Source organism: Phoenix dactylifera, chromosome 17, assembly GCF_009389715.1.
Source record: "Phoenix dactylifera cultivar Barhee BC4 chromosome 17, palm_55x_up_171113_PBpolish2nd_filt_p, whole genome shotgun sequence".
Lineage (NCBI taxonomy): Eukaryota > Viridiplantae > Streptophyta > Magnoliopsida > Arecales > Arecaceae > Phoenix > Phoenix dactylifera.
In genome coordinates, this window is record NC_052408.1 from 4575034 (window position 1) to 4694872 (window position 119839).

Below are 119839 nucleotides of genomic sequence, written 5' to 3' on the forward strand. Positions count from 1 at the left end.
GGGAGTCTGGTTCTCTACGGTCGACCTTCGGGGCATCCCGACCTTAGTCGAGGAGGCGCTACGGGGGGCCGCGAAGGTACTACCCCGTTGTTGGTGATGAGCGCCACGGGGGGCCGCGAAGGTACTTCCCCGTCTTCCCGAAGTGTCGAGGGGTCTGGGTACGCGCTGTCGACACTCGGGGCATCTCGACCTTAGTCGAGGGATCGCTCGCTTCGGGGATCGGGGATCGTCGACCGCTCCTGGGGGTCCACTTCGTGGCGCCCCAGGTGGAGCCACCCTTTCCACCCCTCACGACGCCTTCCCGAGGTCAAGGGAGTCTGGTTCTCTACGGTCGACCCTCGGGGCATCCCGACCTTAGTTGAGGAGGCGCTACGGGGGGCCGCGAAGGTACTACCCCGTTGTTGGTGATGAGCGCCACGGGGGGCCGCGAAGGTACTACCCCGTCTTCCCGAAGTGTCGAGGGGTCTGGGCACGCACTGTCGACACTCGGGGCATCTCGGCCTTAGTCGAGGAATCCTGCTCCATTCCACGTTTCGTCGTCTTGCGATCCTTCCCGAGGTCGAGGGAGTTTGGGACTCTACGGTCGAGCCTCGAGGCATCCCGATTTTGGCCGGGGAATCTGAGGATCACAAACGACCCAATATTAAAAGAGGATTACAGTTATCAAGATGAGAGAAATTTTTGCAGAAAAAGGAGCTGAGTCCATTGTCCTGATTGTTTTGGACCCCTTAGGGTTTCATTGGTAATACATCCGTAGATTCTCGGAGTTCCAGCTTCGTGGGATCAGAGTCCCCTCCAGGGACTTCAATTTGTACGCCCCTGGTCGTTGTACCCGGGCGATTTGATACGGCCCTTCCCAATTTGGGGCGAGCTTTCCTTGCTCGGTCGGTTGAGAAGCCTCGACTCTCCTGAGGACGAGGTCCCCTACTTTGAAGAGCTTGGGCTTGACTCTGGAGTTGTAGTATTGGGCCGTTCGCTGTTGGTATCTCGCCATGCGAACCCGGGCGACCTCTCTCGTTTCTTCGACAAGGTCCAAGTTGCTCCTTAGCTGGGAAGAATTGGTGTCGGGGTCGTAATGCTCCATTCTGGGAGAAGGCAGGCCGATCTCCAGCGGGATGACGGCCTCAGTGCCGTATGCTAGGTTGAAGGGGGTCTCTCCCGTGGGTAGTCGGAACGTGGTCCGGTACGCCCAAAGGACATTGTACAAGTCCTCGACCCACTGTCCTTTGGACCGATCAAGCCTAGCTTTAAGTCCCTGCAAAATAGTTCGGTTAGTTACCTCGGTTTCCCCGTTTGTCTGGGGATGGGCAACCGAGGTGAAGCGATGATCAATGCCGAGTTCAGAGCAAAACTCCCTGAAATGAATATTGTCAAATTGTCGACCATTATCAGATATAAGGATACGGGGTAGTCCGAATCGGCAGATTATAGACTTCCATACGAAATCCCGCATCCTTTGCTCGGTGATCCGGGCGACAGGTTCGGCCTCGACCCATTTGGTGAAATAGTCGATGGAGACGACCAGGAACTTTCTCTGTCCGGTGGCGAGGGGAAAGGGCCCCAGGATGTCGATCCCCCATTGGGCAAACGGCCAGGGGGCGATGATGGAGGTCAGCAGAGCTGAAGGTCGGCGCTGGATATTGGCGTTTCGCTGGCACCGATCGCACTTGCGGACGAAATCTGTTGCGTCTTTTTGGAGTGTGGGCCAGTAATATCCCTGCCGCAGGATCTTATGGGCCAAGGCCCGGCCCCCCAGGTGATTTCCGCAGATCCCTTCATGGACCTCTCGGAGAGCATAGTCCGCCTCGGAGGGGCGGAGGCATCTGAGAAGGGGGGAAGTAAATGATCGTCGATAGAGCCTGTTCTCGTATAGGACATATCGGGGGGCCTGGCGCTTGATTCGGCGAGCCTCCATCTCGTCATGAGGTAGGGTTCCGTCCTGAAGGTAGCAGACGAGCCCGTCGATCCAGCTTGGCTCGGAGCCGATGCACATGGTAGGCTCGGGTTCCTCCGTGCTGGGGGTCTGAAGATACTCGAGCGCGGTTCCCTTAGGAAGCTCGCTCATGCGGGAGCTTGCCAGCTTGGATAGCTGGTCTGCCCTGAGGTTTTCCGTTCTGGGAATGTACTGAATGTTGAAAGAATTCAGGGCAGATATGAGTTCCCGCACCTTTTGGAGATACTTTTGCATGGATGGCTCTTTAGCTTCAAAATCTCCTTGGACCTGGTTCACCACCAGCTGGGAGTCGCTGAATGCCGTCAAGTCTCCCACGTTTAGTTCTTTCGCCAGTTTGAGCCCGGCGATCAGGGCCTCATACTCGGCCTCATTATTCGAGGCCGGGAACTCGAGGCGCAGGGCTTGCTCAGCCACCACTCCGTCTGGACTAGTGAGGATAAGCCCGGCCCCGTTACCCCCCGAGGTCGAAGACCCGTCCGAGTGCAGGACCCATGGCTGCCTCGGGGCCTCCTCCGCGGGTCCAGATGGCAGGTCGGGGTCGTCCGGAAGGGTGCACTCCACGATGAAGTCGGCGAGTATCTGAGCTTTGATAGCCGGCCTGGGCCGATATTCGAGGTCGAATTCCCCGAGCTCGACCGCCCATTTGGCGATCCTCCCCGCACGATCCGACCTCTGCAATATTTGCTTCATGGGCTGGTCAGTCAATATAACTATCGTGTGGGCTTGGAAGTAAGGCCTGAGTCTCCGAGCCGAGATGATGAGAGCGAAGATGGTCTTCTCAAGTTTAGAATATCGGGTCTCGGCATCCCTGAGAACCCGGCTGGTGTAATAGACCGGCTTTTGGAGCTTGTCCTCTTCCCGGACGAGAACTGAGCTCACTGCGGCTGGGGAGACGGCCAGATATAAGTAAAGGACCTCGCCTTTCCGGGGCTTGGTGAGCAGCGGGGGAGAAGCCAGAAGGCTCCGAAGATCTTCAAAGGCCTGCTGGCATTCTTCTGTCCACCGGAAGTCTTTCGGCCGTTTGAGGCTCTTGAAGAAGGGGAGGCAACGCTCGGCTGACCGAGAGACGAACCTTCCCAGGGCGGCTACCCGCCCCGCGAGCCGCTGCACCTCCTTAACTGTCTTTGGAGGCGACATCTCTTGCAGTGCCCGGATTTTCTCCGGGTTGGCCTCAATTCCGCGCTGGGTCACTATGAAACCCAGGAACTTGCCCGAGGTGACCCCGAACGCGCACTTCGCCGGATTGAGTTTCATTTGATATTTTCTGAGCTTGGCGAACGTCTCGTCGAGATCGGCTATGTGGTGTTCCGCCGCTCGGCTCTTCACCAACATGTCGTCCACGTAGATTTCCATGTTCCGGCCGATCTGGTCTTTAAAAATCTGGCTGACCAGCCTCTGATAGGTGGCCCCAGCGTTTTTCAGGCCAAAGGGCATCACCTTATAGCAGTAGGTGCCCTTGTCGGTGATGAAGGCCGTCTTCTCCTCGTCTTCTGGCGCCATTCGGATTTGATTGTATCCTGAAAAGGCGTCCATAAAAGTTAGCAGTTGGTGTCCCGAGGTGGAGTCGACGAGCTGGTCGATGCTCGGGAGGGGGAAACTGTCTTTTGGGCAGGCCTTGTTCAGGTCGGTGTAGTCCACACACATACGCCATTTTCCGTTGGCCTTCTTTACGAGGACTATGTTGGCGAGCCAGTCCGGGTAGGAGACCTCCCGGATGAAGCCGGCTCCGAGGAGTTTGTCCACCTCCTCGGCCGCAGCTCGTTGTCGCTCGGGGGCGGAGCCTCTTTTCTTCTGCTTTATAGGCCTGCTGGTTGGTTTCACCTGAAGTCGGTGGACCATGACCTCAGGGTCAATTCCTGGCACGTCCGCGGGCGACCAGGCGAAGACGTCGGCATTATCCCGCAGGAAGCTGACGAGGCGATCCCTCTCATGGGCGCCGAGGCCGGAGCCGACCTGCACGGTTAGCTTGAGAAAATTTTCTCGTAGTGGGATTTGAATAAGGAGCTCACCGGGCTCTACTTGCTTCTTCCAGGGGGTGTCCCTTGCATCGAGGGTTTCTATGGGGAGTGAGGGGCGCGTCGGGCGGTCTGGCGCCTCAGCTGGTTGTTTCACTGTGTGGGCCGCCATGTAGCATTGCTTGGCGACCAGTTGGTCTCCGCGGACCTCGCCTACTCCTTGGCCGGTGGGGAACCGCATGAGTAAATGGCGGGTTGAAACCACGGCTCGAAGGGTGTTTAACCCTGGGCGCCCAAGGATGGCGTTGTAGACCGAGGGCAGACGGACCACCAAGAAGTCCATCCTCACAGTGCTCTCCCGGGGGGCGAGGCCAACTGTGACAAGGAAGCTAGCCTCACCTTCAACCGAGACCGCATCTCCGGTAAACCCGACTAGCGGGGCATTGATTCTCCGGAGATGTCTTCCTGTCAACCCCATTTTTTGGTAGGCATGGTAGTACAAAATGTTGGCTGAACTTCCATTGTCAACTAGGACACACTTTACATCAAACCTATTTACAATCATAGAGATGACCACAGCGTCATCGTGAGGGGTCTCGACCCCTTCTAAGTCCTCGTCCGAGAACGAGATGACTTCATCAGTACGTGGGCGCTTCGGGGGTGTTCCCTGGGCGGCCGTTCCTGCCGAGGCCCGCCCGATCATGTTGATGGTGCCGGCGATGGGCCTGTTGTCGCCTGGATTTTCGGTTGGTGCGACATTCTCCGCCGGCCTTCTTTCCTCAGGTCGATTCCTCACGAACCGGTTGAGTACTCCCCGTCGGATGAGCGCTTCTATCTCGTCCCGGAGTTGGAAGCAGTCCTCCGTGTCGTGCCCACGGTCTCGGTGGAAGCGGCAATACTTCCTGGTATTTCGGGGAAATCCCGTGTCTCGCATAGGAGGCGGGGGTCGGAAGAAGTCCCGACCCTCAATTTCCATCAGGATCTCGGCCCGGGGAGCATTGACGGGTGTATAGTTCTCGTACCTCGCCTGGTACGTCCGGGGCCGTGGTTGAGACCTCGGACGAGGAGGTGTCCTCTGCTGAGGTCGCCCCTGCTGACGGGGCGGACTCCTCAGTCTGGGGAGATTTTTCTCTCTGCGGGGAGACCGGCTCCTTTGTCGGCCGCGCTCCTCGCGGCGCTTCTTCTGCTTCTTAGAGGCGGGCTCGATTGCTCCCCGCCTGGAGGCGACTGCCTCCTCGGCCTTAGCATACTTCCGGGCTCGGGCCAGCATTTCGGTGAAGTCGGCCGGGAAGCTCTTCTCGATGGAGAAGAGGAATCGGTAGGAGCGAACCCCAGTTTTCAGAGCCGACATGGCTATCGACTGGTCTAGCTCGCGGACCTCCCATGTGGCGGCGGTAAAGCGGTCCAGGTACTCTTTGAGGGACTCCCCCTCCTTCTGCTTGATGTCCAGGAGGGAGTCTGATGTCCGTCGCTGGCGCCGGCTGGCAGCAAAGTTGGTGGCGAACTGCCTGCCGAGCTGCTCAAAGGAGGACACCGTGTTCGGCTTCAGTCCAGAAAACCAAAGCCGAGCGGTCCCTCGGAGGGTCGCTGGAAAGGCTTTGCAGAGTATGGCCTCCGAGGACCCTTGTAGGGCCATGAGGGCCCAATAACTCTCCAAGTGGTCGAGGGGGTCGGTGATTCCGCTGTAGGGCTCCACCTGAGGCATTTTGAATCTCACGGGAACCGGCTCGTCCTCGATCTGGCGGGAGAAGGGGGACTTGGCGGTGAACTCAAAGTCCCCTTCCTGTCTTGCCTTCTTGCCGTGGAGTGCCGCAATCTGGCGCTCCAGATGCTCAACTTTTCGGTTGAGCTCCCCCACCCGTGGGATTGTCGTTGTGGTTTGCGCCGGCCCTTGGCGGTCCGGGGCTGACTCCGCCTCGGAAAGTTGGGGTCTCCGATCGAAACCTTCTCTCGGTAACTCCCTACGGGGAGTAGCCCGTTCTCCGTTGTTGGCTCTGGAGGAGCCATGCAGATTTTGACTGGGGAGAACCGGGCCGTTGGGGAGACACTCCGGCGGGGCCTGGGCCTGCGGGGGAAGCGCCGATGAAGCTTCCACGCGCCGTAGGCCCTGCACGGCGGCGGCCAGGGCCTGGACTTGCTGTACCAGGGCATTGAACTGTTCCAGCTGGACCTGAGGACCTGGGTCAGCTGGAGTTGGGAAATTCTGGACGGAGTGTCCAGGACTTTGCGGGGGACGCCGGGAGACGTTAGAGGCTCCCTTACTTCTCAACTTCATGACTGCTACTCGGGCCCTTCCTCTAGCGCCAACTGTTGCTGGAAATTGGACCCGGGGGCAATCTTCGGTCGAGGAGAGGGAGCGGGAGGTGGTTACTCACGGTGGGGCGGTGGTTCGTCGACGGGCGGCGTCCTCCGTCTGGGGCGATCGGCGAGAAGGAGCGGCTGATTCCCGCGGCTGGGCGACGATCCGACAGTGGGCGGCGTCCTCCGTCTGGGTGCCTGCACACGAGCCGGTGGCCGGGTCTCCCGGCGCCGGCCCTCCGACGCTCAAGTCAGGGAGGGGGCAAATCGTGTAGAGTAGAGGTAAATGGTGCGTGTCCCCAGTATCGATTTTCCAACCCCCTTTTATAGACCGGGGGTCGGTTTACCTGCGATGTAACGGGGCGAAGCCGTAGTACGGCTCGGCATGTCGTTCAGGTCGGCGCTTGGTCAGGCGAATAATTGCACTGATGTCGGCGATGAGGGCGTTGTACAACCCGAACTAGCACGCTACCAGGCGAATTTATTGCATCAGTGTCGGAGGTATGGCCGAGATCAGAGACTTATCACAGTTGACTAGACTCTGCTGGGCTTATTTGCCGTGGAGAGCTGGGAGTCCGTAGATGACAGGAGTCACGTGCATTAATTGTTGAGTGAGCCGGAGATCCACATTTATTGTGGAGTAAGCCGGAGATCCGCATTTATTGTGGAGTAAGCCGGAGATCCGCATTCATTGTGGAGTAAGCCGGAGATCCGCTGTAATAACCCCAAAATTTTTTTTTTTATATAAAAAGGGATAGAATAGTCCTTTAAAATTAATATAAGGGGTAAAATTGGGAGGAATCAAAAGATAATGGCATAGTTGTAGATAAGTTGAAGTGGTAAGGGTAAAATTGGAAAGGAATCAAAAGTTAATGGCATAACAGTAGATATGTTGAAGTGTTAGGGGCAAAATGGGAATTTAATAATATTAAAAAAAGGGTGAATAGTATCTTGATGTGATTTAATTGGAGGGTTTGAGCTGGCTCACGGGAGTGAAACAGAGAGGAGAGGGGGAGGATTCTCAGACGACACAGAGAGAAAGAAAAAGAGAAGAAGAAGAAGAAAAAGAAGAAGGAAGAGGGATTCGAGGTGGAAGGGAGTCCCGGTTGCACTTCCAGCTGAAGGGAAAAACGTAGATCTCCTTCCCCTCTACGCAAGGACCTCGATTTCCAAAAAGAAAAAGGTAAATATCCGTCCCTATCTAGTCTTTTGATGACATTAGGCTATACAAAGGGTGGATATAGTCTAGAGGGGTCGGATAAGGGTTGTAGAGGCGGTTAAAAGAGGAAGAATCAGATTTTGACAAATTTTTCCGATACTACGGAAAAACTGTGTCGAAGTCCCAACTTCGGCGAATTATTTAGGGGGTCAAACGGCCTCCGATGATGATGCATGTTATCTCTTTGGAATCCTCTATGAGTGTAGAATGTTAGGTAAAAATTTCATCAAATTTGGAGTCTGAAAAGTGGATCAAACCCGGGATGAAGTAACCGGCTGTCGGTCCGGGTTACTGTTCATCCGGGTGGAAAATAGGGGATTTCATGCTATAATAGGGTATTAAGCCTAGATCAAGCTAAAAGGGACCTTGTACTCATGCAAGGGAGTCCCTAATACACATAAATGGTGAGTTAATTAATTAAAAAGAAAAAGAAGAAAGAAAAGAAAAGATTTAGGGAACAGGGGAGTTGAATCAATTAAAGTTTCCTATGTTATAATTGGCACGTAGATTATAGCCCTTGATACAAGACTAAATGTATTGTAAATGCATGTCACAGTTGGGCAAGAAGTTAGGGAACAAGAGGAAGAAGTTCCCCACTGCCTGCTGTAGATTTTTGGAGGCGTATCAGGGCTGTGCCGGATTGGCAGGTGAGTGGGAGTCATGTACTTTGCACCATGAGCATCCTTAATTCATTTTCATGAATGTCGCCAAGTGTGAATTGATTCCACTTGAGCATATTGATTGATATTGTAGTAGATTCCTCTATAATTTTGTTTCTCCATACTTGATTATCTTGTGCACGCATTTGAGGGAACATTGAGAGAAATTACGAGGGGTTGATGAGTAATCAAATTGATTCCGAATTGTGAAATGATTTCTTTTGTAAATTGATTTCATTTCCTCTATTTTAAAGACTTGTGAGTCGTAGCTTGATTATACTCCTTTATGAGTAATGAAATTGGATCTGAATTGTGAAATGATTTCTTTTGTAAATTGATTTCATTTCCTCTATTTCAAAGACTTGTACAGCCCTTCTCATGGTATATTGAGTTGCATTGTACTCCCGTGATTCCTCACTCCCAACCCTGATGTTAGTTTATGATTGGGTCATGATCGAGTGAGTGGTAATCTTGATTATACTCCTTTTTAGTAGAGTATTGGGAGGGTGCATTATGGCATTTATGCATGGCTTGGCAGTATCTGCAGGACACCTATAGTCGATGGGGGTTGAACATCGGCCTTTGTGCACATAGTAGCCTTCTGGGTGGGCGGAGCCCAGTCCCTTCCTAGGGGGGGACACGGCCCTAGGCGTAGGATCGGCCGGTCCTACGACTTATATTCTGCTTGCCGCCGGGCATAGTAAGACCCCGCGAGGTGCAGTATGGCTTTCCGCGGATGTAGAATTCCCGCGAGGTGCCGTTTAGTATGTAGATGTGAGATGGATTTCTGTTCTGGATACTGGCCAGCATTTATATGATCAGTGTGGTATCTTATCCTGCATATGCATGTGACAGTAGGGAGTTGTTGCTGGTTCGCCTGGGGCGTAAAACCCACCTCCCGATAGCTGTCTAGCATTTACATTATCGATATGGTGTCTTATCCTGCATATGCATGTGACAGTGGGGAGTTGTTGCTGGTTCGCCTGGGGCGTAAAACCCACCTCCCGACAGCTGTCTAGTGATGATTTACATATTGGTGTGGTGTCATATTCGATATATGCATATGGCAGTAGGGAGTTGTTGCTGGTTCGCCTGGGGCGTAAAACCCACCTCCCGATAGCTGTCTAGTGATGATTTCAGCATATTGACACCTGATTTGTATGTTCCAGCATTATGATCTGTTGAGCATATTCATGAGTAGCATATATGTTGACTTGATTATTCCATATATGCTTCAGATGAGTTGATATTGATTGTGGTGATATTGATGATTTACTCCATATTCTTTATGTTGAGTTCATGTTCATCTTGTTATTGATCTTGAGATTTTACCTCGAGCCGTGATTATATCTTGTCTCATGTGCATAGTACTCTCTACTCCACTCACTGAGTATTTATATACTCACTCCCCAGTTTTGTGTTTTTGATTGCAGGGCAGGTATTGTATAGAGAAGAGCAGGGTTAGAGATTGCCTGCTAGCTGTGCCGCTCCATAGTGTAGCATAGTATAATGTAGATAGAGGTTTATCCCCTTTTGGTGTATTATAAACCTTCTGTTGTATTTAGTGTATAGTTACAGTCATAGATCCTGTTGTGGATATGGGTTTGACCATGGATGAAATGGGAACCAGATTTTTATATAGATGAGTTATATGCCTGAGATGATGTATTGATATATATTGTCCAGGTTCATTATGTGACAGATTATGTGATTGCTGCTCTGACAGGTAGCATTGTTGTATGTAATGAGATAATCCTGACAGGTCACCATAGGAAAGGTGATCATTTTGTGCATGTATCATGCCAAAATTTTTCAGAATTTATGGATGATTGATAGGTAGTAGGGTTCTACGTGGTGGCTGGTGGCCTTATGCCTACCCGCACCCTAGGACCGTCGCGGCGGCCCGCCGGGAACGGGGCGGGGGTCGTGACAAAGCTTGGTATCAGAGCAAAGGTTAAGAAGAGTCCTGTCAGAGCAATAGGATGAGTCAGGATTAAGTATAGGATTATACTATGGAGCATAGGATTTTTCTGTATGTTATTTTATGAGTCATTTACAACTCAGTAAAATATATCATGACTCAGTGTGTAACGACCATCCTCTCTTTTTGACTTTTTTAGAAAGATATAAAGAATACCTCCAAGGAGAGGATCTGCTCGTCCTGGAAGGAGGATGAGCCAGATATAGCATTGGATGCGGGTTCCACACATATCGAGCCCCAAAGAGAAAAATCTCCTCCTGCAGACAGGCGGAGAGTTGATGATCAAGGGGAGGTAGGAAGTAGAGATGCATTGATGGAACAGTTACTGGCGGAGAATCAGGCTCTGAGGGAGCAGATTGCTCGGAGGAAATCTCCTGCCCCGTCAGTAGTATCCATCCCACCTCCTGTAGTTGTGCCAAGAAGTTTGGCCAGGCGGGCTCTAGATGATGAGGGGATTACTGTACAGGAATTTCTTAGGCTCAGAACCCCGGAGTTTAAGGGGAAAGAAGGTGAAGATCCCCAGAGATTCTTGGAGGAGACTTAAAAGATGATACGGAGACTGCCCTGTTCTGATGCAAGAGCTATAGAACTTGTAGGGCTTACAATGAAGGAAGATGCCTGGGACTGGTACCAGAGGCATATGGAGGACAGATTGTACAGTAGGAATCCTCCAACCTGGGAAGAGTTCAGGCAAGCAGTGATGGATGAGTTTTTGTCTCCGGCTGAGAGGCAAAATCGGGCTCTTCAGTTTGAGAGGCTGAAGCAGATGCCCGGAATGAGCGTATCTGAGTACGCTCGTGAGTTCACTAGATTTGGGGAAGTATGCTCCTTACATCATCCCCATTGAAGCTGCCAGGATAGAAAGATTCAGGCGGGGCTTGATTTTTCCGCTTTATAATGCAGTACTGGCAGTAGAGGTCCCCACCTTGTCTAGGCTGATTGATAAAGCAAAACAGTGGGAGACCAGAAACAAAGAGGAAAGAGCTGAAAGAGAACAGAAGAAAATGAGTATGGAAAAAGGGCAAAGCAGTAGAAATAGATCTGAGGAAGTAGATCTCTCGGAGGGCCCGACGGAGCAGTCTGTACGCTCAGCTCCACCTGCCCCACGTAAGAGGAAATGGAGGGAAAGAGGTCAATCACAAGATACTTTTCTACCATCAGTACCTCGTCCTCCAGTCACTATGGCCAGAACTGAATCTAGGTTCCAATCATGGCCAGTATGTGGCATATGTGGGAAGCAGCACCCTGGTAGATGCAGAATGGGTCAGGGAGTGTGCTACAGATGTGGACAGCCGGGTCATTTTGCCAGAGAATGCCTGCAGGGTGCCACCCAGCAGTTTGTGCCTTTGGCATCCTACCCTTCTATGCAGATGGACAGGCCTAGTAGTAGGGAGCCTGTAGGCAGAGGCAGAGGTCAAGCACAAACATCACAGCAGAGTGCTGGACCATCTCAGTCATCAGCTCCAGTAGGCAGAGGGCAAGGAAGGGTGTTCACGGTAAATCCACAAGAGGCACAGGCATTAAATGTAGCTGTGACAGGTATGCTCCTTATTGATAAGATTAAAACTAGAGTGTTGTTTGATTGTGGAGCTACCCATTCATTTGTGTTCCCTTATTTTGCTAAAAAGTTAGCTAAGGATAAGATATTAATGTATATCCCCTTAGCTATTAGTACACCTGTAGGGGATAGTATAGAAGCGAAGTATGTATATCCTACCTATGTGGTAGAGATAGAAGGTAAAACACTCCTAATTTATTTGATTCCCAATACCACACTGAGCAGAATATGAAGAGCAGATACACTCACCCCTTTGAGTAATCAGGTAATTTACTCTTTTAAATTCGAGGACGAATTTTATATAAGGGGGGGAGGATGTAATAACCCCAAAAATTTTTTTTTTATATAAAAAGGGATAGAATAGTCCTTTAAAATTAATATAAGGGGTAAAATTGGGATGAATCAAAAGATAATGGCATAGTTGTAGATAAGTTGAAGTGGTAAGGGTAAAATTGGAAAGGAATCAAAAGTTAATGGCATAACAGTAGATATGTTGAAGTGTTAGGGGCAAAATGAAAATTTAATAATATTAAAAAAAGGGTGAATAGTATCTTGATGTGATTTAATTGGAGGGTTTGAGCTGGCTCACGGGAGTGAAACAGAGAGGAGAGGGGGAGGATTCTCAGACGACACAGAGAGAAAGAAAAAGAGAAGAAGAAGAAGAAAAAGAAGAAGGAAGAGGGATTCGAGGTGGAAGGGAGTCCCGGTTGCACTTCCAGCTGAAGGGAAAAACGTAGATCTCCTTCCCCTCTACGCAAGGACCTCGATTTCCAAAAAGAAAAAGGTAAATATCCGTCCCTATCTAGTCTTTTGATGACATTAGGCTATACAAAGGGTGGATATAGTCTAGAGGGGTCGGATAAGGGTTGTAGAGGCGGTTAAAAGAGGAAGAATCAGATTTTGACAAATTTTTCCGATACTACGGAAAAACTGTGTCGAAGTCCCAACTTCGGCGAATTATTTAGGGGGTCAAACGGCCTCCGATGATGATGCATGTTATCTCTTTGGAATCCTCTATGAGTGTAGAATGTTAGGTAAAAATTTCATCAAATTTGGAGTCTGAAAAGTGGATCAAACCCGGGATGAAGTAACCGGCTGTCGGTCCGGGTTACTGTTCATCCGGGTGGAAAATAGGGGATTTCATGCTATAATAGGGTATTAAGCCTAGATCAAGCTAAAAGGGACCTTGTACTCATGCAAGGGAGTCCCTAATACACATAAATGGTGAGTTAATTAATTAAAAAGAAAAAGAAGAAAGAAAAGAAAAGATTTAGGGAACAGGGGAGTTGAATCAATTAAAGTTTCCTATGTTATAATTGGCACGTAGATTATAGCCCTTGATACAAGACTAAATGTATTGTAAATGCATGTCACAGTTGGGCAAGAAGTTAGGGAACAAGAGGAAGAAGTTCCCCACTGCCTGCTGTAGATTTTTGGAGGCGTATCAGGGCTGTGCCGGATTGGCAGGTGAGTGGGAGTCATGTACTTTGCACCATGAGCATCCTTAATTCATTTTCATGAATGTCGCCAAGTGTGAATTGATTCCACTTGAGCATATTGATTGATATTGTAGTAGATTCCTCTATAATTTTGTTTCTCCATACTTGATTATCTTGTGCACGCATTTGAGGGAACATTGAGAGAAATTACGAGGGGTTGATGAGTAATCAAATTGATTCCGAATTGTGAAATGATTTCTTTTGTAAATTGATTTCATTTCCTCTATTTTAAAGACTTGTGAGTCGTAGCTTGATTATACTCCTTTATGAGTAATGAAATTGGATCTGAATTGTGAAATGATTTCTTTTGTAAATTGATTTCATTTCCTCTATTTCAAAGACTTGTACAGCCCTTCTCATGGTATATTGAGTTGCATTGTACTCCCGTGATTCCTCACTCCCAACCCTGATGTTAGTTTATGATTGGGTCATGATCGAGTGAGTGGTAATCTTGATTATACTCCTTTTTAGTAGAGTATTGGGAGGGTGCATTATGGCATTTATGCATGGCTTGGCAGTATCTGCAGGACACCTATAGTCGATGGGGGTTGAACATCGGCCTTTGTGCACATAGTAGCCTTCTGGGTGGGCGGAGCCCAGTCCCTTCCTAGGGGGGGACACGGCCCTAGGCGTAGGATCGGCCGGTCCTACGACTTATATTCTGCTTGCCGCCGGGCATAGTAAGACCCCGCGAGGTGCAGTATGGCTTTCCGCGGATGTAGAATTCCCGCGAGGTGCCGTTTAGTATGTAGATGTGAGATGGATTTCTGTTCTGGATACTGGCCAGCATTTATATGATCAGTGTGGTATCTTATCCTGCATATGCATGTGACAGTAGGGAGTTGTTGCTGGTTCGCCTGGGGCGTAAAACCCACCTCCCGATAGCTGTCTAGCATTTACATTATCGATATGGTGTCTTATCCTGCATATGCATGTGACAGTGGGGAGTTGTTGCTGGTTCGCCTGGGGCGTAAAACCCACCTCCCGACAGCTGTCTAGTGATGATTTACATATTGGTGTGGTGTCATATTCGATATATGCATATGGCAGTAGGGAGTTGTTGCTGGTTCGCCTGGGGCGTAAAACCCACCTCCCGATAGCTGTCTAGTGATGATTTCAGCATATTGACACCTGATTTGTATGTTCCAGCATTATGATCTGTTGAGCATATTCATGAGTAGCATATATGTTGACTTGATTATTCCATATATGCTTCAGATGAGTTGATATTGATTGTGGTGATATTGATGATTTACTCCATATTCTTTATGTTGAGTTCATGTTCATCTTGTTATTGATCTTGAGATTTTACCTCGAGCCGTGATTATATCTTGTCTCATGTGCATAGTACTCTCTACTCCACTCACTGAGTATTTATATACTCACTCCCCAGTTTTGTGTTTTTGATTGCAGGGCAGGTATTGTATAGAGAAGAGCAGGGTTAGAGATTGCCTGCTAGCTGTGCCGCTCCATAGTGTAGCATAGTATAATGTAGATAGAGGTTTATCCCCTTTTGGTGTATTATAAACCTTCTGTTGTATTTAGTGTATAGTTACAGTCATAGATCCTGTTGTGGATATGGGTTTGACCATGGATGAAATGGGAACCAGATTTTTATATAGATGAGTTATATGCCTGAGATGATGTATTGATATATATTGTCCAGGTTCATTATGTGACAGATTATGTGATTGCTGCTCTGACAGGTAGCATTGTTGTATGTAATGAGATAATCCTGACAGGTCACCATAGGAAAGGTGATCATTTTGTGCATGTATCATGCCAAAATTTTTCAGAATTTATGGATGATTGATAGGTAGTAGGGTTCTACGTGGTGGCTGGTGGCCTTATGCCTACCCGCACCCTAGGACCGTCGCGGCGGCCCGCCGGGAACGGGGCGGGGGTCGTGACATCCGCATTCATTGTGGAGTAAGCCGGAGATCCATATTTATTGTGGAGTAAGCTGGAGATCCATATTTATTGTGGAGTGTGCCGGAGGATCACAGCGGTCATGCGCAATAAATGCCGGAGGGGCGTCATAGTACGGTCTCTGGCCGGACCTCGGAGACGTATAGCCGTAGTAGGTGGCTGACAAAAGTAGGCCTCGGGCATTGGGGTTTCTCTTAGGTCGGAGGTTCCGAGTTCGGGTGCCGACTTCGGCCTTCCAGGGTCGACGATTGTGCGGCTTCTTTGGGGCATTCGTGTCATTTGGGGGAAAAACCTTATTCCCCCAACACTTCCCTAAAACTATAGGGAACAATTTGATGTTGAGATTTGGACAAGTGGTAGGAAGCAAACAGCAACCTTGGGAGTTTAGAGGCGACTATCCTGCTTAATTTTTTCACCTTGGAATGGTTTTGTCTTCTCACTTGGGATAAGAAGTTCATAGTGGTGAGATGATGTTCTTCACCATGGCAAGTGAAATGTTGGTGGTGAGAGTTGGATGAATACCAACTCTTCTTGACTAAACTCACAATTTGTTGGTGACCATTAAGCAAAACAAATTAATGCCTCTTATGGAACACCGGCGTGTATCTTTTCAGCTTTTTATTAATGGTCACTCGTATTGAATGTGTTAAGTAAATAAGTAGATTTTTGTGGTTATTTCAAGATTTGGAGATCATATGAACTCTTAATATATAGTGTTTTTGTGCTGGCTCTAGCTAATTAATGGCCATGATGAGGGCTAGGAAGAAACATTATCAGCCATCGACCATGGCTTAGCCAGTTATGCTCAATAATTAGCAGGCAGACCTCATGAATGATGCCGATAACGACGAAAAAAATGGTGATGCTTTGGTAGGAGGCGAGAAAAATGGGAGCAAAGTAGAGCAGCAAAGTTCCACATTAAACTTAGGGGTGCTTAAGTTTGTGAGGCATTGTGCGCTAGCTGCAATGGTGGCAATGAGGAATGCCATAGGGTAGATGAGCAACCATTTCACTAAAACAAAGGTTTATAGAAATTTTAAAGAGAAGGAAAAGAAAATACTGAGGGTTCTATATATTGTTCAAAGTTCGAGATAATGGACAATGTTGGAGCAGAAATACTGATGGTAGAGAATAATGAAAGGGAAGTAATTATATTTTGTTTTTGAGAAAAGAAGAAAATCTTGATGAAGCTCAACAAAAAGAAATAGCCCCACCTCAACCAGCCCCATATATCAATCACTAAGGCTCCGTTTGGGAGAGTTGTTGGAAGTAGAGCTTTCTGAAGTAGAGTTTTTATAAAAAGTTGTTTGTTCTTTGGTATCTACACTTCTAAAGTGTTGTGACACTTTAATATGTATTTGGTAAACAAATTAAGACAGTACTTTTGGTATGACAAAATGACCATAAAGGATATTGCATAGTATTATACAGCAGAGCATAATAAAATATAATATATATTAATCCATAAATATATGATATAGTATAATATTACTGTGATGTAATATAATATATTATAATATAGTAATATAATATTGTATACTATAGCATAATAATTTAATATAATATTATTTTATTTAATATAACATGTCAATGTATTATGATATAATGTAATATAATATTATATTTATAGTATAATACAATAAGAAAGATATAAAATATTATGATTATTAACATAAATTAATTTTTCATAATATAACAAATTTTCTAGCTAGGTGATAAAATCGGTAAAATAATTATTAAAGGAATATTTTGTGTAATTGTTATATTTTATAATGAGTATTTTGGTTAAAAATAGCTTTTCGACCGAGTCTAAAAGTACTTTTTTGGAAAGCTCCAAAATTGAGCTTATTCCAAAAAATTGTTTCTAGCTTTTTTAAAAACTAAAACAGCTTTTCAAAATTTTTACCAAACATCTTTATTTTATTAAAAGTGATTTTGGAAGATCAGAAAATTTTTTTTAGCTCTTCAAAAGCACTTCCAAATAAGCCTTGCAAGGTTTGGTGTTGCTAAAGTTGGACATGTGGGTGCGGTATAGTAGTTTTTTTCAATAGAAACTATTCAAATGAAAATGCTTTAAATCTCTATTAAAAAAAAAAGTTGGCATGCTAGATAATTTAGATCAATTATCTCATAATACTAATTTATTCCATTAGCTCTCTGATTTCTTGACTTGAATTTATGATCACCATTCAATGTGGTCAGAGCTTCAGCTTTGAATTCTTTGACAGGTATGGGACCCACTTTAGATCTTGCTGACAGAAAAGATAATGCCACATAAGCAATCTTATATTCCTGTCCCATGATTGGGTCCACTCCCATTTATATATGCTGATGCTGATACACCAAAAGCTTTACTCCATCACTATCTTTTGCACCACCTAACTTGACAGCTGCGTTCTGCCAAACCCCTCCCCTCTGCTTTTCTCCTCCACAAGGACTGGTTATGACTCCAGCATCATGTCCTCAGGCTGCCTCTGCCTCTGCCTCTGCCTCTGCCCCTGGTCCAAGTCTTCCCCTTGCCCTTGCTGCAGCACCACTGTGGACTCCCCTCTCTCCAAGGAGTTGACCTCCACCTCCCCTTCATCCAAAGTACCACCTCCAAACATTATCTAATCATCACTTGCTTTGCCTTTTGACCACCGACCACCAGATCAAAGACCCTTAGGAGTTGGGACCACCCCATACTGGGTCCCACAATAGATCCAGTCACCCAAAATGCGAACCTGGCTCCAACTTTGTTTAGCTTTGCCCCCAAATTGAATCAGTTTTCTTGAGCACCAGGTCTCGATAATTTAGGTCGACTTACGCCAATCCGATATTGTAAATAAAGCTGCAAATAAAGCGAGCTGCTCATTGGTAGATTATATAGTTTCATCATTGTAACAATGCCACTTGAGCTCATTTTACTTGCTGGGCCATAAAAGCTCATTAGGCGAGCGAGCAAGCTAAAAAGTTTACGATAACTTGATTCATATATAAGTTAGGTCATAGATTTGACTTAGTACTATGTTACTCTATAGTTAGGTCAATAGATTAAGGAGTTGATTATGTGCTTTTAGGCTCTGCTTAAACTTACCTCAAGATTCACAACTTCATTTATGGAATGACACGAGTCTAAGCAACTTATACTTGGAAAGATTTAATTCGGCCCTTTTTTAGTTTAGTATTGGATCAGAAAAGTCTAGCCTTCTAATTTTGGCTGTTTGTTGCAATTGAATGGACCTTATACAAGACCGCACAACTCATGTTGCTCTATAGAATTCGCAGTCATAGTTGCACAACACATTGAGGGTTCCGATTGAGAGATTGGACTTCTTTAGATTGATCCAAACTCTTGGCTCACTAGTCACCCCTAAATTGATCCACCTTAGGTTTGGGTTGGATTTGACTCGGGAACTTGACCGATTCCCCCAATCAACCATCAACCAACGTAGCTCACCGGAGGTGACCAGAACTGGGGACGGTTGAGATATGCCAGAAGCCAAAAAGGAGTAGCACGTGTACGTGATGACGTTTAGAGTGGCATTATAGTAATTCACTAAAATGACGAGGGCACTTTCATGGTATCACCTTTTAAGAAAAGGACAAAGAGCTGGACGGTGGTAGGAAAAGGCGGCTCACCAGTTCGTCCCTCCCCAGCTTTAAATCCCCTAAAAATTTAAATATAAAAACTTAAAAATAATAAAAAAAGAAAAGTCTTATTCATGTTTCCAATTTTACCCATTTCTTTATTTATTATCTCCTTCTTAATTGGCGGAAGAAAAAAAAAATATTTCTCATCTGAAAGGCATATTTCGATTTTTGTAGCCCCTCAGATTATAATATTATAATAATATATTTATTTATTTCTTCCATTTTTAACTTTTTCTATTAATCTTTTGCGTTCTTTTTTTTTTTCCTCCCGTTTCTCTCGCTTTCGCCTCTCCCATTTTCCGCTTGGAGTCTGTTCCTTGGGTTCCCAAGACCGCCGGCGACTCGGCGGCGGTTTCCTGACACTGCCGTCGAAAAAAGAGGTTTTCCGACCGGTCGAGTGGAAACAGGAACCCGGTCCGGGAAATTTCCGAGGGAATTAATTTAATTAAAAACTTTTAATTTTTTGGGTGCGAGGTGGTTCTCTTGTTCTCGAGCTCTCCTCTACTCTCCAATGGCGAGAGCTCGAGGAAACCCTAGGTCCTAGAATCGGACGGCCGAGAGCTCTGCATCCAGGCGCTGAGCCCCCGATCCAGCATCCGAGATATTTCTAGGGTTTCGTGGGGTTTATTTATGCATGGAGGTGAGGGAAGAAGGGGCTCCTCCGGGGGTGGCGGTCCCGGCGGCGGAGGCCGCTGGGAGCTGCCCTCCGCCACCGCTTCCGCCGGAGGTGACGGCCAAGGCGGAGTCGTCTAGCCAGGGCGGGGGGGCGGCGGCCACGACGGCGCTGCCGGCAGAGACAGCAACGTCAGCCCCGCCGCCGCCGGTGGCGGCGGGGCCGGTGGGGCCGGCGTCCGTGAGCGTGGCGATGCCGGTGTTGAAGAAGAAGCGGGGGAGGCCGAGGAAGTACGGGCCGGACGGAAGCTTGGTGATGCCGTTGAACCCGATGCCAATATCGGCCTCGGTGCCGGCAGGGGAGTACCCCACCGTGGCGGCAGTGGGGACGGCGATGAAGCGGGGTAGAGGGCGGCCAGGAGGTTTTGTGAGCAAGCAACAGTATGGATTCGAGTTGGAGTCTTTAGGTATGAAACTCTTTCTTTCTTTTTCTTTCACTGTGTTTTAGGTTATCTTGGTGCTGTGGTTGGGAAGATGATCTGATGCTAAGATAGTTCTTCTAGAATTGTTTCAGCTTGTGTCTGATTTGTGAATTTTATTAGAAAAATTATGGGGTTCTGTTTGAGATTCTTGTTTAAATTTGGTAAAAGATTTGATTTTGTTGTCAAGTTGGTCCCTTTCTGCTGCAATTGATGTTGGTTTTGATTTTCTTGGAACTTTGTTAGCTGATATGACAATCTGTGGTCCGCATATGGTCTTATGTGGTGTGTGTCTGTCTGCTGTCCCTGTCTCCCTTGGAGCTCGCAGTCGAATTTGTTCGGAACCTCTCGACCAGGGAGTTCGGAGGTACGTTGCTGGAATTAGTGTGTGGGACCACTGGATAAGATCTCTTGTATTAGATCTTGTAAGAAATGGGTCTCCTTTCTTCTGGGGAAAGACAAGTTTTGTGGGGTGGGCTTGGGGTACTGGGAATCTGATTCTTGTTGACTCTGCTTCTAGGTGAAATTTGTGAGTTTCCTGACACTGATGTGGGTTGGATTGTTCTCAAAATAATGAAAGGTGGGGTTGAAATTTTAGTTTCCTTCATTGATAGGCTGTTGAAACCTGATTCAGATTAAGCAAGTGCTTGTGCTGACCATATAAGGTTTTATTGGAGGGCAGTGGACAAGTGCTTACTGCTGCTCTGTGAATGATGGGACCCTCATATCAGATGAAGAAATTGTCTCAGGCAGTATTCTCTCCCCTTTTGAAAGTCCAAAAATCTGATGACCGTAAGAAATCAATTTTTGAATACTGCTTTAGCTGCATAGTCATTCCTTTCCTCTTCAGTATTCAATCAGTAAAATATGAGTGATTAGTTCATCTTAAGCTAATAAGGGAGTGCGATTTTTACATGATGTATGTTGTTGCACTTTGTTTCCCCTCAAGTAAGCATAGGTTGGGATGTGGTGGTTCACTCACTATTTGTAATTCCTTTGAGCAGGCGAAATAGTTGCATGTTCTGCTGGTGCAAATTTCACGCCTCATGTCATCACAGTTGCAGCTGGCGAGGTATTGTTGGCAAAAAGTGACTAATTTTTCGTGAGCATATACCACTTATTATTAAAAATCAGTAAAATACAAGTGTTGTCTTCGAGATCACCTGGCATGCTCATCTTTGCACTATCTACCGTGCATATTTTCTCCATCTCATATGAACTTTAAATTCTAAAATAGCCGACTTTTTTTCTTAATTCACTGTACTTAAATCAAATATTCGCCATAAAGGTGTATAACTGTGTCGTAAAGTAGTTAATATTGTTTTGCATTGTATTGTTGAAGATTATGCCACACTATAGTGTTTTCATCTAGTTATTTACAAGCTTTTTTTCTTTATAATTTGACATTTTTATTTTTAAAAGTCTTTTATAGGACTTTTCTATGAGCTGAATTTTTTTTTATTCTGCTATTTGTTATTTGTTTAAATATAAAATTTAACCCCACTTTACAATTTTGTAAATTTAAAGGAGTAAACTACTTTGTCATCAGCAGTAACCTTTTTACTTATGTGTGACTTCGATGGAGCTTCCTATATACATGGTACAAGCATGTTAGCTGATTTATGTAATATATTAAAAGTTTAGGGCCAATTTGGCATCACATTTATTTCTTATTTTATATGTTTAATATAAAAATATAAAAAATTGAGGCATAAAACATGTTTTGTGCTATCTTTTTATTTTCTATTTTTAAAAATCACATCCATTATTTCTAAAAAAAATGAAAGTAAGAAATTTTTGCTTTCAATATTTTAAGAAACAAGAAATTTATGTTTTTACCACCACCATTAACACTACTATTTTCACCTCCACCGCTAATGCCATCACCGCCACAACCATCAAACTCACCGCCTTCACCACTGTTACTACCTTCATCACACTACTACCGCCATCATCACCGCCCCTGCCACATAGCTATCACTTCTGCTATCATCACATAGCCTCCAACCCTGCCACTACTATTGCTGCCTCCACCACGTAACCAATATCCCCGCTACCATTCTCTCCACTATACTGTTGTCACCATCCTTGTTGCCTTCGCATGGTTGGTGCCCTTGCCACTACCATTACTGTCACAACCTCTACCATACAGCCATCACCCTGCCTTCAATGTCACTGGTACCTCCATTGCCTCTGTTGTTATTACCATGACCTCCGCCACCATTACCATATTTGTATTTTTAAAATAATTGACTATGCGAAACCTTGCCAATATCATCACATAGCCTCCAACCCTGCCACTACTATTGCTGCCTCCACCACGTAGCCAATATCCCTGCTACCATTCTCTCCACTATATTGTTGTCACCATCCTTGTTGCTTTTGCATGGTTGGTGCCCTCGCCACTACCATTACCGTCACAACCTCCGCCATACAGCCATCACCTTGCCTCTAGTGTCACCGGTACCTCCACTGCCTCTGTTGTTATTACCATCACCTTCGCCACCATTACCATATTTGTATTTTTAAAATAATTGACTATGCAAAATATTTTTATATTTTTAAAAATTTAGAAACAAGAAAAATAGAATTTTTATTTTTCTATATCTTTGAGAATAGAAAAATGAAAGTGATGCCAAATGACATCTTAGGTTCTACAATATACTTAAGTACATTGGAACTCTTCAATGCTAATTAAAAAATGGAGAAAACCTTGCTGATATATACTTGGAGGTTCCTCTTTTCAACATTAAGCCAAGCCTAAACTTCCTCATCCAACCTTCACATGTATTATCAATACATTTGGTGAAATTATTTCCAACTCTTGCAATGTAATAAGCTTTAATTATTCTTTCATATGTTCATTTTCTTTTCAATTTTCTTAATATTCTACAATTCCCTCAATATTCTAAAAAAAAAGTTAATAATGGAATCATTTGATTTACTTATTTAGTTGGTTGATTAAGCCGGTTTGGGACAAAACATAAAAATTCTATTTTGGCTTGCTCTCACAATTAGTGTTATCTTAATTTGGTGCGACTATGAATTTCAGCAAGAAATTTTTAACTCACCCAGTACCTTTGATGATTTTTAGATGGTCTGGATCCTAATTCCTCATGGTTAACATGGATTTTTTTTTTCAAAAGTAATTTCCCTGCCACTACTATTGGTGCCTCCACCACGTAGCCAATATCCTTGCTACCATTCTCTCCACTATACTGTTGTCAACATCCTTGTTGCTTTTGCATGGTTGGTGCTCTCGCCACTACCATTACCGTCACAACCTCCGCCATACAGCCATCACCCTGCCTCCAGTGTCACCGGTACCTCCACTGCCTCTGTTGTTATTACCATCACCTCTGCCACCATTACCATATTTGTATTTTTAAAATAATTGACAATGCAAAACATTTTTATATTTTTAAAAATTTAGAAACAAGAAAAATAAAATTTTTATTTTTCTATATCTTTGAGAATAAAAAAATGAAAGTGATGCCAAATGACATCTTAGGTTCTATGATATACTTAAGTACATTGAAACTCTTCAATGCTGATTAAAAAATGGAGAAAACCTTGCTGATATATACTTGGAGGTTCCTCTTTTCAACATTAATCCAAGCCTAAACTTCCTCATCCAACTTTCACATGTATTATCAATACATTTGGTGAAATTATTTTCAGCTCTTGCAATGTAATAAGCTTTAATTATTCTTTCATATGTTCATTTTCTTTTCAATTTTCTTAATATTCTACAATTCCCCCATTATTCTAAAAAGTATGTTAATAATGGAATCATTTGATTTACTTATTTAGTTGGTTGGTTAAGCCGATTTAGAAAAAAACATAAAAATTCTATTTTGGCTTGCTCTCACAATTGGTGTTATCTTAATTTGGTGCGACTATGAATTTCAGCAAAAAATTTTTAACTCACCCAGTACCTTTGATGATTTTTAGATGGTGTGGATCCTAATTCCTCATGGTTAACATGGAAATTTTTTTCCAAAAGTAATTTTGCTGCCACTACTATTGTTGCCTCCACCACTTAGCCAATATTCCCGCTACCATTCTCTCCACTATACTATTGTCACCATCCTTGTTGCTTTCGCATGGTTGGTGCCCTCGCCACTACCATTACCCTCACAACCTCCGCCATACAGCCATCACCCTGCCTCCAGTGTCACCGGTACCTCCACTGCCTCTGTTGTTATTACCATCACCTCCGCCACCATTACTATATTTGTATTTTTAAAATAATTGACTATGCAAAACATTTTTATATTTTCAAAAATTAAGAAACAAGAAAAATAGAATTTTTATTTTTCTATATCTTTGAGAATAGAAAAATGAAAGTGATGCCAAATGACATCTTAGGTTCTACGATATACTTAAGTACATTGGAACTCTTCAATGCTAATTAAAAAATGGAGAAAACCTTGCTGATATATACTTGGAGGTTCGTCTTTTCAACATTAAGCCAAGCCTAAACTTCCTCATCCAACCTTCACATGTATTATCAATACATTTGGTGAAATTATTTCCAACTTTTGCAATGTAATAAGCTTTAATTATTCTTTCATATGTTCATTTTATTTTCAATTTTCTTAATATTCTACAATTCCCCCAATATTCTAAAAAATATGTTAATAATGAAATCATTTGATTTACTTATTTAGTTGGTTGGTTAAGCTGGTTTGGGCAAAAACATAAAAAATCTATTTTGGCTTGCTCTCACAATTGGTGTTATCTTAATTTGGTGCGACTATGAATTTCAGCAAGAAATTTTTAACTCACCCAGTACCTTTGATGATTTTTAGATGGTGTGGATCCTAATTCCTCATGGTTAACATGGAAATTTTTTTCCAAAAGTAATTTTCTTTATTCCTCAGCACTGCAATCTAAGTTGGCCCCTTTATCTCTCTCCTTTTCAACCGAAACTCATGTTTTTTAGCTTTCTACATTAGTCTGCATTAGTCTATCAAAGAAAACTAAACAAAGTATTGGCGATCCTGATATTTATAACAGCAATTAAGCACCAAGAAATGAACTTTGTTTTTATTCTTTCCTCTTAGTAATTTCATTACTGACAATTTTAATTAGTCACTGGTATTTAAATACTTTGATGCTCATCTTTGACAGATTGTACATTTCAACTCCATGCAATTTGAATTCAATGGGGTGGTTCGGAGAATATCATTAGCAAGTTTTGTCATACCGGTCGGTATCGTACCATATCGGACGTACCGTACCAATATCGAACTGGTATGCAGTCTTGTACTGTATCGATACCGAACCGGTACGTAGTCTCATACTGTATCGACACTCGGTACGCCTCGCCATCTCGTACCGTACCATACACCGACACTATAATAGGATGATACCAATATGGGGTCTAGTACCAAGGTGGCGAACTTCGCTAGCAAAACTATATACATTAGTGTTATCACTATGTTGCCACCTTGCAACCTACTGAAGATCAAGGTTTCCTTAGTTTTGAATTACAATACTTACAATTTGGCAAGATTACAACCGGCAATTGTCTCATGCCAAGTTATCGAGAGTCATATGTTATGGAGACCATGATCGCCATAAATGTATTCACCAGTGCCTTCTGATGATGATTATTTCCCTTTTTTCTTGCACTTCTTTGTTTTTTTGAAAATGATGCTTCAATTACATCTGCTTATTGCTTGGAGGGAACATGGTAGACAGAATGTTGTGTAAATGAATATGGTCACAGAAAAATCTTTAGAGGTTTTACAAACTTTTGAGTTTTTTTAATGGCAGATAGATTTTTTGTGCAAAAAATAATGCTTTCTGAGGTAATTTTTATGACATTGATCTTTTGGTTAATAAAAGTATGACTTCTCATAAAATAAGAAATAAGAAAGTCCTTTTTAGAAGTGATGTTCTCTTTCACAAATTGCAGTAGAAGAAGTGGTTGCAAATCTTATTATGTAATAGTATCTATCAATCTTCACTATATGCCAAAACTCTTTGTTGTTGTGAATTGTTTAATTTACCTTTGTAATTTTTTTCTAGGATGTTACTATGAAGATCATATCCTTTTCTCAACAAGGTCCTCGAGCTATTTGTATTCTATCTGCTAATGGTGTCATATCAAATGTTACACTTCGTCAACCTGATTCCTCTGGTGGTACATTGACATACGAGGTTTGAAAGCTGATCCTTCATCCATGAAATTTATGGTGATGTTTTGAATTCTTTGCACTAGTTGAAGAAACTGTCTAAACTTATCATTCATCAACTCATTCTCACTTTCTACCTAAACCAACATTGTTTTCTTTATGTAAAACAGATTAGGCTTGCTGACTATTTTTTAGAGCTTCTTGGAAAATAATTGATCTTTGAAGAACAAATGTTGGAGATACAAATAAGTTCTACATTAGGACATGAAACTAAAATATAAAAGGATTAGATTCAGAAAGCAAACAAATGGCCATATTAGGGCTTTATTCATGGAGACTCTGTATAATAACTAACTCAACAGTAGAAATTGGTAGCACAACTCCATAATGGAGAGTCGAAGCAAACTCAAGTGACATGGAAAATATGGGCCTGAAAGTCACATTAGACTGTATGACAAACACCAAGCTGATTTTATTAATTGATAAGGAAGACTAGATTGAAGCAAAGATGAGATCAACAGTACAGGAGAAACTAGATGGTGATACCCCCACATAAGAAAATCTGATATCTGACTGGTGTGGTTTTAGTGAATAGATGATCAATGGAACTAAAAACATGATATTAGTAGCTGAATTAAGTTAGGACAAACAAGACATTTGTTGGTGCCAGGTAGACCTGTGAAAGCCTTTTTGAAAGAAATATTAACTCCAAATTTAAAGATTTATAAGTTGCAGGATAGAGGGACCATAGTAGGTGGACCGTATATATATTAATGAATAAATGAATGTGGTGTTCATTGGACTCGTGCAATAGTCAAAGTAGAGTTTGACAAATTGGAGGCACTATGTGCTAGTAATGGGCTACCAAGCGGTAAGGAGCTAATATGGGGCTCCATGGGGCAATACAGTCAATTTAGATATTGGGCCTCTTCCAAATCATAGGGCTTGTTCCATTCTTGACCTCGCTTATATTTGTTGATGCACCAATACTTTGAGTACCGTGTGTTGAGTTCTACCTTACCTCCTTTGTCTTTTTGACCTCTTCTTAGTTTTCCCCCATTCTTTGGATCTACCTTTGGGTATAAGGCATCTTTTCACCTCCTTAAGTCCGGTAACCTTGTATTTTTTCTTTCCAAATACATATTGACCCATGTTGACACACTTTAATATCTAAATCTCCAATGGAAGCAATTTCTCCATATATGTAAATATTGTTATGCTCCCAACAAATATCCTACTTCTGTGGTGACATTGGTGAACCTGCATTTGTTGACAACAGCAAGCACATTATTATAACGGTCTAAACAAATTGTGATCTCAGTGACTTGAGGTGACTCAATGTATTATACAACTAAACCGGAAAGTTTGGTATGAAAATATAGGGAATGACTTATGCTTGCATCTTCGTAACCAAGTTCATGTTATGATCATCAACATTTAGTAACATAATTATGTAATACATGATTTAATTTAGGGATTATTTATTTGTTTTTAGTATTTGGTAATCCAATTTTCATTATTAAGTGAAAAATGTGTTACGTGCTTATTGTGTTATACATATTACATTGTTAAAAAAAATTATGATATTAGTAGAAATTCAAGAAACCACGGAACACTCATGCTGTCAAGCCTATCCTTCACATTGTCGAGCAGCCGATCACCTTCAAAGGATGGATAGAAGGGATCAAGGGGAGATAATTGGGTTATCTAAGTAAAACACTTGTCTAGTCACTATACATCAAAACACACCATAATGCAGCTCCATTGGACGCTACCATGTAGGTCAATACTTGTAAGTACAAGTTGATAACATTTTGAGCATGACATAGCTCTCTATATTGTGTTAAATAGTCACGAATATGGAACATATATGTTTTTATGTATAATACGCAAACAAACACATGCACTTTTTTCACTATTAAATTCTACCAAACATGGAGATCTTGGTCTACCTAATCCTATCATTCACTAATCAACAACTTAGCAGTATTTCTTCATAGCTTTCCATGATCGAACATGGCTCCCTATTTGATCAAGAGCTCACTTTTGCCTAAGGTGTTAAGCTTGCTAAAGGCTAGTAGAGATTTTCAGTTAGATGGTAACCCTCCTTCAATCAAGTTACTCTCTTAAAGGAGGATCGTCTCATAGTAACATATATCCTCCATTGGTTGTGTCTAGATGCCATTTCTAGTATTATGATAATAAAAACTCTTGAGACTTGAGAGGGGTCTCTGAATGTCCAACTTTTGCTCATTAATTTGTATTCAAAGAATTATAGTTCAACTAAATATTGTCATAGTTGCATTTCTTATTAGTCTAATCAATTATAAAGAAATACGAGAGGCTTCCAACAACATAGAGTAGGAGCACATATATCCATTAATGTGACATAAATAACTAATTATTTCACCTACGGTTTGCCAAACCATGCCGAAACGATTGGTTTGGGGCATATAGAACCAGACTAGTCGATTATCGGCACAGTTTGTCATATTTATGTGAGACAAGGCTTACCGGCTTAAGATTCATTCGATTCAAGGGCTTCTCGGTCTCTCCCATCTGCTTGCGCTCATCTCACCCTTGCCGACCAACAATACTCCCTCTCTCCCTGCCCTCTCCATCGAGATCCCGATTTCCTTGTCGGACCTGCCGCTTAGTCGGCAACCAAGCCAAGCCTCCCCATCTCTTGGATCCCTTGTTTGACCTCTCTTACTCCCCTTTTTCCTCTTCCTCTCTTTCTTCCTTCCCATCTCTCACCGATCTCCCTTCACCTCCGCCGGCGACAGTTGTGCTGTGGCGGCTCCGCCTCCCTCCCTCCCTCTCTTTCTCCCGTCTCTCTCTGTTTCAACACATTTTGGGATGGCATGGTACGGATCCATACCGTACTGTATCGTACTGGTAGCTGACCGGTATGGATCATAACACCAGTTTGGTAAACCTTGGACTTTCACCATTTGCTTGGATCAAAACAATCCATCAATTTGGCTACAATGTAGGAAATTTCTCCCCATCTAACCTAAGTTATGCATTACTATTAAGAACTTGCTTTGCACATGCGACTTAGTAACACAACTTCAACGTTAGATGCAATGTATCTTCACTGCGTATATGAATTTACTATTACAATTTCAATGTTATATAACCCTTGTATCACTACCTGGAAATGTTTTTCATTCCTTTTTCTTTCCTTAATTTTGAATTGCATTATTGCGTTCTCTTTTTTCATGACTCAAGGTTCTGTATAGCAAATATTGTCCGCTATTAGTTATGCATATGTTGGATCATATGTTACTTAGAATGGCATTTAATGAGCATTAAAATAGGAATGATTATTTTTTTTCCGCCCCACATGAATTTTAGATGCTAGTGGTTTTGTTTGTGTCCTGGTTCAGTAGACCTAGGTTTGAGCCAAATTGGATTTGGTTGCATTGTTTGAACATTGATCTGATATGTCCGCCGAACAAGTTTAGTTAAAATGGAAATTTAATGTTAGGTTTAAGTCAGCAGTGAGTTCCACCACTATGCTATTTTGCTGGGTCAAATTGGATGGATTTAATTTTGATAGATTAATCGCTGACCTAGTTGGAATCCACAGTTTGGAGTTTAGGTACAGTGGTGGCTGAGGTTAGGTCTGAGTCTTCTTGACCCACTTGCACCTTTAAATATTAGAGGATGCATTTCCTCCATATGGTCAAGTGGTTAAACTGGAAACTTAATCTCACGTAAATCGGATTATTTTGCTACTAGCATTACAATACAGTTACAATGTTGTCAGGATTCAGTAAATACTGTTAGTCACATATAGGTTCACTTCTTATCTTTATCTATTCTACTATCATTTCATTATTATGTATATTCTCAAGTTGGATGGCCCACCATGTATTTTGCAATTGTAATATTTGGGCTCAAATCCAACTCTCTCTCTCTCTCTCTCACACACACACATACATACACAAACTGACAATTCTATTCGTTCTCTACTATATTGAAGCTCTTATAAATGCAAGCACTGTTGTTTATGACTTCATGAATTACATATTTTTTTTTGCTTTTTACATTTCTTCTAGAATTTCTGTTATCTGTGTTTTGTTTTTTCTTTATAAAAAATGGATATGTATTATTAGGCTTGTAATTTATACCTCAAGGATGATTATAGTTTATCATGTCAGACCTTTTAATCTTCCTTCTTCTTCTGGACTATCAACTCTCGAAAACCTTGGTGCATCTGTTCTGGGTTAAAACAATTTAAATTGTGGAATGAGATAGGTATCCTTTACTGCTGGTTGGTCTTTCGGGAATGATAATAAGCATATCTTGCCTGCTGTTGCCTTGATTGGGAAGTTGACAACAATTCATTGGGGGTTAATGTTAGGTTTTCTGCTGATCGTAGGTTTTCTTTTTTTTTTAACTTTGATTGGCCATACTTTAATGGTCCAGAAAGCTGACCCTATGAAAAATAGGCTTGCATCTCAGAACTAAGGTGAACTGTTTGGATTTCAATGGTGAATGGGATCTTAGAAGTTAGAACACAATCTTGATTCTCTGGTCAATCTGCTTTCAGCAAATGCAATGGGTCTAGTTTACTTGGTAAATAACACTTGTAGATGTATCTTTTGATATCCCAAATTGGACTTAAGTGCCTACTGCCTACTATATAGATCTCAACATTCTCTATCCCTCCCTTCCCCCCTTGTGCATTCATGTGTTTGCCTGTGCATGCTGCTGCTGCCAATGCTGCTTAATGATGCACCTTATTCCACTTGCTGTTTCTGTAGGGCCGCTTTGAGCTGCTATCCTTATCTGGATCATTCATGCCAACCGAAAATGGGGGAACAAGGAGTCGATCTGGTGGAATGAGTGTTTCTCTTGCAAGCCCTGATGGTCGTGTTGTTGGTGGTGGAGTTGCTGGTCTACTCGTGGCTGCTAGTCCTGTGCAGGTAACACTGTTCAACACAAGGTGCAAAATTTGATTCTTTAAATACTTGTTTTTGTTGAAGTCTTCACATATCCCTCTTGTTTAAAAAGGTTTTCATCGTTTGATTGTCCATCAATATCTAGATGGTTATTTTTCCTATTATAAATTATCGGTCAAAGACAGCTATAGAAATGAAAGTTATATGAAGTAATATGTACACTCATAAGAACAAAGGTACAGTTTTTACTTTAACAATATAACATCAGGGATGATGATGGGGATTCAACAGAACCAATGGGGCTGGGAGCTCTTCTGGAGAAGATAGGATGTTGGACATTTCTTCCTCCTAGTCCTATCCTTATGGAGAGAGAACATCAGCATAGCAGCTAGTTCCCTCTGTTTTTGTATCACTACTATCTATTCTGTTTTCTATTCTTATGTTCTGTACCAATGCTGGAATAATTACAGAAGAAAAGGGGAAGGGAAGAACGGCTTGTTAGAGCTTTATATAAGGGAAGAGTAGAAGTGTTAAAAGGGAGAGAAAAACTAGGGAGGTGGTGGAAATTGACATGCAATTTTGTCTCAGCATGTGGAGATGGAATAAGTGTAGGCAAGATAAACAGAGTCGCATGGGAGGGAGGAAGTTTTTAGGAGAAAGAAGAGGTGAAGGGTCAACAATTGTGGTTTCCTGGCTTGGCTTTGGTAGCCATAGTATGGTAGATTCCTTTAGGTCCCTATTGGTTGGGCTTATATTTTTGTCTATTTTGGAGTTTTGATGCTCTTTTCCCACTGTGGAAATTGTACAGAACAGGAAGTCTTATTCTATGCTAGCCATGCGAGCGTGATAATTTGATTTTGAGAGATCTCCACTTAGTATCTTGGGAGATTGCCTTTTTTGAGCAAAGTGTCTTGGGAGATTGCAATGCAAGTTATGGATCTGATCAAGGCTTTTAAACTTGGTTTTGGTTTTGTCCCCTATACAGAGTTTGTTTTCGGCAATTTCAACAATCTCAGTGATTTTGCTCAGTCTCGTCATTTCAACCAATTAAGGCAAGTTATTTTACATCATTTTATTATGTTTTAAGTTATTTATAATAAGAAAAAAACTAAAACCAATTAAGGCAAGTTATTTTACATCATTTTATTATGTTTTAAGTTATTTATAATCATAATTTATGTAGTTTGAATAGTTGTAGACTGAAATTAAATTGTATTGAAGTGTAATTTATTCAATAAATCACATGAATGCACTAAATATATTGAGTAAAATACTATGCATGTACATGCATTTTGAGTTTCACAAATTGCGATATTTTTTTTATAACTTAACAGCATATCAACATTGCATCTTGCTCACCCATAACAACAAAACTTTGACAAAAATAATACTAATTAGATTATAAGAGCCTAAGATGAATGTGTAGTTAAAACAATGAGTCTCAACTGAAATTGATCTGTTTTGGCCAAAACTGAAATATTTTGACTAATGGATCAGTTTGGGCCAAAACTTTAATTCTTGGATCTGATGGCTACTAAAATAATAGAGTTCAGTTTCTGTTAATAGTTTAAAAAACTAAAAGGAGAAAGTAGGTTACGAAGGAAAAACATAAATGGGAATATTGCATGTGATAGTTTTGAAAAGGATTAGATGTGATAAACTAATTTGTTTTTGGAAATAAGAAGTTAGGATACGCTAAAGAGCCACATATTGGGTTCTATTTATGTGGTTAGATCTCATCCATAGATAATGGGCAAATAGGATCATAATCATCAATTAACAAGTAATGGAAAGAACCTCACAATATCGAATTCGAGTGGAACAAATTGAGGGGATGAGGAAGGAAACAGAGTTATTGCTTTCCCCGCTAAAAACAAAGAAAAGTTTCGACTAGTCCTGTATTATGTGGCGCTTTTCTACAAAGATGGAGTTTCCAACTACCCCACTGAAAAGTGGGCTTTTGTGACAAATAAGAGGAATGCTAGGGGCACACTTTTCATGCACAGGACAAGTTCCCTCTGCCACAAAGCACAAGGGGTTTGGTGTGAATCATGGAAATTGGTGCAATACACCAGGTGTGGTTGAATATGTTGGTTTGGGGACCTTTCATGTGCACTAGCTAGCACCGCAAAGCATTTTCTGATGAATAATGTACACATGGCCAGTTCTCTCAATAAAACGTAAACACAAACATGAGATGGTTATGATTGTGGCGAAAATTATTTTGCTATATAGAACATCATTGCAAGTAATTGGCTAAAAATACATGGACTTCAAAATAGTAACTTGTAAAAGATCCCGCCCCTCCAACCATGCAAGGGAAAGAAAAATATAAAGATAATAATAATGAAAATTAGATAAAATAATATATGATTGGAATTACCATTAGAAGTACATAAAAATATGTTGCTTCACAATGTGCATGCAATATCGTTCATGCATCATGACTAGAGGAAGAGAGCCTCACGTCATGATTATACTAGATAAGCCTTATACATTCAGTGTGCTACAAAATAGAGACAAAATTGTTAAATTTACACTGAACCATGTGTTTGATCTGCTATTGAGAGTGTGATGATACATAAGTTTGCGTATAAACTTGGGTGGATAACTATAGTGGATTCTCCCTTTAGTGTAGATGAAGAGGGCGGTACTGGACTGCAGCTTCATATTGTTTTGGCAATTTGCCAATGCGCCATGCCTGTGGCTTTAATTCATTTATTGTGAGGATAATACGGACTGATGCTGTTTCCACTTGAGTTGTTTAACATACAGAGAGTGTGAAAAAAAGAGAGACAAAGATCTGATGCAAAAGAGAGGACGGAGGAGAGTAGTTGAGACAGGATTGATAGAAATATAGAGTGAGGGAGAGGGTCAGTTCAATTGGAGTCTTTCCTCTCTCATAGAGGCCACCTTGGTTGAAACTTGACACATGAAACAGAGAACTACCCAACCCACTTCCATTAGAGAAATGAGCTAATGGGAAGAGATTCCCATCAGTGATCAGAGAGAGTGCCTTATTAGAAGAAAAAACATCCTAGCTAGAAGTTGAGAGAATTTGATGCTTTTGTACTAACAGATAAATCTCATAATTGCAATAATTAAGGGAAAGATAAAAAAAAAATTCTGTAATATAACCAATAATGAAGAGAAATAGACATGAAATCCTAGCTTTCCTTTTATTTCTCTGAATTTAATAGCGCACTAGGAAAGGATGATGGGGTCACTGAATAGTCTATGCTCTCTCTGTTCCTCTGATTTCTCTTGGAGTTTTGGCGAATCTTGGAGAGGTGATGGCTTTCTCTCTTTCTTGAATTTTTGATTTTTGATTGTTGGAGAGGTGAACCAAAAGCATCCCAGCGCCTTTTTCTTTTTTTGCTGCGTGCGGTAGTATATGTATGTGTTTGTGTGTATTACTTTTCCATATTCCAATAGTGGAGAATATCTTTTAGAGCCTTTATGAAATCTTCTATTTGCTCCCCCTTTGCTCCAAAGCCATTAGAGCCTCTTAGCAACCAAAAGAATGCTCCTGTTTTTGTTCCAGATGAGTCATCTAGTTTTATTTACTACATGCCCATTTACACTTCAGTCGCATATGATCTCAGTGTGACTTCAAGTTAGACTTCATATACCTTAATAATTTTGATTAGCTTGAATGTATTTTAGGAAATCTACTTAATCAACTGGACGCTCTTTCTTCCGCTGTTCTATATCAGGTTGTGGTGGGAAGCTTTTTACCAAGCTACAAGCTGGAGCAGAAAACCAAGAAACCAAAATTAGAGACTTCATCTCTGTCAATGCCCGCAGCTGCAGTGCCAATTTCCAGCATGGAGATGGAGGAGGCTTATGGTAGCATGCAAGGGCTGCGGAGCTCAGCAGCCCCAAAAACAAACCTCGCAACTTCCTCCACATTTAGGGCAGAAAACTGGGCTGCTCCTCTACAGTCAGCACCTGACACAAGGAACTCCACAACAGATATTAACGTTTCTTTGCCTGGAGGGTGAAGTTATTCAGAAAGTCGTCTGTTGCACACCTCTGAGGCATCATACTGACCAGAAGTTGACAACCTTTTGTAACAGCTGCCTCTGCATGTGTTGCAAATGAATGATTGGAACTCACCTTCTCTAACTTGTCTGGTAAGCTTGTTTGCATGCTTTAGCTTTTCTCCAGTAGATGAACTTTAGTGTCTGGTTTCCCTAGGTTTCTCTGGAACAGAATGATGACTGTGCTCCTTCTTGTTGTCTAGCTTGGTTGATATTTATACTTGTAACACCTGGTTTTCATTCAGTGGTGTTTAAATTCAATCATTTGTAGTTTCAGCAAATTTCATGTTGATGGATACTTGATTTTGCAAGTGTGATGAAATCATGATGCTCTCTTTTTGTTCCTTCTGAGGTGGCCAAGAAATCTTGCCGTCTCTTCAATTGATCTTGGGGCATATGATGGACAATTTTTTTTTAGCTTTTTGAACTGATCACCGATAAATAGAAGCCTCATATAAATTGGGGTACTTTTTGGGTGTGTCTGTGTGAATCAGTGGGTGCTTGTGTGTGAGATTTCTTCTTCCCCTCGGATTGTATTTATTTCCCGATGCATTAAAGGAATTGAAAGCTGTTAATAGAAGTTGTCTCAAAATAAAGGAAAAACCAAGCGTTAGTAAAAGTTGTCTCAAAATAAAGGAAAACTAGGTACCAGACAGTGGGCACTGTAAGTTAATAATTTAGGATTCAATCCAAAAAAAGATAGTTTAAAAGTGTTATGTAGGTTTTTTGGCCTTGAATCATTATTTAAGATCTATCTAATATATAGTCATTGTGGGATTGAGGATATAATTTCATTCGAATTCAATAACAAGTACTACAAAATTCAATTGTAAATTATTAATATTGTTTTGGCAGGCCGAATTTACTTTAATACTATTTATTGTAATTAATTCAATAATATTTTGGTCTTTTGGCATCGTATAAGTATTTAAGGTATATCTAATATATAGCCGATGTGGAATTAAACACATTGCAGCATGAATTTTTATATTAAAATATTAAAAAAAGTAAAAATTCTATGAGCGCAAAGACGTATTTATGAAGAATATTGTTTTGGTAGAATAATTTGAGAAAGCTAATTCAGTATTAATTGTCTCCCCCTATTAGCTCGCTACTTTTGGCGAGCACTATGCGTCCGTGGATGGTGATACCTGGCCCTGCATGCATGATGTGCACAAGCTCGCATATGGCAATGCTCGGAACTGTAGTAGGCTTAAATTCATTCCATATTGGCCTCATGTCGATGTACATAAAAGAGAGTTCAGTGTCTTAAGAAATTTTGATCTTTCATCATCTCATCCTTCCAACTGCAGTATCTCATGCATGCATGCATGTATGCATGCATACATACAAACATACATACATGGTTGAATTATACACTTTAACTCCTTAAAAATGAGTTAAGGAATAAAAGTAAATAACAAAGTGTCTAAATTCAAGAACCTAATCAGTGAACATCATCTACATTGTAAAAAATACTTAGAAACTAAATTCATGTATTTTGAAGGTTGCAATCTAATTATTAAGTAGATATCAAAATGGTTGATCTTAATAGCATGACACTATATTTTACTATGATATAATAATCAGAATATTTTGAATTTAGATGTACCCATCTTTCAAATGTGTAGATCATGTTTCATACTATATGTTCAATTTACATGCTCTTTCCTGCATTTTACGATACCAATGCAAATAATACAGTTCATTTTTTAGCAAGTTGATGCATATGTTAAGGTACCACCAAAATATATGAATTTTAGTTTTGAGGCATCTTTATAGTGTAGGTTTTTAATGGTTTGGATCTTTAGTTGAATAGCTTATTATTAATTCTGAAATCATTAATTCCTCTTTTAAGAGGGTGATATAAAGTGTGTAGGGGGATTAATTTCAAAAATGAGCTTTTCATATGTAGAGAGGGATGCCAACAAGCTGAGCTAAAATTGGTCGACAAGTGAAACATGTAGGTTAGAAGATATTGGAAAGCCATGTGTTTGCAAGTTGAGGATGGATATGGGTTCTTTGTGGGCATGTGATTGCAGGTGTTTTTGGATTTGCTTCCTCACTGAGGACTGATCATTTGTCATATGTTCGGCAAGGCATCGATTGACTACTCGATGACCTATAATGGTGGATCGACATGAAATGCATAGAGAGCACGTATTCATCAAAATCATTGAATGTCCAATTGAAGATTGCTCTCCAATTGTCCCAGTTTAGCGATCAATCCGTCTATACTAGCCTGCAATCTTGGATAGACTCCTGAACAACGATAGTGATCGAGGACTTATTATTTGCCATGCTATCACCATGGTGTAAGTCGATCACTTTGAGGACTAGTAGCATGTGGATGACGAATGCCTAGATGGATAAATGGCAATGTTTTTTGTAGTTATAATCAATATTTGTTGTGCTGATCAATATCATACCGTACCTCATATCAACACTGTAACAGAATGGTATCGGTATGGTATCTGGTACCGAGACAATGACTTGTTATTCTAATAGTTAAACAAATAAGCGGTCAGTCGATCTATGCTAGCCTATCAGGCTTTCTATTTTTTATTAGTTTTCCAATTTCCTTCTCCATGAGTCCAAGTTGGATTCTTATGCCCAATTCAAAATCACAAATAAATAAATTAATTAAAGAAAACACCCTCAACTACTCCAGGGCCAGACTCCTGACTTTTCCTCTTGTTTTCACTCACTCCTCACTCCATATGCTGAGATGCAAGTATATACCTCTTGCTACACAATAGTATATTATAAGCACAAACATTATATTGACCTCCACCTTAAAATAGAAAAAAAAAAAAAAAGGTTATTTCCTTGCTAGATCCTTTTTTGGTTTGACCCTAGTTGGATGGGGAGCTTCATACATAGAGAAGACAAGAACTAGGTGCTCAAATAGGTTATTGCCAGCAACCGCGTTGGAACATGCGTTAGCGAAGGCTGCGTTAGCCTGCGGGGAGGCTGAAGCGTTCTATGCTTACCGGACTGAGATGGAAGTTGAAAGGGTAGACAGAGGCCAATAAAGACAAAGGAGTTTAGGACGAAAACAAATGATTGCGATCCTGATCGGCCAATTTGATCATCCAATAAGGGATGAGAACACACCATCCATTGCACTGCACAACCAAAATCTCACCCCTTCTGTCATGGGAGGATGGCTTGGTTCAAGGCAGACGAACATCAGAAATGCTCCCATTGATATAGGTTTGACGCGAGGGTATAGCTCATGCTGGTTATTATACTCATGGGTGGTGTTTATTTGTGGTGTCTGTAGGATAATTGAGGAGCCTTAGAACTTCCATCTTCTTCCTCCTTAATCTCCTTTCTTTCTAACTTCCATTTCGCAGAGGATATCAACAATTCGATGCCTCCTGCAGGGAATTTTTGGTTTCTCTAACCATTCTAAGATAAAACTCAAATCCAACCTAATCTAGCAGTCTTATCCCTTCCACTTCAACCAAATCTGACTAAATCGCTTGAGCCCGATCGCAACGTATCATGCCTAATTATATTCGATCGTTCTTGGTCATGCCCGATCTCCATCTTAGCCACCGAATTTGACATAATGCTACCTAAACCGGCCTAAACACAACCTTATGTCCAGTTGCATTTGAATGCGTCCGATCAAACTCGGTCGCACTTAGTCATGTCCAGTCTTCCTTGATCGCGAGCGATCAAACCCACTTTGACCCAATCAGAGACCATTCTACTTACCCCAACCTAATCTTATTCACCCTTACCTCAACGTAACCCAGTTAATTAGCTCCAAAATCGTCTCCTAGCATCCTAAATTAAGCCCATCTTGGACCCAATTAGAATTGTGCCAAGCCAAAATGTTGCGAATAAACTTTTCAATCCCTTGATACTCTGATCTCATTGCTTACTCTCCTTATTCTAAGTGCACTCCTAGAGGAATCTGTGCACACTCATGGGAATGCACTTTGACAAAACCACCTTATCATATATTAACCTCTACCACTCTCTCTCCCTACAGGACTATTCTCCATTTCGGAGAAGCCATGATAGGACTGTCATCTTCTCCAACAAAGCTCCTCGATGGTCATTGGAAAAGGAGAACATATCTCCTTTTGGCAAGCCACTCATCCTTTCCTCCCACAACTCAACTACTATGGCTGCAACATTTTTGGAAGGAAAAATTCTGGGCTGAGAACTTGAGGCACCCCCTTAAACTCCACAACATCCTTTTAACTCCTAGTCTTGACCAATCGCGTCCAGAGTTTCATGCAAAGGCCAGATAGTATCACAAGGAAATGGAGTTCATGTCAAAAATTTTCTGTTAAGAAATGCTGTTTCTTCCTTGTGCATGGGGTTAGAATTTCTGTGCTGCATATATATCTTCCTTTAATGAAGGCTAATTGGGGGTGAACAATGGGGGGAGCAATGTTGTCATCTACCACTTAGTAGCCCAAACGATGTGGGATAAGGAACCCCACTTGGGTTACATAAATTTCACTCTCATGCATCTGATCATAAAAAATATTAAACTTTTTCAAGAGGTTAATCGATCTCCTTTAAAAGATTTTAAAAAAATAATAATAGGACCTTGTTTGTTCTAATATCATCTTGGATGCAACATCTAAAATCATTTTATAAGCTGCCCAAAAGGTCAGAGCAAAGTGAAAAATTAACTTTGTGGACATTCTTTTCAGAATTTTTTTTCCATATAACACCTTGTCTTGTCACATGCTCATGAACATCTTCTTAATTTATTTAAATCCACAAATTGATATAGGAAAACTCCTGATAATTCAAATGAAGTCCCTTTTCCATTAATCTTGATTCTAAATTACTCAGGATTATATTTATTATGGGCGCAAAAGATAATTTTCCTCATTGTCCTCAAATGCAAATCAACATATTTTCCTTTTATTTGTCTAACCTCGATCCCTATAAACAATTATACAAAAAAAATAAAAAATTTTATGCAGATTTTAAATATTATGTTACATAATTTGGGACAAAGGTAATATTATGTTTTTACATCTACAATAAATCAGGTGATGTCAAGGGATGAGAAAGGATTTATTCTGAATTGTCAAGGACTTCCCAGTATCATTTTGTAAACATGAACGAAGGAAGGTATATATCTCCTGCAAATATGTGATGATACATGATGTTACATGCAAAAGACTGCCTTTTTAATAAATTAGACACTGAAGTTTCCCTGCAACTTCTTAAGCAACAAACATACTTATTTGGTCTTGTCTACAATGTCAATTCGATGATTATATTAATGAAGCTTCTAAGAAGTGTCTTGTTACTTGTGAAATCAGAAATTAATTAGCAAGCATCCCAAGCATACATAGAATATTCATGCAGCGAAGTAATGTGCTGCCAAGCTTTTCAGCTTGGTTTTTCCTGGCGACCACTCTAATACTTCGTTGGAACTCTGCTCTCTGCTTGAACGCCTACCTCAATATGAGTAGTTTCCTGATAAATAAGGTGGCCTGAAATTTCAATAATACACACTCGATCACACTCTCTCTTACACGCAAACACAGAGAGCGAGTGTGTGTGAGAGAGAGTGAGAGAGTCTTGAACGGACCTTGCTATGCGAACAGCCGGCCAAACCGCATTGTTTGACCCTACAAGGTGCCTGGAAACTCCCAGAGGAGAGGACCTGGAGAAGTCCACGTCCCACTAGGCATAAGCGTCTTCAACACAACTACTGCATGCAGTACTTGCTAAGAAACCTTCACGCCTCCTGAGATATAAATAGAGACCCAAAGGAACGATCAAACCATCAACTCAAGGCCATTATTATTTGCTGCCACAGCAAACGGCATGCATTCAACTCTAGGATTCAAGCCTTCCTACCTACTGACAATCCTCACGGCAGCTGCTCTCTGGCCGGGGCCTACGCGTTGTTCCAATTATTTCTTTACTGCAATATTAAAGACGTCTAGCTCTCCTTGTTTGGCATTTATAATGCTGAACTTGGTAGCTGCCGCCATCTTCCTCAGCAACTCAAGGTCGTCGTATATTGGCAAACCGCTCCCGTTTGCCGAACAGTTTCTCCCTCCATTGATAAGATGTCAAGTAGTAGTAGAAGGTGCAAGTGAAGGAGCTGCTGCTATTGATGATGGTCATCAAGATAAGGTAGACCTCGATGCATGCACTCCTTCGGCGTTACTGGAAGGACATAAGCAAGTCGATCTAATGATGCATAAAGATTCAGATGGTGACAGTGTTTGTAATGATGAAAATGGCGATTGTGATGGTAATGACGATGATGATGATGAGATCGATGCTATTGATCTACAAAAGAGATCGCAAGAGTTTATTGACAAGATCATTCAGGGATGGATGATAGAAAAGCGGAGAGACGGGCTGATGCATCCACCATGATCATCAGCTGGCAGCCAGTATGATCATTTTTTTTTCAAGGAATCAAGGATTACCTATTTTAATGTATTCCCTTGTTCTTCGATTGTAAATTGTATTTGGAAACGTGAGGTTATCTTGCCACTTGTAACATTGTGACTGCAGTTCTTGAGTTTTTTTCAGCAACAAAAGTTTCTAGAGAATTCAAAATCTGTTATTGTGGGTTAGATTACATATTTTTAGATCTTCAATAGTTGCGCAAACAATTCACTGGTCACAGGTTGCAGCAAGTAAGGCTCATACTTTAGCTAATAGATTTATGCCAACTATTTACTAATTTGTATTACATTCCTTTCACGAGGACACTATCTTGAATACATCCCTTGATGCATATTTTTGGCTGCTATCGAAGTTGTTACCCTTGTAGTTGTGTATTCCATTCTCTAAATTTTTCTTGCTTCTTTGTCAAATATATATATAAAATATCTTGAATACATCCCTTGATGCATATCTTTGGCTATTATCGAAGTTACCCTTGTAGTTGTGTATTCCATCCTCTAAATTTTTCTTGATCCTTATTTTCCTTGACTTTGCTGGTGGTACTCATGTTAAATTGACGTGAGCTTACGTTGTACCAAAAAAAAAAAAGAAATCATGTCTCACGCCACCCCATATCTACCTCTACAATTTCATTTCCGTCTCCCCAGTTTAGTTGGTTTGGAAAACTGGTGTTCCGTCTAAGAGATTCATACACTCTGCTCCGGTCCACCACCGGGGGGTTCTTAGGGGGACAGAAGAGAACCCAATCAACCCCTTTCCCATCTAGAGCGGAGATTGCCCGAAGGTACGATTCCGATCCTCGATTCCGCAATACAACACTACTTGCATCAATTTCTCTGCCGCCTTCCCTAGGAATGAATCTTGTAGCCTTCACTCGACCTACCCCCTCACCCTCCTATACCTCTACTCCATCTCCTTCGCTGGTGTCACTGTCGCTCTCCCTCCCCACCCTGATTTCCCTCATTGCCATCTCCCTAATCGAAGTTCTCTCCAACCCCTTGCTCTCTTGGTTATACCAGTACTGAAGCGGCTCCTCCCTAGACAACAGCTTTACGAGCACCACATTGAAGAAGAACACATCGAACCTTTGTGAGATATACTCATCGGCGACCACCTCCTACACGATGTGCCCCCTCATCCCTATGATCCTTGTGTGCACGTCTCTCTCCTATGTCCTCCAAGGAGAGAGCAGGAGAGAGGAAACTCTTGGTGGCAGCAAGGATCTCGGCAAAGGAGTAAACGGTCGAGCTCGTCACAAAGGGAGAGATGGAACTCGGTGAGGCAGGCGGAGGAGGAAATGTAACAACTCACGACCTCACCCAAAATGGCTAGCCGAAAAGTATTATTTGGGTTCCTAGATTCTGTATATATACTCAAGATTTATCCAGCGAATAACTAATGTGAGACTAAACACAAGCTCGCAGGGTCCTCACAGGAAAAGCCAGTTATAATAAGGGCAGATTTTGGAAGCAGCATGATTGATGCCAAAAGGCATTCACATAGTAAAATACAAGGGATTAATCAAAAAATTTTAAGGTACAGTGCTTCTGGAAGAAAGCTGAAACTCAAGTTGTACAGCAATCAGTCCAGGGAAAAAAAATTACAGAGGAAGAAAAACTGCAGTACAATAATGAACTCCAAAAAGCTGAAGCCAGTCAATGACTGTTGGAATCTCCTTCCACTGGGAGAGCAGCGGCATGGAGTTTGGGTTGGAAGGAGTACTGGAATTTGATGAGCAGCCTTCAGTCTCCATATTTTTTCGCCCAACCATTCCAGCAGCAAGGAACAAGATTTTTTTTGAATTTTCCTTGGACGTAATGAACATCCTTGGCACTGCATATGGCATTAATTTCCCCGTTCTAAGCCGCAGCACCACTTAAATTTCTGATAGGGTTTGCTTCCATCACATCACGAAGCTGTTCAGGGAGGGAATGCCAATTGCACCCTGCCTGATTCAAAGCACCAATTGAAACAAGAGCATACTCATGTTTGGTGTTAGCAATTAAAGTAGTTTTTCCATCAATGATACTCAGGCTAATTGTTTTGCTTAACACAGCTTTTTGGACTACTCTATCGTCTCAAATACCCCATACACATCCTTGGATCCAACCACTAAATCTCAGTTCACAAACTAGAACTTAGCTTCGGTTTTCACCATTTCCGCAAGAATCTCATGGGCATATAGATCTCAATACCTACAAATTAGAAGAAATAAATTAGGCTAGCATTAGTGGCAAAACTAATAAGACTGATCATACTAGCATCCAATAGATCCTTCAACATATAAGACTACCAGCAGCAAGGATACAGAGAAGAAAGCCCCATCCCAAGTAAGGGAACATAGCATCCGGAATGAAGTTTGGCCATCGATTGGCTAAAAGGAAGGTCTAGCTTTCAAAAATAGGTGAGAAATCTGTAAGAGGGAAGAGGGCCTGCTTCTTAGGTCTTAGCTTGGTTGGGGCTTCGTCAATTTGTACTCGAGACAGAATGTCAGTAAAGCAAGGAAAGTTATGCAAGCTCCTCTAGACGATGAACTCTATAGAACAATTCATTTTGGTTCTTTTACCATGCTATGCTAGTATTGAATAATACTATTACAAACCTCTAAAACAATGAGCTTCACAAAAGAACATCTTTTCCAGCATTAAGTCCTGAAGAAGTTTAGAGCCAATAGCTTGCACTGATGTCCAGTGTTAAGGACAAATATATATAAATTGAACAGAACTGCCCTTTGTAATTTTCATGTGACAAAAGCAACTACTTTCAGTCCATGTCTAAAATCAATTGAACTAGTAGATTTTTAAATCTTCTAAGATCCTTGAACGCATCGGCCGCAGGGCGTCAAAAGCAATGGCAAGTAGCAATTGCCAACTGCAAACCAACTATCCAAGGCCTGCCCCTGCCTGTTCTTTACGAGGTGCATCAGCTTTGATCCGAGCAGGTCTGAGAACACGGTCAATAAGTCCATACTCCAGAGCTTCTTGAGAATTAAAGCGCTTCATGCGACTCAGATCCTTGTTAATCTGCACCATCAGCACAAGATTAAAATTCATTGGCACCAAAAAGGAAACTCAATGTTAAGTTTAACAGCTCGCCATGGAGGATTCCCATTGTAATCTGCAAAAAAGGACATCAATCGATCTGAGAACTCGAACTTGACTCAACTTCGAGCTTGGTTCACATGTAGTTGAATCAAGCTTGAACCTGGTTCACAACCTCAAAATAAATTTCCAGTGGAGACACAGATTAACCAATTAAGTTTGAATAGATAAGGCTTTTGATATTATGTTACCGTGCTATGAAAAAACAATTGTTAGATCTAACCCAAGGGTAAACTCTATAATAAGGGGACCCCTACACTACAAGTTTGCTTCACTCTTTTCTTTTTCTTTTTTTTTTTTTTTTTTTTTTTTTTTGCTTAAAAGAAGGGGTAGGGGGGAGGAAGGGACCAGCCCACCCCCACGTAGCAGCTCCCACGCACTGGGCCTCCGCCCCGTCAGGAGAATGTTCGATACGGGTGGACTCCATTTTACTCACACCCTCCCCACCCGAAGATGAGTACGTCACACCTGGCACCACCAAGCTACAGATGGAAGGAAAGCATAACCGCCAACGAGCCAACCGGGCATGGGGTATCCGGTCCCCGAATTTAATCAACGCCCGCGCGTTTCGAACCCGGGCAGCTCGGGCGGAATTATCGCCCCCTTACCATCAGGCTACCACCTTGGTGGCAGTTTGCTTCACTCTTTGATGTTGAGTCTCAACTCTTGCCCCCTCCTTGTCATCCACCAGCCACTGCCCATTAGCCTGCTAGCAAAGCACAATTACCATTATATCCAATCTGGCCCTCTTCTCCACCTCTCACTAGCAACCACCACCACCACCATATTCCACTTCACCTTCCACAAGCCACCACAACCACCTCTGGCTTTCCTTTTCACCCCCCATCGGACATCACCACTGAACAAGGCCTGCTATTGGCGCCACAACCACCATCAATCATCTCTTTACAAGCTGAGCGAATAGCTTTGGTTCCACTCTCTTTGAAATTAAGCTCGAATTAGACTTGATCAAATAATAAATGACTTGAGCTTGATCTCAAACTTCAGGAGCAAAAATAATTTCCAGCCAAGTTTGATCACACCCAGGCTCAATCAAAGCTTTGCTCTGCCTCATTACTATCCGCAAATCTCATTAATTATGTTTTTTATGGGAAAAACAAAGAAACTTTTTCTGTTCCAGAAAAGAAATAATGGATTCTCCAAAAATGTAGACACTTTTCCTATGATTTACCGGTCTCTTATGCTTATAAAACAGTAAGCATTTTTTTCTGAAAAAAGAAAGAAACTTTTCTGTTCCATAAAAGAAATGGATTCTCCAAAAAATGTAGACACTTTCTTATAATTTAGCGCTCTCTGATGGACATAAAACGGTAAGCATGGAAATGCAGACACACAAACTAGATTCTTGGTGATACCTATACAATGAAAACCAAATTGATACATCAGCCAATAACAGACCATTGACCAGAGCATCAAATGACATTGAAGGTGCATCACAGAAACTCAAGTTTTATAATGTTGCCCAAAGTTATGAGAAACAGTGGATACCACAAATTTCAACAAGGAAAATGTACCTTTTCAACAGGTTGACCTGTCTTCTTGGCCAACTCCCCAAACAGGTAGTCTCTGATCCGAAGGAGCTCATTTGCTTCATTGCGAATGTCATCAGCCTGTAAAGAACATTGGCATACCAAAACTCATCTGAGAAACATGGCAATGCATGTTAGCATTCCATCAATAGATGATGATAAGAATCAAAACCTGGCCACGAGCTGCTCCAGCAGGTGACTGAAGTGCTATTCGACAAAGAGGCATAGCGACACGACTACCCTTAAAAAGATATAAACAACACGACAAGCAAAGAAATTAATAAACCAATTTGTAGGTGCAAGTACCAGCTCCTTAATTAGGGCCAGGAACTCCAAATAAAACACAGTTCAAACTGTCAAACCTTCTCTCCAGCTGCAAGAAGAAATCCTGCTAAATTATATGCATAGCCTACACACTGGGTAGCAACTGGACTTTTCAAGCTTTGCATAGTATCATATATAGCCATGCTTGGTGTAAGCTGCAACCATGGGAGTCACTATGTTAGAAAAATGGAAGTGAACGAGGTATAATCACTTCAGCATATCTGCTGGAGGCGGGGCTAAACATGCTCTATATATAATAGTGAATATAATAGTGAATATAATCGAGGCATACGATAAAACTACCGTGCATACATCATTTAGCAAGGCAAATATGATGGAGAAATGGTTTAGCATATTCTTCTTTAGGGTACCAAGTGACACACATGACTCTTTAGTACGATAGACATTAAAATATAATACATTTAAGTTTTCATGGTTGACCATTTTCTTGCAGAAGACACGAGACAAACAGAAACAACAGTATCTAAAACAACAGAGTCCCATTAGATTCTTAAGCGGAAAAAAAAAAAATCATGGATCATTGAGTCCTCGAAGTATTCTCAAGATATGGATTTCCCAAAACATCATGGTCAAGTCAGAAAATATTCGAAGATTTTTTGAGTTGTTAGAGAATAATTATTGCTTACATGTCAAACTGACAAAAAACAATAGAGAAAAACAAAAAAGGGTCAGTGATCTAAATCTGTGCCATGCAGAAATTCTCATTATATTGGTTCCTGATTCTTTCTAGACATTACGAAGACTTCTTACAAGAAAAAAAAGTTCCTTTCATTAAAGCATTACCAAACCACTTCAAAGAAGACAGGAAACTTGTACCCAAAAAGGCAACTGAAGTTTCTCCTCCACTTCATATGCATCTTGGATGAGCTCAATTTCAAGGAAACACACACCCATATGCCCTCATGGTAGTTCATTTTAAAAAAAATAAAAAAGAAAAAGCCTAAACCTGCCCCACAAGAGTAACTGCACTGCTTGCTTCTTCATTATACATGTGGAAGATCTTCATTTAATGCTTGTCAAACCAAAGCAAAAGGAAGAAAATGATACTATTCCCTAAAAGGCATCCCTGCTTTAAGTATGCAAGATTTGCTTCCAAAGAAACCATTCATTAGTAATTTAGAATCTTCCAGCTATTGAGCTACACAAACTTCAAATCATTCAAAGCTCTTGCTCTCGCACATGCTTCTTAAACACTTTCTGACCCCTTTCTTTTTTCTCTTTTCTTTTTTAAAACTTGCTTCATTGCTCTCACATCTATGTTGAAATCAGGTAACGACGGATTATCCTACATTGAACACTGTGATCCAAGAAAAGATATCTCCCTCTGTTTGCTATACTGGAATGCACCATCCTGTACGAGCATAGTACCATATATTAGCAAACCGATACCCAGTGTAGGGGTTATGCCGAGTATCAATACCACGAACTGACCCGCTGTATTTTTGGCACCGGTACAGGTACTGAAACCAATACTGCAAACAATGGTACCTAATGAAGAAGTAAGACCATGATTCTAAGGAGTTATCCCTAACTTTCTTTTTTTCCAGTTATTCAAAAAGCTGTAGGCCCTATCTGAGACTAGGGCTTACTATGCTACTTGGACAACAAGCGGAACTTGAGCATTGGACTACAACTAAAAGTTCTCTCATAATGAAAAAGTTAGGAACCTTACGACTTTGACCCACGTGATACTTTAAATAACATGTTTGTAAGTATGGAACTTTTTAATAGAAGTAGAACCAGAAAATGTGGAGAAATACAGTAAATGGGAGATGTCCTCAACTGTACCATCCTAACTATGGCTGGTGTATCTAGGTTGGTTGACTGCAGAACAGGAAGGATCTAAAATCATTTTCAGGTCTGATTCCTCTAGTAAATTTGACTGAAATTCAGTTTTTTACATAAAAACCTAACAAGGGAATAGATCTGGGAAGTTACAACATCCCAGCCATAATTAAAATAAACATAAAGGAAAAGGAGTATAATGGAAAAGAACTATATTGTTCATCATTTTTTATCAGACTGTTAGACCAATTCTCTCCTATATATAGCTTCAAATTGAGTTCAAAATGAACTCTTTAATAAATTCTACTAACAAAAAGCCACTTCAGCCACATTCCAACGAATATGGCAGACAATAAGTACTATAAGTCTGCCATTTCCTCCATACAGGTTGTCGGTCCTAGTGTAGAATCTGTAAATTCTAGAGGACCAAAGGATATCTATAGTGGCTTCTTGACAATAATAAGGAGCTAGAGAAGTGGACTGCCTCATATAAGAACAATTGGCCCACACGTGGACTGACGATGATGTGTAATGATTGGCACGATCCTACCAAGCGGAGCATTATCAACTTCTTGACATATTGTAATACGAAGAATTTTTTCCATAAGTCGGTTGATGCTTCCGATCAGGTACACGACGTCATGTACATCCTCAAATTGATGGGGGAGATGATTGATCAAGTAGAATAGAAGAATATCGTGCAGGTCATCACTGATAATGGGCCACAACATAAGGACACCGAGGAGATTTTGATGGACCAGCGACCATATATTTTCTGGATCCCACGTGTTGCGCATTGTATCAACCTCATGTTGATGGACATTGCGAAAATTCATAAGATGCAGCAGACAGTAAAGACAGCCCAAACTATCACCAAATATATTTTTAACCATACATGGATCTTATCACTGATGAGAAGATATGCAGGAAGAAAATCTTGAGACTAAGGGTGACATGATTTGCAACCAACTACGTTGCACTTGATAGCCTTCTTGAGAGAAAAACAGCCCTATATCAAATGCGAGGGTCAGCACTAAAGAGAGCACTATCGAAGACTTGGTGACAAGGCAGACATTTTGACAGCAGGCCGAGAAGATAAAGAAGGCTATCAAACCATTGAACGTAATGCTTCGAGTCGTGGATAGTAAGAGCTACCCCCAGATGGGCTTCTTGTATCATATGATGGAGAGGACAAAAATTCAGATCAAGAAGGCAAATCTGACGTATGCCCAAGAGTACATCGGCATCATTGAGCGGCGGTAGGACTACCAGATGGGCAGGAACTTGCATCTAGCAGGCAAGCAAGAACATTGAAAATTATACTGCTTCTGTATTTGTATAATTTTACTAAAATAATTACGAACTTTATCTGCAGCATACTACCTAAACTTGAGGTTTTAGTGCATCGTACCTGAAATCGATATAGATGACGAACTTTTAGTCACTCTACGTAATGTGATTTACAAGATGAAGCCTGATCCAGAAGTCGCAGCTCTATGTCTAGAAGAAATAAGTTAGCTTAAATGATGTGTAAGTTAACCAGCATCTTCAATTATTAACATATTATAATATGGTTCTTTTTCACATACCAAAATATTTTAAGAGGGCACCGACAGCTTTGGAGTCTCGACAGCTATCGTAAGTCAGAAAAGTATAAATCCAAATATATTACACAACAACGATAACTATTACCTAGCATTAGATGGTTACTAATACGATACTATCTTTATATATAATTTTTTTCAATATTTTTGTGGCTGAATGGTGAAGTCATTTTGGTTTGTCCACGAAAAATCTTAAGTGGCTAGCTATCCGGATCCTCTTCCAAATGGTTTTCTCAAATGGTTGTGAGCGTAACTAGTCGACCTTCGCCCTCATCTACATCAAGCAGAGGAACCGTCTGACACAGAAGCGTCTCAATGATCTTGTACATGTTCACTGCAATTTGAGATTAAGACTGAAGTGCATTCAGAAAAAAGTAGAGCTAAAGTACATAGATCCAATCCATAATACTTTTGTTGATGATGAGGATGATCCTATGATCGAATGACTTGTGGACCAATAGCAGGAGCCGGAGCTTGATAAACAAGGATCGGCTCCACGACCGGCCAGTTTCGTAGCCAACAAAGCTAGGATTGATGCGGGACAATGGGCGGATGCAACATTCCACACATCCTTCCAGCTAATCAGCCACAACCACAAGGGTCACTAGGGAGCCGGTCATCACGACTCCTTGTCCGAGACATCCTCTCAAAGATATGATCGAAAGATGCTTAAACAAGGCCACCACGCTATCCAGTCGACTCAGTCCAGAGGACGACATTCATCCTTCCAGCATAGCTAGGCAAAAAGAAGCATGAAGGATAAACAAAAAACTGCTTAGCGCACCAAAAAGAAAAAAAAAGATAGCTGCAGCCCCCATAGAGAGTGTAGAGGAGGAGCCAGTTCATTTATATTCAGAAATCAGGAGTAGCAACGATGACAATTCTGGTGGTCAAGGATCTGCTGGCTAGAAAGAAAGTGAAGGACATGAGACAACCGTTTATAAGACAACCGCATGTGGACTTCGATACACTAGTGAGTTCTAGTTCACGTATCCTCCATAGATTAGAAACTACGGTGCACGATCTAGTAGAGTCCACAATGATGCAATTGCATATAGGAGATGGGCTGCTTGAGGTTATTCAAGAGAACACGATGCAGCTGCAAATGACCTCGCACGTGGAGTAGGATCCATATGTATCAGATTCTAAGTTGTATATTGGATCCTATTATCTGCAGCCACAGGCAACCTATGATCCATGCGAATATAGATATGAATATGGTGTGTCTGAGGCGTATTCTGATGGCTACTATCCTATGCAGTCTGAATCATCTTACGGATCGAATTTTGCTGCTGGCATATTCGGATGGGCTCCTCCACAGTCGTATTATCAGCTAGAAGATATTTCTCAGAACCAGAGCTTCAGCGAGAAATTCAAAAGTGCTTATAACCCAAAGCGTGTTTCTTATGGGATGAACATACAAGATTATGATGCCACTTGATTGGAGGGGTGGGTTGATGTGCCTCCTAATTATGTTAATAATAGGCATCACCACTCGATGAAATTTTAGATATTGGTATGTATGTTGTACGTTAAATATATATAATTGATTGTATTATTTTATATTTTCTACTTCATTAGTTCATTTTAGGATATTTCATGTTGCTTCTCATAGCATGCAATATTTCAATAAATCATTTTATGTTTTATATCACTTTAAAACAACAAAATACATTTTTTAAGTTATATCGGAATCATAGATACATCAAAAAATATCAAAAAAAATCAAATTATACTTAAAATTATTCAAAAAATTGAAAAAAATTGATTACAAATAATCAAACTTGAAAACCTTAAAAAAAAATTGAAAGTATTGGTTCGGAACTGGCACGCCTAAGTGTACTCTGTGTTAGTACAGTACTGAACTAGTACCGTACCAACCTACCCGTCGACCGGTTCGGTAGACCTTGGATTTAAATTTGTTTCACATTAGTTCCTTGCATGACTGCCCTTTCTTTCTTTTTTTTAAAGAACAAGGACATCATTTTTTGTGCATAAGAGAACTGTATTTCTAAAAACACGATGCAGTGATGTAAAATGATCAAGAATAGAGGTATTGATTAAGTACTCACATCTCCACCTGGACCATTTATGTATAGGTATATCTTTTTTGAAGACTCGATACTATCCAGATACAACAGTGTTGCCAATACTTGGTTGCTAAATTCCTCATCTATATGTTGCCCAATAAAGATGACTCGTTCCCGGTACTGCAAAATGCAAAACATTACATAATTCATGATGGATAAATCCTAGTAAGATTCCATCCAAGTAAAGATCATCACATCTTACTAGAGCATTCCATAGGTCTACCCACTGCCAGGTTCCTTCTCCTGGAGTTCTATATGGCACTCTTGGTGTCCCAATGGGCATCATAAAAACACGTGCTCGTGTGGCCCTCTTGTTTCGAAGCCTACAGCATATGAGAAGCATCAGCAAGCAACATGTGCATTGCAACAATCACAGATTTAAGCTGAAACTTTTAGTAAAAGAAAAGAGTTAATCTAATGTTATTATTGCCAGCATTAAATAAATTGGAGTAGGCCAAAACATATATTATTTAACTTTATAGATGAACTTAATATCAGTTCTAACTATTAGGAGGTTTTGATGGTTATAATAATTTATTTCTTCTAAAGTGTCAACCAATGTGTTAATTTTAGAAATTAATCAAAAAAACTCATTTATTGAGTTCTGTATGTTCATAGAACCTAAAAGAAGAAATGTGAACAAATGAGAATGGAAGGGGAGAACAAAATTCTGCCGCTCATATTTCAAAACGTCACAGGAATGAAAGAGAGAGAGGCAGAGAGGCAGAGGGTATACAGTTTGAAATGGATATGACAGCAAAACCTAGTGATTCCTAAACTCGCAAGGTAATTTGTTTTGCTATTTTCATATAAACATGTAACTGTATTACGGCAACAAATATAAACTTGGTAAGAAGCTATAACGCGCAGACAGGAAACTGTAACACAGAGAGGAGGATAATACACGAGCAAAATAATACATATTAGAAAACCAGTAAGGAAAGATGAGAGAGAGAAGGGGCAAAAAAATAAAATAATAGTCTAAAGCAAGCAGAATATGATCATGAAACCATCACATAGATAATAATTGATCAAGCAAATTCTATCGTGTGTAATACAACAAAAAGAAACAAATTTTCAATTCAGTACAATTATTATGCTGGAGCAAATGTAATTCAGGCAACAAGAAGCTGTTTTGTGTTATTTTTCCTACCTCAATGAGAGATTTTGGTGAACCCTACTGTGAAAAGCAGCGCTCACATTCGGTAACCCAGTGCCTAAAGCACCTACTCCATAATTAAGAAAAAAAATCAATACATATAGTATCAAATTGACGATCTCTAATCTCTCTTATTAAAATTTAAAAGAAAAAACAAAAAGGAAGAAATTGGACAACGAAAAAGAACCCTAGGTAGTGTCTAGCAACTGCAAGCATATATACCGGAGTATTGGACCTTCAATCCCACAAAAGCCTTGTTTGCAAAACTGCACAGGATCACAAGAACATAGGGAAGAAGGAAATTAACATCGGAAAAATCGGAACTTTGAGCAAGATTGAGATCAGAAATACCTCGAATGGATCGACGGTGGAAATTTTACCTCAGGGAAGGCTTGGGATCGCTGCTTACAGGGTATATACAGGAGGAACCCATGGATTGGAGAGAGATTGCCATCGTTTCGGAGCGAGGGTTTGAGCCTGGAGGGGTCGGCAGAGACGGAAAACAGAAGAAGAACGGGGGAGGGGATAGAGCGCGCCGACGGACGATGATAACAGCCGCGTAGCAATCTCAAAGCAGGAGTGCGTCTCTCCACGGGGATCCATCAATCTGAACCATTGAGACCCCGGAGCTTCGCATTGATCTGTTTAATATTTAACCACTGATCATCTACGGTGTATCGCACTAATTTATCGCATTAGACCGACCCCGTCATGCGACATGGTAGATAAGTTTAGATTATTCATGTATATGGATAGAAGGCTGTGTCGATGGACACCGTACAACTCAAAATTCACCATGAATTACAAATACGGCCGAAAAGGGAACTTGCATTTCACCAATAAACGGGCTAAATTGTACTCAAGATTTAAGTGTTTTTTACTACAATTGAGAAAATTTTCACCCAGATCTGCAGTAATAATATAGTGATCCTATAATTCAAGCTATTAAATGCGACCTATTATATCTAAATTACTTACATAGAAAAAATTATATAATTTAGTGATATTTAACATATATATAAAGTAGTGAAAGAAAAGAATTGTCTAAATAAAATTGAATTATATATATTTTTGATCATTTGACATATATGTTAGAAGCCTCCAAATCATATAATTTTTGGTAAGTAAATAATCTAGAGTTAGCAGATTATATTCAATAGCTCGGATCATCGAAGTGGAATCTTCATTATCCAATATAGATTTGATCGGATTTAAGTGGAGATCTACTGTAGCTAAGTCTAGCTCTTCTAATTTATATATTGTCGAGAATCCTGTAAACTATTCGTTTGTTTGTTTACATTTTTTTCTCAAAAGAATTAAAGATGCATTTTATTAGTTTTCATTTATTTTAAAAAATATAGAAATTAAAAAAGTTGATAATCTAATTTTTATTTTTAATAGAGATCCCATACCAATGATCCAAGCTATTAGCTATAATCTACTATATCTAAACTACTTACATCGCAAAAGTCGTGTAATTTGGAGACTTCTAATCTATACATCAAGTAGTCAAAAAAAATAGATAGTTTATATAAAGTTAAACTTTATATATATATATATATATATATATATATATATATATCACTTAATGCATAGACTAGGAGTTTCCAAATCATATAAGTTTTTGTGTATAAGTAGTTAAAGGTGTAAATTACATCCAATGGCTCGGATCATTGATGTGGGATCTTCATTATCCAATGTAGACTTGATCGGATTTGAATAGAGATTCACTCAATTGTAGCTAAGTCTATCTCTTCTAACTCATATATGATAGAAGATCCTACAAACAGTTCATTTATTCGTTTAAATTTTTTTTTCTCAGAGAAATTATAAGTACACTTCTATTAGTTTTAGTTTTTTACAAAATATAGAAATCAAAAAAATAGTTGATATGATCCAAGCCATTGGATATGATCTTCTATCTCTAAACTACTTACACAGCAAAAATCACATAATTTGGAAACTTTTCACCTATGCATAATCAACAAAATGGATAGTCTAAATAAAATTAAATTATATATATATATATATTATATTATCACTTAATGCATTGGCTAGGAGCCTAGGAGTCTCTAGAGCATATGATTTTTTGTAAGTAATTAAAGGTAGTAGCTTACATCCAACAGCTTAAATCATTGATGTGGTATTCTCATTATCTAATGTAGTTTGATCGGATCCGAGTAGAGATCCACTCAATTGTAACTAAATTTAGCTCTTCTAATTTACAAAAAAAATTTCTCAATAAAATTACAAGTACACTTCCACTAGTTTTCAATTTTTTAAAAAAATATAGAAATCATAAAAAGTTGATAATCTAATTTTTATTTTTAATAGGGATCCCATACGATGATCTGAGCTATTGAATATGATCTACTATTTTTGAGCTACTTATATAGCAGGAATCATAAAATTTGGAGCGTCTAACCTATATATCAAGTAGTCAAAAAATTGGATAGTCCAAATAAAATTAAATTATAATTATTTTTTATCACTTTATATATAGGTTAGAAGTTTTTAAATTATATGATTTTTTGTGTGTAAGTAGCTTAGAGCTAGTAGATTCCGTCCAACAGCTAACATTGTCGATATGGAATCATCATTGTCCAATGTAGATTTGATCGTATGTAAGTAGAGATCTACTCAATTGCAGTTAAGTCTAGCTCTTCTAACTTATGTATTGTCAAGGATCCCACAAACAGTTCATTTATTTGTTTATAATTTTTTTCTCAAAGATATTATAGGTATTATAGGTACACTTCTATTAATTTTCAATGTTTAGTTTCTACTTAAAAAATAGAAAAAATAAAAAAAAATTTGATAATCTAATTTTTATTTTTAAATTTCTAAAGATTGTTTTCAACTTACAAAAATTGTAAAAAAAAAATTAAAAAAAATCAAAACTTATCATTGCCATAACTCGCTATCTACTCCCACTACTCCGTCATCCATTTGCCACAGCAGCCGCTTGTCACCAGCACCACAGCTATCACCAACACCAAATATAATAGGACTATCAAACAAGTTCTCAAGTTTAATTTTAGAAAAAATAGAAATTGATTCTGATTTTTGTAAAATTAAAAATTGAAAACTAATAATGATATCCAAGGAAGTTTAGTTTTATGATAGCAAAATCGTACTATAATTCCATACTAGATCCATTATACAAAATAAATAAATAAATACATAGAATGTAAACAAAAATGGCTTGAATTTGAATAAATAAAAAAATATGACTGTTTCTACAAATTTCTTTGGAGTGGTTTCACTTTAATTTGAGCGGAAAATGGGCTCGAGCCGGCCCGAAGCCCATCGAGTCGGGCTGACCTCGGACTGGGCTACGAGCTAGGCCCGACCAATTTCAGGTCGGGTTTGGGTTAAAATATAGAACTCGTTTTTCTTTCGAGCCGAGCTTGGGCATATCATTGGCCCAGCTTGAGCTTGGCCCGAATCCGAGCCTAAATGAGGCTCGAACCCTGCCTGGTTTGGACATTTAGCTCATTTCAAAATAGGCTTGATCGAGCGACGGGTGGGTTCGCTACTTCACTAATTATGAGGCTTCCTCTGTCATTCAGTTATTCCCCCGAACTCCCGAATCCAACTTCCCAATCGATCTACGAAATCCAATCTGGAGCCTAGAGTTCTCCTCCGTCACCTTTCTCTACTCCTCGTCCTTGATTCCTCTTCTCTCCACCGCCACCAAAATCCAATCCAGCAGTCCCTCATCGCCATTCGCCTATCGGTCTTCTCTGAAGTTTGTCCATTATTCTATTCGTAGGTCACTAGTGGTAGTCATCGGTCGTCCAAGCAAAGAGAAGTCGCAAAGGGAAGCCGCCGACCCTCCTATCGTCCGCTGACTGTAGTTCCATTTGACCATTGAAAAGGTATGATAATCTCTCTTTCGATCTCCCCACTCTCTTTCAGCTCCATTTGGGATACTGCTGAGTCCCATCAGGTCGGGCCGAGCTGGGCCTGGTTTTTTCTTAAAAAAATTTGGGCCTAAGCCCATAAAAAATTTCAGGCCGGGCTTGGGTAGAGGTTTGGCCCGGCCCGGCCCATTTTCAGCTCATGGATCAGGTGCTTCCTCATCTTGTGACTTCTATCAAAATGATCATGACCCCCCCTTGCTCCATCAGTTAATTCTAGCTGATTGTATTGGTCATAACTTCCTGAGATTGCGGGTTTCTTTTCTTGTGGCTTGCCTCCCTCTTATATGAAAAAAAATCTTACCCTAGCTTTGAGCTTTTCAGGGCACAACAGAGCAGTGGCACCGGCGAACATTCAGTGGATGAAAAAGTTCAGGAATGCCGGCATATGAGCTTGGGTTGAGCAAATAAGCATCTAAAGAGACCTCACTAAAGAAGCCTTCACCATCACATTGGAAAATAATTAACTACTCTAATAATGGAACAGTATCTAAGAACTGATTGGTGCCCAACTTCAATTCCTTTCAGAATAACTGAAGACCTAACAATGATGAATCAGCCACACAACCTGCTCTGGGTGAGCATAACTAGATGAATTTTGAACTTTATCAACTAGAATAGCAGCTGAATAGATCTAGAAGCTGTGTAACTCTATACATAATGTTGAAGATGGGCAAATCTCAATATCTAGAGTGTTATAAGCATGACAGATACATAAAAGTTGCCTTCAATGATCCGCTAACCAAAATCACAACCAGCACAATAATCATCAAGAATAACCTTCCATGTCAGATTTCCAGGAAATAAAAGCTACTTAATGGTAATGTCAAGTGGTAGTCTTCCACGCAACAAATTCAAAAATTAAATCCAACATCTATTATAGAGATTTAAGACATCATTTCAGGTAAATCAAACCAAGAAAATTATGGATGAACATATACAACTCCAAGCTTCTGACAGGAGTTTAGTGATGAATTATGCCGGTTTCTCATAAGTGTTTTGGTCCCGGAACTCCGCAATCTTGCTCCGAATCATCTCCGCCACATGAGGTTGCACAAACATGTGTGTACTGTCAAGCATGTGCACAATGAACCTCTGTGAAGCAGGCAAAGAAGCATTCAAATTGACAATGAACTGCGCCATCGGCACATCACTGGAAAGCACATAGAATCATGAGTATATACAAATGGACAATTAAATTAAAGCACCAATGAAACAGCATAAGAACATGAAGGGGCAACCAACTTCATCAGATTTGGCACTTACCAGGATATTAAAAGACCTTTAATTGCGTTAACCATTGTATCTAACCAGGCAAATGCTGTGGCCTACAGAAGTGAAGGAAACAAATAGCTCATGAGATCACACTTTTACAGACAGGATAATGTTGTCGACATCCAAAGTGCTTACATGTGGAATACCAGATAAGATAGAACAAGATCAGAATTTTTTGTCACAAAAAAAAAAAGAATCCAAGAAAAGCAGCTCAATGCTTCTGTTACAATTACGAAAATCCTATACAACATATGCCAAACATCAATTTACATAATTTCTAAATTTTTTTGTTTAAATATGTATCATATCTTATCTTGGACTGAAAAAGATTTCCTCCAATGAAACAAGGAAGAAATAGAAAAGTACAGTCTGAAAGATTACACACTCTTATTAATGCCGGAGTTCCAACGAAACATGTTGTACAAAGAAATATGATAGGCTCCATTTGAAAACTTGGAATTGAGGAGAAAGAAATGGAATGGAAGAAAAAGTTAAAAATTTTGATGTTTGAGAGTTTTTTAGTGGAGGGAAAGGAAAAGAAAAGAAGGGAATAGGAGGAAAAATTTTGGGCTTCAATTCTCTCCTTTCTTTCCTTCCATAAGTGGAAGGATTTGGAAAGAAAAAAAATTAGAAATTAATAATTTTTTTATAATACCTATTTTACCCTTAAATTAAAGAAGTATCAAATTAAAAGGACAAATATATCCTAAGGCATCTTTTGTTTTAACCTGATTTTCTAGTAGGTTAGATCTGGGTCTAAAATTAGGACCCAAATAAAGATTCAGGTTGGGTCGGGGTCACTCATAACCCGATCCGACCCGATCCATTTGCACCTCTGCTCAAAAGCATACCGGTATTTTAGTAAAAATGTTAAAAATGTATGTTTTCTTTTTTTTCTCGCTAAACTTCTAAAAAGTACTTTCTCTTTCCTCCTAAAACTCCCAAACAAAAGAAGAGGAAAGTCTATTCTATTCCTTTTCTTTTTTTTTTCTTGCCCATTCGCGGGACTTGAGTTCCTCAACAATGAAAGAGGACCAGAAATGGCTACGCATTGTAGCAAACACATAATGGACGAAAGCTAAAGACCAAATATATCGAAGCAACGTAACGATGCTATCTCACAACAAGACATGGGAAATAGACATATTATAGAAGAAAAGGAAAAGGGAAAAAATTTCTCATCGATCTTGCAATCGAACCGAACAAAGATCAATTTTTTTATGGTATGGGCTCGACTCTACGCGAAAATCCAAATCGTATACGATCTCCTCTCAACGAAATCAGGAGAAAAAAAATCGACAAACACTACCCAGAACTGTGAGAGGGGGAGAGATGAGGTGGACGAGGAGCCGGTTGCGGTGGAAGAGGTGGAAGACGGGGACTAAGTGGTGGTGGTCAGACGGCGCCCATGGCACAGAGTGAGAGAGAGACTTACTGCGGCACGCTAGTGGCGGAGAAGGGAGCTGGCGGCGGGAGGAGGGCGGCGGGAGGAGGGCGGCGGGCGGTGGCGAGCTGGGGGTTGTGAGGGATGGAGGAACGAGAAAGCCGAGGGATGAGGGGAAGAAAGAAAAAAAAAAAAAGGCGAGCCTAGAGCCTAGAGGGCCATTTGGTATTTTAGCCCTTTGCACTGTTGATATTTTATATTTAGGTCCTCAACTTCATCAGACACAATGCCGCTCAGCCATCTCTAGCTGTAGAGTTCGGGTTGCGCCCAAGTAGGGTGAAGATGAATTAGATAATATTTATTTGAATCTAATTTTATATTCTAATTTATTCGGATATAGATAAAAATTTGAATATCTCACTAACATCCATATCCGTATCAATATCTGTCAAAAAAAAAAAAATATGAATATGGACAGACAAATATCTAATCCGTATATTTCATTCAATTTATAATTCTATTTAATTTTATATAGCACTCATGAATATTTTTAAAAAATAAATAACTTTATTAATATGCTATTAATTTGATTTATCATCCACTTAGTAACATCTTTGATTATATGGCTATAAAATTTAATTATCCGATTTATATCTGTATTGATATCGATACTTTCAGTATTCGATTTGTACCGGTATCCGTTTAAAACAAATATAGATATAAATTTTTGTATCCGACTAATATTCGTATCTGTATTCGTCAAAAAATATAAATATAGATATGAGTATATTAGTATTTGATCAGTATTTAATCCGAATGCAAAATCTATACAGGTGGATGGAAGGAAGAGTTTGGCAAAATCTGTATGGACGGATGATTCTGAACAAAATTTATCCAAGGAAGACCCTCTGATGCAATACTGCTGGACAAAATTTTGGAACAAAATTAAAAGTATGAACAGTGGAGACACTTTTGCAATAAAAAGACCACGGAGGCAGATAAAGTTAAGCACCCAAACTACAATTAAAAGTTAATTTTGCCAAATACATCGTCAACAGGCTCCAGCCCAACGAGTGTTTGAGGCAATAGAAATTACAAGTTGTTGAGCATTCGACTGTCCGTTCCTTCCACACCACAAGTCCAGAAAGTTGACCAGCAAAAATAACAATACATAAGGCATGCACGTAGTGATTTCTATTGCATCAAGCTGAAGACTGCACAGCAACTGTTAAAGTTTAATATGATGCATCCCTGCAAATATAAAGTGTTTTTAAAACTATCCTAAGTAATCCCACCAGAGATTAGACAAGCCTCATCAATTAAAACACTATCATGCAAAAGGCCACCTGATAAAGCCTTACAAATGGACAATGAGCAGCAAGAACAGAGGAATAGACAAGGTGCACTACAAAGCCTCAAAACTAAGCCAAGCTCTGCTCCACCACTTTGGGAGAGTTTTGAATGTTCTTTGCAGACTCTGGAACATACTTCCATCCGCGCTTGTTTATGCCACTCATTTTCACAGGAGCATCTGCTGCTGGAAAACCTGCAGGATACACTTCTCTGTAAAGATACCTAAACTACATGACTACAAAAATTGAAGTATATGATGACTTACAAAACAGGTGCATAAAAGAATAATCTAGATTCATGAACACATGGCTAGGAACAACAGGAACCGGTGCAGCCAATGGAAAACCAGGCTGAGCACCTGAAAGCCTAAGACTGGTGCTTGAACTTTGCAACTATCTGAAAGAGTTACTTTCAGCACCATGGAACAGTATCAGAAAGCAAGGTTTGTTGTTAGTTGAGTTTTGCATAAAGCTCGTGTGCATATAGACAATAATCTTCATGTGAGCACCCTGAAAAAACAGTCTAGTTCAGTAAAACAATTATGAAGTACACTCGAACTCGATGCTAAAGATTATGCTCATCTCTCATGCATGGAAATGGTTTTAACTGGTCCCGGAAACTTTTGGTTTCTACTATATCTTGTTCTCCTCAATAGAAAGCATAGAAATGGTACTGAACAACATCTTAAATAATGCCTATTCATTAATAAAATTAGCATCATCATCTATGAGCTTACTTTGAATCTTGCACTATTAGAACATTTACTAATCAGGAATCATGAAGAAATATCCAGAAGAAGATCCATGTTATATACACATACACATTCGTATACATATACATATGCATATACATAAGTCAGTTCATGATGGATTGACTTGCTCCATCACAACTGTTTCCGTTGTGACAGGGAGAGCTCCAGTGGGAATTTGCTTTTATCTGTTTCCACAATGAAGGGTTCTAGCATGCTATAATGGGCAGCGGAAGCTAGGAATTTTAAAAATTTCTTGATAAAGTACCTTAACATAAAACCCTTATAAGCCAAGATCACCTTAATGGAAGCAATCAAATAATATAATATAAATGCAGCAATAGAAGAATACCTCTAACGCTAATCCAATATGCAGAATTTCCACTAGGTGCCCAAGTGTTCACCCTCCAACGTTGATCCATACGAAAACTTGATTTAAGTCTTAAGCTCCAAAGACTTTGATCCTTAATGCAGAATTCTTCTAAAGAACTCTAATGGCTTGCTTTCCTTTCTTTCTATTTTTCTTTAACCTTCTAAAATCACTTCTAATCCTTTTGTCCTAAAGAAGACCACCTTGTCTTGGCTTAGGACACACTAGAAGCAATGCTAGAAAGAAAGAAACTAATGTAAGAAAGAAAGAAGAGAGGAGTGGGGTGGAGTTGGAATGATGACCTATGGAGTGCTAGCCTATTTATAATAGGTATAGGGATGCATCTCCAAGGGATGCATCCCATCCACACATCCTCCCATGAAAGGGCATCATCTAAAGGGCCATATCAAATAAGAGGAGGTGCAAATCAAGTGAGGAGGTGTATCAAATGATATGTCCTTTCATGTGGTGCTATATTTTGACCAAGTCAACATCACATGCTAATCACATGTCCATCACGCCTCACCTCTTGATCTTTCATGATGATGATCCAAGGGCTCCAATGCAAGGCGCCATTCACTTGACCCATTATGTCTTCATCCAATGGTGGGATTAAAATCCAATGGTCAATTATGATAGCCATCCTCTAACCCAATCCAATTGAGTTAAACCAACTCTCCATTATGTCTTCATCCAACGGTAGATCAAGATCTAACGGTCTAGATTGAATGATTTATTAAATCTAATCCAATTAGACTCAAACCAAGCCAATTAGGTGCCAACTCTTGGCTAACCCATATTAGAACATGATCTAATCAAATTAGATTAATTAAGAATCGGATTCGAATCCAATTCGAATCAAGAGCTAAGGGTTTGCAACACCTGCTAAGATGTCTATCTTGCAAACATGATCTAATCCAATTAGATCCTTAATAAGTTTTCTTGTGTGTGACCCATTGGGTTCCATACTTAGCCAGCAATAGGTGTGAGTGCGAGTTGACCCAACTTGATTAGAACTCTTCTAATCGATTTAAGTCCAAACTGCGCGAACCCGAACTTAACAATTAGAATCCTTTCTAATTGGTGATCGAATTAAACTCTTTAATTCGATCAAACCTATAAGACAAGATTGACGTCTAGCAACGTGTCATGTCTACCCGGAAAATATGGAATTTGGTGGAAATACCAAAAATACCCTTCAATGGCAAGTTACCGTGCAATTCAATCCTTTAAACAAACTGCATCCCGAATATGTATATGAGTATGAATATATGTTAAACTCAATTTCATATTCATATATTTCTCTATCTTCTAATGATAATTCGAATAATGAAATATTAGAAACTCTTTCTAATTTTCATTGTGCTTTGATCAAAGGCTTCCTGAATTATCATATGATTAGAATAAATAGGATGCGATCTTCTCTTACTAGAAGTGATTAATTCCTTGTTGACCTACTCATAACCTTCGTACACATTCCACCATATCCAGAAGACCTCGTACATAACTTATTGTCATGAATGAGTGGAAACCAAAATATGGATTTATGTGCACAAGATACTATGGTGATCTCAGGTCAAAGGATCAGTTGCACAACTCCCACTAAGAGAATCATCTTTTGACATGTAAGTAAAACTTCATAAGATTTCTCTTTGTAGGTCAATTCAGTGAACTCATTTCTCTAATGAGCACCCACATCTTTGTATTAGTGTCTCCACACAAGTGATTGTGAGATCAATCACCCTCTGCATCGAGCATACATAAGATGTGCCAGTCTTTCCGGTAAACATTAATCCCCGACTCAATGTACCAATGACTGGGAATATTTAAGATTAGGATTTTAGGATTTTAGGTCTCACTAGTATGATCTCATCATAGCCTCAAAATCATTGCCTTAATCTAAGGAGTTCATCACAAATATAATCAACAGCATATGATGAAACACAATGCCTTTATTTATATTGAATGTCATGTACATGATTTGGAAAATCAAAAGAAAATCCTTCACAATACATATTGCGATTGGCTTGTAGGGCATCTACTCTTTCACGCAAGCCATTGGCTGCTTTAAATTGTCACTTTTAAAGGTTTGTATGTCGAGATTCTGAGTTACTATATAATGCTAGATCTAATTTAGTTGTCGCAATACTTGCTTCTACTGTCGATCTCACTTGTGATTTTCTTTATCATTGCTCTGCAAACACCATTCTGCAGCCTCAGAATGGTCTCATCATGTTCTTTTTCTCACAAATTTCCTTTTCCTTACTCATCATAGGTCACTATTTATAGCATGCTTGGTAAAATGAAGTATATTAATTTAGGATGACCAATGACAAAACATAAGTTTTAGACATAAACGAAAAACATTTACATACAACAGTCAAATTACCTGACCATCACAAAACATACCTTTCAAATTGAAAGTGCAACAACTCCAACAAACTTATGAACTTCAGTATTTATCTTGATATATGGGAGCGTATTTGTATTACCCTTTAATTTTTCAGTTATAATGAAATGAACTTTGGGCTTTCCCTCACTTTCTCCTTTTTCTTAAAAAAGTTCTAAGTGATGTATAATAGTCTAACTAAGATATAGATAAGAAGTAAATGATTTATTAAATTTTCCGACTTCCATGGCATACACATAACAAAATAATGTCTGCCCAAGCACTAACAAATCAATAAGCACTGAAATGGCTGACTATTAACCAGCCTTGGCACCCAGGTGGTCTCCCCTGCCCAACAGGAGCCCAAGTCTACAAGTAGTGCAAGTAACAAGGCAGACGGCATCCACCCAAGAAAATCTTTGAAGTCAGGCACAAATTTAAAACAACTGAGACAATAAGTCATTTGCCAACTTCCTTGGTAGATGCCTATACTGAAATGATAGTTCATGGGATAATTTCCTCTAGCATACGAAAGAATGACTCATGGCATTCTATGCCACAAGTAAATTTATAAGCTGGATCAAATGTGCACTCTCTCATTCATGTGATCAAGAAATTCGCAAAACATTAGGCAACGCAATCTTGATATAATTTGGTAGCAACCAAAAATTCCTAACTGCTGGTATGTTGGAAATGTCAAAAAGTCCCAATCTGGGACTTCGATGGGAATCGCTCTTACAAAATTGTTTTTGTTAACATACAGTAAGCAGATCAATTGGTAAGACTTCTTTGCAAAAATTCTCCTTTTGTGTAGCAAAATGGCAAGGACAAGGGGACAAAAAAGATTTTTTTTTGACTCACCAGCCTTGTATCTAATCCCCCACGCCTTGCCGTGTCGCCCATCCTGTTATGTAATAACATCAAACAAGACAAAGACAGTGAGAGATTTTAGAAGAAAATGGTGGTGGAAAGGAAGAAGGAGTTGGGGGGTCTGGAAATGACCTTATAGAGATTGATCTTGGAGAGCTCGTAGGAGACATCTCTCCAATGGGTCTTCGCCACCCTGTAGCCGATCCCCCAGTCGGGGAGGAACTGTATCACGTCGAACAGGTTCTTCTTCTTCCTCCGCTTCGGCTTCGACTCGCTAGCGGCTGAAGAACTCGAAGCCGGAGGAGCGACGGAAGTGCTCAGGCTTCTAAGAAGAGCAAAGGGTGGGCGGAAGAAGGCCGGTATGTCCGCCACCGGCCTTTTCATCACCGCCGCCACCGCCATGGCCGTAGAGAGGGAGCAACAGCTCTGCGTCCGCTCCAAGCGCGCAAAGAGGAGTGTTATTGGGTTTGGATGTGAAATTGAGTAATATGCCTATATTTCAACTGCGGCAATACTAACCCATTTAACTTATTTCAATTTATTATAAATTAAACTAAATTATTAATTTAATAAAATAATTAAAATTAAATTTGAAAATTTAATTTATTTAATAAATAAGTTAAATTCGTATTGATAAATTTTATTAGATTTTATTCTATATCCGGCCCTGCTTCACATATACAACATAGATTCTAGCAATATAATGGAATTGGACCCTCATGCCAATCCGAATAAATTAGTCTTTGAACAGGAACGCAAAGAGGAGTATTATTGGATTTGGATGTGAAATTAAGTAATATGCCTATATTTCAACTTGCGGCAATACTAACCCACTTAACTTATTTCAATTTATTATAAATTAAACTAAATTATTAATTTAACAAAATAATTAAAATTTAATTTAAAATTTTAATTTATTTAATAAATAAGTTAAATTTGCATTGACAAATTTTATTAGATTTGATCCTACATCCGACCCTACCTACATCTTGTCCAAGCAATTACCACCCCTACAAGGATCAGATCAGGTACCCAACATCTTATTGGCCTAGGGTTTGGGTAAAAACTTAATAACACTCAAAATCGGAAATCCAATCCACCGTGCATGCATTATTGAGTTAAACGTTTTAACTTGGGTTTAATCTCCAGAAAATTTCAAAAATACAGAAGGATTTTGCAAGAAAATTTTGTTTTCTCTTTTTGAATCTTGCAAGAATCAAACCCTGCGATAGCCCTTGCTATCTTCCTCCCACCCCCTCTATCAGCGAGATCTGGACAGATTTTCCCAAACGAGCTCTAAAGCCTCTCGAACAATACCAAATAATTAGGGTTATCACCTCAAGAAATTTCTCCATATTGATGAACATAGAGCTTCTTGGAAAGACAATGAATGGTGAAGATAACATAAAAGGGATACTTAAACATGTGGCTCGGTGGCACATCGTCTTGCCCCTAAATCAAGAGGATGGACTTCTTGGGTGATTTCTTGCCCAGTATGGTGGTAGCCTACTTGTTTATTCTTTTCTTCATTGCAAAAAACTGAGTGGGCTTAGGCCGTCAATCCCCTAAAGCAAAATGTTCTTGCAGTATGGAAATCTAAATTAGTTGTCTTGAAGATGGTTGCAATAGCTTGATATTCTAAGGACTGTAGTTGCATAAATCTAAATTATTTGATATCTTCCTCTTTTCTTGGCGGAATATTTGTAGTACAATAGAACAATTTCCATGAAAAGCTTCATCAGCTTCTCTCTCGCTCTCTCTCTCTCTCTCTCTCTCTCTCTCTCTCTCTCCCTCCCTCTCCCTACACTTAAATTACATAATATTGTAGATAAACACCCCTCCCTACCAAAAAAAAAAACAAAAAAGAAGGAAAGAAAGAAAGAAAGCATCATATTATGACATGATAGTTCTGGCAACTTTGAGACCGCATTCTATGAGCTCAACTTCCTTTCTGCATCTCCTACGCTTGTCAACAGCCCGCTACATTGAAGGAATGGATGCCGATTAGAATGAACTAATTATGAGTCTAAAGAAAGAGCAAGGTCATTTTAAAACCTTCTGGACTTCAGTTGAAGCAGATGGAGCCTGGCCCCACAGCATCCATGCAACAAGACTACTCCCCCTCCTTTGTTCCGAACTACTGCTATGGTCTTCTGAAGGTGATACTCCCTCAAGATTCTTCTTTGCAGAAGCAAACCAATTCAATTCATCAAATGACTTCTCCTGCCCCATAACCTGCAAGTAATAATAATATTTAAAAATAACATTACAATCATTATATATGTAAATAATTCAATATTATAAATCCACGCCTTCTTGACCAAAATAAATTCCAATAAACTCGAGGCAATTAAGAAGAGGAGATGCTGACAAATTGATGTCTGCACATGGAATGCTTTCGCATGCTTCATCTCCAAAATAATCTTCATACAATATATGGTTTATTTTGCATTATCCATATTTAAATGAGAAAAGAAAAGTTGCATAATGAGGATCCAACTGACAACCGCAATTTAACACCATACCATCAAAACTCAACATCAACTAAGTCAGCTATTTTCTTCTTGAGTGGCCAAGATCCATCATCAAGCCAACATAGAATTATATTTTCGCATTTACATTTTTGAATAAGTTAGCATGATAGAATTTACAAGCAATGTAAAAGATTGTGCATTAATAAAATGGAATGAATTAGAACGAAAGTTCTAAATAACATATCTTCTAAATTAAAGAGATGGAGGTTCTTGAGGAGAATTAAAGTTATGTCAAGTAATGATTATCCAGGGGAGCGCAAGCCTCCCGACCTCATTTTCCTAACCTAGCATCCTCTACCATGCTATCTCTCTATCCCCCACTACAAATATGTTGTTTTACATGAATGGACCATTGTCGAACGAAAAAGTGAGACACAATGAAGATACAGCACTGGAATCATGAAAGTTCTAGCATTGACACTTTGTCCCACCATGGATATCTCTCTCTCCCCCTCGATGCTGACTGCACCCATCTCTCTTGCTCGCCACCTTCACCCTCCTACCCTCTCCTTAGCCTCTTTCTTCTCTCCCCTTCCTCTCCAACTCTACTCCCTACCATCTAATCCCTCTCCTATTTTGATGCCTAGCCTCTTCCCTCTTCCTCTGACTCCGACACCACCAGAGCCCTTGCCGCACCACCTTAAGAACTTTGTTCTCCTAGCTAAACTAAGATTCCACTGCTTATAGCATATCCTTCAATATGGAATACTTAGATCATAGGTAGCGTACACTAGCAATTATATGGAATATTTTATATTAGGTTCCCAAGTCTAGTAAGACTAGAATTAAACTTTGTTTGGTGAAGGAAGTTCTCTTCGAAAAATTTTACTAATATATCAAAAGGCTGCCCCATACAATGTATTAGACGTGTATATAGGACATGACTCCCAAGCCTAATTCATAGGGTGAAAGTGGATCAGATAATATCCAATCAGATCTATTTTCGTATTCAACCCTAAATATGGATAGAAATTTGAGCATATGACTTATATTCATATTCATATATATCCATAAAAAAAAAATGGATATGGATATCGATAGACAACTACCCAATCCGTATCTGAATATCCAATTCTATTTGTAACCCTATTTAATTTTATATAATACTCATGAACTTTTAAGAAAAATATATGACCATATTAACATGCTATTAACTTGATTTACCATCCACTAAGTAATATCTTTGATTCTGTGGCCATAAAATTTAACTATTCGACTTATATCTATGTTTATATACATACTTACAGTATCCAATTTGTATCCATATCTGTTTAAAACAAATACAGATATAAATTTGAGTCTCGATGATGCTCACTGTTTGTTCATTGAACAAGCATCAATACATAAAGCAAAGCATTTATATACATGGCAATTTATACAACATTTGTGTGTGTGGCTCACAGAGATTCAGTAGAATTATGTCTGTGCGCGTGCACAAGCACAACATCCAGTCAATTTGGAGCTCTATTAATGGGTCAAATGGTCACAAAATTGGACAATTTTAATGGTACAAGACAATATTCTGATCTTGTTTACAATCCACAAACATCCAAACCAACTGAATATGGTTTTTTATGAAAAGTCATGATAAATGCTTCACCTTGTAAATTTATATTGAATATGGTTTCTTATGAATGTCTAAGTCATGATAAATGCTTCACCTTTTAAATTTATATTGTCTACAATGAATTTTAGCACACTGAGTATCACCAATCTTATGGCCTTCTAATGCACAACAGTAAATATCCAGAATATTTGATTCTTAGTTTCTAAACATTTTAGATATTGTGAATCATCATATTTAATAACATTATCAGTTCATATGTTCGATCAGCAATTTTGCATAGTTCAATTATGTAAACTATAGTGGTGTAATCATACTTCAAGAAAATTTCTGCCATTTTATTTAATTAATGCGATCATATGTGATAATGAAACCACACACCAAAATACCAACCAGCTGATTATCTAACAAGACATAGTACTGAATTGATGGCCTAGGTAGCACATAAAAAAGAATGTATAAATAAGGCTCCATGGTAGGTAAAGGACCATAACAAACATCCAAATGTGATTGTATGTTATAATGAAACCCCAAATAAACATAACTATTGCCAAAATACCAATTAACTGATTATTTAACAAGACATAGTATTGAACTAATGGCCTAGGCAGCACAAAAAATATTGTATAAACAAGGCTCTATAGCAGGTAAAGGACCATAACAAACATTCAAGTACTCCAGATATGCAACAGCCTCCACCCATCCTTCAAATATGAACTGCAGTACTCCCACAGATACACACTCATGCTTTATAGATAAGAACCATTGGAGACATTAATTATGGCACCTATTTGACTTTTGGTGTCAAAAGACTTGAATGACGATGCTGTCCCAAAAAAAAAGTCTAATAGATTAGGTTCAGACAATGAAGATAATGAACAAACTGCAAATGCCCTTTAAACATAATTTGCTAATTGCATGGGCCAACTCTCTTATTGGGTAATGATCAAATTGGACAAAGATGGCAGATCTCCACATAAACAAACAAGTATATGAAAGCATAAAAACAGAAATGCATACATAAATTGATTTTCACATAAATTATAAACACTGACTACATATAAACATCGTATCAAAAGCCAGTATAAAGGATTAGAAATTAGATGGTAATGTGAACATACCTTGAGAATAAAAGCAACACCCATGATACAACTATCATATAAACAAAACATATTTCCAGATTCATGGTCCCTTCTTAATAGCTTATCCATACAATGAACTTTAGAATCTATCATGTTTGCTATAAGGGATGGAACTACAGCGAAAAAATCTTTTAGATGGTCGTATCTGCTGCATTGAAGTTCCTACACGCACAGAAGTCAAAAGAAATCAGATAGCCTTAATATCAATGATTATGAGTACAAACACATAATTCTTATTTAAAGGTTATAAAGTAATGATAATATGGGGAAAAAAGCTCAAAGATTTAGTTTTATCTAATAATAATTATAAACACATTCAATTCCCAATTTCAAGCATGTTTTAACATTCAAATACATTATCCAGACTACTTGATACCCAATTACGAATTCCCAAGTTCATTGACAATGCTTCTACCAAGATTTCATCTTAAGAATACGAATGATGGGACACTCTATCAAGAATAGATAGGATAAATGGGACTACTTGGTAAGACCAAGTCAGGCCTGATTGAAACAAAGGATTAAACTGAGATATAATTTATTAATAAAACATGTCCATTTTTTATACAGCTATTCCCTATGTTGCATGCACTAGGGTATAAGTGTCCATTTTCTGTACATGTCTAAGTGTAGAATCCTATTAATCTTAGAAAATTTCTGCTCACAGTACCCAAGTTTTGTACCCATCCCCACTGTTACTTCTCAGATGCACATATTTTACAGGCGATCAAAGGGTATGGGTGACATAGGTTGTTTCAAGGAGACGGGGGGAAAATAGTTTCTTTTAAGGGAAAAGATCAAGTCAGGTCTTATCCTCCAAGAACAGCAGCAGCAGCAATAAACCCTGTTGAAAGATTAGGAAACACAGAGAGACAGAGAGAGAGAGAGAGAGAGAGAGAGAGAGAGAGAGAGAGAGAGAGAGAGATGTATAAGGAAAAGTTTGGTTAACAACATGAGGCATTGGGTATAAGGGGGCCACCTGCAAACCACAAGATACTGCTTCGTATTGAACCAAGCTATCCCATATTGCCAGTTTGGTATGATTTGTCATGGCTTACTACCATGGTACCAACCAAAAGGGTTCCGAGCTTTCTTTTGTTCCAATCACTTCAGTGCCTTACTAAGGGTCATAGAGGTCTTTTGTTAGCAGTGGAGAGCTAAGAGGGGAGAATTGATAAGCATTCCATCTTCACAAATCTGATGACTTCTTTGCCAAAAATCAAGATAAGGTGCAATATCTTCTTAATCCATTTTTATTCCTTCTCCAAAAATGAAAAAATGCTAGATTTTTTATTTTAATTTCTAAATATAAATGTTTCCTTTCAAGATTGATAATGCAGAATGCTAGATTTATTTGCTTAAGCATGAATCAGGCACCAAGACTGGTACTTATGGAGAGGAATCAATTCCACTCAAAATCTTTCCTCAAAAACACCATAAATCCAAAAAAAACTCTACAAATTGACGTCATGATCCAGTGCAGTACATGGAGTGTGTGGGAAAATATCATGACTTGTGTGTGGTACAATCAGGAGATTGCTTTCCAAAGTACCAACATCTTGACAACACCCAGAAATAAGCTTGATACCCACTAAGGATGTCTATGAGCCTCTAAGACATTCTATGTGGATTGGGTGATGAATACAAACTCAGTTAGCTGCAATAAGTATGACACCTACATGTGTATCACTAACATCTTATAGAATGTCAATATCATCATAAGACAAAATGTAGTTTATTAAGAACAATGCATGTTATACTGTCAACCGTCTAACTTTCATGATACCAATTGGTTTGACGACCCATGTACTTCTATCATCATGTGTCATTTTTGAGGTGCTAATTCCTAGTTAGGGTGCAGTACCTAATCATATTACTTTAAATGGCACAATGAACATGTCTTCACTTTTTTGTGATGCTTATCTTGCTTTACATTCCCCTTTTTTTCCATGACACGATAGCAACATCCTTAGAAACTTAGGTAGCTTCAAAAACTCATAGTAGCACATCTATGCTTGTCAAAGCATGCTAGTGGAACTGGTGTTGAGTAACCAATTGATCTTAAAAGCTTAAGCAGATAGGCAAAGAGCCAACCAAGGTTCGTCGTACCGACCGTACCGACGTACCGGTGGGGTTTGGTACTGGTACGGTACCAATATCGAACCGAGCCGAACTGGTGCCATACCGAAAGTGCCACAACACGTGGCACTTAGCGCGTGGCTTTAGCCACGCACGCTTTCTCCCATGAAGAACACTCCGTACCGGTGCGAACCGAGCGGTTTCCACTAGTACAGGCCATGAACCGATCGGTTCCGACCCAGAACCGATTTCAATAGCCGTACCGTACAGGTGCTTGTCGGCACCGGTACAGTACGGGCTGAACCGACTGGTACCCACGAAGTCAACAACGTATATCAAGCTTAACACCTCCTCCCCATGTACAGCCTGGACCATGCACATGGAGGGATGACAATGACTAAAATTAGTTAAGACAATAATTAGGATAATTAAATAAATAATTAGCATGAGGGGATTCAAACTCGTGACCTCCAGCAAACTTGAGATTTGATACAATGTTGAGTAATTGATTGATCCTAAAAGAGTAAGTTGATAGGGAAAGGATCAACATTATATATATCAGGTTTAACAGCTGGCACCTTGCCCAATTATGCACTGCCACTACAAGGCACATTGCATGCACATGCTAGTTCTAGGACAGAATGGCACTGACATAAGATACCTTGGCATTTGCTTCACTTCAAACATGACTCTTTGAAAATTTTATTTTTGTTCCCAAAAAAAAACGTAATTTTTTTACTGTTTCATTACAATACCAACTAAAAGATATATCTAAAGGTCCTAAACAATATGAAATATTTACAATCCATTTCTTATTTATCATTAGCAACTGATTTTATTTTCCTTCATTGTTTTAAACTAAATTTTAATTGATACTATTTGCACTTCAAGGTTTAGGGTTCACGGTTCATGATTTAGAGCAAAATCACTAAAACCACTAGAACTGCAAACACAAAACTCATTCTATTTTTCAGAACAGAAACCGAAGCGAGTTTTCAAACCTCGAGCTGAATGATTACGCAGCAACCCTCCAAAGAAAAAAGAACAAAGTATGTAAAGTAAATATATCCAATAATCAAAATGAATATATCTGATGATCAAACCGTATCCACACATGGTTTAAACGGCTCAAACCTTACCTTTAAAAACATGTTTATAAGGAAAGAAAAAGACTCGATTTTAACATTGGATTGGTACTTCTCGATTGCTGTGTCCATAATTTTTCCTGCAGTAACACTTTCTTCAACAAAGCCAAGATTCATGCAACTCTCTGCAAATCTCATATCATATCTAGCTCTACTAATAAACCTGCAGTTCAAAAGTATCAGGTATGAGGGGGGAAATCTAACATCAGTTAACAGTCATTATCCACTAAAAGTATTGAAATTATACCGTGAATTATTACAAGAATAACGGCAACTGCCAGCTAGAAGAATCCTCATCAGTCCTAAAGCATTACCCACTTTACTGATGATGGATTGTAGCTGTTCAAGGAAGCTCTGTCCACGATCTCCAAATGCAAGTTTTCCCAGAAAAAATCTGAGCTCCCCTTGTTGTAGAGAAGGGTGTGTTATCGTTCCCTTGTCACTCTATAAGAAAAAAAGTAAACAAATGAAGCCAATTGACATTTTATAAATTAATGCAGTTCCCTCTTTTTGATTGGAGATATATTGAGCCACCGCACAACTAGCAGTAGAACAGTAGGAAGAAAGGAATATTTGACTTGGACATGTAACCACAACAACAAAAATAATATCTATATTTATGGACTGTGCTTCAGTACGTCTTGCTATTTCTAGTATTTATTATATAATTAAATCATGGTCCTTCGTTTAGAAAGGGACCACATCTATCAGTCAAGATCTCAAGATATCTCATTTAGTTCAAATTTTCTTCCACTTTCAATCTTAATTCAAAATAAATAGAAATCTCAGCTGACATGGTAAATATGGATTACCAACTAAATTTAAGTATTGATTTCTAATTATTTATTTAAAAATATGAAATACTATTTCTAGTATCTTTAAATCCCAATTTAAAAGGATTTAAAGATACTATCTCACATAATCACAACAGCCAATACCCAGAGTTGAAGCTCAAGAATGACAAAACAAGCCTTGTTGTTTTGTGGTTACAAGTTATAACAATAACCAAAAACACTATAATGCTTTATTTTGCCATAAAGCAATTGAATATGCAAATATCAAAAACTACCACTAAGATATTGAGGAACAAAGGGAGATCCGACCTCATAGAGCTCAACTCCCATTCTCAACCCATGAGGAACATGAATCTGAAGGTTAGTTTGTAGCTCCACGAACTTCTTTGTAGCGGCTTCCTTCCATACCTCATTTCGAGGAAACCTCAAAGTGTCTCTATTTCAACAGACTCCATCCACATCCCAAATCTATTCAATATTCATTGTATGGAAAGCTAAGAAATCATCATATAGTGCTCAAGAAATTGCTATAAAAAATGGAAGTTTGTTAGGATTTTGAGATATTTTCTACCACGTAATATATTATCCTTATGCATGAAGACAATAAATGGATCATTGTGGTCAGACTGTTATGGATTTCTAAACACATTATCTATAGGTCCCTTTTTTCTCTTCCTTCTCCGAGCATGGGATATGGAAGGAGGAACCAAGAAGGATGTAGTTAACATCTTTACCATCCACATTGTGTCACAAATAATTTCCTTTGATTCCAAATAATTTAATTCACTTTGCTTACATGATTTATGGGACTTTTGAGATCTGATACTTTGGCTTATAACTCGTACCTGAAAAATTAACAAAATTTCTTATAGGACGTGATCTTCCTTCTTCATTAAGATTCTTATAAAGTTTAGAAAAAATTTCTGATAGTTTCTCCTATTTGCCCACAAAGGTTGTCCAAAACTATGCTCCAAGGTCGGCGAAATCGTCCCAAACCAGACGGTTCCGACTGATCCGAGCTGTACCAGTGGTTTGCCGGTACGATTCTGGCAACGAAAACAAAACCCGTTGCCGGAGCCAAAGAAGGAAAGAGAGAGCGAGCGAGGGAGGGAGGGTCGGAGGTGGTAGCAAACGCCGGCGGAGGCCACGAGGAGCAGGCGAGGTGCGGCCGATTCTCCTGTTTCGAGCGAAACAGGGGTCCAGCCGCGGCTAAAAAATTTTGCGATTTTTAAGTGAAGTCGGCAAATTGCAATTTCTAAGAAATTTGCCGATTTCACTTAAAAAACGCGAAATTTTTTAGCCGTAGCCGGACCCCTGTTTTGTTTGAAACAAGAGAACCGACTGCAGCCTCGCCTGCTGCGACCTCCGCCGGCGTTCCGCCACTCTCCTCCAGCCCTCCCTCCCTTGCTCGCTCTCTCTTTCTCTTTTTCTCTCTCCCACGGTGTCGTGCCTTCTCTTGGTACAGGCCTGGCACGGCCTATACCGAGTCGTCCCACCGAAGAACCGTTATGGTGCTCGGTACCGGTTCCTTCGACCTTACTATGCCAGTATGCCCAATGAGGTATATCTCCCTACCTGCCAACTGGCCTTCCAAGCTTAATGGCAAGCCCCTCCCCTACTAAAGAGTTACATCATGCAGGAAGTAGGCACCAAATTTTTGAGGATCAATACCAAGTTGAAGTTCGACCACTAAAATTTGCTTAATCTTTCCTTTCAGAGTTCAGGTTGTGCTCCATAGCCAACTACATCTTGCTTGGAGAAGGCTTAAGTGATGATAAAGGTGATGATGGCAGGTTGATTTTTCGCAATTCAATTGAATATAGAACCAGCATAATGTAATAAATAATTTGCATGGTGCCTAGTTTCCATTGGCCGTAGCAAAAGTTACTATCAGAAAACAGAACCAGCATGTAGATAGGAATGAACCTTCTGTCTATAGTGGATTTACATGGTAGCTAGCTTCAAATGATCCTAGTTGTACATTTCACATGAATTTGGAAAACATAGATTTCTACAGGACCAGTTAAACAGAATTCTTTCTAATAATAAACCAAAGCAAAGCACCAAATGAAATTCATAATTTATCATAAAAAACATCTTAGCTTGTCTAAACAGATCATGAACTTTATATATCCCACTAACTTGTATTGTCAATATGAATAACAATTATGCTCCTAGTAGAAATAGATGGACACATCAAGTAAATGGATTAGTTGCCTCACAAACTTTATTATGTCATTCCTAATGTGCAGCTTAATGATGTTGATGGTTCAAATATGTTGTTCCTAATGTGCAGCTTAATGATGAGAATGTTTGATGTGTTTAATTATGCAAGTTAAGGTGCTTACGACCCATCATGATGAATCTATTCGATCGATGGATCCACTAATGAGACGACAAATTGGAAATTGTCAATTGAAAGAATTTTTTTATTAGAGATAAAAGAGGAGAAAACTATATGAAAGGGTTAAAATATTAAATCTTCTACTTCTGATACATATATAACTTACTAAAATTTGATGCAACAAAAAAAAACCATTTACTGTTTTAGTCAAATCAAATAGGAAAGTTCTATAGCTTAGATCAATATGTTACCAATTACCATGCTAGCCATCATTTCCATGAACCATACATTATCTGATGTGCACTATATCAAAGTCTTGAAGTAAGATAATTACCTTCCAGAAGTTAGATTCCTTCAATAAATCCGATTGCACAAGTTTATCTTGAAGCAACTCTGATAAAGTTGTAAACATCTCAGTTAGAAACTTCAAAACAGAAATTGATGCTGTAGATATTGGCCTTAAACCATGTAAAGCAATTGAAGCTGCAACACGATCCACACTGATCACTCTTAAGTTCTTCCTACATTGACCATTAGGAACCCTCTCAATGAAAATCTGCAAGCATGGATGTGAAAAACAGTTATTGATACAAAGAGCGCTCCTTAGCAATAAAATTTTGAGCTATTTTGCCTTCAAATTAAGGTCAAAGGAGGATTTATGGTTCAAAGTTCAAACAATCTTGATATTCCAAAAGTAAATTAAATTTCTTTTTACCATAAGCCAAACTTTATAGCTACAAACATCCAAATTGGTAGTATGAGAAACCTTGACTACGTTGCAATTGGTTGAGAATTAATTATCAGAAGTCCTTGACTAATTTATCACCATTTCCAAATTGCATTGTCTCGCGTATATGGGATTTTCATATCAAAACTCCAATGTGGCACAGCTATTTCATTTGGAAAACTCTTCATACATGGCATATCTTTAGTCCTACCGATTTTTTTTTTTTGCAAATAAGCATGCATCACCTACTCATTCATGTTTAAAACAAAGATGGAAATTTACATGTTTGCACTGCATTAATGTCAGGCATAATATTATATCTGGTTTCTTTAGTATCTTATGTTCAGTTCCCTTTGATCTGTTCGAACACTAAAAAACAAGTATGGTTGCATTTAGATGCATAAATGGAAAGGATGTGAGATCCCTGGAAGGTCAAGTCTCTTAGGCAGATAAGCAAGCACTAGACTATGTAATGATGGCTTCATTTAAGGAGGACCAACTAGCATTTAATCTAATGACTAGGTCATAGATGTCGTCATATTGAGAATTGATGAGTCCCAAGAACCATCAGTTTCAATCATATAGATACAGTTTGATGGCAAGTTCCCATAGATAAAAAATAGCTGAGGGCATTAATAATAGTGGATATTAGTCAGAAGTAGGGATGTCAAACAAGCAAGATGTTCATAAGTTCGCCAAGATCACTTAATAAATGGGCTGAACACAAGCCAGATTTTAGAGTTTGAAATATAAACAAGCTGAACCCAAACAGAGCAGGGCCCAGCTTGCTCATGTTTGTCTCGTTTACACCCCTAGTAAGAAGCTCAATACCTTAGCATCAGAAAACAAGAACTAACATACCTGCTTAATTATGTTATAGGAATAATTCTCAGTAAACGAATGCAGGTTCTGGACAATTTCATTTAGGTCAAAATCTTGATCCATAGAATTTTCAGCAAGATGAATATCATCTAAAGCTAGCCCATACTTCAGCTCTGCTAGCAGTCGCATCTCTGAGTATATCTGGAGTAACAGCAAGAATCATAAGGATAGCCGGGTTAAAATGAGGTTTTTAGTTTAATTTCTTTCACCTTTCAAATAGATTAGGTATCATTTTGTCAAGCATATACTTAATAAAGAATATGCAAATACAATGAAGCCATTACCTTCCAGTCATAAGTGGACATAGCTGAATGATTGTAAAAAGCAGAATTCAGATAGTTCTCCATGAGCAGTCTTATATCAATAAATTTGAATGGAAGTTGCAAAGGTTTCATTTGTAAGTACCAAGAAAGATTGCGCACGCCAGTCTGATTAAAAAAATAAGGGAAAAGCCGTAGTAATTAGCAGCTTAAAGAAAATTAATCCTGCTGAATAAAAAAAAAAAAATATCAATCACCTTTTTTGGGTTCACAAGCACAGATCCTTTTAAATGAGTGGAATGAACATGAAGGCGGAGATCGGTTTCAATATCTCTACAAAGAGGAGCAACAATTTCCTGTTTAAAGATGACTATAACCCTGAGAATGATGCCAATGGAAAATTTGTGAAAACAAAAGTTGGAAAGCTTTTTAAAAGGAGAAGTTAAGGATTTCCACAAACTGTTATCCGGGAAAAAAGACATAAGCATACATTTTTCAGATGATCCTCAATTTCTTTCTCATATGACTGAAGTGTGGCTTTCCCCACGCGACCTAGCTTGAGAAGCCATAGTCCATCAGAAAATGCATCAAGAATATACCTGACAGATCAGAACATTAAAATGCAAATAGAGTAAGGTCAGTTAAGTAATATTTGAACACCCTTGCTCATATTCAGTTTTAGTAAATTAAATCCAAAAACCAATTATAGCAAGCTCATTTGAGACATTCTTTTAACACTACTTACTGTAGCCATAAGAATCTGCTAACATCCATATAAACCATTGACAACCAATTTCCCATCATCTCCTTTCTCCAGTACAAGAAGCTACAATTTGTAACTTCCTCTACTATGTTCTGAAAATCTGTGACAGTACCTAGCCTTCTTATAAACTTTCTAATCCTCAAAAAGTCAATATCCAGATAGCCCTGTCTCAGAAAATAACCAAAGAGGCTAATTTTAGTTCCTTCCATAACAAAGTATGAAGCAAGATGCAATACCTTTTAAGCTGCATGTGTCATGGGAATGAAAAAAATTAAGAAAAAAAATACAAAATCAACCACAAGAACTGTTGAATCATTCCAATAAGCTGTGTTATATAATTTCTTGAAAAAGCAGTGACACGATAAAAAAAATTTCTTAAATGTGCGCCGAGGGAGGGGGAGGGATAAGTGCAGGAACTGCTTCAACCTGAAGATGAACCAGGTATATATCTGAATTTGGGTTTTGACTTTTGACCAAGTCATTTAAAATGACAAGCAACAGAACTTGTTTGTTCCTTGGTTATACTTCATTATAGTTTCAAGTCAACATGATTTTAGAAGAGGATGATATTTCCAGGCACACAAAGGTTTTTGTTTCCTCCTAGGTATTCTCAACATGTTTACCTATGCATATATCCTTCACAGCCTAAGATACACCAACAATGTTACAGCAACCAATTTAACCTTTTTTTCTCTTATGGGACATAAAATATGTTTGAGTATTGATAAAAAAAATTACGAAAAAAGGAGCCTAACATGATTGCATCTAATCAAAAATTTAACAGCCCGATATAGTCCTATCTTCAATTTATTTTCTAGCTCTTGACGTGTTTGGTAGTTAACTTGCTGACTATAATAGCACAGAACCTCACCCAAAAAAGCCAGAAGTTACTATTTTTGGCCCTTCGCTCTGCATAGGTACCCAAGACCTCCCCATGCACATCCAATATGAGGCCAAACACAAGCCCATGCAGGACCTCACACACTCCCCCCGCTTACCTAGAATCCTTGCAATGAATTGGTCCAATCAAAAACAAAAACATCATGGCCAACTCATGATCAACCCCAAAAGGACCCGTGCTGCAGTGTCCCCTATTCCACATAAGTTGTGGACTGTGACAACTCTGATACCATATACAAAAATCTAAGGCCTCGCCCAAAAAGGGTAGCCACAAGTCATTATTTGATACCTTCACCCTGCTTAAGTATCCAAAACCTCCCCAATGCACACTCATTGCGGGATTAAACACACACCTGCATGGATCCTTGTACTAATTGTATGGGTCTTGTAAAAAATATTTTTTGTGGTCCAACACTTCATATGAGTGTTTTGACATGAAAGCATCACTTGATCCAATAAGCCAATGGTCCAATCAATATCATGAGTATTGAAGGTTTTGATTCCATTGACTGACTGACTTAAAAATTGCAAATAATTGGACTCTTCTCTCAGCACAGCTTGGTTGTTTTCCCCTCAGTGATCTGATACCACTTTGATGTAGCACATCTGGAGGGGAAAATAAAAAACAAGAAAGGAAAATGGAGGGAAAAAAGGTAAACTCCTGCAGGAAGTTTTATCTCTGCAAGCATTTCTAGGTTACATTTCCTAGCCCTCCAACACTGCACATAAATAATCCTCTGCATTATAGCCTGTGGGGAGCAAACATCATAATTCCAATATCTCCATAATAGTATAGTGGTATTAAGTCTCACACAGCCAACATTTGCCTATTCTTGAACTACAAATTTTATCCATTGTTGGTGATCTTGATGATCCAACAGATCACACAAGCATCAGACAGAAGCACAAACAACTTTGCTCTAATATAATGGAGGACTATTTTACTTCATGACACAAACAAACTAGTTAGAAAACTAAAATCATTATACAGTGGAAGACGGTACATAGACCTCCATTTGGCAACTTACAATGCTTTGAAGAACATCCAAAGTGATAGAAAAAATGAGTTGTCTCTTATGACTACCACCTCCTTGAAGCAGCTGCAAGGATATCAGAACCTGAAAGGATTCAAGTGGATGGTCAGATACAGATCTAAACCTTCCATAATCTGAATAATACAAGACTATGAGTCTATGATGCCTTCTGTAGGTAACATAAGTATTAATGAATTTTTTTTTATTTTATTTTTTTGCAAATCAACCTTAGGATCTAATGCAAAATCTACAAGTATCTTGTCCTTGTCAAGTGGTAGGATCATTTCCCCTTTTGGTAACTCAACTAGATTTATCAACACTCCAGATCAAACTCTATCTTAATACTTTTGGATGACTCAAATCAGATCAGGAATTAAACATTTCCCTTTCAAGAGAATGTGTACAAACATCATGAGCTTGACCCACCATCTCAGGAGGCGGACCTCAGACCAAGTACTCTTAAACTCTAGGATTATGCGCTGAAATTTATCAACTCTGAGATCAACAAGTGAAAAGATGCATTCAGTCATCCTAAAGCATAAAGGGACTCTTCAGAAAGATTACGGGGCAGAAGAATGATATGAAGTCCAATGCTGCATAGTTGGACCAAGGGAATTTTCTTAGTTTCTTCCATTAGTTCACAGTTCACTAATTGCCAGTGGTCCAATAATTCAGTTAACAGAGAATACAGTAGAGAGCAGAGCCAAAAAAAGGTATGGGCGTGGAAGCAATGCTGGAATATTGAGGAGTGGAGTGCCAGTCCATTATGAATCATATATTATAATGAATACTTTGCAAGCAGGTTATAGACATAAAACAGATGCATTTAACACATATTATCTTAAGAACCTATAGCACCCAATGGTTTTTACAGTGTCTATCTCATCAACGTGCATGGTATAAGCTGTGGCATATGACCATATACTGAACCTTCCCCTTAAGCTCAACCATATTGAACAACCTTAATCCTGCTCAACACGGTCAGAAGCTCCTCCCAATTGATTTTCTTTTTTTTTTAGGGCTTTCTTTGATGATTCTAAGACTTTTTTGGGTTTCATCTAAAATATCAATTAAATCACTTTGCTTACATTAAAAAGCAAAGCCATGGGAGACAAGGAATCTATCATTAAGAGAAACCATAGATCTAGGACCTCTATCCTATCAGCATAGAGATTTTATAGACAGGCTTCCAGATGATTTTAATCGGATAAGATCCATTGATAATACTTTATGAAATTTAGAAGGGGAATTCTAAATCACTATCAGCATGTCAAATTTATCTTCACTAAGGAGCATCAAATGTTTATTCCAAATAATTTTTATGACTGAAGTCAAGATCTCTCAAGAGTTCTGCATTCATAAATGGCCAGCAGACATGTCAAATCTTACATTAACAGATTCATATCCCTATGGCCAACAGATGCACAAAAGATATGCACATCCCTAAGGAACAACAACCCTCTATATCATCCTCATGTAATAGGTGTCCTTGTACCTATGGCAGTAGCAGTTCATGTCCATCTTGATCATGCAGCATAGGAATGCATAAGACTATTGAAAAATGATAGTACAAATAAATGGGCTTCCTATCACTACTGAAAGTACATGGCCCACACCTACAATGTGCTATAACATGTAAATATAGTTATACGGCCTCCAAGTTTTTACCATGATTTGAGCTTAGTTCTGTAGTTGATGTTTAAACATAGTTTGTGTATATTAAATTACTAAAACTGCGACATGTCAAACAACAATCTGGACAGAATTTATGATGCCATATTTCAACAGTTAGAAACAATGTTTACTTCTTCCAAACATATCCATGAACTATAAATAATTCATCACACTACTTGGAAGAACACAACAAAGACCACCTTAGGCAGGGCAGAACCCCTTCATAGGGCCGAGACAACCAGCCTAGGGAAGAGGGGTGGTCAGGTGCAGCAGGGCCTTAGTAGCAGGAAGCTTCCATTTAGGGTGGCACACGCATTTCAGAACCCCTCTGGAATCCTCTCCCAAACCCTCTTTTTAAGCATTTCATTATTTATATTTTTTAAAGAGACCTGCTTCTGCATACCATCCGAATTCACTCCCACACCCACTTCTGGTAATTATGAGAAAGATTTAAGGATGATGACTAACATTTGGAAGACAAGTTGAACTGGTGATGCTCACCACTTATCACAAAGGGTTGAAAGACCCAAGCATTGTAGTTAAGATGTACTTTCTTTTCCTCTTTCTCACCTTTATTTTCTATTTCTACTGCTATTGACAATGGTTACTGCAGCCAGAGCCAGCACCATGGGCAGCGACTGTGAAAACTAGAGCTCCAACCAAAGACATCATTTTTCATATATGTGGCTACCACAACCAACACCATGGGCAGTTGCTGCTACTACTATTGCCATCATCTACTTTCTACAAAATTCTAAACTTTATTGTTAAAGTGGTATCCTAAGTTCCTAACCTCTCTCTCTCTCTAAGTAGAGTGTGCTGGGGTTTTCTCAGGGGCAAGCATAGTGAGAACCTCAAATTCTGATTGCTTTCCTCAAATTCATTAGCTGGACAGACCCCTGACCACCCATCTATCACCTATAGTCGTCTAAACGATTAATTAAAACTCCTGTAAATTATAAATATTAAAAATGCAAAATATCATAGCATGCAAATGATGAATCATTTCATGGAATTCTGTACCTCACCATTTAATCAGTGCCTACGTGTATAACCATAAAAGCAATTGCATGCATGATACATGATTTAATCCTTGGTATGTTCTTGAAGCACAGACCATAATAGTAGATCAGCTAGAACGAAAAGTTAGGGTCGAAGTTTGATCTTCGAGATGGAAGGTTTCAAAGTTCTATGACCTAACTGTTTCTAATTTTCTTTCAATTGTAAAAATGGGAAAATGCTGTCATGGAGACATTTAAATAACATGAGTTGTTGTATCAGTCAAACACTTGAATGTGAATATACGATGACAATCCAATTGCGATTACTATAAAAGATTTTCATTGGATAAATCTACTAATAGAACTTGATGGTGCTAGCCTACCATTTATCAAAAGTAGTTGGACATTTTTCTCTACCCCAATTTGGGTTGATTTGCTAGAAACAAAATATAATATTTTGAAAAATGATTTATCATTGTTTAAAGGCAAATATATATGCAATCTATGGCAATGGAAGTTGGAATTATTCATTCATTCTTCTCTCTACAACAAGTTATGATGCAAATACCGACTCAAGCAATGGTGGATCACACTTATCTGTTCTATGTATGAAAATAATAGGCTTTGATAACCCTTGCCAAGTTGCGATCTATGCCGGAACGGGCCGGTCCGTCGGACCTTGGGTCTGAATGGTAAAATTTATATAGCATGACTCAGATAAGGTGAGGATAAGGTGAATACGAATTTGACTAGGCTTTGAGAGCAAAATTGATTTAACTTAAGTTTGTATTTTCCTCAATGGGTTTGATTTGGCTAACTCCTGATGATCCCTTTCTTCATTTCAGTCAGGTACATATATTACAGAGACCAAGATTTATCCATGATTTCGACCCAGGTATATCTAAAATGGAGGTGCTTCAACTTTCTAGGCTTTAGAAGAGCGTAAGGGAAGACACACTAGATGCTCGTACTTGATAATTAAAGAAGAATGTTGGAAATATAATGACCTAAGAGGGCAAATGACTTCTTCAACTAACGAGTCAATAGTTCCTCAATAGGCTTTGATCGAATGTCTTTAGTGGAGGATATTTTAGCAGTTTTGAAGGGGTGGGATGGAACATTGGCAAGAGAGATGTTGATGATTTGGAAGGTGATTCTAGAGATGGTGTCCTTTCAGATGTGTCAATTCTTATTGATACAACGGATATACTCCACTTGCTTTTACAATTCTGTTGCAAAAGTCAGACATCATATATGAAAATTAGGAATCCATAGACACAGAGGAAGTCCAGTGAGAGTGCGATCTTTAAACAATGTGGCAAATTCACGTCAGTGTTAATCATTAAAATGCCAATAACATCGAAAGAGTATAAGCTACAATTGCATAAATTTCAATATACTAGAAGAGATGCAATTTACATTATATTAAGAAATTGCATGATTATACTTAAGAGTACCTATAATTCATATAATTGGCTTCCAAAAGTTCCAGATGTAACACACATACCAAATAAAGGTTTTGTTTATTAAAAGGCATGCAGGCTAAGTAAAATTATGAGCCTCTTAAGGCCAAATTCTGTGAGCTAGCACTAAAAGTGATCTATTGTATCTATGTATAAATATTGCAGATATTCTATGTATGAAAATAATAGGCTTTGATAACACTTGCCAATGAAAGTGATACAGAGCATAGATTTTTGTTTATTAAAAGTCATACAGTAGTAAAATTATAAGCTTTTTAGGGCTAGGTTCTGTATGCTAATAGAGCTCATAACAGAGATATATTTTATCGAAGTAAAAATATTGCTTATACTCTATTCATGACCATAATAGGCTTTGATAACACTTACCAGTGAAAGAGAATCAGTAAGCCTTGTGTCTGTCTCTTTACCACCTAGAAGGACAATAGTCCAAATTCTGAGTCATTATCGAAATTGCATAAAGAATCTTACGAATGATTGTCAAAACATATCAACAAAGTTTCAGGAAAAAGTTATTATTATAGAACGATGGCAGTTAGGCTAAATGAAGTACCAATATAATACCCACATAATTTGGATAAAGTGCATACAAAACTAATGCATGGTCAAGGATTCAAATCTTAACAATTCGTATTGTATTGGTGACCAATAGGTATCACATGATCCTTGATATAAAGGAGATACGCCTCAGTGCAAATAAGCAGAAATTAAAAACAAAAAGCGGGGGTAGGGGGACGCGGAGTGTCGGAGTGTACCAAGAGGTACAGGGGTGATGAACCTCAACAAGGGTGATATGGGACGATACAAGCCTGGTTTGCATAATACCCGTGCATATGGGCCTACTATATTGTACTGACTTATAGCCAATACAGCAGGTATAGCGCTGGTAAACACGAAATTTCAACCCTTCTATATGATTGGCAAAACTAACTGAAGGTAGCATTTCAGTCAGTTAAATATTTTGAAGCAAGGTCCGCCGAACCGTTACCGAGACCCGTATCGGTCAGCGGGGAGGTCAGTACGGTACCGAACCTAGTACCGTACCGACACACGGTGCGCTTGGGCGTGCCGGTTCCAGACCAGCAAGCCCAATTTTTTTAAGTTTTCAAGTTTGATCAATTGGTGATCAATTTTTTCAAGTTTTTCAATGTTTTTAAGTATAGTTTGATGTTTTTTGATATTTTTTGATATTTCTATGATCCCAATATAACCTAAATGATGTATCTTATTGTTTTAAAGTGATACAAAATATAAAATGATTAGTGAGATGTTGTATGCTACAAGAAACAATATGAAATATCTAAAATCAACTAGTGAGGTAAAAAATATAAAATAATACAACCAATTATATATATTTAAAGTACAGCATACATACCAATATCTAAAATTTCGTCGATTGGCGATGCCTCTCGTAAATATCTAAGTCATTAGCATAGTCAAGAGGCACATCGGCCCACAACCAAGCGGCGTTGTAGTCTTGTATGGTCATTCCATAAGGAACGAGCTCTGAGTTATTAGCACTCTTGGATCTCTCGCTGAAGCTCTAGCTCTAAGAGGTATCCTCTGGCTGATAATAAGGCTGAGGGGCCTATCTGAATATGTCGGCAACAAAATCCGACCCGTAAGATGCTCCGAGCAACATAGGATAATAGCTACCGGAAGGTAATGCCTCAGATGCACTATATCCATATCCGTATCTGTATCCGTATATGTCATAAGCTACCTGTAGCTGCGGATAATAAGATCCAGCATACGACTCAAAACCTAATATGCCTATGGATCCTACTCTACATGCGATATCATCTGCAGCTGCATTGTGTCCTCCTGAATGACCTCAAGAAGCCCGTCTCCTATATATAATCGTATCCTCGTGGGCTCTACCAGATCATGCACCATGGTCCTTATTCCATGTAGCATACGTAAACTACCACTCACCAGTAAATCGAAGACCATCCTCCGGCTGTCTCATAAACGATGGTCTCATGTCTTCCACTTCCTGGCAATCGTACAGATTATCCATATCATAAACGATGGTCTCAAAAATTTTGGCATGATCTCCCCTTATTTTGCAAATTTTAAGATATTTTTTAGCGTCAGAAAAAGAAAGAAAATAAGATAGGAGAGAAAAAGCATACTTTATTTAAGGTTGGATCCTCCTTCAATCATGTCGAATCAGCATATTTTTGGCCGTGGGGAAGGTATTCAAATAGGTTGGAAAGGCCCGAGAAACTTCTTAAGCCTTCCTAACTAGCCTTTAAAACAAAAGGAAGAGGGGAGAGGGGGTCGATTCGGAACCGGTTCGACTCGATGCGAGCCAGACGGTTCGCACTGGTTCCGCATGGAACAAGCCGGTTCGGACCGAGTTTGGGCAGTTTGCGACCGGTTTCGGCCCGTTTCGGCCAGTTCGAAGCCGATTTTGACCGGTTCGGAGCCAATTCAAAAAAAACAAGTGAACCAACCTGATCCCCTACCGGGTCGGGTCGAATCGGGCGGTCCGGCCCGATTCAGCAAGCCTTGCTTTGAAGTAAGCAATTTTCTTGTATTGTCCTCAAATAGATAGCTTCCACTATCCAGTGGTAATATATCAAAATATGTGCACTTTGTTACAAACATATAACCTAGAACACTTGTTAGAATCTTCTACCTAGGGTCAGCTAAAGTACACAGATCTGATCCATAGTGCTTTTGTTGATGATAAGGATGATCCTATGATCGGATGGTTTCTGGGCCAGTAGGAGGAACTGGAGCTTGATGAGCGAAGATCGCCTCCACGACCGGCCAGTTTTGTAGCCAGCGAGGCTAGGATCGATACAGGGCAATGAGCAGAGAGCAATATTTCACACATCCTTCCAACTGATCAGCCACAACCACGGCCACAGAGAAGCCGGCCACCACATGACTCCTTGTCCAAGACATCCTCTCAGATATATAATCGAGAGATGCTTTGACGAGGCCATTACGTTGCCCAATCGACTCAGTCAAAAGAGCCACATACATCCTTCCAACATAGCCAGACAGAGAGGGGCATGAAAGGTAAGTAGGCAACAAGTGGGACGAAGGATAAGCAGGCAGCGAGTAGCACGAAAGTAAGCAGGCAGCTGCCCAGCATACTAAAAAAAATAAAAGGCACCTGCAGCCCCAATGGAAAGTAGAGGAGCCAGTTCATTCAGATTCAGAGATCAGAAGCAGCAGTTCTGGTGGTCATGAATCTGTTGACCAGAAAGAAAGTGGAGGATATAAGACCACCATTTATGAGACAACCATAACATGGTCTTCGCTTCACCGGTGAGTTCCAACTTACGCATGCTACACAAGATAGGAACCACGGTGCACGATCTGATAAAGCTCACAAAGATACGATTACATATAGAAAACGGACTCCTCGAGGTCATTCAGGACATGATGCAGCTACAAATGACCTCACACGTGGAGTAAGATCAATAGATGTATCAGGTTTCAAGTTGTATACTGAATCCTATTACTCGCAGCCACAAGCAGCCTATGACCCATACGGATATGGATATGGATATAGATATGGTGCATCTGAGGCATCTTTCGGTGGGCTACTACTATACGCAGCCTGAAGCATTTTACAGGTCGGATTTTGTTACTGGCTTATTCGGATGGGCCCCCTTCACAGCTGTTTTGTCAGCCAGAAAATACCTCTCAAAGCCAAAGCTTCAGCGAGAGATCCGAGAGTACTTATAACCCAGAGTATCCTTATGGGATAAACATAAAAGACTACGACACCGCTGGATTAGAAGGGTGGGTTGATCTGCCTTCTGACTATGCTAATGATTCGGATATCCACGAAAGGCATCGCCGCTTGACAAGATTTTAGATATCGGTATATATGTTATACTTTAAGTATATATAATTAATTGCATTATTTTAAATTTTTCATCTCACTACTTGATTTGAGGATATTTCATGTTGCTTCTTATAGCATGCAACATCTCAATAATCATTTTATTGTTTTGTATCATTTTAAAACAACAAGATACATTATTTAGGTTAAATCGGAATCATAAAAACATCAAAAAAAAACTGTGGGATCCCGCTTGCTGACCGGTACGGGTCCCGATACCAGTTCGGCGAATCTTGGAGTCAATTATTCCATGGTTAATCCTCATGTATGTAATAGTAGTAATGTAATGGATTGGGGGTCAGCAGGTCAACGGGTCAACAGGTTCAGGTTGATCATTCTTGACCTACTTAGGAATCGGGCCGGGTTCGGGTCAAGCCCTATAAACCTTGATAATATGACCTTAACCTGAACCCGAACCTGCTGATTGCCACCTCTAATCAGAATTTGCGCTCCTTCATCCTTTATAGAGCAACTCAAACTCTCATGTAGGTACCCAAAATACCCTTAACAAGTGACTTAATCTATGAGCAACTTATGTAATTATTGTTAGAGGATAATGACTAAAATAATCCTAATCTTTAACCGACTAAACATGTAATGAAAATCATATGAAACTAAATCTATAAGTACAAACTCATAGAACCCTAACCTTGTCCTGTATCTATCAAGTTCACATCATAGTTCTATCACTTTACATGCCACCAAGATCCTGAGATAGCTAAATTCATATAGAGATGCAACAATATACGTAAAACCAAGAAACCTTAAAGGGAAACAAGATCAAACCTTACATAGTATATCTTTCTTTTTGTTATTTTGCGATGAGGAAATAATAAATTCACGCTTATAGTGACTCTATATCAAAAAAAGGGATATACATATATGCAAAGAGGAAGGAAAAACTTGAGAAAGAGAAAGAGATAGAAGCAAGATGAAATCACAACAGCAGACCATCTCTCACTTCCAGATTTAAATAAATAGGGAATCACTATTTACGGGCTAGATGACCAAAGTAATGTTGTTATTCTCAGCTTGTAACCAACCACTGTAATGCTGTGCAAGCAGGAATAGGCCCAGAACTAGTTAGCTAAAGCTTAATGACACCTAATTCGTCACAAACAAGCCCAAATATTCACAAATCAACTCAATTACATAGTCAAATCGCACTCAGATCAATGTTTAACCTATCATATTTTCCAATCTAGATTAATCTCTGAATCATGACACTTGCTTTGGCTTTCATAACCAAAAAACTTCGCCTGCATATGTACAAATGAGCATAGGTACATAATCATATGCACAGGTAAGTGAAAATATAAGATTAGATTCTTTGTTCCTCTTCAAGAACAAAATCAGTTGTTTCAATAAAGGGTCTAATGCTAAGCTAAGTTATGCAACACAAGGAGCAAAAGAAGTATCGTACCACGTGTCAAGGAACTCAAAAATCCCAGCTTGCTCGTTTGACTCACTTTAACTACTTCCAATTGTAGCTTAGACTATTAAAAGCAACCAATACAACAGAAGAAATTAGTAGCATGAGCAAAAGAAATGGTTAGAAAAACAGCTGTAATTTAGGCAGCTAAATTACCTTTGCAGGTAATATAAATTTTTCTATATCCGCTTGAATTATATTAATAATATGTGGAAGGCTTCGAGCGATACCAGCCCCTTTTATTTGGAATGTATTCTCCAAGACCTATGTCAAAAAGGTTATGAGTTAGAAATAGCTTTACAAGTACATAACAGAATATACATTTACCTTTAATGAAATGATCATGTGACAAAGAGACTTCAGTTTTTCCCTCCTGATAGGAACCTGTAACATATCATCACTAAGATACGCTCAAAAAAGATATCCATCTACCAAATAAATCTTAGGTACAACACCTGGAGGTTAAATGTAGTAGCGCTGACTAATGTATGGTGAAAGAAGTAGTAAAAGTACAACTCATGAACAAATCATATCTTGTAAATCGAATACCAAAAAGACATCAAAAAAGCAAGCATCAAATAAAAGATGAAGTGAATCAATGAATACGAACACAAATTATGCTTTCTTCATGCAACTGTCATGTTCCTGTTGATTTAACACCAATTGCTTTCAAAACACAACGCTTTTAAGGTCTTTCAGTGTAATAAAATAGGTAGTGGATCACTAAAAGAGAGAATAACCTCCTCATTCACATCTCTTAAATTAGGAGATGTAGAAAAAAAAAACATTTATCATCGATCACGTGAAGAGCATGAGCTGATGGAATCATATAATGTAGATTTTGTCCCTATTTTGGGTAGGATGCAGGTTTTGTCTTAATAACCTATGTGAAGATGAATGCTGAAAAAATTCAGAGAGATGTTACATTACAAGTTCTCCAACAAAAACTTCATGCCACGAAAGATAGCTTAAGCCCATAAGGAAACGTCGCTTGCTGGTGGAATGCCAGCCTAGCATTGGCATGGAGCACAATATGTCACTCCATGCCAGTTCCACATTCTGCTATGACACTAGCATGGTATCCATCATGCAGTGTTGTGCTGTACCGCTTCTGACCAGCACTTAGATCCGGGCCTTAAGAAAGCTCTAACAGTAAATAATCTTATGTGTAATGCTTTTCAGGCCAATTAAAAGATAGCCAATGCAGAAGCATAAAAAAGCCTTCACCATCCCTTGGAGTCAAATTTATGGATCATGATTTACCGAACAACTGATCGGAGTAGATTTGCAGCATCCGGTCTAGATAAGAGCATGCATAATTTGATAGGGGCCCCAGTCAACTGCCAATCCTTCTTTGCTAAGGTACTGAGGAAAAGTTTATCCATTATGTTCAAGAGTAGGATTATGGAAAAGTTCTGATAATAGTTCACCGTTGATGCCTAAAGAGAACTAAAAACTTTGGGGTTTAATTGACAATGTCACCTATTGAGTAAAGAAAAACCAAACATTGGCTTAATCAAAGAGGTAGAGGACTTTAAGATGAAAGTGAAGATGACAAGAAGGGAAACCAATACGAGATCGAAAGAATTGCTTATCAGATTCTCTTGGATTTCAATCTGTATGTGCACATTGAACCACCATCTGTTCAACAAACTGGAAGAGTAGGATATTTTTAAGTGGTATATCTTAAACAAAACTAAACCTTGCTATCGAACATCCATTAGGCTATACTTAGCATTTCAAACACTTCAGATTCAAATAGGCATCTCATGAACAACTTGTTCCAACAAACTAACACTCCTTAACAAGTCAAGAAGCCCTAAACAAGATATTTAATTCAGTTTTTGCTTCTACCAAACAAAATTACTTTGACTAGCAAAGCATAAACCAGGAACATGAGAGCTGAATTTTCCTATTGATCATCATATATATAGAATCGCAAGTCGCATCAGTGTCCAATTCAATCAAAATGTAATAATTCATAAAGGCACTTCGGGTGACTCTTACAGAAACAATTTCTAGGACTAAAAAAAATAATAACAGAAGCCCATTGCTAAAAACCCTTGACTTAACTGATTTACATAAGTTTCACGATATGGTAAACATATACATAGAAAGCACACCCAATTTCTTGAATTTGGATATATTGACATAGTGCATATATATCTATAAAATTGTCTATTGTATGTACCTTCACTACAATCCGAATAGTTATGGTTAAAAATGGCTTGTCATATCATGTTAGAGGAAAGCTTTAAAATGTAAGATTGATGAGTCTGGCCAAAATTGATGACCAAGAAATATCCCAGAATGATCATCTTTTTTCCTTCAATTGGTTCTACTAAATAATGGACAAGAGGGCAAGTAAAAGCTATCCAACAGAAACGAAGAATTGTGGATGAAGTGGAGAGGTGGATCTACGATCCCTGGTGTCATGTGATTGTTATATACCTTTGAGAGTTGAGACTTGAGACAATTATAAAAATCATAAAAACAAAAGATGAATATGATGGGCAATAAATAGGACTCGCACTAAGACGAGCTTAATATGAGGCAACTCTAGTAGGAATGAGAATGTGGTGATATAAGATGCGATATAGCTAAAAAATAAGCATTGTAAAGGAGATATGCAAATTGCACCACTCCAGGATAATGTGATGGAACAACCAACTAAGATGGTACAAGTCCATACAAAACCAAAAAAAGGGTAACCACAATACGTAAAAAAAATAAAAAAATAAAATTTGAAAATCTATAATGGAATTGTCAGAAAGAGCGAGTAGTCAGAGGACACTGCCCCAAATAAAACTTTATAGAGAAAATGAAACATGAACATGACACCAAATAGTAGAGATATGCCTTGTTGGTCATGAATAATTATGTAACAGATACACTAGATAAAGCACAAAAGAGTCCATAAGCATCAAAGGTAACTACCTGATATATCCATGTGCACTTGGATTGCTAGAAGTCAAAAAGCATATAAGGAATAAAACTTTTATTGTACATGAAAATGAGTAGGAGGCACTAGCAAATTTAAATGCTCATTTTATTATCTCAGATCTATCATATAAAGTTACAATGTGATGGTGAAAAATATATAAAACAGTGAGAATCAAGTGAATGAACTGGAGATGTGCTTCTGTAGTATTATGTGATTGATGCTTGTTTCTAGGACTCAAGAGAAGATACCAGCAGAGAACAAAAAAAAACATGAGGTTATGTAGTTTAAGATATTTTTGAGTAACATGTAGTCAAAGATATTGGATGATGAAGAAGATACACGCATACAAGGAGAACGTGGTGGCAACAAAAATGTCCAAACTAGGGAGGGTAAGGTAACAAATGAGTGCACTAAAAGTTTGGAGGTCACACTAACTCTAGGCGATGTGACGAAGAAATAGTTATGATGATATAGGTATGATTTCAAGAAAATCTTCTAAGAAGTATGGCTCAACTTTGTGTCAAAAGGTCAGAAGACTAGGACGAAATGAATAAAGTTGTGAGCAAAAACTAGAGAAGTATATGATAATAGTGGATGTAGCCAATGTTGGACCTAGGATAAGATGAATAAAGTTGTAAGGAAAGACTAGAGAAGAATATGAAAACAGTGGATGTAGCCCTTAGTACGAAGTATGAACTAACAAAAACAGCAGAAAAAAATGCAAAGCTGACCAAAGATAGTCATGGCCAGCTTGATGGTTATATTTACAGTCATGACATAATTTACATAAATTGGTACAATTCCGAATTGAACTTCTCATCATGGCCAACATGAGGCTAGCAGTAGCTTGAAAACTAGACCACCAGGAAATATCTATCCTAAATTTCATTCTAACTGAACATGCTCCCTCAACTAATAGATCTTAAGAACCAGACAGTTATATATGTGTCACAACTCACAACCCTCTCCAAAACAATTTTATATTGCTTATAAGATTAAATCATGGATAAAAAAAAGAGTATTTCTATGGGACATGTGTAGAGGTCTTGGACACAAATGCACAAAATTTATGAATAGATAGAATCATAGAAAATGACTAACCTATCAATGTTAAATATATAATTTTCTTAAATATATCTCATGGACTAAACTTAATTTTATGTGGATTTGTCATGGACCAGCTCAACATAGTTTCAATTGATCCAAGGTTAGGCCCCAACCAATATAGAATATTATATTCTGAACAAATGGCTATTGTGCTTAACTCAGTCTAAAGAATATTGTTTAAGAAAATAATATATTATTTAGACACATTGGTCATATTTTAGAGTCTAGACATATAGCCATATAGGTAATAGTAATCAAATAAAGAAGTGATCTGGGAGGATGTTTGAGGTTACAAAAAAATTACCTCAAGTAACTCATGCAAGTCGAGCATTGAGATAACAAGCATATGCAGTCTATTTGCCAAGAGTATTCCCTGCACTGGCAAACATAAATAATAAAGCATCCTAGAGTTCACTGGCTGTATCCACCGGAAATGAAAACAAAAAACAATACCAAATTGAAGGCAGCACATAGATAAAACTATAGAAGAGCAAAAATATATTTTACAAATATCACCCATAACATAGTCAACTTTAACAACACTCAGTCACTCACTAAGCCAAAAACATTTACTGGAAAAAGACCTGCATGATCTGCTTGATATGAAACCGAATCCATGCTTCACTCAACATCTCTGACTGAAAAAGGAAGGGTAAAATTAATATGTGGTCCAAACAATGGAGCAAAACTTCGCAAAAGGAGAGATTAGTTACCGAAGGATACACAGTTGACTGAAAAGATGTTATCCAAGAAAATAGTGCATCTTTGATTGCTTGCCAATCCCTAGACAGGTTGAACAATACTCATTTCATACCATTAATGATGAAAAGCAGTGTCTACTTCTCAGCCAGCAACATAACTCTAACATATTCGTAAAAGTACATTACCAGAAAACTAAATCTCAAGAAAACTGTTGATTTAAGCAATACATCAACTAAGCCCAAATTAGAGCGTCATAATTCTGAAATAACAGCATGGTAAGCAACTGTTGGGTACCAAGACCTGGGGAAAAGACATGTTTGTCAAAGCAGTGACCTATTCATGCACTGCCTAGAAGGGCATCTTCAAATGTTTCGCATTCAATAACCCTCAAGTACAGCCATTTTCATATATATACTGCTTAGTACCTACTTAATAATTATTAGTTAGTGTTGAATTTCAGTCCATTACAAGCAACTCTGTCTTCCCCATTGTAAGCAATAAAGCAGCTTCTGTTAATGATTTGCAGTCAGAAAACTAAAAATGATAAATACAAGGGTAAAGGAAGCACCATATGTTGACAAAAGAATCGTATTACATCCACCACAATTCTTAGAAATTGGTATCTGAATTAATCTACCACTTGCAGGTAAATAATCATATAATGAATCTGGGTCTATCATTTTGTCTGCTCTTAACAACACAGTCAAATAGCATAAATAAAGATGAAGCTCCATAGTAGTATATCACCAACCAAGGTACGCCATCTCAGTATCGGGCTCCACACCGGTGCCACTCGGTTACTGTGTCGGTACGCCTGGTACAAAAACCGGTTCGGCAAACCGAGTATCAGTACACCTTCTGTACCGTGTATGGGTACGGTACAGTATGCTCCATGCTGCCCGGTTCGGTACGTTATGACATCCCTTGTCACCAACTAAACATGCATGTTTGTGATATCGTCATATCGCCCCATTTAAGATTTCCAGCACTAAAGCATGAAATGCCAGGAGCATGTCTTTATTATTGGACACCAAGACCATTATATCATTCCTCGTATCATGGTGCTACAGCAATAGGTTCACAATCAAACCAGTTCCTTCTGAGGATAAATTATGTTCGACACCATATGTCACCGTTTACCTATCCTTTGTCATTATGGTGCCTAGATAAAATTATATATAGAATGCAGCAATACCTTGATCTACAGTGCTCCAGGTACATCCATCAAAGACACAAAGTCTATTCTCTATTGAGTTGACGAAGAAATGAACAACACAGCACATTAACAGTCATTAGTAGTTCCTTGATTTCAACACAGTCCACATGCCAACACTACCCAGAATCTTCCAAAATGTTCATGCCCCAGTCAGATCAGATCCTTTGCATATGCCTTTGCAGCACTTTAGAATGAAAGAACTTAATGAGTATCATTAACCACAGTTCACTTTCTTTTTCCATATGTTGTCCCACTATCAATCTTGTTATTGATAACCAACAGTGTGAAGGCATATTGCAGCAAAGCTACATAGTTTTGATATGTATTGTATCATAGGGATGAAAGCTAAAATTTGAAATTAAAAAAAAGGATAAAGAAGGGTGTTTCAAAAATGTCTAGTATGTTTAATATCGAAATAGAGTAAAGTTATCAAAATTTTGTATGAATTAGCTTGGAGACCATGCATGAAGTTTATTAGACATGACATACGAAAATGCTACTAAAGAAAATCATGACCATGGTATTCATGAATACATAAAGAAGCAGATAACAATATAAATACCAAAAAAATTGGTGTGTCTATTGAATTAGATAACACATGGCCCAACTTCCAGAACTAAAATGAAGTGGAGGGCAGAAATCTTGATAATTTGCTTTCAACATATGATGCTAAATTTCTTGGAAGATGTAAACCATGTTAGCAATGACAAAGGACAATAAGTATAGACAAGCAAGATAAGGAACTAAGTTGTGAAAGCCTGCAGGGATTTGAACAAATGTTATAGTTGAGCCTGATATACAATGTTGCCATTTCCCTTATAGCTTTAGCTTCTGGTTTCAATTGGTTATTTGACATGGTATTAAAGCTCTGGTTTGCTAGAGGTCACGAGTTCAAGTCCCTCCAAGCTAACATGGTATCAAATATCAAGTTTGCTAGAGGTCACAAGTTCGAATCATGGTATGCTGAACCTGCCTGTACTGGCCGGTTCAACACGTACTGTACCGGTTCGGACCCTGACTAGTACGGTTCAGTCGTGAAAAATGGTACACAGCTCGTACCGACAGAACCCAGCCGGAGCCAAGGAAGAAGAAGAGAAGGAGAGAGCGAGCGGGGAAGGAAGGGAAAAGGAGAGGCCTCCGCCGCCATCAGAGGGCCTTGGGGGGCCGGCGGAGGCCGCGGGGAAGCGGCCGAGGCAAGCGAGTCGCCGACTTCACTTAAAAAATTTCAAATTCTTTTTCGAGGCTGTGTCCCCTGTTTCGAAAGAAACAAAGGACGCGGCCGCAGCCGCGCCACCGCAGCCTCCGCCGGCCCCCCGTGGCCCTCAGCTGGCGGCAGAGGCCTCTCCTTCTCCCTCCCTCCCCTGCTCGCTCTCTCTTTCACCTCGTCTTCTCCAGCTCCGTCTCTCAGTACAGGCCTGGTACCGAAACGGTACTGAGAATGATGAACCGGTCCGGTCCGGTAGACCACTAGTACGCCTACCGGTACTGGTTCGAAATACCTTGGTTCGAATCTCCTCCCCTACTAGTTATTTATTTAATTGACCTGGTAATTAAGTCAATTTATTCCAATCATTGTGTTTGTTACCTTGACTCATTTCAGTTTGAACTCATTTCAGTCATTGTGCTCCTTCCACGTGCATGGTCCAAACCACACATGAGCAGACATGTTAAGCTTGGTATACATTGTTGACACTGTCCCTATTAGCCTAGGCTTCTACGATCAGTTGGTTAGCTGGCAATTATATTTATCTTTTCTATTATAGAGCAAACTCCCAAAAAGTTGCTCCACCTGCATCCTATAGTTACCTTTACACATAGTCCATTATATAGTAATTCTCCTTTCTTTTTTCAGTTCTCTCTTGTTTTCTGAGAGAAACAATAGAGATACACCAAATAGTGGGACTTTTATTTGATGGGGGTAAAAGCTTGAATCAGATGGTATTATAGCCAATTTATCAAGCATTCCTTTTCATATGCATCACACAAGACAACACTATAAGAAATATACATTAATTGTTTAAAAACGAACACAGTTTTCCTTATCTTTATAAATTATCTGAGAAATTCAAAATATGCTTCTAAAAATTCACCAAACAAACATGACCACCTCACATGACGCTACATTAGAATGTTTGTTATTTGTATCTTGGAGTGTGAGGTTCAAGAGCTTGGGTTAACTTCCACTTCTACACTCTAATCATAATGAAATTGGAATGTCAATATATTGTACATCTATGTTAAAGCAAATTGCAATTATAAATACAAAGTCTTAAGAACAACAATTAACATACCACTCCATGATATAAGTACCAGTATATAACAACACATGGTATTAGACCTCGATTTTGTTGTGCCGGCATCAATAGGCATACCATTTGTTGGTATGGTACCATACTCTTCCAATAAAGTACCAATATCAGTACTTCAATGCTTGGTAGTTGGTACTTGGTACACTTGATCCTATAAATTAGAAATCAAGATTGACATTCATATGCAGGTGGAGTGCCAACTTAGCACTAACAAAGTACCTGCCATGCTTTGCCATGTCCAGCTGTGCTAGTGCTTGACACGCCTAGCAAACACTCGTACAATAACATGCCAAGTGCTGGCACACTAGTATGGTGCCATTGTTCCATTGCCAATTGGGCACTGGCATGGTATATATCTGTTTGTGCCATGCCATGCTGACCAACACTCAATTCCATGTTACAAGTTCCTGTGTAACCATTTAATAGTCATCAACTTTAGGGTAGAAATGGGTTGGGTCAGGTTTGAGTTCGATCAACTTGGTACAATAACATATAAGACCATGATCCATACCCAAACTAACCCATTTAACCTACAATTGCATGACCGATATCCAAATAGGACCAACCTAACCCAACCGACCGCCTTGATTTGCCGCTCAATATGTGGTGAGCTGAACAACTACCACTACGAATGCCCATTCAATTTTAAGATTTTTTACCTTAAGGCAATGAGCCCACCCAAGCCAACCCAAAAAAACTCTACCCTTATGACCCAAGTTAAGGCTTTGACCACACCCAACCCATTTATAGTTCAAATAAAAAATTTTGATCAATACCTTAACAAGTCAAAATGATCCTATCGCAAACTTGGACCAAATAGGATTAGGTCCCATCAATTTTTGTCCCCCGTAACCGATGTTGCTTTCACCCTTTTGTAACACAGCAATATATAGTGATGACAAATAACACCATCTAGTTCCTTACATGGAATCAACTAATAAGCCACCATGGCCCCTCTAATATATATTTTACCCCATTAAATTCTTATAGACATTGACCTATTCTAGGGAATAAAAAAATTTAGAAAGCATACTGCATACCTTGAATGTTTTTCACTTAATTGTGTAAGGTAATTTCTCTTCATGACAACAGATTCCTTATACACCTCTCTGATTGAAGGCCATGAGAAATATGATGGATGACATTGACTTTTCAGTACATCCAATAGTATAATTCTTCTACCTCCCTCAACGTAAGTTAGAGGGACCAACTTAAGCATCTCCAAAAGCAACTTCACTACTTTCTTTTCAGGAACTTCAGCTGATACCACAAGCAAGGAAATGTGAAATATCAGTCAAAATTCAAATAAAGACACATGTAACAAACATTACATACCCTATAGCACAACATTTACTGCAACAGCATTTTGAGACAATGAACATATCAGCTGAAATAAAACCTCATTACAGAATAAATGATTAACAATTCAATTTTCACATACAGTTATGAACAAAAAAAAGAAAAACTATAAAGGCTCACGAGATGATACAAAAAGCAAGCTGTCAAGATTTTGAGACAAAACCTAAATGGAGATCTTCGAATGGAATTTTTCCTTCCAAAATATACTGACGATAGGAAATAGAATTAGAAAACCCAATTAACAGCTACATATTTTATTAATTGACAAGTGTAAAAGCTAAATCCAAGATTCATCTTTTAGGCAGTATAACATCTTATGTATTATAACACTGAACAATTCCATACTTTAATTATGATTAACAAGATTTCTCCCATATATGTACAATTCATAAATCCTGGTGCGAAGAATATCTGTTCAGACTGCAGTTCCATCTTTCGTCTGTAACTGAAATGTAACAAATATATGTACCGAAAGATTAACATCAAATCAGATTCCACAAAAGAGTTCTAATTTGGTTAGAATATAATATTATTCATTTCATCCAAAATCTGAAGCATACTCATTTTCGTTTGTAAAGGATGTTCCACCTTAAATCTAGTTATCTAATAGCTCAAAAGTTTGTTTTACAAAGGATGTTCCAGCCAATTTAGCTGAGATTACTCGAAAGAGAGGATATCCAGGATCTCAAGTTTTATTTATGATATTGGTGGCTAAAGAGCAATGAAGCAAGCAGTTACTTGAGATCGAGGTGGGATTGCATTTAGATTCTTATCACAACAACCATTTAAAATACTCCCAAACAGCTCCTCCTGTTGATTCTTGTTTTTCATGACTCTGTAATGCCTGGGATTTATGAGCACATTTTTGGAAAATTATATTTCACGGACAGGGTGCAAATGAGCAAGCAACGTCTACCCATGTGCTTTTTGACATTTTCTCATGCCAGCAACATTACCACAACCCCGCCCATGAATGAGTGGGCAGTAGGTGCCATGATGAAAGATAAAAGAATGGATAACAACTCCCCACATGCATCATTCTCCATAAAATTTAACCGACTCCATCACATCTCATAGGAAGCTGAGTAAAATTATTTGCATATGAAAATTGCAAGGCGCACTTAGTTAAAGAGCTATTAATCTTTGGGAATTTATGAATCAACAACTTGGCAGCATAATTCCATAGATATTGGATGACAATAATCCATATATCTACTACATAATCTTACCAGAGGCATATGTGAAAAATATAAACAGCGCCACATACTGTAGTATCTTCCTTCGGTCAAGAGGGAATTCCTTCCAAGTATCTAATGTAATATAACAAAAAATAAAGAAAAAGAATGTCAGAACAACTGGAATAATTTAATATCTCCAAAGATTGGGAAAAAAAATGTAATAGCTCAAACCCCATAACGAATAGATTAATAAGAAAATGTTCTTTACCAAGTCGTGGAAGGATTTCTGACAGACCATCATGGATGCAGGAACTACAGACATCGATGAATTTCTTATTGCACCTGACCTGCTCCAACGTGGCATGCAAAGGTGATTCTGACTGCAACAGTCTCTGAGAGACAATAAATCTAGTTAAGCCTACGGTTTGTGCTTTAGTACATGTGAACAATCCAAAGCAATATATCCCAGAAAATAAGGGAAAACAGAAGAAGATGATAAGTTATAAACATGTACCTGGAACAAGCCAACTTCCAGAAGCTTCTGAAGTTGGCTTACCACTTGATCAAGGAAGTCAAAATCCACCGCTGTTATACCAAAGATATCAACTTCCAGTTTTACCTTATTTAACATCCTGCAGAAGAATAATGACAGAAAAACAAAGATAAGAAACTAGCAACTTGTGAGAATATCAACAATGAAGATCAGAACTCACATGAAGAAAGGGGGCATAATTGATATGATCTATGTAGGTATAATAATAATAACAATAAAGATCAAACTTTGCAATGTGGATACATCGCAGAGAATAAGCTAGGCAGGAATCCTTGGAATCTGTCAGTTGCATGGCTTTTCCCTTAAGTCATATGGATAAATTGTTTATCTGGACCAAGGTCTGCCAGACCAACCTACATCATACTGTACCAATAAGGTATTGGTATGATACTGAGGTTCAGTTCATTGTAGGAGCCAAACTAGTTTGTACCAGTCCGAACTAAGCAATTGCCTGCCCCATACACCCAACGCCGACCCGTGCCACTTAGTTTTGAGCGGTACCCTGGAGGTGAAAAAAGGATTAGAAGCCTATCTCAGTATGAGGTACAAACCATGTCGAATTGGAAACATACGGCTACGATTCTCGATACTTGTTTTGTGAAACTCGATTTGAACTATTTGCACAATAGAATGCTAGGGTGCGTCATTAACTCATAAATGGGTCGAGTTTTGACATCAAATTTGTATTGTTAGATACTCCATATGGAGCGAACTGACCACTTTCTCTTCACTTCCTATCTAAAGAAAAAAAAAACAGGATTCACTTATCTTGCTTCCATATGGACAGCAGATCGAAATTTAGCATTTTTATAGGAGGCATTCTTATAAGTTGCATCAAAGTCAAACATGGAGGTACTCATCTTCGGAACTATAAGTTCTTAATTTGTGATGGCCAATATGATACTCCAACAACTAAAGAAAAAAGTTGCGCCATGGTATATTATAGTTTGTTCCATAGATTGTCAAGAATATGTAAGGCAGGAAGTGGGTCAGGCTGTGTCGGGCCATGCCCCTACTTAAACCCAGCCCAACTTTTTTTCGGGCTTCGGGCCAAGCTTAGGCCTGAAAACTTTTGGATAATCCAGGCGAACCCAACCTAAACCCAATTAGGTCGGCCCAAATTACCCGTTTGGGCCAAAAATAGGTTTAGCCCGAACCCAATTGAAGTTTAATATTTCATAATATTGCTTCACAAATAAATGAGCTAGCTAAAAATTGGGCTCTCTCCCATAACACTAGTAAATAATGCATGATACATTATTGTCAGCTAAACCTATTTTAAGTTGTCCTTTACTTTCTCATTATTCTCTCTAAATAACAACATACAAAAATAAATTGATTCGAGCTTGAATTTGGGCCTGAATTTGAGCTCCATTTCGAGCCTTATTTGGGCTCCGTTTCGGGCTAGGCCCGGGCCAGGCTTATAACATAGGCCTAGCCCAAAAAATAAATAGGCTCTACATTTAAGCCCAAACACGATCTCAACTCTTTTGAGCCTAGCCCGAAGTCGGCCCGGTTCGATAGGCCTCGAGCTGGCCCGAGCCCATTTCCAGTCTATCACTTATCTTAAAAAGCTATATATTCTGCAAAAAGAGGACTAAATTAGTGAGAAATGCTTATCCCAATAAAATCTAGTTGCACCAAAAATATGTAAAATAGATATAAATTGTACCCTGATGAACAAAGTCTCACTAAAAATGGACAAACACATAAAAATATTCTTATATTCCAACACGAATAATGTTTGGAATTCATATCACAAAAATAAACGCTAAATATCTCACCTTGCAAAGAGAGAGAGGTGACTTTTTATGTGGCTATTCTGCTTTAAGATTTCATCTAAGACAGTAAACATGGCCAGGCCATCGCCTAGCGCTTCAAAGGCAGTTCTGAGCATAAAATTCTTGACAGAATTTAGCGGCCGAAGGATGTTCTTATCATGAAGGGAATAAATGGAATTGAGCTGCTTAACCAAATTCCCCAAGACAGCAGTCATTCGACTTGTGGTCTCATACAATTCCATGAACAAAGAAAGCGATTCACCAAATGCCTTCTGTGGCTCGCCTTCAAGAAGCACTTCCTGTGGGCTTGAACGATGGCCAAACAAGAGCAACTGCCTATACAACTTTTTTGATGCCTAAAAGAGAATTCACATCAAAATTAGCATCTAAAAGAAGAGTATATTGTTTTTGAAAAAAAGGGGACCCATACAAATTTTAGAAACCTAGGAGAAAATACACATCAAATTTTTAGCATCTAAAGAAGAGAAGAGGGTAAAAATAAGTCAAGTTTTGGGATCTACGCAATTTTTTCGAAGACTAGAAGATAATTCGCATCAAATGTGGCTTTTAAAAGAAGAGACGAGGGTACAATAAGCATTTTTTTTCGTATCGTGTCGGGGGAACAGGAAAGGGAGGGGCCTAACCGATCGGTGGAGTCGGGAGATCTCGATGCAATCGTAGGAGAGGACCATGACGAGCTTGGATACGGCGACGTTGTCGGACTCGAGGAGGGTGGAGAGATCGGAGTGCTCGAGGGGCTCGACGTGGAGGCGGACCGGATGGGAGCTGGAGGAGCTGGGCGGAGTGGCGGAGGGGGAAGGGCATCCCAAGGGATCGCCGCGGAGGTTGGAGAGGAGGTCGTGGCTTCGGAACCGCCATTCATCGACGAGTCGCCGGAGCTTCTCCTGCTGTTCTAAAAGTTCTGTTTGGAAGAAGAAGACAGAAGAGGCAGAGAGTTAGAAAACCGAGAGAAAAGGAGCGAGAGAGAGAGAGAGAGAGAGAGAGAGAGAGAGAAGGGGAGAGAGAGGGGAGGAGGAGGCTTACGAGAAGCCATGGCGGTCGGGGCATAGAAGGCTTCGGGATAGACGAGCTTCGGTTTGCCCTTTTGCGGTGGCCGCAGGCAGTATCCGTGCCTCCGGGGAAAGCAGTAGTTGTAAGAGAGTCCAGTGGACCAAGTGTGGGCAATTAAGCTACAGGAACGAACTATCAGCGAATAAGCGATGGTGCGGTCTAGCCCTACTCAGCCTTACCCAGTTTTAGTCATTTTAATCCACGCAAATTCAAAACCAATTGATTTCCACGTTGTGAAGCCTTTGTGCAGCACTGATGGTTTCTCTTTAGGTTTTCTAATAATAGTTATACAAAAAGGATTGTTTATGATTCATGAACATATAAACTGTTACTGAAAATTGGACCCGGGGGCGGCCGTCGATTGAGGAGGAGGAGCTCCGGCGCGAGAATGGCAGGTGGCGGTCCGTCGGTGGGCGGCGTCCTCTGGGAGACCTGCAAAATGCCAGTGGCTGAGGTTTCCGGCGCCGGCCCTCCGATGCTTAAGTCAGAGGGAGGCTTAATTTTGGAGAAGGAGATGGACTGTATGTAGAAGTCCGAAGCCTCCCTTGGGAGGAAGAAGCCCCTTTTTAGAGGGAGAAACTCTCCTTTTATAGGGGGAGTGCCAGGGTTATCTGTGATGTGACTGGGCGAATTAATGGGTTACCGTCACGATTCGACGTGGGCATGGAAGTAATGAGTTGCCGTGGATGGCTCGTTTCCATCATGGGAGGAGATGGCGTGCAGCCAGAGCTTACTTGTGGCGCGCAGTGCAATCCATTCTTGGGAATGGTGAGGCGTTGACAGTCGTAGCAGGGTATGGTCCCTGATTGATATGTCGTGGCGTGGCCGGCAAGTAAAACATGGTGCGGTGAGGCTGCTGCAGGGCATGGCCGCAGCATGTGGACAACAAGGTCGGCCTTCTGAGGTCGGCTCGGCCTTCTGAGCTTGGCAGCCTGCATGAGCTCGGCAGCATTCTGAGCTCGGCAGCCTTCTGAGCTCGGCAGCCTGCATGAGCTCGGTCTGAATGAGCTCGACAGCCTTCTGTGCTCGGCCTTCTAGTCTCGGCCTTCTGTGCTCGGTCTTCTGAGCTCGGCAGTCTGCATGAGCTCGGCAGCTTTCTGAGCTCGGCAGCCTTCTGTGCTCGGCCTTCTGAGCTCGACGACCTTCTGTGCTCGGCCTTCTGAGCTCGGCAGCCTTCTGTGCTCGACCTTCTGTGCCCGGCCTTCTGATCTCGGCCTTCTGTGCTCGGCCTTCTGAGCTCGGGAGCCTGCATGAGCTCGGTAGCTTTCTGAGCTCGGCAGCCTGCATGAGCTCGGCCTGAATGAGCTCGACAGCCTTCTATGCTCAGCCTTTTGAGCTAGGCAGCCTGCTGTGCTCGGCCTTCTGATCTCGGCCTTCTGTGCTCGGCCTTCTGAGCTCGGCAGCTTGCATGAGCTCGGCAACCTGCATGAGCTCGGCAGTATTCGGAGCTCGGCAGCCTTCTGATCTCAGCCTTCTGATCTCGGCCTTCTGTGCTCGGTCTTCTAAGCTCGGCAGCCTGCATGAGCTCGGCAGCCTGCATGAGCTCGGTCTGAATGAGCTCGGCAGCCTTCTGGTCTCGGCCTTCTGAGCTCGGCCTGCATGAGCTCGGCCTTGCTGTCGAATTTGGGTGTTTTAATTGTATTTGTGGGGTGGTCCATTTTTTCCCCCAACATAAACAAACACCAAAGCTTAGTTTGCATTGTAGCGCCCTCCCCTTGCCATAGGGCAAAGGGCAAGGGTTTAATTTCGAAGAGCATCAAGTCTCATTTTGATCCCCAAATATGTAAATCCTTGGTTCATGAGGAGTGGCTCAGAAAATTTAAACCTGACGTTTTAAAAGCAGTTATCAATTTAAAAACTGAAACTTGAGAATCCATATGCTAAGAAACTAAAAGAAGGGATAGCTAGGAACTTCTAGCATCACTGCCAAAAAGGTCTTGTCATTGTCAAGAACTTCAAAAGTGCCATGGCTAGGGACTCCACCAATTAGCTATTTTGCTAATCCCTATAATGAGGGGTGCAATCAAGCCAAGCTGAGTCAAGTATTTAAAGGCTCGAGATTGACACGATTCAAAATTCTCGGACTCGAAATTTTACTCGAGATCGATCGAACCTTAATATCTAATAAGCTCGAACTCAACTCAATAAAAAAAAAAGCATCGAGATCAACTCGAGCATCAATCGAGCTATACTTGAGCTTGAGTTCGAGTTGAATTCGAGCTTAGATCGTAATTAAAATAAAATATAGCATAATATTATTTTTAAATTATTTAAAATAATTAATATATATTATAGAATAAAAAATATAAATGTTATAAAAAATATATACTCTCGATTAGGCTAGCAAACCTTTGAACTTGAGTATTTTAGTACTCGAGTTCGACCCAAAAAACTATTCAAACTACTCAATCTCAGTAATAGTTGAGTCCAGTCAAACTCGAGTAGCTCACGAGTACTCAACTCATTTGCACGCCTGATCAACATACTTAACGGAGCAATGTATGTTCTTGATATGGTGCAGCATGTCCTAAAGATACATGATAAAATTCACTTGATGCAGTGCACTTTTAGAGTTGTGAATATTTAGCACAAGATGGAGTTTGAAAAAGTAACACATGGCATCATATTAACGCTGAAAGGTAAGAAATGCAAGAATATGATTCCATGAGTACTAGCTAGCAAATAGAACATATGTTGGGGGAAAAAATGGACCACCCCACAAATACAATTAAAGCACCCAAATCCGACAGCAAGGCCGAGCTCATCCAGGCCGAGCCGAGCTCATGCAGGCCGAGCTGAGCTCAAAAGGCCGAGCTCGACATCCACATACTGCAGTCACGACCTGCAGCAGTCTCATCCAGGCCGAGCCGAGCTCATTCAGACCAAGCTCAGAAGGCCGAGACCAGAAGGCTGCCGAGCACAGAAGGCTGCCGAGCTCATTCAAGCCGAGCTCATGCAGGCTGTCGAGCTCATGCAGGCTGCCAAGCTCAGAAGGCCGAGCACAGAAGGCCGAGATCAGAAGGCCGAGCTCAGAAGGCCGAGCACAGAAGGCTGCCGAGCTCAGAAGGCCGAGCACAGAAGACCGAGCACAGAAGGCTACCGAGCTCATTCAAGCCGAGCTCATGCAGACTTGCCGGCCACGCCACGACATATCAACCAGGGACCATACCCTGCTATGACCGTCAACGCCTCACCAATCCCAAGAATGGACTGCACCGCACGCCACAAGCAAGCTCTGGCTGCACGCCATCTTCTCCCATGATGGGAACGGGCCATCCACGGCAACTCATTACTTCCACGCCCATGTCGAATCATGACGGTAACCCATTAATTCGTCCAATCACATCACAGGTAACTCTGGCACTCCCCCTATAAAAGGGGAGCTTCTCCCTCTGAAAAGGGGCTTCTTCCTCCCAAGGGAGGGCTTCGGACTTCTACATACAGTCCCTCTCCTTCTCCAAAATTAAGCTCCCCTCTGACTTAAGCATCGGAGGGCCAGCGCTGGAAATCCCGGCCACCGGCATTTAGCAGATCTCTCGGAGGATGCTGCCCGCCGACGGACCGCCACCCGCCATTCTCGCGCCAGAGCTCCTCCTCCTCAGCCGACGGCCGCCCCCAGGTCCAATTTCCAGCAACAGTTGGCGCTAGAGGAAGGGCCCGAGTCGCGGCCATGAAGCTAAGGAGTAAGGGAGCCTCTAACGCCTCCCAGCATCACGTACCAAGTCCTGGACACTCAACCCAGAACCCATCACCAAGGCCTCCGGCAGATCCAGTCCCCCAAGTTCAACCTACTTGTTCAACAAGTCCAAGCACTCACTGCGGCCGTTCAAGGCCTACAGCAAGTAGAAGACCAACCTCTACTCTCTCCTCACGAGCATGAGTCCTCAGGACGCCGCTTGCGACGTCATTTCTCTGTAGAGCGTCGCCACCACCGAAGCTCCCACCGAGCTCGACCCCCAAGCCGGGAGGGCTTGTCCCGCATCCATTATCCTGAGAGCTCGCACCGAAGCCTGACGCCTCGAGTACAGAAGCACCCATCTGAGGCGGGGTCTATCCCATGCCAAGCTGCAACAGGAGCCCCACCCGAGCTCGGCAGAAAAGTCGAGGACTTGGAGCGGCAGATACAGATGCTTCGAGACCGAGGCCCGAAGCGAGACACCGACCTTGACTTTACAACAGAGTCTCCATTCCCTCAATGGATCATGGATGAGGCAATCCCCCAGAGGTTCAAGATGCCACAGATTAAGCCATATGATGGCTCATCCGATCCTCTTGATCATTTGGAGAGCTACAAGGTCCTCATGACACTCCAAGGAGCCACAGACGCTCTACTCTGCAAAGCCTTCCCATCGACTCTCTGCAAGGCAGCTCGTCTTTGGTTCTCCGGACTAAAACCCAGCTCGATTCTCTCTTTTGAACAGTTGGGCAGGCAGCTCGCCACCCATTTTGCTGCTAGCCGGCATCAGCGCTGGACCTCAGACTCCCTCTTCGCCATCAAGCAGAAGGAGGGAGAATCCTTAAAAGACTACATCAGTCGCTTTACCTCGGTTACATGGGAGGTCCGCGATCTTGACCAGTCAATCGCCATGTCGGCATTGAAGACTGGAGCTCGATCCTACAAATTTCTCTTCTCCATCGAGAAGAGCTTCCCCACCGATATCTTGAAATGTTGCCCCGAGCTCGCAAACACGCCAAGGCTGAGGAAGCCATGGCTCTCGGCGAGAGGCAGTCGAACAACCTGCCAAGATGCAGAAGAAGCACCAGGAGAAACACTCCCAACCAAGTAGCAGATTCCCCTAGTATGAGAAAGAGCCTCCTTGTCCCAAGAGCCTAGCTCGCCCGGGGTCTCCCCTCCAAAAATTTCAGACGTACACTCCCCTCACATCCATCCGAGCAGAGATCCTCATGAAGATTGAGGGTCAGGGCTACCTCCGGCCTCCATTGAGAATGCGACCGACAGAGTCGCGGAAGCACTCGAAAAAGTACTGCCGCTTTCACCGAGATCGCGGCCATGATACGGAGGATTGCTACGAGCTCCGTGACGAAATCGAGGCACTTGTCCGCCGAGGTCGGTTGAGTTGTTTTGTTCGTGATCATGCCTACAGGAGAGAGCCTGAGGAACAAAACCCAATGCCGCATGAGGAGCAGAATGACAACTGACCTCCCACGGGCATCATCAATACCATCAGAGGGCGGGCAAGTAGAGGCACCTGAAGCTTCGAGCTCAAAAGAAGGAGCTTCTTCAAAGCATCCGTGCACTGCGAAAGTCACATCTCCTTTTCCGATGAAGACCAAAAGGGTGTTGAGCCCTCTTTATGACGACGATGTAGCTATTTCCTTCATCATTGCAAGGCTTTGAAAAAAAAAATTGCATAATGAAAGCCCGGCTGACGCCTTATTTTGTAATGCCTTCCAAAGGATGAGCGCTCCTCTGGCTAGATTCATAAGAGATTCCATCCCAAGAAAGTACTATGAAGTTAAATCCTCTCATGGTCCAGAAGGCTGTCGAGCTCAGAAAGCCGAGCTCAGAAGGTTGCCGAGCTCATGCAGACCGAGCTCATGCAGGCTGCCGAGCTCCGAAGGCCGAGAACAGAAGGCTGCCGAGCTCAGAAGACCGAGCTCCAAAGGCCAACCTCAGAAGGCCGGTGCTGAGCCAAGTCCTGAGGGACTTCGAAGCTTGAAAGCCATCAAAATATCTCCAAAAGGTACAAGACGCCACTTTAGCTTTAAATAATTCAATATTTTACATATTTTCAGATCGGAGAATCCAAAAGACGACCTACAGGTACTCTATCTCCAACGTCGCCCCGCTCCGAATAAGGGCGCACGATCGCCAACGGACGAAGTCCGTCTCCTGTATGTGTCTCCAATGATGCCCCGACCAAGCTCGGGACGCCTATTCGACGCCATTCGACGATATTCGACGACATTCAACGTCCTTCGACGACATTCGACGTCATTCGATGACATTCGACGCCCTTCGACGACATTCGACGCTATCCGACACCATGTCAACGCCGTTCGAAGCCCTTCAACGCCATTCGACGCCTCCTATGACGACATGCCCCGATCTGAGTGGGGGCACCCTGCTGAGTCGACCACAAGCCAAGGAAGGCTCCTGAGTCGACCTGAAGCATTTAACTCCAACTGCATGAGAGGTACACCCTACTTGGCACACACATCTCCATATATATTTGGCTATATTACAGGATGATCGACGACTGGACTACTTCCTTCGCCCGAGCCAAAAAGCGGCTCGAACTCGGAAGTCGAGGGGTAGTGTTGGGGGGAAAAATGGACCACCTCACAAATACAATTAAAGCACCCAAATCCGACAGCAAGGCCGAGCTCATCCAGGCCGAGCCGAGCTCATGCAGGCCGAGCCGAGCTCAGAAGGCCGAGCTCATCATCCACATGCTGCAGCCACGACCTGCAGCAGTCTCATCCAGGCCGAGCTCATGCAGACCGAGCCGAGCTCATTCAGGCCAAGCTTAGAAGGCCGAGACCAGAAGGCTGCCGAGCTTAGAAGGTTGTCGAGCTCATTCAGGCCGAGCTCATGCAGGCTGCCGAGCTCAGAAGGCCGAGCATAGAAGGCCGAGCTCATAAGGCCGAGCACAGAAGGCTGCCGAGCTCAGAAGGTCGAGACTAGAAGGCCGAGCACAGAAGGCTGCCGAGCTCATTCAGGCCGAGCTCATGCAGGCTGCCGAGCTCATAAGGCCGAGCACAGCAAGCCGAGCCCAGAAGGCCGAGCTCGTCGTCCATATGCTGCGACCATGCCCTGCAGTAGCCTCACCGCACCATGCTTTACTTTGCCGGCCACGCCACGACATATCAACCAGGGACCATACCCTACTACGACTATCAACGCCTCACCAATTCCAAGAATGGACTGCACTGCATGCCACAAGCAAGCTCTGGTTGCACGCCATCTCCTCCCATGATGGGAACGGGCCATTCACGGCAACTCATTACTTCCACGCCCACGTCGAATCATGACAGTAACCCATTAATTCGTCCAGTCACATCACAGGTAACTCTGGCACTCCCCCTATAAAAGGAAAGCTTCTTCCTCTGAAAAGGGGCTTCTTCCTCCCAAGGGAGGGCTTCGGACTTCTACATACAGTCCCTCTCCTTCTCCAAAATTAAACCCCCCTCCGACTTAAGCATCGGAGGGCCGGCGCCGGAAACTCCAGCCACCAACATTTTGCAGGTCTCCTGGAGGACGCCGCCCGCCGACGGACCGCCACCCGCCATTCTCGCGCCGGAGCTCCTCCTCCTCAGCCGACGGCCACCCCCGGGTCCAATTTCCAGCAACAACATATAACCCCATAAGTACTAGATTCAATTATCAAGGTTGCCCTGATTTTTTACCTTTATTACTAGTATCTTATTCATAAGAATACAAGGCAAAAGCTAGCCTATAGAATGAAGCAAATTTCTTTATCACTTTTTTGCCCGTACCATTTCCATGACCATGGAAAGCGGCCTTGTTTAATTATCTTAGATCCCGCCATGATATTACCTGCTTTCGATGGCCCACTTCTCTCCCTTCGCCCTGAGAGATGGGAGAATAGAACAAACCGGCAATAATATGGCCGATGACACGAGTGTGAAAACCTGTCATGCCCTAGAAACGGACAAATTAGTGCAAAGCGTGGATGAAGATGGAAGTGTTAGAAAATATTTTGCCAAAAAATAATTATATTTTTATTTTATAAAAGTATTATAAAAGAATAATTTACTAAAGTAAAATTAGAAGATTGAAAACAGCTTATTTGGATCGAGACATGTGATATACACTACGGCGATCTCGTTTCCAAAGTATAACAATCAGGCTCAACCCGATCCTCTTTTAACAAGCATGATTACTGGGGAAGGCTGAACCGATCAACTCATTCAGGTGTCCAGAAAATCAAAAAGATAGAAAGTAAGAGTTAAAAGATGGTAGAACTTTCTGTTAGTAGAAAAAAAAACTTTCGGGAGAGAGAGAGAGAATCATTTTTGAATTAATTTTGGAAAAGTCTATTTATAGACTCTATTCAGAAAACCGAAGAGATGCAATGGTTCTGAAAATACGTAATGTTTTGCAAACATCATATTTTTTGGAAACAAACGTTTTCTTTCGAAAAATCACAATTCTTCTGAAAGGGACATCTCAAAAAAAATATTTTAGAACATTTAAAATAACTAAAATTTAGAAAATAAAAAAATATTTGTTTATTTTAATTAAAACTCCAACAAGAAACTCTTTGGTGCCCTCACATTTCATTGTTGTACTATATAATGTATCGACTCAAGCCAGTTTCTTTGCTATATTATACTCCTCAAACTTTTTTTTTTCTTTTCCTTCCGGTGAAGTGCTTCTTGAATGCTTGGTGGAATTATTTAATAAAGAGGAACATGCCTTGCTGCCTCAGATCCCCGGAAGCATGACATGGGCCATGTAAGTGACCAAGTTCAACCATACAATGCTGCTAATTTAAAACCTTGTTCTAGTTCTTGCCACTTATGAGAGGGGGGGTTAGCAACAAAAGCGAGTGCACTGGTGCTTTATCTGTCGTTAAAAATTAGGTTGAGAGCTCAACATAAGTTTTAAAAAAATATAAATGGGCTGGATGGATTGGCTGACCTTATATGATCAGACCTAATGTCGGACATTTAATTTAAGCTTGATTTGGATTTGCGACAGACATTGTGGGAAAAAAAAAGGGTAAGCTCCTTTAGCCAAATAGACTTAACTAAATGCCTGCAAAATTTGCTTGGCTGGGGAAGTAAACTTGAGTTTACTCTTATATGCACCCAATGGCGTCGCCGCACTTGGAGTACGTGGCGACAATGGACATTTCAACAGTGTGGTGTGGGGCGAGAGGACGCCACGCTCGCCGCCGCCCATGCCAAGTATGGCGACAACTGGGTCACCATTGCTCGCCTCCTCCCCCACCTCACCGACGGCACTATCAAGAACCATTGCCTGCCAAGGCAACCGCAGCCTTTGTTGTCTCTCCTGCCACCCCACCAGACGCCCCCTTCCTATAAAGAGAAGTCGGTTTCGTTAAGGGTGTAAATAGGTTGGGTCGGACCGGATCTTGAGCGCCCCAATCCAATCCGGATGCTTATTCGGGTTCTAATTTTGGACCGAGACCTAATCCAATAGAAGATCGGGTTGGATCGGATCTACGGCCACAATTTTTGACCTAATGGGTCATTCGAATCGGGTCGGATCTATGTATAATCTAGTCTCAACCAAAAAAATTTGGATCTGATTCGGGTTCGGGTCAAATTAGTTTGTTCAGGTCTGGCTCATCAATTTCAAAAAAAAACTCGTTGATTTCCAACATATTTTTCATTCTTTTTTTTTTGTTCATCACTATTTGATTCTGCAAATTTTTCCTCTATTAAATGCTTCCGAATGTTTTAATATTCTAGCCAATATAACAAGACTAAGATAATGAAATTTCAGGCATTGTATCCCTCTCAAAGAAAAAGAACAGGAATTTTCAATTGCTATAGACTAATAAGCTCAATTGCCATTTTATCAGTTGATTTTGGAGTTCAATAATTATTTAGTGAAAAAAAAATTATTATGTTTGTAGTAAAAGAACTTATGATGGGATTGATTTATTGATATCATATTGGGTGAAATCTTGTGATATCAATTTGGATTGCATAAGATAGCAAGGTATGGTATTTTTCCATTACCAATAGGAGCACGCAGAGGAAGCGGTTGTTCATGCCAAAAAACAAAAGCAGTAGGATAAAAGTCTATACGCACGCAGCTCCCTGCCGCTCATCATGCTGGACAAGAACATTAGTAGAATAATCTCACTTCCATCCTCCTTTCATAAGAGCAAGCCATCAATATGCCCATCTCCGTGACCCTCCCAATACTGTATATCATCGAGAAGCACAATAGATTTAAGGAAATGACCAAAATCTCTGGGCTTTGGCTCTATGTTTTCAAAAAAGAAGCTCAGTTTAAGTGACTGACAACTTCTCCATAACATCTCTAGGTCGGGCCTTACTCAGAGATCACAGAACTTATTTGCACCCCTGCAGGTTGTGGCTTGCGAGTCCAAATAATTTTACAGATTCAGGCTGGTTAGGTTTGGATGGGTCGTAAGATTGAAAATTCAAATTACCTAAATGGATCAGGTTGGATTGGGTCGGACTGAATTCAGTAAATTCAAATCTGATTCAGAAAATAGAATGAGCCCAATTTTAGAATCCGATCCGACTTCACGAGGTCTTCCAAAATGGCACGAGTCAGGTCATAGGGTCAACTCGACCCATTTCTAGTCTTAATTTTCGTGGGAGAGAAATTATTCCCTCCGGAGCGCTGGTTTTTTTAAGAGTTTTTTGGGATGCCACGTGGCAGAATATTACTCCAGGTGCACCGCTGAGCTGGTACACCGGATGGAGGATGTAATTTCTCCCTGCGCATATGGTAATACTGTAGAGAGGCTATAAATTGTACACAAATATTGAAGCGTGACACGAAAATATTCCATCTCTTGTGCAGCTGACACGATAGCCCACTCGGACGGTGGCCACTGATTAAGCTCGGGGTCTTTCAGGTTATCAGACACGTGGCGTTCCGAATATGACGTTGGAATGCGCAGTCTCACGTGCCAAGTCACGGAGGCCGTGCCCTTTAGCCGTCCGCCTTGTTGCGACGGCCAAAGAAACACTTTTTTTTTTTTGGGGGGTAAAAAACGGTCTTTATAAAGCTCTAACGTAAGTACATCCTGCCATATCAACAAAAAATAAGAAGTACAAGAGATAAAAAATATCGCCTATGGAAGTCTAGAGAACCTCCCCAAAATGTCGGACGAAGAAGTAAGCAACCCAGTCTACTGCTCGATTCGCCTCCCTAAAAATATGTGCTACCTGAAGATTATCCATCTCCCAAACCAATCTACGAGACGCTCTGATGAGAGGGTGACCATCTCCATACCTATCCAAACCACGTATCCAGTCAATCACCACAGATGAGTCCCCCTCGAGGAGCACCGGCTCGGCACCGAGAATCCTCCTCGTATAAGACAGCCCCTCCTATGCCGCCCGAAGTTCTGCCCCGACAACAGTGAGACCAGGCGCCCGCCGACCTCCTGCAGCTACCAACCTGCCAAGAGAGTCTCTAATCACAAAATCCACACCCCCATATACACCATCCAACGACATGTCGGCATCAAAGTTCACTTTGAGATGATCAAGGGGTGGGGGCACCCAAGAAACATAGGCAAACCTGGGCGCTGAAACAGCGGAAAGAGTACCCCAGATGTCCCTGGCCATCTCATTGGAAAATAACTCGATGGCTGCGGTGACCTCCCCCGCCTGCAATGTAGCTCTATCCACTACCAACCTCGGAGACGCCCTCCTGCCCTCAAATACGCCAGCATTCCTATCAAACCAAATATGATAAGCCAAGTACGCACTGGCAATCCCCTCACCCCAGAGTCTGGGGCTCTGTGTAGACATCCTCAACCTATGAGTCAAGTATCTAAAGGCTCGAGGTTGACTCAATTCAAAATTTTCGGGCTCGAAATTTCACTCGAGATCGATCGAATCTTAATATCTAATAAGCTCGAACTCAACTCAATAAAAAAAAAAAAGCAATACTCGAGATCAACTCGAGTATCAATCGAGCTATACTTGAGCTTGAGTTCGAGTCGAATTCGAGCTTAGATCGTAATTAAAATAAAATATAGCATAATATTATTTTTAAATTATTTAAAATAATTAATATATATTATAGAATAAAAAATATAAATATTATAAAAAAATATATACTCTCGATTAGGCTCGCAAACCTTCGAACTCGAGTATTTTAGTACTCCAGTTCGATTCGAAAAACTATTCAAACTACTCGATCTCAATAATAGTCGAGTCCAGTCAAACTCGAGTAGCTCACGAGTACTCAACTCATTTGCACGCCTGATCTACATACTTAATGGAGCAATGTATATTCTTGATATGGTGCAGCATGTCCTAAAGATACATGATAAAATTCACTTGATGCAGTGCACTTTTAGAGTTGTGAATATTTAGCACAAAATGGAGTTTGAAAAAGTAACACCTGGCATCATGGTAACGATGAAAGGTAAGAAATGCAAAAATATGATTCCATGAGTATTAGCTGGCAAGTAGAACATATAACCCCATAAGCACTAGATTCAATTATCATGGTTGCCCTGATTTTTTACCTTTATTACTAGTATCTTATTCATAAGAATACAAGGCAAAAGCTAGCCTAGAGAATGAAGCAAATTTCTTTATCACTTTTTTGCCCATACCATTTCCATGACCATGGAAAGGGGCCTTGTTTAATTATCTTAGATCCCGCCATGATATTACCTGCTTTTTTTTTTTTGGTAAATAAAAGGAGGGGAGGGGAGGGGAGGGGGAGAATAGAACAAACCGGCAATAATATGGCCCACTTCTCTCCTTGCACCCCTGAGAGATGGAGAATAGAACAAACCGGCAATAATATGGCCGATGACGCGAGTGTGAAAACCTGTCATGCACTAGAAACGGACAAATTAGTGCAAAGCGTGGATGAAGATGGGAGTGTTAGAAAATATTTTGCCAAAAAATAATTATGTTTTTATTTTATAAAAGTATTATAAAAAAATAATTTCCTAAAATAAAATTAGAAGATTGAAAATAGATTATTTGGATCGAGACATGTGATATACACTGCGGTGATCTCGTTTCTAAAGTACAACAATCCGGCTCAACCCGATCCTCTTTTAACAAGCATGATTACTGGGGAAGCTTGACCCGATCTACTCATTCAGATGTCCAGAAAATCAAAAAGATAGAAAGTAGAAGTTAAAAGATGGAAGAACTTTCTGAGTAGAAAAAAACTTTCGGGAGAGAGAGAGAGCGGATCATTTTTGAATTAATTTTGGAAAAATCTATTTATAGACTCTATTCAGAAAACAGATGCAATGGTTCTGAAAATACGTAATGTTTTGCAAACACCATATTTTTCCAAAAACAAACATTCTCTTTCGAAGAGTCACAGCTCTTTTGAAAGAGACGTTTCAAAAAAAAATATTTGTTTATTTTAATTAAAACTCCAACAAGAAACTCTCTGGTGCCCTCACATTTCATTGTTGTACTATATAATGTATCGACTCAAGCCAATTTCTTTGCTATATCATACTCCTCAAACTTTTTTTTTTTCCTTCCGGTGAAGTGCTTCTTGAATGCTTGGTGGAATAATTTAATAAAGAGGAACATGCCTTGCTGCCTCAGATCCCCGGAAGCATGAAATGGGCCATGTAAGTGACCAAGTTCAACCATACAATGCTGCTAATTTAAAACCTTATTCTAGTTCTTGCCACTTATGAGAGGGGGTTAGCAACAAAAGCGAGTGCACTGGTGCATTATCTGTCGTTAAAAATTAGGTTGAGAGCTCAACATAAGTTTTGAAAAAATATAAATAGGCTGGAATGTTTTAATATTCTAGCCAATATAACAAGACTAAGATAATGAAATTTCAGGCATTGTATCCCTCTCAAAGAAAAAGAACAGGAATTTTCAATTGCTATAGACTAATAAGCTCAATTGCCATTTTATCAGTTGATTTTGGAGTTCAATAATTATTTAGTGAAAAAAAATTATAATGTTTGTAGTAAAAGAACTTATGATGGGATTGATTTATTGATATCATATTGGGTTAAATCTTGTGATATCAATTTGGATTGCAAAAGATAGCAAGGTATGGTATTTTTCCATTACCAAATAGGAGCACGCAGAGGAAGTGGTTGTTCAGGCCAAAAAACAAAAGCAGTAGGATAAAAGTCTATACGCACGCAGCTCACCGCCGCTCATCATGCTGGACAAGAACATAGAGTAGAATAAAAATCTAGGAAAGCAAAACTCTCACTTCCATCCTCCTTTCATAAGAGCAAACCATCAATATGCCCATCTCCTCGGCCCTCCCAATACTGTATATCATCAAGAAGCACAACAGATTTAAGGAAATGACCAAAATCTCTGGGCTTTGGCTCTCTGTTTTCAACTAAGAAGCTCAGTTTAAGCGACTGACAACTTCTCAATAAGATATCTAGGTTGGGCCTTAATAAGAGATCACAGAACTTATTTGCACCTCCAGCGGGCTGTGGCTCGCGAGTCCAAATAATTTTACAGGTTCAGGCTGAGTTAGGTCTGAACTGGTCGTAAGATTGAAAATTCAAATTATCTAAATTTCAACTAGATCATGTCGGATTGGGTCGGGCTAAATTCAGTAAATCCAGATTCGATCCAGAAAATGGAATGAGCCCGATGTTAGAATCCGATCCAACTCCATGGAGCCCTCCACAATGGGACGAGTCAGATTATAGGGTCAACTCTACCCATTTCTAGTCTTAGTTTCCACGCGGAAAAATTATTCCCTCCAGAGCGCCAGTATTTTTTTTTGGGTTTTTTGGGTGCCACGTGGCAGAATATTAATCGGGGTGCACCGCTGAGCTGGTACACCGGATGGAGGATGTAATTTCTCCCTGCGCTTATGGTAATACTGTAGAGAGGCTATAAATTGTACACAAATATTGAAGCATGACACGAAAATATTCCGTCTCTTGTGCCGCTGACACGATAGGCCACTCGGACGGTGGCCGCTGATTAAGCTCGGGGTCTTTTCACGTTATCAGACACGTGGCCGTTCCGAATATTGGAATGCGCAGTCTCACGTGCCAAGTCATGAAGGCCGTGCCCTTTAGCCGTCCGCCTTGCCGTGACGGCCAA

The 119839-nt window shown here is 40.1% G+C and overlaps 5 protein-coding genes across 7 annotated transcripts; 1 reads left to right on the forward strand and 4 right to left on the reverse strand.

The window, feature by feature from the left end:
- Positions 1–18946: 18946 nt before the first annotated feature.
- Positions 18947–35222, forward strand: LOC103708226 (AT-hook motif nuclear-localized protein 1-like). Its single transcript, XM_008793047.4, has 5 exons — positions 18947–19764; positions 20781–20848; positions 25816–25947; positions 30698–30859; positions 34552–35222. The coding sequence occupies exons 1-5, from the start codon at positions 19320–19322 to the stop codon at positions 34837–34839; spliced, it is 1095 nt and encodes a 364-aa protein (XP_008791269.2). The 5' UTR covers positions 18947–19319; the 3' UTR covers positions 34840–35222.
- Positions 35223–43900: 8678 nt separating this feature from the next.
- LOC103708233 (ATP-dependent Clp protease proteolytic subunit-related protein 2, chloroplastic) lies at positions 43901–53504 on the reverse strand. The gene is made up of 9 exons (XM_008793057.4): positions 53310–53504; positions 53152–53195; positions 52924–52996; positions 51973–52093; positions 51753–51890; positions 46309–46425; positions 46119–46187; positions 45932–46027; positions 43901–44318 (listed from the first exon to the last, which is right to left on the reverse strand). The coding sequence occupies exons 1-9, from the start codon at positions 53381–53383 to the stop codon at positions 44178–44180; spliced, it is 873 nt and encodes a 290-aa protein (XP_008791279.1). The 5' UTR covers positions 53384–53504; the 3' UTR covers positions 43901–44177.
- Positions 53505–57616: 4112 nt separating this feature from the next.
- Positions 57617–59685, reverse strand: LOC103708234 (general transcription and DNA repair factor IIH subunit TFB5). Its single transcript, XM_008793058.4, has 3 exons — positions 59563–59685; positions 58119–58180; positions 57617–58005 (listed from the first exon to the last, which is right to left on the reverse strand). Exons 2-3 carry the CDS (start codon positions 58151–58153, stop codon positions 57828–57830), a joined length of 213 nt encoding a protein of 70 aa, XP_008791280.1. The 5' UTR covers positions 58154–58180; positions 59563–59685; the 3' UTR covers positions 57617–57827.
- An 830-nt stretch (positions 59686–60515) lies between these two features.
- Positions 60516–65720, reverse strand: LOC103708235. The gene is made up of 3 exons (XM_008793059.3): positions 65374–65720; positions 65233–65275; positions 60516–61057 (listed from the first exon to the last, which is right to left on the reverse strand). Exons 1-3 carry the CDS (start codon positions 65641–65643, stop codon positions 60933–60935), a joined length of 438 nt encoding a protein of 145 aa, XP_008791281.2. The 5' UTR covers positions 65644–65720; the 3' UTR covers positions 60516–60932.
- A 1155-nt stretch (positions 65721–66875) lies between these two features.
- LOC103708236 (WASH complex subunit 4-like) lies at positions 66876–105209 on the reverse strand. Of its 3 annotated transcripts, XM_008793061.4 has the most exons (26): positions 105059–105208; positions 104659–104936; positions 104018–104370; positions 102195–102312; positions 101949–102072; positions 101732–101812; positions 100184–100403; positions 95630–95699; positions 95501–95554; positions 95221–95289; positions 91193–91249; positions 91022–91129; positions 90857–90929; positions 85935–85978; positions 81404–81493; positions 79458–79639; positions 79203–79311; positions 78970–79068; positions 78737–78880; positions 78432–78593; positions 77178–77399; positions 73953–74149; positions 73700–73868; positions 70461–70643; positions 67297–67476; positions 66876–67221 (listed from the first exon to the last, which is right to left on the reverse strand). In XM_008793061.4, the coding sequence occupies exons 1-26, from the start codon at positions 105066–105068 to the stop codon at positions 67135–67137; spliced, it is 3483 nt and encodes a 1160-aa protein (XP_008791283.2). In that variant the 5' UTR covers positions 105069–105208; the 3' UTR covers positions 66876–67134. The 3 variants fall into 3 exon arrangements, with proteins under 3 accessions (XP_008791283.2, XP_026660870.2, XP_026660871.2); XM_026805069.2 differs by lacking the exon at positions 81404–81493; XM_026805070.2 differs by lacking the exons at positions 66876–67221; positions 67297–67476; positions 70461–70643; positions 73700–73868; positions 73953–74149 and adding an exon at positions 74830–74967 and having other exon boundaries at positions 105059–105209.
- Between the last annotated feature and the right edge of the window lie 14630 nt (positions 105210–119839).

Bases quoted from the DNA above. Each gene is read 5' to 3' on its own strand.
- LOC103708234 (XM_008793058.4), bottom strand. From the start codon at position 58,153: ATGGTTAACGCAATTAAAGGTCTTTTAATATCCTG. The intron at 58,006-58,118 runs GTAAGTGCCAAA...TGTGCTTTCCAG, and splicing joins AAAGGTCTTTTAATATCCTG to TGATGTGCCGATGGCGCAGT.
- LOC103708235 (XM_008793059.3), bottom strand. From the start codon at position 65,643: ATGGCGGTGGCGGCGGTGATGAAAAGGCCGGTGGCGGACATACCGGCC. The intron at 65,276-65,373 runs GTCATTTCCAGA...ATTACATAACAG, and splicing joins CCAAGATCAATCTCTATAAG to GATGGGCGACACGGCAAGGC. The intron at 61,058-65,232 runs GTGAGTCAAAAA...TGTATCCTGCAG, and splicing joins GGGGATTAGATACAAGGCTG to GTTTTCCAGCAGCAGATGCT.
- LOC103708233 (XM_008793057.4), bottom strand. From the start codon at position 53,383: ATGGCAATCTCTCTCCAATCCATGGGTTCCTCCTGTATATACCCTGTA. The intron at 52,094-52,923 runs GTAGGAAAAATA...CATATGCTGTAG, and splicing joins CACCAAAATCTCTCATTGAG to GCTTCGAAACAAGAGGGCCA. The intron at 44,319-45,931 runs GTACATTTTCCT...CTGATGGTGCAG, and splicing joins CAGGTCAACCTGTTGAAAAG to ATTAACAAGGATCTGAGTCG.
- LOC103708226 (XM_008793047.4), top strand. From the start codon at position 19,320: ATGGAGGTGAGGGAAGAAGGGGCTCCTCCGGGGGTGGCGGTCCCGGCG. The intron at 19,765-20,780 runs GTATGAAACTCT...TCCTTTGAGCAG, and splicing joins ATTCGAGTTGGAGTCTTTAG to GCGAAATAGTTGCATGTTCT. The intron at 20,849-25,815 runs GTATTGTTGGCA...ATTTTTTTCTAG, and splicing joins TCACAGTTGCAGCTGGCGAG to GATGTTACTATGAAGATCAT.
- LOC103708236 (XM_008793061.4), bottom strand. The intron at 101,813-101,948 runs GTAAAGAACATT...ATATTACATTAG, and splicing joins AGAAATCCTTCCACGACTTG to ATACTTGGAAGGAATTCCCT. The intron at 79,069-79,202 runs GTATGCTTATGT...ATCTTTAAACAG, and splicing joins TTGAGGATCATCTGAAAAAT to GAAATTGTTGCTCCTCTTTG.